The 137,178-nt window shown below is 51.2% G+C and overlaps 7 protein-coding genes and 1 long non-coding RNA gene across 21 annotated transcripts; 3 read left to right on the top strand and 5 right to left on the bottom strand.

Annotated features, from left to right (window-relative positions):
- Nucleotides 1-11,551: 11,551 nt before the first annotated feature.
- On the bottom strand, nt 11,552-12,440 carry LOC146757805 (uncharacterized). Its single transcript, XM_085520612.1, is given in 3 exon segments — nt 11,552-12,049; nt 12,051-12,083; nt 12,085-12,440. Coding segments are annotated over 3 exon segments (744 nt in total). The 5' UTR covers nt 12,298-12,440.
- An 8,015-nt stretch (nt 12,441-20,455) lies between these two features.
- Nucleotides 20,456-60,189, top strand: CBFA2T2 (CBFA2/RUNX1 partner transcriptional co-repressor 2). 8 transcript variants are annotated; one of them, XM_085519516.1, is made up of 12 exons: nt 20,456-20,518; nt 29,273-29,385; nt 50,058-50,201; nt 52,756-52,997; nt 54,275-54,364; nt 54,826-55,004; nt 55,603-55,856; nt 56,082-56,167; nt 56,864-57,056; nt 57,786-57,854; nt 58,088-58,278; nt 59,109-60,189. In XM_085519516.1, exons 3-12 carry the CDS (start codon nt 50,084-50,086, stop codon nt 59,385-59,387), a joined length of 1,701 nt encoding a protein of 566 aa, XP_085375642.1. In that variant the 5' UTR covers nt 20,456-20,518; nt 29,273-29,385; nt 50,058-50,083; the 3' UTR covers nt 59,388-60,189. The 8 variants fall into 8 exon arrangements, with proteins under 8 accessions (XP_085375642.1, XP_015736863.2, XP_015736861.2 ...); XM_015881377.3 differs by lacking the exon at nt 29,273-29,385; XM_015881375.3 differs by lacking the exon at nt 29,273-29,385 and having other exon boundaries at nt 20,456-20,561.
- A 485-nt stretch (nt 60,190-60,674) lies between these two features.
- On the bottom strand, nt 60,675-84,333 carry NECAB3 (N-terminal EF-hand calcium binding protein 3). Of its 3 annotated transcripts, none has more exons than XM_015881381.3 (13): nt 84,125-84,333; nt 81,199-81,223; nt 80,092-80,200; nt 69,899-69,924; nt 69,466-69,563; nt 63,857-63,993; nt 63,587-63,708; nt 63,220-63,299; nt 62,850-62,903; nt 62,326-62,438; nt 61,531-61,608; nt 61,153-61,244; nt 60,675-61,040 (listed from the first exon to the last, which is right to left on the bottom strand). In XM_015881381.3, exons 1-13 carry the CDS (start codon nt 84,215-84,217, stop codon nt 61,012-61,014), a joined length of 1,056 nt encoding a protein of 351 aa, XP_015736867.2. In that variant the 5' UTR covers nt 84,218-84,333; the 3' UTR covers nt 60,675-61,011. The 3 variants fall into 3 exon arrangements, with proteins under 3 accessions (XP_015736867.2, XP_015736868.2, XP_085375647.1); XM_015881382.3 differs by lacking the exon at nt 84,125-84,333 and adding an exon at nt 83,008-83,189; XM_085519521.1 differs by lacking the exons at nt 69,466-69,563; nt 69,899-69,924; nt 80,092-80,200; nt 81,199-81,223; nt 84,125-84,333 and adding an exon at nt 64,120-64,298.
- A 1,634-nt stretch (nt 84,334-85,967) lies between these two features.
- On the bottom strand, nt 85,968-89,728 carry E2F1 (E2F transcription factor 1). 2 transcript variants are annotated; one of them, XM_085519519.1, is made up of 7 exons: nt 89,401-89,728; nt 89,039-89,129; nt 88,558-88,777; nt 88,264-88,416; nt 88,002-88,116; nt 87,714-87,915; nt 85,968-87,126 (listed from the first exon to the last, which is right to left on the bottom strand). In XM_085519519.1, the coding sequence occupies exons 1-7, from the start codon at nt 89,590-89,592 to the stop codon at nt 86,879-86,881; spliced, it is 1,221 nt and encodes a 406-aa protein (XP_085375645.1). In that variant the 5' UTR covers nt 89,593-89,728; the 3' UTR covers nt 85,968-86,878. The 2 variants fall into 2 exon arrangements, with proteins under 2 accessions (XP_085375645.1, XP_015736879.2); XM_015881393.2 differs by having other exon boundaries at nt 87,723-87,915.
- Nucleotides 89,729-91,475: 1,747 nt separating this feature from the next.
- On the bottom strand, nt 91,476-92,482 carry LOC146757804 (uncharacterized). The gene is made up of 2 exons (XR_014935746.1): nt 92,269-92,482; nt 91,476-92,063 (listed from the first exon to the last, which is right to left on the bottom strand). It is a non-coding gene; the product is annotated as an uncharacterized LOC146757804 (long non-coding RNA).
- A 2,713-nt stretch (nt 92,483-95,195) lies between these two features.
- Nucleotides 95,196-98,669, bottom strand: PXMP4 (peroxisomal membrane protein 4). 2 transcript variants are annotated; one of them, XM_015881387.3, is made up of 4 exons: nt 98,522-98,669; nt 98,328-98,390; nt 97,428-97,626; nt 95,196-96,543 (listed from the first exon to the last, which is right to left on the bottom strand). In XM_015881387.3, exons 1-4 carry the CDS (start codon nt 98,635-98,637, stop codon nt 96,280-96,282), a joined length of 642 nt encoding a protein of 213 aa, XP_015736873.1. In that variant the 5' UTR covers nt 98,638-98,669; the 3' UTR covers nt 95,196-96,279. The 2 variants fall into 2 exon arrangements, with proteins under 2 accessions (XP_015736873.1, XP_085375648.1); XM_085519522.1 differs by lacking the exon at nt 98,522-98,669 and having other exon boundaries at nt 97,950-98,390.
- A 96-nt stretch (nt 98,670-98,765) lies between these two features.
- On the top strand, nt 98,766-113,820 carry ZNF341 (zinc finger protein 341). 3 transcript variants are annotated; one of them, XM_015881386.3, is made up of 15 exons: nt 98,766-98,908; nt 100,790-100,900; nt 101,670-101,857; nt 101,985-102,137; nt 102,760-102,996; nt 103,909-104,104; nt 104,376-104,460; nt 105,139-105,329; nt 106,233-106,426; nt 107,572-107,780; nt 109,101-109,197; nt 110,679-110,811; nt 111,219-111,330; nt 112,074-112,144; nt 112,757-113,820. In XM_015881386.3, exons 1-15 carry the CDS (start codon nt 98,878-98,880, stop codon nt 113,266-113,268), a joined length of 2,520 nt encoding a protein of 839 aa, XP_015736872.2. In that variant the 5' UTR covers nt 98,766-98,877; the 3' UTR covers nt 113,269-113,820. The 3 variants fall into 3 exon arrangements, 2 of the variants coding, with proteins under 2 accessions (XP_015736872.2, XP_085375640.1); XM_085519514.1 differs by lacking the exon at nt 112,757-113,820 and having other exon boundaries at nt 111,219-111,404; nt 112,074-112,143; XR_014935745.1 differs by lacking the exons at nt 111,219-111,330; nt 112,074-112,144; nt 112,757-113,820 and adding an exon at nt 109,624-109,728 and having other exon boundaries at nt 110,679-110,815.
- A 2,731-nt stretch (nt 113,821-116,551) lies between these two features.
- CHMP4B (charged multivesicular body protein 4B) lies at nt 116,552-133,374 on the top strand. The gene is made up of 5 exons (XM_015881389.3): nt 116,552-116,955; nt 128,786-128,963; nt 129,609-129,723; nt 130,105-130,231; nt 132,545-133,374. The coding sequence occupies exons 1-5, from the start codon at nt 116,760-116,762 to the stop codon at nt 132,610-132,612; spliced, it is 684 nt and encodes a 227-aa protein (XP_015736875.1). The 5' UTR covers nt 116,552-116,759; the 3' UTR covers nt 132,613-133,374.
- Nucleotides 133,375-137,178: the final 3,804 nt, after the last annotated feature.

Genomic DNA, 137,178 nt, shown 5'->3' with positions numbered 1-137,178 from the left:
CTCCAGATCTAATGGGTTTTTAATATTCTCGTGGCATGCATGGCAGTGTGTATGGTGAGAGGCGTGTGTAGCTCCTACACAAGCACCAGCACTCAAGGGGCTGCTTGCTGAGCCCAGGCTCTTCCTATCCCCACCAGCTGCCGGGTAGATTTCAAGGTTTCAATTATTCCATCAAGCCTCATGTACCAAATTAAGGTCAAAGAAGTGTCCCTGTCTTGTATAAATATATATATGTCCATATATCCCTTAAAGGAAAAGAAACAAATTCAGAAATTAATAAGGCTGATTGACAATGCTGCTTTGGAAACCCCGGTACCATATGGCATCCTTGAATGGCTGCAGTGCTGTTCGGCTGGGGCTGACCAGCTGGAGAGTTACTGTGCTTGTTTGTAATTGTAATAATGGATATCAGATGGCTGGTGTGGAGCAGTTTATAAATGAGAACAGACAATGAGCCGCACTGTTTGTCAGGAAATCATCTCTGATACGGTCTGTGTGCTACCACTGCTCCCCGCTGGAGCTGGTTGCCCCACAGGATGCGGCCCTGGTGTTGAGGCACTGCTGGGGCGGAGCTGCCCATAAGCACTAGGGATGCTGGAGGAGTGACAGCTTTGTGCAGAGCCCTGAGTGCTGCAATAGGGCCTGGAGGAGTCAAAGCAAAGGGATCGGATGCAGAGGTGCCCCCCACAGCAGAAGGCAGTTGGTGCTGTGCATCCCTGCAGCACCAAGGGCAGCCGCAGCCAGCCTGGCTGGGGGACACAGCCCACACCCAGAGGGGTTTTTCTTCCCAAAACTCATCCAAAAAAGTCACTCACACACACGTCTGCAAACCCATAGCTGGGTGGGCTGGCAGGTCCTATGTTCAGCTTGGCAGCCCCAGCACAATGATGGAAGGAGTCCCAGAGATGGATTTTCTCCCACTTTAGCAGGTCCCATGACATGGTGCTCCCAGCTCTCCAGCTGTGGGCATGGAGTAATCGTCCCCAGTGTCCCCAGTGTAGCCAGATCTATACACTGGGTGCCCAGGGAGCACTGAGGAGGAGAGAGCAGCACGTGGGCATTGCAAGGAGCAAGTATAGGAGCACTTGTCCTTTGTCTGTGTTGGCTCAGGAGGAAGGACTGAGCTCTCATCCTCCCATTTCCAGCCTGGATTTGCCATGAGAGAAGAAAACTCCCCCATTTGCTCAGGTGGTTTCCTTATCTGACTTCTTTCAGGGCTTCAGTATCGTGTTTTAAATCCACCATAATCACCATAACGTTGGGCCTTGACATACACTGTCAGCACTTTAAAAGCAAAGAGGTTTATTTTTAAGGAGAAAGAGGTATTCAGCCTAGTGACTCGCTTAAATGAACTTGTTTTATTCCCAGCACAGCACTCTGGAAATGCTCAGCACCCCAGTCTGGTGCAATGCTTCCTCAGGTACCCAGCATCCTGTACATCCTGAGGTTGTTACCAATGGAAATAACTCCCTGTTGTGCTGGTGTATCTCTTTTTGCTGGGGTGGGTGCTTGATGCCACAAGGCAGGACACAAGGGAAAAGCAAATCTTCCCTAGGCATTGCTGTGCATGCTCATGGTGCTTCAGCAATGCTTTTGTTATGCTGCTGAATAATTTTCCTGCCCCCCCACATCAATATTTCCTCATTTCTCAGCACAATGAGACCCAAAATTCCCCTATCTGTGCAACTATGCCTGCATCCCTTTCCAAGCTGTTCTAGGAACGCTGTAATTGGTTTGTTTTACTTTTTACAGGGGCAGTCGAGACTCTCCACATCCTGCCAGCCCCATCCTGCCCCACATCCCACCCACACACCTCCTGTGTTAATGGGTTTACTTTGTGGGTACCGGCCTCCAAAAGCAGCTTTCAGTTTGTCCTCCCAGGTGGCAGCTGTGCAGCGGGATAAGAACAGGTGACAGCCCTACAGCCCCTCAGTGTGATGCTCATGGGACTGGTGCATTACTGGAGGGCTGGATATGGGACATGCAGGACCAGCCCCATCCTACTCACCAAGCCCCACAGCTCTGAGCCCTGTGCATCTCTATTCCCACTGAGATGGGGACATTTTGAGTGTGACCCCATGCAGATAAACCAGCCCAATTCTTTTGGGCAGATGTTGGGTGGCATGGATGTCCCCATTTGTTGTGTGGTGGAAGAGGATGAAAGTATAGTGCAAGGGACTGAGCAGAGGAGTGAAATAAAGGCAATCCCTGGGTGAGGACAGTAGCAATGAGATGAAGGATGCTCCTAAAACCTTCCAGCTCCAGATACTGGACAGCTGTCCCATGAGCTGGGAAATGCCACAAACAACTCAGTGGAATCCCAAAAAGGTCAGGTCTATAGGTGTACATGGGGACAGCCCTTGGAGCTCTTCCCACAGGAGCCAAAGAAGGCTGGGTGGCTCTGAGGGCTGTGTGCTGAGCTGAAATGGGCTGAAAATGTGATTTACAAAATGACCATCCTTTAAGAAATGACAAATTGTGAGATATGCCCCATGGCTGCAGGTACTGCTGGTCATGGAGCATGATACAGCCCTTCTGCCTCCCCCGGAACCCTTCCAGACAAGAGTTTGCTTCGGGCATCTCCAAAGTTTTCATCCATCTGCTGCGTGAATTCCCGCTCCCCGGGTCCTGCTCCTCATTAAAGGTTGAGCCCCTGAGCAAAGATTAATCTGGTGTTTGTGAGAATTTATCTGCTTGAAAAGAGAGAGACCGGCTCTGACCTCACAGTCTGGAGGCTGCCAGGGAGTTTACCATCCCCTGAGCTGTCAAACCAATTCCCTGCAGCACCAAGCTGTTGTTTTTAGCATCTGCTAGGCAGAAAGACGACGAAATACCCCAAATATCTGTTTGCTTTAAAAGGTAAATATTAATTTCAGGATGCTGTTTACATAAGCATACTCTTCAAGCTTGAAGTCACTGCCTTTTGCTAGTTGTCACATGGTATTAGTGTGTATTTAACATTTATTTAACTCTACTCGGTCCCACTCATGCCAGATGGCAGGCAGCCTGCATGGCGAGGCACAGGCTCACCATGAGAGCAGGGGGTGTTTGGAGACTGCTACTAGAAGTTTGAGCAGTGCTACAGCTCTCCAGATGCTGCAGGCAGGCACCATGCATGCTGCAGTGCTAAGCCTCAGCACCCAACCATGGTCATCCCCTTGCAAACATTGACACAAGGAAGGAGCTGTGGTCCCCAGTGGTCTTGGAGGTGATGACCCCCCTCCTGCAGTCTCTCCTGGCAGCCCCATTTGCTGGCAGGGTCTTGGCATCATGGCACTTGTGCATGGAGGAGGTAGAGAGCAGAGCTTGCAGCTGACGGAAGCCAAGCCATGGGGCTCAGCATCGTGACCAAAGAGATGCAATGACCAGAGGAATGTGATCCTATAAGAAATCCAAGCCATATATGGGCTTGGCTGTCCTCAGATATTGCTGCTTATAGCTGACTTTGCATCACCTGCTACTGCTTTGCATTTGCTTGGCCAGATCCTGCCTGGCGCTGAGCTTGCTCATGCCACATCACTGAGCAGGGCAGCAGAGCTGGGCAGAAAGCTGCCCCTATGGGTGGGGAGACCAGAAGGTACAGAAGGTACCAAGGTACAGAAATGAGTGCCTGGCCAATGGGAACCCAGAGGAGCGGGTGACATGGAGCAGGACCTGCCTGTTGTCTCCTGAGATCCTCAACGGCTGCACTGATCTTCTTTATCTCAGAGAAGAGACAGAAGGTCTCATAAGGAGATGTACATCTGACATTCAGCACTGACAACAGCGATGCCCACACATCATTTTTCCACCCCTCCAGTTGTTCATCCTACCACCCAGAGCACTTTGGGGTGATGCAGCACTGCCGAAGTCACTGCTTTCTCAGACTGTAAAAACATGATGCTTTTGGAAAACAAATGTGATCCTTATTTCTGGATCAGGTACCCACCAGCTTGAATATACAAATGAAGAAGATCAGAGATGCCTTCAGGGACAATATTATAGTTTCTAAGCCAGGCTGAGCACACTCAGGTTCACATGCTCACATTTGATCCGTGCTTTAACTGATGGCCTCAGATTTCCCTAACTGGAAGTATTTTAGCACAGAATTATTGCCTTTCAGACTCAATAGCTGCAGTGCGCTCTCACTCCTGCCTGATCTCATCCCTTCCCCTATCTCCTCCAGCAGTTCTCTCTCTGCAAGGGCCCATCTGCAGTCAGGCACACCGACCACTCTGGGCAATGCTGTATTTCTTTAGCAAGGAATTTGGGAATGTCTTTAAGTGAGAAACTAGGAGATGAGAAAGAGTGGGCACGTCTTTGCCAAGATGTGCTTGTTTCAGTGCAAAGCCATAGACACCAGGACCCTCAATGAGAAATTTCCCATCCCTTGGTGCTGCACTGCAGTGAGAGAACAGGGCAACTCTGCCACCCTCTGTCCCTCCTCGACCTCCTGTGCCCAGCGCCGAGCACAGGCCATGCCCACAGCCTGCCCTGCGTTGCCATGCACCCAGGCTCCTCAGCAGTGCTGGGCCCTCACTCCATGGGGCAGAGCCGTTCACACTGGGGAGAGCAGAAAGGGACATGGCAGTCCCCGGACAGACCCTCAAGTACCCACATGGAGAGGCACGGACTGGTTTTGCTTTTTTAAGAATTGCTTAAGGTTTTATTATTATTTTGTGTTGTCCTTTTAAATCGGTTGTGGCCCAGTGTTGGAACAGAAGTCCCAGTGGAGCAACTGCAGTGCACCTTGGTGTTGCCCTTGAGCCCTTCTTCCCGTCCAAAGCCAAGTCCTCTGCTTCTCCAAAGGAACAGCCGCCTCTGTAGCTTCTGTGCCAGCGCCTGGAGGCCGCAGGGAGCTCGGGGCCGTCCGCTGGACTCCTCGTGCTGTGGTGGTGCAGCAGCTGAGAGGACACCAGTCCCAGTCCTGCCCTCTTGTCAGGGCTCAGCTGGAGGCTGCAGGAAGCTGAAAGCCATCTGTTGGACTCCTTGTCTTGTCCCGGCGCAGCAGCTTGTAGGACAGCAGTGCCAGTCCTTCCCGTCTCCTCAGAGTTAGGGGAAGAAGAGGTGAGAGGTCTTGGGGAAGGCTGAGGATGGAGGGCGGGGAAGAAAGGGCGGCAGGGAGCAGCAGCTGGCGCAGGGGCTCTCTGGCGGATGGTGCCATTTCAACGCCAAGATGGAAATGGAGAGCCCCTGGTGCGCCGCCGATGGATGTAGCAGCGTCGCCAGGCAGACACGATGTTGTGGTGCCTGCCCTGCCTCGATGGAGGTGGGTCCACCTCCATGGGTTCCTCTTCCAGTGGGATGTCCACCTCCATGGGCTCGACGCTGCTGTCTGGTGGATCGACATCCATCGGCTCCGTTTTGCTGCTGCTCCCCTGAAGCCGCCGCTTCTTTGGTGGAGGAGGATCCATCCTCCTCCACGAGGGACAACACAAAAGGTAGTAAGGAACTTTGTGAATTGCTCCTTGGGCCAGAAGTCTGTCACCAAGTCGCTAGTCTACTAGAGACTGATGTTCTGTTGTCAGGGTCCCCGTATTTATAGCGGTTGTCAGGGAGGTGGTTTGTGACATCAGAAAGCCATGGCAGTGTGACCGTTAGAATGTCCCATGGTGACCAAAACATGGCTGTGTTGGGCGTGGGGAGGCAATGGCGCTGGTTTTGAAGGAGGATGAAGGATGCAAATGATTTGCAGTGTGAAAAGAAATAAAACCTGGCTCACTGATGATAAACTGTGGGAGAAGACTCCAGAGTTTTGTGGATTGTGTGTTACTGAGATCCTTCCGACATTTCCATGAGTTGTAGGGTACAGTGAAGCACATTTGAAATGTTTATACACCAATTCACACAGTAGGTGGAAGTAGGTAGAGCAGCTGGAAGTCTTGGCACTGTCCCATAGCTGCAGTGTCATTGGCATTAGCAAAATGTGATGGGAAGAGCCCTGTGCCTGTTGTGTTGTGATGGACGGTTACTGGCCCTTCATCAGTGACAGGCAGAGCAGTTGTGGGAGAGGAAGTGAAGTGTCGTCTACCATAGGCCACCCTCCTGGGATGATGACACTGATGATGTATTCTTTAAGGACCTGAGAGATACCTTTGGATCAGGTGCTCTTGTCCTTAAGGTGACTTCAACTTGCCAGACATGAAGTGTGAATACCACACAGCTGGTATAAAACAGGTCCAGGAGAGTCCTAAAAATGGCTTGATGGTAATTTCTTGGTACAGGTTCTAGGGGAACCAATGAGGAATGGTGCTTGTAGATTTGTTGCTTTTAAACATCGAGGTTTAAGTTTTACGTATTTGGTGATAGGAAAACTGTCACAAAAAATCATCCCGGGTAGCAGGGTCCTCTGGGAAACTGCTTTTGAAGGCTTTGGGGTTAATCAGTGCTGATCACTTTGAAGTGTCAGCTCTATAGAGCACAGGAGCAGGCAGTGCCAAGATGCTAAAAGTCACGCAAGTGAGGAAGAAGGTCAGCTTGCCTGAGCAGGGATCTTGTTGTATAGCTTAGGTGAAAAGTGCATGGTCAGTGGAAATGAGATGGGCTCCATCAGAAGAGGAGTGGCCAGCTGAGAGAGGGAGGTGATTGTCCTTCTCTGCTCTGCTCTTGCAAGGTTCCATCTGCTGTAGTGCATCCAGGTCTGAGTCCTCAATACAAGAAAGACAGGGAGCTGTTGGAGTGAGTCCAGAGGAGGAGCACTAAGATGATATGAAGACAGGCTGAGGGAGCTGGGCTTGTTCAGCCTGGAGAGGAGAATGCTGCAGTGTGACCTCATTGCTGCCTTCCAGTACCTGAAGGGAGCCTACAAACAGGAGGGGAGTCAACTCTCTACATGGGTAGATAATGGCAGGACAAGGGGAAATGGCTGAAGGAGGGAAGATTTAGGTTGGATGTCAGGGGGAAGCTCTTTACTATGAGAGTGGTGAGGTGCTGGAACAGCTGCCCAGAGAGGCTGTGGATGCCCCGTCCATCCCTGGAGATGTTCAAGGCCAGGTTGGATGGGGCCCTGGGCAGCCTGGGCTGGTATTCAATGTGGAGGTTGGTGGCCCTGCCTGTGGTGGGAGAGTTGGAGCTTCACGATCCTTGAGGTCCCTTCCAACCTGGTCCATTCTGTGATTCTGTGAGTGTGGGAGGATTACAGAGATGTTGTTTGCCATTGTAGGGAGAACATTTAGGTGATCAGACCTCAGAACTGAAGCTGGTCAGTGGTGTGGGGAACTAGAAAAAGGGCTTTTTAAAATATACTGATGGGAAAAGGACCATTGGTGACATTAGTCTTCTACTTGGTGAGGATGAACACTTCCCTAGTGCATAGTGTGTTGCTGCTTAATTCACCAGCAAGTCTATGTAGGTGTGTAAGTTACAGTGTAAAATTATTCTATGATTTACTGCTTTCTGCTACTTTCTTTTCACATAACTTCTGAGTAGAATAATTCCCTTTGGCTGATTGATTCTGAGTTTTGACTGTTGCATTGGAGGCATGGCATTTGAAAACGCATACTGATGGACTGTAAATGTGTTGCTGCAAGTTTTCAAGTAATTTTTTTAATGTGGAGGTGGAGCACTAATATCTCTTTGGGTAAAACCTATTGCTCCTAGAAACAATATTTTAAAGTCCAGTGGTATTCATGACTACATTCTCCTTGTAATTGCTCTCTGGTGTTACTGTCTGTGGGTTTTGGGGTCATCTAAAGGTGTTGGACACATGGCCCAGAAGAGCATGGGATTCAGCAGCAGCTCACAAACCAGCATTTACTGAGTTGCTACATGCAATGCAGCATATGTGGCTATTGCAGCATATTTCAGTGGCTACACTGCTAAGGATGCTCAACCCATGAACTTTAAAGCTCAGCTAAATATATATATAAGGGAAGCAGGTAAGCGTGCTTAATAGTTGACAGACATGTTGCTTTGTCCTCTGTCTTGAGAGAAGAGAGCTCCTGGGAGGATGCAGGATGTTCTGTGCTTGTGCAGGGGGGTCTCAGGCCTATAGCAGAAATTGATAGTTTAGATTCTGGCTTAGGAAGTCAAACCCATCCGCTGTTCGTGGGTTGCTGTAATGAACAGGTCGTGTTAAGGAAAGAAACTACGGCACGGAGCACGTTTCTTTTAATTACTGTCCACTTTGAAACGTGTCAGCACGTGTTCAGCGCCTCAGCTGGGAGGAGCTGCGTCTGCCTCGAGGGCGGGGACACGGGTTGGGTGCAGCTCCCGCAGCGGTTCGTGCTGCTGCCGTCGGGCGCTGACAGAGCCGGGCAGCCCTGCAGCCCGAGGCCCGGCCGCACGTTGGATGCGGAGCCGCGTCCGGGCGGCTGCGGCGGTTATTGAGGCTGCGGAGGCCGCGGCTCCGTGCCCGGTGGGGGCCGTGCCGGGAGATCATCACCGCCCTTGTCCCCCCTGGGCCTTCTGGGCCCAGCACCGAGCACAGGCCGTGCCTGGGCAGACCCTCAAGTACCCACATGGAGAGGCATGGACAGGTTTTGCTTTTATCATAAATTGCTTGCTTTTATTGCTATTACTTTGTGTTGTCCTTTTAAATCGGTTGTGGCCCAGTGTTGGAACAAAAGTCCCAGTGGAGCAACTGCGGTGGACCTTCATGCTGCACTCGAGCCCTTCTTCCCGTCCAAAGCCAAGTCCTCTGCTTCTCCAAAGGAACAGCCGCCTCTGTAGCTTCTGTGCCAGCGCCTGGAGGCCGCAGGGAGCTCGGGGCCGTCCGCTGGACTCCTCGTGCTGTGGTGGTGCAGCAGCTGAGAGGACACCAGTCCCAGTCCTGCCCTCTTGTCAGGGCTCAGCTGGAGGCTGCAGGAAGCTGAAAGCCATCTGTTGGACTCCTTGTCTTGTCCCGGCGCAGCAGCTTGTAGGACAGCAGTGCCAGTCCTTCCCGTCTCCTCAGAGTTAGGGGAAGAAGAGGTGAGAGGTCTTGGGGAAGGCTGAGGATGGAGGGCGGGGAAGAAAGGGCGGCAGGGAGCAGCAGCTGGCGCAGGGGCTCTCTGGCGGATGGTGCCATTTCAACGCCAAGATGGAAATGGAGAGCCCCTGGTGCGCCGCCGATGGAGGTAGCAGCGTCGCCAGGCAGGCACGATGTTGTGGTGCCTGCCCTGCCTCGATGGAGGTGGATCCACCTCCATGGGTTCATCCTGCTGTGGGATGTCCACCTCCATGGGCTCGACGCTGCTGTCTGGTGGATCGACATCCATCGGCTCCGTTTTGCTGCTGCTCCCCTGAAGCCGCCGCTTCTTTGGTGGAGGAGGATCCATCCTCCTCCACCAGGGAAAACACGAAAGGTGGGAAGGGACTTTGTGAATTGCTCCTTGGGCCAGAAGTCTGTCACCAAGTCGCGAGTCGACTGAGGACTGATGTTCTGTTGTCAGGGTCCCTGTATTTATAGCGGTTGTCAGGGAGGTGGTTTGTGACATCAGAAAGCCGTGGCAGTGTGACCCTTAGAATGTCCCATGGTGACCAAAACATGGCTGTGTTGGGCGTGGGGAGGCAATGGCCTGAGAGCAGCCATAGTTTTCAATGGGGACGGAGGGTGCATATAATTTGAAAGATGAATAGAAATAAAACCAGCTCACAGTAATAAACAGACAGGCCAACAAACTTTGAGGCAGTGCGTGCTATTGAGATCCTACAGTCATTTCCATGAGTTCTGGGTACAGTGAAGCACATTTGAAACATTTATACACCAATTCACACAGTAGGTGGAAGTAGGTAGAGCAGCTGGAAGTCTTGGCACTGTCCCATAGCTGCAGTGTCATTGGCATTAGCAAAATGTGTTGGGAAGAGCCCTGTGCCTGTTGTGTCATGATGGACGGTTACTGGAACTTCATCAGCGACAGGCAGGGCAGCTGTGGGAGAGGAAGTGAAGTGTCGTCTACCATAGGCCACCCTTCTGCGATGATGACACTGATGATGTATTCTTTAAGGACCTGAGAGGTACCTGTGCATCAGGTGCTCTTGTCTTTATGATTACTTCAACTTGCCAGATGTTAAGGGTGAATATGACACTGCTGGTATAAAACAAGTCCAGGAGAGTCCTAAAAATGGTTTGATGGTAATTTCTTGGTACAGGTTCTATGGGAACCAATTAGGAATGGTGCTTGTAGGTTTGTTGCTTTTAAACATTGAAGTTGAAGTTTCAAATCCTTGGTGGCTGGTGGGAATTTGTCACAAAACTTCAACCCAGGATATCAATACCACCAATATCTGCCTCTGATGTCCTGGGCCACATAATAAAATAGGAGGCCTTACTTTTGGAGCTGTTCTCATAGCTTGCATTGAATAGGATGAGCTTGGATTGTGACCTTTGCTTCTGAAATCCTCTGCATCCTCTGGTAGCATGTCAGAACTCAAGAGTAAGCTGGTGATTAGATTTTTAACAGATAGGAGTTTAAGTCCTTATTGAGCTGTGTGGAAGATGTAACATGGCTGTAAGCAGTGATATGACATGTAACCAGAATCAAGAGCATGGGGATCATTTTGTAACCTCTAATTCCTGAGGGAATCCCTAACGCATCCTTCCAACAAGCACAAGTCATGGCTGCTGCAAGTACTAGGGCCTGCTGTGAACAAAGATTCAAGTAGTGCATAAAAGCATTCTGCAAATATATGTATTTTGTTACATTAATCAGCATGCAAGGTCATTGTGTGTGTGTGTGCATGTTCCATGTGTTAACAAGGTGAGGCAGAAACCCCAAAGAAAATAGAAAATCAAGTCTATAAATTATCATTTTGAAATTAGACAGTGTCAGCCTTGAAAGTCCTTCTTGTAAATGTAAATAATGGGACTTGGTTATTGTTATCCCTAATGATTTATTCATCAAGTAGAAAAATACCTGTATTGACAGTGCAAGATAAATCCATGCTTCTTCACAAACAGGTGACCTAACAGGAAAAAGAATCTAGTTAATGCCAGGATAGCCTTTGACATTGCTTCCTCAAAACCCCACTTGCATGTGTGCAGAAAGAGCAGTGCAAAGCATTTCCAATCGTATTACAAGGGTTTGCAGAGCAGAATGGTGTGGAAAGGTGATCCAGAACGGGGAGCTGGTAAAAAGGGCTGGGTTTATACTGCAATGCTTCAGTGTTATTTTTCTGTAGGCTTGCTCCCCTCTTTGAAAGACATTTCATACTAGTAAAATGTCAGTGATTTTATTCATTCTACCAAGCATATGATCACCCTTGCTGAGATCAATGTTCATGTGGATAACAGTTTCATCTTTGCTTTGTTTTTGTGTCACTGCTATAAGCAGAACATCTGGCCTTATGGGACAAGGAAGGCATGTGGCTTCTGAGAAGAGGCAGCAGAACAACTCAGATTCTGCTGCTCTGAAAGTAATGCCTCCTGTTTAGTTCCATGGCATCTGCAACAGTTCCTTGCTGCCGTCCATCCCCCCTTCTTGGCTTTCTGTGCCCAGCACTGAGCACAGGCCGTGCCCGCAGCCTGCCCTGGGCTGCTGTGTGCCCAGGCTCCTACCCAGCACTGAGACCTGGACTGGGCCCTCACCCTGCGGGGCAGAGCTGTTCCCACTGGGGAGAGCAAGAGGGGACACGGGAGTCCCCAGGCAGACCCTCAAGTACCCACATGGAGAGGCACAGACTGTTTTTGCTTTTTTAAGAATTGCTTAGGTTTTATTGTTATTATTTTGTGTTGTCCTTTTAAATCCGTTGTGGCCCAGTGTTGAAACAAAAGTCCCAATGGAGCAACTGCAGTAGACCTTGGTGCTGCACTCGAGCCCTTCTTCCCGTCCAAAGCCAAGTCCTCTGCTTCTCCAAAGGAACAGCCGCCTCTGTAGCTTCTGTGCCAGCGCCTGGAGGCCGCAGGGAGCTCGGGGCCGTCCGCTGGACTCCTCGTGCTGTGGTGGTGCAGCAGCTGAGAGGACACCAGTCCCAGTCCTGCCCTCTTGTCAGGGCTCAGCTGGAGGCTGCAGGAAGCTGAAAGCCATCTGTTGGACTCCTTGTCTTGTCCCGGCGCAGCAGCTTGTAGGACAGCAGTGCCAGTCCTTCCCGTCTCCTCAGAGTTAGGGGAAGAAGAGGTGAGAGGTCTTGGGGAAGGCTGAGGATGGAGGGCGGGGAAGAAAGGGCGGCAGGGAGCAGCAGCTGGCGCAGGGGCTCTCTGGCGGATGGTGCCATTTCAACGCCAAGATGGAAATGGAGAGCCCCTGGTGCGCCGCCGATGGAGGTAGCAGCGTCGCCAGGCAGACACGATGTTGTGGTGCCTGCCCTGCCTCGATGGAGGTGGATCCACCTCCATGGGTTCATCCTGCTGTGGGATGTCCACCTCCATGGGCTCGACGCTGCTCTCTGGTGGATCGACATCCATCGGCTCAGGTTTGCTGCTGCTCCCCTGAAGCCGCCGCTTCTTTGCTGGAGGAGGATCCATCCTCCTCCACGAGGGAAAACACGAAAGGTGGGAAAGGACTTTGTGAATTGCTCCTTGGGCCAGAAGTCTGTCACCAAGTCGCGAGTCGACTAAGGACTGATGTTCTGTTGTCAGGGTCCCTGTATTTATAGCGGTTGTCAGGGAGGTGGTTTGTGACATCAGAAAGCCATGGCAGTGTGACCGTTAGAATGTCCCATGGTGACCAAAACATGGCTGTGTTGGGCGTGGGGAGGCAATGGCGCTGGTTTTGAAGGAGGATGAAGGATGCAAATGATTTGAAGCGTGAAAAGAAATAAAACCAGGCTCACTGGTGATAAACTGTGGAAGACTCCAGAGTTTTGGGAATTTTGTGTTACTGAGATCCTTCCGACATTGCCATGAGTTGTAGGGTACAATGAAGCACATTTGAAACACTTATACAACAATTCACACAGTAGGTGGAAGTAGGTAGAGCAGCTGGAAGTCTTGGCACTGTCCCATAGCTGCAGTGTCATTGGCATTAGCAAAATGTGTTGGGAAGAGCCCTGTGCCTGTTGTGTCCTGATGGACGGTTACTGGCCCTTCATCAGTGACAGGCAGAGCAGTTGTGGGAGAGGAAGTGAAGTGTCGTCTACCATAGGCCACCCTCCTGGGATGATGACACTGATGATGTATTCTTTAAGGACCTGAGAGGTACCTGTGCATCAGGTGCTCTTGTCCTTACGGTGACTTCAACTTGCCAGACATTAAGTGTGAATACCACACACCTGGTATAAAACAGGTCCAGGAGAGTCCTAAAAATGTCTTGATGGTAATTTCTTGGTACAGGTTCTAGGGGAACCAATGAGGAACGGTGCTTGTAGGTTTGTTGCTTTTAAACATCGAGGTTTAAGTTTTACGTATTTGGTGATAGGAAAACAGTCACAAAAGTTCATCCCAGGTAGCAGGGTCCTCTGGGAAACTGCTTTTGAAGGCTGTGGGGTCAATCAGTGCTGATCACTTTGAAGTGTCAGCTCTATAGAGCACAGGAGCAGGCAATGCCAAGAAGTCACGCAAGTGAGGAAGAAGGTCAGCTTGCCTGAGCAGGGATCTTGTTGTATAGCTTAGGTGAAAAGTGCATGGTCAGTGGAAATGAGATGGGCTCCATCAGAAGAGGAGTGGCCAGCTGAGAGAGGGAGGTGATTGTCCTTCTCTGCTCTGCTCTTGCAAGGCTCCATCTGCTGTAGTGCATCCAGGTCTGGGTCCCCAATACAAGAAAGACAGGGAGCTGTTGGAGTGAGTCCAGAGGAGGAGCACTAAGATGATATGAAGACAGGCTGAGGGAGCTGGGCTTGTTCAGCCTGGAGAGGAGAATGCTGCAGTGTGACCTCATTGCTGCCTTCCAGTACCTGAAGGGAGCCTACAAACAGGAGGGGAGTCAACTCTCTACATGGGTAGATAATGGCAGGACAAGGGGAAATGGCTGAAGGAGGGAAGATTTAGGTTGGATGTCAGGGGGAACCTCTTTACTATGAGAGTGGTGAGATGCTGGAACAGCTGCCCAGAGAGGCTGTGGATGCCCCGTCCATCCCTGGAGATGTTCAAGGCCAGGTTGGATGGGGCCCTGGGCAGCCTGGGCTTTTATTCAATGTGGAGGTTGGTGGCCCTGCCTGTGGTGGGAGAGTTGGAGCTTCATGATCCCTGAGGTCCCTTCCAACCTGGTCCATTCTGTGATTCTGTGAGTGTGGGAGGATTACAGAGATGTTGTTTGCCATTGTAGGGAGAACATTTAGGTGATCAGACCTCAGAACTGAAGCTGGTCAGTGGTGTGGGGAACTAGAAAAAGGGCTTTTTAAAATATATTGATGGGAAAAGGACCATTGGTGACATTAGTCTTCTACTTGGTGAGGATGAACACTTCCCTAGTGCATAGTGTGTTGCTGCTTAATTCACCAGCAAGTCTATGTAGGTGTGTAAGTTACAGTGTAAAGTTATTCTATGCTTTACTGCTTTCTGCTACTTTCTTTTCACATAACTTCTGAGTAGAATAATTCCCTTTGGCTGATTGATGCTGAGTTTTGAGTGTTGCATTGGAGGCATGGCATTTGAAAACGCATACTGATGGACTATAAATGTGTTGCTGCAAGTTTTCAAGTGATTCTTTTAATATGGAGGTGGAGCACTAATATCTCTTTGGGTAAAATCTATCGCTCCTAGAAACAATATTTTAAAGTCCAGTGGTATTCATGACTACATTCTCCTTGTAATTGCTCTCTGGTGTTACTGTCTGTGGGTTTTGGGGTCATCTAAAGGTGTTGGACACATGGCCCAAAAGAGCATGGGATTCAGCAGCAGCTCACAAACCAGCATTTACTGAGTTGCTACATGCACTGTAGCATATGTGGCTATTGTAGCATATTTCAGTGGCTACACTGCTAAGGATGCTCAACCCATGAACTTTAAAGCTCAGCTAAATATATATATAAGGGAAGTAGGTAAGCGTGCTTAATAGCTGACAGACATGTTGCTTTGTCCTCTGTCTTGAGAGAAGAGAGCTCTTGGGAGGATGCAGGATGTTCTGTGCTTGTGAGGGGGGTCTCAGGACTATAGCAGAAACTGATAGTTTAGAATCTGGCTTAGGAAGTCAAGCCCATCCGCTGTTCGTGGGTTGCTGTAATGAACAGGTCGTGTTAAGGAAAGAAACTACGGCACGGAGCACGTTTCTTTTAATTACTGTCCACTTTGAAACGTGTCAGCACGTGTTCAGCGCCTCAGCTGGGAGGAGCTGCGTCTGCCTCGAGGGCGGGGACACGGGTTGGGTGCAGCTCCCGCAGCGGTTCGTGCTGCTGCCGTCGGGCGCTGACAGAGCCGGGCAGCCCTGCAGCCCGAGGCCCGGCCGCACGTTGGATGCGGAGCCGCGTCCGGGCGGCTGCGGAGGTTATTGAGGCTGCGGCGGTTATTGAGGCTGCGGAGGCCGCGGCTCCGTGCCCGGTGGGGGCCGTGCCGGGAGATCATCACCGCCCTTGTCCCCCCTGGGCCTTCTGGGCCCAGCACCGAGCACAGGCCGTGCCTGGACAGACCCTCAAGTACCCACATGGAGAGGCACGGACTGGTTTTGCTTTTTTAAGAATTGCTCAGGTTTTTATTGCTATTACTTTGTGTTGTCCTTTTAAATCCGTTGTGGCCCAGTGTTGGAACAAAAGTCCCAATGGAGCAACTGCGGTGGACATTCATGCTGCCCTTGAGCCCTTCTTCCCGTCCAAAGCCAAGTCCTCTGCTTCTCCAAAGGAACAGCCGCCTCTGTAGCTTCTGTGCCAGCGCCTGGAGGCCGCAGGGAGCTCGGGGCCGTCCGCTGGACTCCTCGTGCTGTGGTGGTGCAGCAGCTGAGAGGACACCAGTCCCAGTCCTGCCCTCTTGTCAGGGCTCAGCTGGAGGCTGCAGGAAGCTGAAAGCCATCTGTTGGACTCCTTGTCTTGTCCCGGCGCAGCAGCTTGTAGGACAGCAGTGCCAGTCCTTCCCGTCTCCTCAGAGTTAGGGGAAGAAGAGGTGAGAGGTCTTGGGGAAGGCTGAGGATGGAGGGCGGGGAAGAAAGGGCGGCAGGGAGCAGCAGCTGGCGCAGGGGCTCTCTGGCGGATGGTGCCATTTCAACGCCAAGATGGAAATGGAGAGCCCCTGGTGCGCCGCCGATGGAGGTAGCAGCGTCGCCAGGCAGACACGATGTTGTGGTGCCTGCCCTGCCTCGATGGAGGTGGATCCACCTCCATGGGTTCATCCTGCTGTGGGATGTCCACCTCCATGGGCTCGACGCTGCTCTCTGGTGGATCGACATCCATCGGCTCAGGTTTGCTGCTGCTCCCCTGAAGCCGCCGCTTCTTTGCTGGAGGAGGATCCATCCTCCTCCACGCGGGACAACACAAAAGGTAGGAAGGGACTATATAAGTTGCTCCTTGGGCCACAGGCGTGCAACCAAGTCGCTAGTCTACTAGAGACTGATGTTCTGTTGTCAGGGTCCCGGTATTTATAGCGGTTGTCAGGGAGGTGGTTTGTGACATCAGAAAGCCATGGCAGTGTGACCGTTAGAATGTCCCATGGTGACCAAAACATGGCTGTGCTGGGCATGGGGAGGCAATGGCGCTGGTTTTGAAGGAGGATGAAGGATGCATGTAATTTGAAGCGTGAAAAGAAATAAAACCAGGCTCACTGATGATAAACTGTGGGAGAAGACTGCAGAATTTTGGGGATTGTGTGTTACTGAGATCCTTCCAACATTTCCATGAGTTGTAGGGTACAGTGAAGCACATTTGAAATGTTTATACACCAATTCACACATTATGTGGAAGTAGGTAGAGCAGCTGGAAGTCTTGGCACTGTCCCATAGCTGCAGTGTCATTGGCATTAGCAAAATGGGTTGGGAAGAGCCCTGTGCCTGTTGTGTCCTGATGGACTGTTACTGGCCCTTCATCAGCGACAAGGAGAGCACTTGTGGGAGAGGAAGTGAAGTGTCGTCTACCATAGGCCACCATTCTGCGATGATGACACTGATGATGTATTCTTTAAGGACCTGAGAGGTACCTGTGCATCAGGTGCTCTTGTCCTTACGGTGACTTCAACTTGCCAGACATTAAGTGTGAATACCACACAGCTGGTATAAAACATGTCCAGGAGAGTCCTAAAAATGGCTTGATGGTAATTTCTTGGTACAGGTTCTAGGGGAACCAATGAGAAACGGTGCTTGTAGATTTGTTGCTTTTATACATTGAGGTTTAAGTTTTACGTATTTGATGATAGGAAAACTGTCACAAAAGCTCATCCCGGGTAGCAGGGTCCTCTAGGAAAATGCTTTTGAAGGCTGTGGGGTCAATCAGTGCTGATCACTTTGAAGTGTCAGCTCTGTAGAGCACAGGAGCAGGCAGTGCCAAGATGCTGGAAGTCACACAAGTGAGGAAGAAGGTCAGCTTGCCTGAGCAGGGATCTTGTTGTATAGCTTAGGTGAAAAGTGCATGGTCAGTGGAAATGAGATGGGCTCCATCAGAAGAGGAGTGGCCAGCTGAGAGAGGGAGGTGATTGTCCTTCTCTGCTCTGCTCTTGCAAGGTTCCATCTGCTGTAGTGCATCCAGGTCTGGGTCCCCAATACAAGAAAGACAGGGAGCTGTTGGAGTGAGTCCAGAGGAGGAGCACTAAGATGATATGAAGACAGGCTGAGGGAGCTGGGCTTGTTCAGCCTGGAGAGGAGAAGGCTGCAGTGTGACCTCATTGCTGCCTTCCAGTACCTGAAGGGAGCCTACAAACAGGAGGGGAGTCAACTCTCTACATGGGTAGATAATGGCAGGACAAGGGGAAATGGTTTTCAGTTGAAGGAGGGAAGATTTAGGTTGGTTGTCAGGGGGAAGCTCTTTATTATGAGAGTGGTGAGGTGCTGGAACAGCTGCCCAGAGTGGCTGTGGATGCTGTGTCCATCCCTGGAGATGTTCAAGGCCAGGTTGGATGGGGCTCCCATAGCTCTGTCCGCAGCCGGAGCGCCGCTCCCCATGTGCGCAGCTCCCGCAGCGGTTACTGCTGCTGTCGTCAGGCGCTGACAGAGCCGGGCAGGCCTGCAGGCCGAGGCCCGGCTGGCAGCAGGTTGACTGCGGAGCTGTGTCTGGCCAACCTCAGAGGTTCCTACGGCTGCGGAGGCCGCGGCTCCGTGCCCGGTGGGGGCCGTGCCGGTAGATCGTCGCCGCCCTCGTTCCCCCTCGGCTTTCTGTGCCCAGTGCCAGAATATAATAATAACCAAATATAATGTACCAGACTCTCTAGTACACACATGGAGAGGCACAGACTGGTTTTGCTTTTTTAAGAATTGCTCAGGTTTTTATTGTTATTACTTTGTGTTGTCCTTTTAAATCAGTTGTGGCCCAGTGTTGATCAAAAGTCCCAATGGAGCAACTGCAGTAGACCTTGGTGCTGCACTCGAGCCCTTCTTCCCGTCCAAAGCCAAGTCCTCTGCTTCTCCAAAGGAACAGCCGCCTCTGTAGCTTCTGTGCCAGCGCCTGGAGGCCGCAGGGAGCTCGGGGCCGTCCGCTGGACTCCTCGTGCTGTGGTGGTGCAGCAGCTGAGAGGACACCAGTCCCAGTCCTGCCCTCTTGTCAGGGCTCAGCTGGAGGCTGCAGGAAGCTGAAAGCCATCTGTTGGACTCCTTGTCTTGTCCCGGCGCAGCAGCTTCTAGGACAGCAGTGCCAGTCCTTCCCGTCTCCTCAGAGTTAGGGGAAGAAGAGGTGAGAGGTCTTGGGGAAGGCTGAGGATGGAGGGCGGGGAAGAAAGGGCGGCAGGGAGCAGCAGCTGGCGCAGGGGCTCTCTGGCGGATGGTGCCATTTCAACGCCAAGATGGAAATGGAGAGCCCCTGGTGCGCCGCCGATGGATGTAGCAGCGTCTCCAGGCAGACACGATGTTGGGGTGCCTGCCCTGCCTCGATGGAGGTGGATCCACCTCCATGGGTTCGTCCTCTAGAGGGATGTCCACCTCCATGGGCTCGACGCTGCTCTCTGGTGGATCGACATCCATCGGCTCAGGTTTGCTGCTGCTCCCCTGAAGCCGCCGTTTCTTTGGTGGAGGAGGATCCATCCTCCTCCACGCGGGACAACACAAAAGGTAGGAAGGGACTATATAAGTTGCTCCTTGGGCCACAGGCGTGCAACCAAGTCGCTAGTCTACTAGAGACTGATGTTCTGTTGTCAGGGTCCCTGTATTTATAGCGGTTGTCAGGGAGGTGGTTTGTGACATCAGAAAGCCATGGCAGTGTGACCCTTAGAATGACCCATGTTGACCAAAACATGGCTGTGTTTGGCAAGATGGAGGCCTATGGCCTGAGATTTGAGAGGAGGAGTGTCTATGATTTGAAGGGAGAGATAAAATCAGTTCATTATTGATACTGTGGCAGAACACTCCAATCTTTGAGGCTCTCTGTTATTCATATCCTTCAGTCTGCTCTACTGTATATAATATATATATAATGTCCATAACTGAAAGGTACAACACATTTGAAATGTCTTTTGTGGGACTTCTAAATGCAAGAGATGCCTGCTCCTGGCCAGCAAACTCAAACAAAGCTGCATTCAGTCATTGCACAGCAGCTCACACACAGCTGTGCTTCCAGCAGGTTCATGACCAGCAGTAACCCATGCAGAACTGGGGGGATTCACTGCCAGTTTACTGGGAGCGTGATCCTATGTAACAACAGCAATATTCCTGCCCTTTCTTCCCAAGTGCTGTGCAGGGTTCACAGCTCTTGTTGCCTTGCTTATAAAGACAGAGGGTTGATGGTACATAGGGCAGCTAGTCTGAGAGCTCTGCTCTGTCCCAAGAGGTGTGATGAACCTTGCAAAGACTACTGGGCTACAGGAAGCAAAGAGACACAGGCACACTGGTACCAGTGTGATCTGCCCACTGGTGGCAAGTATTTCTGCTCAGGATAGATGTGGTCCTGGCCCAACTCTCAGGACCACCGAAGTATTTCAGTGCTGAGAACAGAAACCTCAGCTATAACTCAGTTTGCAGATACACAGCTACTTTAGGGCTATTGGGAAGTTCCTGGCCCAACCAGCCCACCCGCAGCGTCCCTAGGGAGCACCTATGACAGCAAATTACTCAGCACAGAGCATCTCTTGCTCTGTTTTCAGCTGATGCTGCATGTGTAACTGCGACAAAGCCCAGGTAGAACATCTATACTGCTGGTGAAGCTCTTCTGATCAGGAATCCCAGCACTTTGGGGCTCAGTGGTACCCACCAGAGGGAAACCCAAGCTTTGGACTCTGCCACAGTTAAAACAGCCACACTGGAGGTCTGTTGCGGCCCCTTGACTTAACATCAGGTTTTTCCACATATGGTAATAATGACATCTAAATGAAGTAGCTCTGCAGCCAGGCTCTGAGGGGGTATTTTTACAGAGGCAAAGTGCTGGGGGACCAGGCCCAAGGGAGAGCTGCTGGCACACCGAACTCCCTCATAGAGCCACACCAAACCAGACAGGCTTGTGTTGGTGGACATTGAAGAGCCGGTCAGTCGGCTCGAAGCCATCCTCACTGTGGAGCCCCATTCGACCCACCCCCTCCCTTCACGCGGCCCTCCCTGAGGCCGGGGCAGGCCGCGCCCCTCGCGTCACGCCGAGAGGCGGGCAGGGCCGGGCCGGGCCGCCTGGGCCGCGCCGGGAGCGGGAGGCGACGGTACGGAGCTGTGAGATGGTGGGGATCGCGGGAGGCTGCCGGTGTAAGAGCCGCGGAGCGGGGCCGGGCGGCCTGGAGGGGCGGCGGGGAGCTCCGGGCGGGCGGTGGGAGCTGGGCCGGGCGGTGCTGGGCGGAGCGCTGTGCGCTGCTCCGGTGCGGCATGTTCGGTGTGAGTGTGACCGTGTTAGTGCTGCTGGCCCCGGGCAGCGACCCTCATGGTGGTTCTTAAGCCCTCACGGTGGGCCGGGTCGGGTTTGCAGCCCTGGGTTGTGGTTCAACACGGGGCTGGAGCGCAGGGAATGGTGACTGACCCCATCACTGCATCTGCGTGTCTCTGTATTGAACAGTGCGGGTGGGCAGCGAGCTCAGAGCCGCCCCAGGCAGAGGTAGATGGAGTATAGTGCACGATGCTGCTCTCATGGGCTGCACTGTGCCCTCGGGATTGTTTGTACGTTGTGGTTCAGAAAAGCACAGAGCGTGTCCCAGCGCTCAAAGGAAATAAGGGATTCCCTGCATAGTTGCTTGCAGGGAAGCAGCACGCCGTGTTAAGAAGCACAGTTACTGAGCATTCCGAAATGGAGCAGCTGCTGCAGCTGGTAGGCTTTCCACCAAAGTACTCTATTTTGTTCTGAACACCTGAGCAGAGGAGTTCAAAATCACCTGTGGAGGTGATGGTTCCCATTCTTAGAGAAGTGCTAATGAATTCCCTGGTGCTAACGAGTTCTTTAGCTGTCTTTACCCTGATTTAAGCTTTACTCTGTTGTCAGCATGCCGTGCATCTACCTGGTTGCACAGTCGGCCTTCTTGGGGTTGTGTTAAATGTGTGCAAGCCATGATGCTGAACAGCTAAATGCATTGGTTCCTAGTGATCTGCACTAAAGACCACCTTATATCAGTCTTTTTTTGCTCTTTTTTTCCTTGATGCATCTGGAAGCACCTTTGATTGCACTGAGGTGAAAGCCTTTGTCAAACAATTTCCTTTATTCGGCCATTCAGTCTCCCTATATTCAGACTCGTGTTTTTCCAGGTCTCTGTGCAATACACACCTTCCCATCCGTTTTTATCTTGGTGTAGCACTGCGTACATTGCAACTGATGTGAAGTATGAGCACTCAGAGCGTTCAAGAAACACTTAGGTGTTGTACTAAGGGATGTGGTTTAGTGGGGAAATATCACTGGTAGGAGAATGGTTGGACTGGATGATCTTGGAGGCCTTTCCCATAGTGATTCTATGATTGTGGTTCTGTACTCTGCTGGGTTTGGAGCTGTGGGTTTATGAGCTGCAGCTGTAATTCTAAGGTCAAGAAGCTTGCAAGTTTTGCTTGAACGAATGATGGAGCCCATCAACACTGAGTGGCTGAGTTCAGAGCTAAGGACATTCACATTGCAGCGGCTCCAGAATCCTTTTATCTTCAAAGCAGGAATTCACGGAAGCCCATTGAAGTCAGGTGTGCTGAATGGAGGCGCTTCAGCCAGCTTCTGTTAGGTATTGAGGGAAACAGGGCTTTTAAAGTTCACACTTTATTTGCCTCTGAATGATGGAGCTGAACTGCTTTGCATTCAAAGCCGGCAGAACTGAACTCCAGGGAGAAGCTGGGTGTTGGTTATGTTAACATTCGCCTTATCCAAATGAAAAGATTAAAGAGCATTTTTCGGCGTTAGGGAAAGAATGCTCACTCTGCAGTCAGCTCCCACTCAGCTTCGAGATTATTAGAGGTAAGAAAATATCCGAAGTTGCAGTTTTGCATTTAGATTTTGCAGTCCCACTTCATCCCTCCTGCTCAACTGAAGACCTTCTGAGCCAATGATTTCCCAGCATCCACGGTAGCTGTCAGGTGAGGAAATGCAGTTCCCAGATGATCACCAACAAACCCCAAAACCTGTTGTGATGCTTTTCAGCTTTGATCTGATGTGTTAATCTTCTGCCGTGATAAATACCACCACTTGTTGCCCTCCTTTACTGGTGCTGGGACACTTTGCTCACTTCACATCCTTCCTGTTACTTCTGCCCTGCTGTGACTTTGAGAGATGCCTTCAGATGTAGGGGCAGAAACCTGCTGAGCAACAGTTAAGTAGTGTGATTGCAGCAAGCCCTGCCTCTATTGTAATCATTAGCCTATGGATTTGAGGGCAGGAAAAAACCCATCAACATAATATGAAGTTTCTTGACTTTTTACAGATTAGGCTTTTTTTCAGTGAGGTTTCCCTCCCGAGCATCTCTCGCTTCTCATTCTCAGCAGGAAACTTTCCATCAGTGCACGTTTGTGTGTGAGGAGGATGCAAATTGCTGCAGGACTTAGGTTCTCTCTCTTTGGATCCTATAAATCAGTCTTTGCATGTGCTCTACTGTCCTATTTATGAGCCTGCAGCTCATACTGAATTACATGGCAGACTACAACTTACAAACTGCTTGTTCCCTCAGCAGGATACAGACACAAATTAAAATGGAGAAGGGTTGGATTGCTTTATATTCCATTATATTACAGCAAGTGCTTCCTTTGTTTCTGCTGCGTTTAAGTTTTTGACTGACCCCTGTCTTGTTCCCTTACTCGGCATTATGGTATTATTCAGTCTTTTGTCCCAGACTGCTCACTAAATGTGAGCAGTATTTTCCATGGTTTTGAGGCTGAAATTCTCAATATAAGCACTTTTGTGTTTGCTATTGCAAAGACTGGGGTCTGTAGCATGAGAGTTGCCCTAGTCACTCTTACATACCATCTCTCTTGTGCCCAGGAGCAAGCAGTGCCATAATGTTGGAAGGGTGGGCAGGATAGAAGGTCAGGTTGGCTGAGCAGAGTTCTTGTCTAGTTTAGGTGGAAGAAGGAAGTGTATTACCAGTGGAAGTGAGTTTGTGTGACATGAGAGGACTACAGAGATGTTGTTTGCCATTGTAGGAAGAACATATGTGTATGATAAGAGCTCAGTTAGAGTTGAAGCTGACCGGTACATTGGGGAAAAGCAAAAACTGTCTAGTGTACAGCAAGACAAAACCAGAATACATTGGCTGATGGGTTGGGATCAAAGGGTTCTAGTTAATGAGACTGCATCAGGCTGGCAGCCAGTCACTAGTGGGGTTCTGCAGGGCTCTGTTTTCAAAGCAGATTTCTTCAGTTATGTTCATAAAGTTCTTGAGGGCACTTTAAGTTTGTGGGTGATGTTAAACTGGGAAGAGTTTTGACTCTCTTGGAGATTGGGAGGCCTTGCATAGATATCTTGACAAGTCAGAGGGCAGTCCCCAACTGAAGTTTAAGAGCAAGCGCTGGATTCTGCACCAGGGTTGGTGTAACTATGTGCAGAGTTGGGCACAAAGGGCTGGAGAGCAGCTCCATGGAAAGGCAGCTAGAAATAGTGGTCTGTCAAAGCAAGCAGGCTGGAAACAGCCAGCAGTGAAGATGGCTGCTGTGGGAGGAAGGAGTTGCAGTGAGCAAGCTGTATTGGCATCAGCACGGGTTTGCAGAAACCTCATACCTGATTCATCCACTTGCTGTAAGGGAGGGCTCTTTGTCTTAGAAAAAAGACCCCACAGAACTTGAGCGAGATTCTTTAAACCTGGATCCGTTTGCCAGACCCAGGTCAGGAAGTGATTGCACAGAGCCAAACACCAGCAGGTATGACCAGGCTGTAACCTCTGACAAAGAGAAGGTGACCAACACCTCGTGTGCCATGGAGAGGGGAGGCTTCAGAAGACTCAGCTGCAGCCAAAGCATTGTGGCTCAGCTTCCATTGGTGTAGAGCTAAGGCTAACACCAATGAGCCATACTGCTGTTTTATAAGGATAAACACAAAAACGTGCCGTGTCATTAGCAGCTTTACAGATAGGGAACAGGTAACGATGTCTGCTTGGTGCCAGGAATTGAGCAGGCTGATTGCTAGCGCAGGACGTCACTGGTTATTGTCACTGGGCTTTAGCGTCTGCCTGAGAAACGCTGCTGGATTTTATCACTGGTCTCTAGGAAGTGAATAATTAAGATAGAGCTGTAATTTGTTTAAGCACAAATTGTGTTCGTTGCCTTTGTTATCAGCCCAGTGATTTCTACTGTATTATGAGTACAGTCGCTGGGTCTGTTGGGGAGATTCTTAATGTCTTTGAGTATCTATTACAGAGAAATACTTTGTACTTGTTCTGAAACTAATGAACCAGGAAGAAGGGAGAACTGTGGGTCTGCTTTGGCCCTTTGGGATGTTCCATATTAGCTTAAGGCACGTACTGTTTTTCTGTGAGGATCTTGGTCTCAGTTCCTATATGCTGTAAGGCTTAAGGTGTTCTTCCTTGCAGTACTGTTAGGGGGAGGGAAAGGAACTCAAGCTGTCAAAGCAAAGAGTTATTTCTGACTTGCAAGTGAGGATAAAAAGGAGCACGTACTTCAGGTGGAACTCATGTTTTTGACTCTGACAAAAGGACTGGAGTGGGGTATGGGAGCTGAGTACAGTTTCCATCAGCGTGAGCTGCTAAAGCTTCACAGCTGCCTCGAGATGTTACCAGCAGATATCCTCTGATGTAAGAGGTCCCAGAGACAGTGCAGATGGTTTGGAATGGAAAAGGTAGCAGTAACTATTCTTCTTTTTCCTATGGATGTCATAAAATAATAACCTGGCTACTTAACATTGTTGCTATAAGCATTCGCTGGCCTTTCTCAAAGCAGAATAACAGACGTACTGGTTTGCCAGCATCAATAGCAGCTTCTCCCTGAGCTAAACATCCCCTTTTCTGAATCCCTGTGGTCTCCTGGGAGTTGGTCAGCCACTTCTTAACAGTCCACTTAGTCACTGTAGCAGCAAGTTCCTCTAACTGTTACCACTGGGACCAATCCCACCTGGCTTCTGTGTGTGTTTTGTCTAGCCATTTCTGGCATACAGGAGGGTGTAGATCATAAATTACCCCCAGATCCAGAAGTAGCAGTGTGTAAGGGGTTGGCTGTGCCATGACAGAGCAGGTATTGCTGCTGCTCAGCAGATCCGTGACCCTGCAGCCTCGTGCCTTCTGCATCTCTGCCCTGCTCCTCAGGAAGCATGGAAGGGAGAATCTGGTTATCTTGCAGTCAGCATTACTGCCTTGACAGTAGCGATGGGAGTTGTTTTTTCACGCCTTGAGATGTGTGTGGTGCTTATCAGGGTGCTTGGGAGTAACTGTCTCCCTCTGCAGCCCCTGCTGTAAGCATCCCACCTCAAAGTTTTGGCTTTGCTGAGGATCTGTCGCCCGGCTCTGATATGGCACAGCTGTGTAACCTTGACTCAGACTGCTGAGAGAGAGCCACGAGAAACTCTGCAGAGATAAGAAAGATTGAAATTACAGCCTGAGGTCCCTTATGTCGCTTGAGACTCAAGATGGAAAAGAAGAAAAGCTTCCAAAGGGAAGCGAAGGGGGAGGCTGTATGTGCTGATGTACATAGGGCAGAGGGGCTGGGGTTGGTTGGAGCAGTGGTGGCACTGGTGGGACTGGGCTGATGGCAGACAGCAGCTGGGCCCAGGACCTTCTCTGTCGCCTGCTTGCCTGCCAGCAGTGACTCTTTGGGTGCCTTATCAGGAGTGGTGAGCACACAAATGCTTCTCCTAATAACTCATTACATCCCAGCTATCTTCTGTGTGCGTTAGCCAACAAATATTTGCTTTATACTTCTAAGTTCTCGCGTATCCTGCCTCTCTCTGCATCTGGCTGGAGTTGCATGAGTCAGTTGGGCTGGAAGCTCAGGGTGCATCTGCAGGGCCAGATCCTGCAGCATCTTACAGGCAGCAACGTGGGGGAAATGCTCAACCTTCCTTTGCCTTCACACGAAGCAAGGAGGACAACAGCTGCTCCTTTGCACCCCCCTTCAGGGCCAGCTTGGGTCTCTGCAGCCTGTCCCCTCCTCGAGGCTTTTTCTTTGCAGTCTTGTGAGTATTACAGGCAACAAAGTTTCTCGGCTGTGTTCGGGAAGCAAATCTTTCAATGGCTTTTACTTCAGCAGAAAATTATTCCAGCTCTTTTTATTTCAAGGATGTAAACACACACTGCGCGGTGCTTCCAGGTGCAAATGAGGATGGTTTGCCTGGTTTAGGTGATGGCAGGTAATTGCATGCAGGGGGAGGGGGGCAATGTAGTCAGGATGTTAAAACACAAAGTCATCAAATGGCTCCCATCTTCCTCCCCCTCCGGGTAAAGCTCCTTTGCGTCAAAACAGCCGGTCTAGCAGATCTGCAGCCAGAGCCCTCCCTCCTCCCTCAATGGGTTTCGTGGGGGCCAAGAAGCCTCTGATTAATTGTGACTGTAAAGCACTGAACTTGGAGGGGAGATGAAAAACTCTTCAAAATGTTTGCCTCCCTGGCAGCCTCCATGTGGGTTGGTAATTGGGTTTATCTTGTGACATCATTAGGATCTCTGACATTTCCAGCTTAGAAACAATAACTCTCCTTATCCGTCGTCATGTTTTTCTAATTAAAGACAAAGCTTAGTAAATATTTTTTAAATGATTGAATTTCCCGAGTATGGAAAACACATGTTGGGAGTCGGGCACGCAGAGTGCGATGTGCCTTTTCCCATAGCATCCCTTTGAGCATAGGAGCTCAGATAGAGCTTTAGAGCTGTGGGTGACAGGTTTATCTGGGATGATTGACAAGGATTTATAAAGCGGGGGGGATTTACTTAGCTCTCATTGCCCTCCCCCCACCCCACCCCCCCCTCCCGCCGACCCCAGTCTCGGAAATAGGAAATTGGGATCACATTAAACCCTAATTGGTTTGGCTCCAGTAATAGTTCGGGGGCTGCCAAATAGTTAATTTATTGTGTGAGAGTTTGGCCATGTGTTGAGAGGCAAATTTGCTTTAAGCAAGGGATCTTTGTAAACTGTGCCTCCATTCATGTGCCAGGTCCTGTTTACAAGGCGGGGAGGCAGGGAGCGGTGCAGACGGCAGGAGGCTGCTTTCCATGACAATCAGGGCATGGCAAAGGGGGGGGGGGGAACCGAGCAACTGTGCTCTGACATCTCCAGCCCCCCCAGCTTCTTGTTCTTCCTTCCTTTCTCCTCTCCGACAAGCACTCAGAAATAGCTGCATAAAAGAGCTTAAAGTGGTTTTAGCTGGCCTGGACGATAGGCATTTGGAAACTGGCAGCTAGATAAAATGCAGGAGGCTCTCGGGAGAATAAATGCATCTGTGTTGAAGATAACAGCAGGCCTGGGCTGTCACCTCTGAGCGGGGCCAGGTGGGGAGTCCCCGGGGTGGTAAGATTGCTTTTCCTGTACAGCACCAGGAGGGGCTGGGGAAGCCCAGCATTGCTGGCCCTCTTTGTTCCAGCCCTGCTGGGCTGGTGGCTGCGTCACCGCCTGGCTCTGCTGCTGCAAGCTGCTTCTGTTGGACCCGCAGCGTCTCCTGTCCTTGGCTCCCATGTGGCCTTCTGGAAGCTGGGCTCCATCGGGAGAGCTTGAAGTACTGGCAGTCCTTCTTTAGGCTGACCCTTCTTGCCTGAATGGGAGTAAATCAGATCAAAGAGGATGCTGCAGCCTGAGCTGTGGACTCTTGCTCCTAGCGTGGCTCTGGCTTTGTAGTGTGATTTGCAAGCAGCTGTGTGAGGAATAAATTCATGGCTGTAACGTTTTCTTTCGTTTCTTGCTGAGTTAAATAAGAAACTTGATGGCAGAGAGCTTCCAGCTCTGAGGCAACAAACTCGTTACTGCGGTGCTCAGCAGTGCCCTTTCAGTGTAAGCTGCTGTTTCCTTTGTGCGCTTGATACCTGAGGCTCAATATTGTGACCCTTTAATTTTCAGCTGCTAAAATGTGCCGTGCAAGTTGGCTAAAAGGGAAGAGCTCAAAGGGGAATTTGCAATAGTTATGCTGTGGAAGCAGTGTGGTTCTTTGGATATTTCTTAAGTGCTGAGTGTTTAGGAGAAATTGATAGGTAGCAGCAGTGCACTCTTAGCAGTACTTCTCTGTCTGTAACTCTTGCTTCCTGGGATGTAATAAAATCCATTAAGTTCTATTTATGTTCCAAGGCCCAATATAGTAATAGTTTTATTTGGATAATTGTGGCTGTTCTGCTGATAATCAGAAGACTGCAAACTTCCAGCCTTGCTACAAAAGCCAGGCTGCCTATTTCAAGGGGTGCAGTGCTGGCACAGCTGAATGTCCGCCAGTTTCTCCAAGCGAGATGCCAGCTCACCAAAAGGAAACGGGATCAAACAGGGCCTCTATGGGATCCCCGCTGCCCACTCTACCACCTGCTCCTCGGACACCAGCTGTTGTGTCGGGGCTGTGCTGCCCAGGTCTGGCACTGAGGTGCTAGCAGGGTAAGGGCTTCTCTAAGTGCTTTATGGAGACAAATTGGACAGGTATTAAGCAAACAGCAGTTATTTGTTCTGGAGAATATCTTTTCATCCCGAGGTCTGAAAGCAGGTTAAACATTTATCAGGGAGCCACTCCCCACTTTCTCATCTTCTGCTTAGTTTGAAATGCAGCCATTTCTCGGCTCAACTGCTGTAATTACTTTGTAGTACATCGTACTTCCTCCACTTTTGGCAGGAAGTAACGAGGAATGCTGTACTCCACTGCAAGACAAAACAGAGATCAACAACTGGGATTTTCTCAAAGGGCAGGTCTGTCTTCCCTGCCATTAAACCCAAGTTGGATGGGAGCCTTATGCCCATTTCACTTTTGTGATGCAAGTGTGGCTGTTCCAGCACACAGCCCATGTTTATGTGATGATTTAAAGCAGCAAATTCTAGCCAGAAATTCTTTCCAGTTCTTTGCTTTCCTTCTGCTACTTGCTTCCATGTTCACACTACAGATGCCAGTGGATCACCTGCCCGTGGTGAGTAATGACATGAGCCGTGCTTGGCATTGGGCTGAGAAACTGGCACCTTCAGGAAGGTTCTTCCAGAGATGTGATCCTGCTCTCAGGTAAGGAAGTGCTGAAAAACCCCAAAGCCTAATTTGGGATTACTTGTGTCAGCTTAAATACCCACTTCCTCTATGAGCACGGGCACCTGCTGGAGGATATTTTGGTGCTTCTGCCATGGCTGGCTGTTCATACAGACTAATTCTTAGAGAAAGGTAGCATTCCTGACAGTGGTTTCCAGGAGAAAAAAGAACATGGCAGATTGGCAGCAACCATGAAGGAGATTTGTTTAGCAGATACCGGGGGACATTCCCAGGACCACTGCAAAGAGGCAGCAGTTCCGTGCTGTGGAGTAGAGGAGAGATCTCTCACTTTATGCCAAATGTGGTGGCTGTTTAAAGGCCCTGTCACCTCCAGCTACATTCAGAGGAGGGAAATACCCTTGTTCACGCTTGCCTTCCTTTCCTCTGTTCTTTGTTGCCAGGCTAGTCCTCAGCTCTACATGTGTACTGGGAAAGGAGGGTTTAGAGACACTGGCATGCAGCAGGGCATGGTCTGTGGTTCTCATCACTTGACAGGACCAATTTTCCAAGTCTGCCTCTGTCCACTTTCAGATCTTATTTGAGGATGAACACAAGACTGCAAAAAGTTTCCCAGCTTCATGCTTGAAATGCTGTTTGTGTTTTGGTTCTCTTTGGGAACTCTCGGTACATTTGTGTTTCCAGCAGCTTAGTCTGGCTGAAAGTGAGACAGGGTCCAATGTCATCCTGTCAGTTTAATCTCCTGGCTTTCCATGCCAGCTTTCTTGCTAACCCAGGGCTCATTCAAACATTTTAAATATTTATTTGACAAAGGTTTGTGATCACAGCGTTGAGCTCTGCTCTTTGGTTTGCGCTTGTGGATTCTGCATTGCCAATATGAGAAGCAGATGCACTAAAGGAGTGGATAATAGTTGTGATACAGCCCAGCTCTGGAGCTGAAAAGATACAGAGGATGCTTATGAGGTGCAGTACCCTCTCCTTCACAGGTTCTGCTGGTATTGAAGGACCAGCCTGGATGCTGTCCCAGGAGGGCAGCTCATGTGGGAGAGACAACACCTACATACAGGACAAGGCTGGGAGTCCTGTGTGAGCAGGAGAGGAGTGAGATGGGGAGGACCCAATGTCTCAGCTCAGCTTCTGCCCATATAGGAGCAGCAGCTACAACACCCTGTGCTGCTTTCCCTGCCTCTGCGTAGAGCAGCACCTGCATTGCCTTGTGCTGGTTGTGTGCTGGGGTGCTCTTTGAATCAAAGACATTCACAGGCATATCTCCTTCCTTTTTCACCTTGCGTGCATTTAGCTTATTGAACTAACTTTCCTTTGTAGTACTGCTTTTTGAAAGGGGAAAAAGAACTACTTTATTCTAACGCATCTTTTTGTGTGTGAGCGGGTACACGAATATCACAACATGGGTAGTTTGTACAAGTTTGCCTGCTCTCAGTTCTATTTAGATGTTAAATCTTCAGCCACTGCAGCTGCCGTTTCATCAGATTTTATTTTCCATTCAGTAATTACAGCAGTTTCCCTTGAGCCCCATACCTCTAATTAAGAGAGTTAAGTTAGCTATAAAGTTATGGGAATAAAATTAGTTCTGTTTTTATGGCAAAACATGCTTGCAAAAACAAGGCTTGTGGGCTTCATCGCTGCTCCTGCATGCTGTCCATCTCACATCCCTGCCTCTCCTCCATCCTTGCCCAGTGCTGTTGACATCACACAGGCACCAGCTGCACTGGGCTGAGGGCTGTAGCCCTGGGAGCCAAGGCTGCAGAGCTGGGTGCAGGCAGCATGGGCGGGGGGGGGCTACAGCACATTGCAAGGAGCTGAAGGCCAGGACAAGTTCTGGCTCTGCAGAGAGCCCTAAAGGTGTGTGATGGCCAACTCTGTGCTGACTGCTCCTCCAGCGTGGGATGGAGCTGGAGATCAGGGTGAGGGCACTGTAAAGCACAGCTCTGCCATGGAGAGTTGCTGCTCTGTGAATGGAGATGCACCTATCTGCACCTGTTTTATAACACCGAGGCAAAATATTCCAGGCATCCGAATAGTTTATATCCCAGCAAACATATCCTGGCAGCGGGAGCAGGAGTTTCCATCTCATTGAGCTGCTGGCAAAGTCCTGGTAATTCCAGTCACTGATACGGCGTGAGGATGATCCCCACATGGTGGTTGTGTCAGGTCACAGCGTTGCTGCTTTTCCTCAGCGCTGTGTGTGTGTTTACACTTGGAAGGGTGAAACAAAGTGCTGCAATGTCCCTTCTGTGCTGCAGGACCAAGGTACCACGAGGTCAGAGAACAAGTAAGTGACTGAGGGCTATTGTACGGTGAGCAGAAAGTGGCTTTTTGCACCTAGGTTGTAATGAATTGTTTTCAAACATTGTTGTATTTTTCTTAATGCAAATCCTGGCACTGGGTTCTCAGTTTCACAGGGGCTGACTAATAGCAGAAGTGAGGATCACGCTGTGCTGCCTCGGCACCAAAGCAGCTGCAGGTTTCACTCTGTCTCCAGGCCTGTTAGTGGCACACGGAGGGGCTGTGCCCTGCAAGGTGGAGCTGGATGGGATGGCCATGTGCTGGGGCTCCTTCAAGCTGCACATTGTGGCAGAGGCAGCTCACAGATATCCATAGGCATGGGAAACTCGCCTTCAGCATTGTTACAGATTTTATGGTGTCTTGCATACAAGAAAGGGAAGCCTGCTCTGCCTGCCTTGTATTGCGTTACAGGGCTTATGCAGGCACATGCAATTTTCATTTTAGAGGTCCATCATCCATTTCCAGAGAGAAAGGAATGTTTTTAGTGGGGCTCTTATAAAATTTGTATGCTTCATCAAAGGTCCCATTGTTCCCTCCTTAAAACAGGATTATCCCTCTGGGGTTAGACATTCTGCATGGGTCAAGCAAGCGGCAGCACTTTGTTTTCACAGCCAGCTTCTGGCCATGGGGCTGTGCTGGGACACGGGCAAGGAGGAACAGCAACACAGAGCAGAGCTCACCGTGGGACTGGCAGAAGGGTGGCAGTGAAGTGCAGGCTGGGCAGTGCTGCCATGGGGTATGGCACGAGCCAAGACCCATAGCAGCAAGCTGCAGCAGGGCCATTCTGCTGCTCGGCTCTGTGTCCTACTGGCTGTGCTGGGCAAGCAGTCTGCATCCTAATAACCTTGCTAGGTGCAAAAATCAGCACACAGGTGGTCTGGGCTGTGTAGGGGCAGCATATTGTGCCGAGCACTGACATGGCTACAAGCCGGGTAGGAACTGCTGTAACCCTGAGCTGCAGCAGGACCAGGTGTTTGCCTTTAGCTGCAGCTGCTCCATCTGCGGGAACAGGTGGAGTTGTTGGGGATAGTGAGCAAAACACAGCTGGGAAAAGTTAAGAAAAGAGGAATGATGTGCTGCCTCACCTGGGCAGAGCAGCCTGGAGGCAAAGTGCCTGCAGTACACACAGCATGGTGACAGTGTGGGCTCCAGGTGGATTAATGAAATGAAGAGGAAGTAAAGTGTGTATTCCTGAACTGTTGTTTCTTTTTCTGGGCAGCAACGCAGCCAAATCAAATCAACCATTGCAATAATGTGTGCCTTTGCATCTAACCTTGCTTCATAGAAACCTTGCTGGTGAGCGTCTCTTTTTCATCTCTTACTCCCAGTTTTTATTGCTGTTGTTTTAAGTTAGGAGGTGTCTTTTCCCTGAGACTTGTTGTTTATTTTTAATTTGTGCTGTACAATATGAAGATTTTGACTGTTCCAGTTTCACACTGAGCATGGCCCAATTCTGGACTGGAGATAACTCTCCGTGTCTTCCCTGTGTGAGTTAACAGACTGTAACCCTGGGCCATGTACCTCTGCCTCCTTTGCTTTCAAAGCAGCTCTCAACTTCTGTGAGGCTGTTGAGAACTCCTCTCTTTGAACTGGTTGAAGTGTTTCTTATTCCTAGCTTGGTGGGGCAGGCATCATGCAGGCAGCAGAGCTCTGGGGATGGGAGAACAGTCATTGCTAACTGTGTGCCAGTCTCCTCTCCATCACTCTCATCCAGCTGGGAATCTTGTTACTGATGTGGAGCAGGAGCGTGGCTGTCTGCATGAGGTGGGGTGGACACGGTGTTTCTGATGATGCAACATAAACTGTGATAAGCTGTGCAACAGGGCCTACATAAACATGCAGTGATGTGAATGTGGCTTTTTGGCATCCTGGTGGTACATGGGCTGCTTGGGATCTCCCTGCTTTGTGCCTTGCTTCTCTAAGAGGGCTGTGGTCCTTTAGTATCAATAAGGAAGGGGAGAGCGTAACAAGGGGCAGGAGGAGAAAGCTTCCTGCTAATACATAAATATAGGCTTTCACCCTATTTTCTTCAAAGCATGGACTTAAGATGCTAAAAAGCTTTCTGGTTACAGTGTCTCACTGTGTATTTTCTACTGAATTACTGTTTTCCTTCTGGTCTTGGCTTTCCCATTGCTGTATCTTTGGGGCTGGGTGTTTTGGACAAGCAGAGCTCTATGCAGCGCTAGGTTGGGGGCTCCCACATGAGCAGAGCTTTCACCACAGGGTTACAGAGGACAGGAATGCTGGATGTTTTTTTCCTGTAAACTCGTAAACATGAACTTCCTGCTGCCGTGAACTGTGAGTCTGCATGTAGGCTTCGCTTGTGACAAAAACCAAGGGAACGTAACTTCCAAGTCCTCATTCTCACTCACTTCCTGGACCTCCTGGGGCTGTGCACCAACCTCCCGCAGGCAGCAGAGGCAAATCAAGGATCCCGTGGGTGGCTCTGTGCCTCTGCAGATCAGCCTTGTTTTATTTTTCCTTCCTGCAGGCACCCAAATATGGATGCAATCCTAATAGAAGCCACTTGGAGAGTCTTGAAACCTTAATGACTCTAGAATGGTGTTTCCTCACTTGTTTTCTTGTTTCATTTCTCCTACCACAGAGCTGATCTTTGGTGGCAGGGAATTAACCCTCCCACATCCAAAGGGGATGTTTCTGGGTGTTGCACTAGCAGCTGTTTGGCTTTGCATGTTGCCACAGGTGTTGCTTAGCCCTGCTTTTGCTCCTGCCTGCACGGGAAATCCAATGAGGGAGCATAAAGCTGACGGTTTTCACCTTCTGCACTTAATATCTTGCTCTTCTGCATTTTGTGCACCTCTTGGTTCCAAGGCCAGTAGCAGTGCATTGTACAGCTCCCCGTGCATCTTGGTTTTTGCTTGGTGCATCACTGGGCTGCTGCAGTTGGATGCAGGCACTGTGCAGCACTGCTGGGGCATGTGTGTGCCAGGGAGATGGTGAAGGCAGGCTGTGGAGCAGAAATAAGGTGAAAAGGGAGACTGAAAGCATGGAGTGAGAAGGGGATCTGGAAAGGAAGGAGGAATGGCTACAGGACATGAAAATGTGAATAGAAAAAATGGGAGCAAGGCGCATGCAACGGGCTGGAAGGTAAGGAGGAGGATCTGGATGCAGGCTGAGCTCTGTTAATGAGCCTCCTGTTCATTAATATTTCTTCACACTGCAGCACCAGGCTGTGGTTGTGATCCAGCCGCTCTCCTCCTGCTTCCTCTGGCTGCAGCCCCCTGCCTGAGGCCCCTGCACAGCCCTCCCATGGGCAGCACTCAGCAGTGGGCAGGAGGGCAGCGCTGCACTATCCTGCTCAGATCGCTCCCAGCTGTGCCCACATCAGCCTGCGTGGAGCCAGCAGAGGAAACTCAGATACCAGCCAGGCGTGGATTGCTGCACTGGGGCTGGCTTTTGTGTTCCCCCCCCCCCAGTCCACCCTTGTGGGCCAGCTGACAGCTGAAGAGGAGCTGACAAGTACAGGCGTTGGGAAGGAACATGCTGAAGGAAGAAAAAAAATCTACAAACCAGAAGGGAAGTTGCCGTTTAAACTGTGTGGTTTGGGTTGTTTGGTGGGGCTGGAAGGGAGGGAGCCCCACTCAGCACTAACCCTGCAGACCAGCAGAGCTCTGGCAGCAGCTGGAGAGCACGGCCTGAAGCCCTCAGCCAGGGGCTTTGATGGGATAAAGGGGTAAAACAGAGTGGAGGACTTGTTTGTAAGCCTTGTGGGCATGGAGAGGTGCTACCACAGGTCCCATCAAGGCAGCACAAGGAGCATGTGTGCCATGTGCACCTACTGTGCAGGGCAGTGCCTGCAGCTGCACTGACCGTGGGGTGCAGGGAAGGGAAATACATGGTGGAGGGGGAAAGGTTGTGTGAAAGTGGTGTGAAACCAAGAAAGAAAAGCAGCTCCTGAGTGAGAACATTGTCCTGGAGGGGGAAAGCTGATGGGAGGAGGGCAGGAAGAGCCAGTGCTTAATGGCCCTACCATGGGGGGGCTTGGGGTCTGCTGCCCTTGTGTTATCAGTCATAGTTTTGATTGTAAATGCTGCCCTTCCTGGGATGAGAGCAAAAAACACACACTGAGGGCTTGCAGACCCTCCTGCTGGTCCCAGGACAGGCTGGCTGCTGGTTCCTGCGTGGCTGCCCAGCAGCAACTGTCCCCAAAGCTGCCCTTGGAGGGGTTGTGTATGTGCCTTGTGACAGCCCTCAGCTACCCAACAGGGCTGTTATTGATTTCATACCTTCTGACCTTGCTCTTTGGAAAACATTGTCAAGCTGCAAAGCTGTTGAACTAGACTTAATCTACGGGATTTTTTTACTCTATTCAGCTGGGCTTACTCAGTTTTTCCATATTTCCACGTTTGGTTTTAATACCCGTGACAACTATGGACGGTCTCCCCCATTATTTTGGATGGACGTGGATGTGCTCAGAGGAGCAAAGCTGCTTTTGCCTGAGTCCTTATCCCTTCCTCCTCCTGCCGTCAGTCAGCAGCCATAGGTGATGCTGCAGGAACTCTTACACATTGGTGAGGTGATATGATTAGCTTTACTCGACTAATTAAGCTTGTTAACGTGATCTGCCACCTGCTAACTTGATGAAGGTATTGAAAAGAAGATATTTGTTAAATGTGATAAATTTGGGAGGGGAGCAGCCTCTGAGGAAGGCACAAAGGTTGCTGATGAGACATCAGACTTGCTGCCAAACCCAGGCCTGGGGGCGGAGGAGGAGATTCCCGATTGGTTTCCATTGGATTCCAGTTAACATGAATTTACAGTTTCCATTCAACTTGATGGATGGCTTTGGCCACCTCTGTGTGCTTGGATTTATTTTCTGTGCAGTGGAAAGTGGTCAGCCCAGAAATGGCACAGGTTTCCTGGGCTGCCATGAGCGCATGCTGAGCTTCTTCCCAAGGTAAGAGCACGGTGGGCAGAAAGCAGAGCATCAGTGGTCCCAAAATACAGTGGCATGGAAGGGAAGTCACAGGGAGTTCACATCCCTTGTGCTCTGCAGGAACAGGCTGTGATAGACATGCAAATTCCACTGCAAACTGGAAAAATTCTTCAGATTTCCCCACTTTCCTCAGAAACCACATTGAGCAGCAGGTATCAATAGCTCCCACTGTTCAAACTTTGTTTGCATCGTTCTTTCCATGGAACATTGCCGTGAGAAGAAAGCAGCAGCACATTGACGTGGTGAGTCGGGGAAAGCAATTTCCCTGCTGCTCCTGCTGGCTGGACTCGCTCTTTCCATTGTGCTGTCCATGGGTAGAAGGGTCTGGGTTATGGAAGCTGGTGTGATGTGCATTCCAGGGGCTGGCTGCCTGCTGTGGGTTACACAGATAAGCTGCTCGAGGGCAGTAGGTGCTGTGGCTCAGGGCCTCAAAACAGTGCTCATCTTGCCTTGCTCCCATTGGGAGTAGTGCTGGATGGAAGCTTGGTACAGTGCGTGCTTGCCATGGCACCAAGTTCACCCATCTCTAATTAATGTGACTTGAAGACCAGTGCAACTGGGCACAGCTGTCTGCATTGTCTGTACCCTGGCAGAGCAGACAGGAGCAATGTGGTCCCAGTGCTTGGCAGCTGTGGGGATGTTGGATTTGTGTACCAGCCAGGCTCTGGCAAGGCAAAGAGTGCATGGATTGTCATGTTTATAAACAAATCCTTGTAGCCATGCTTGGAGTACTGGAAGTGACCTGAGATTTTGAAACTTCAGGCTACTTTAGGTTGTAAAAATAGGGATTCATTTGGACGTGTGGTAGCAAGCAGTAATTCTGACCCAGATATCATCACACTTTTGTTAAGTCCAGTGTCTACATTGAGGTGCTTGCATTAAAATAAGGTTAAAGAAAGGGGGTTGGGGTGCCTGTTAACCTGCCCCATTTAGCCCCTCTGGCCCAGCTGAGCTGGAGGGCTTTGGTGACACCATGGGTCTGTGGGCCACTGAGCTGCAGGGGAACAGGAGGATGGCAGCAGTGTGAGGGTGCAAGGGGCAGGACATGGAGAGGCCCTAACAAGAGATGTTCATGTGGGAGCAAGTAAATACCTACCACCTGTGCACTAACAGAGTGCAGGGTTCAGCTCGTGTCATTTCTGGATTTGGAAAATGAGAATCCCTTGGATTTGGACAGTGGCAGCTCTTGGTTCAGTGCTGTCCTGGTGAGGTACGTAGGAGTCTGGCTGGTGAAGGAAGAGCTAGAACTGCCTGCAAACGCTTCACCAGGATGATATTGCAACCTGAACCTGCTGCACTGAGTTCCTCCTGAGCGCTTCACATCCACCTGTGTGCTCCAATGCCCAGACTGCAGAGTGGGATATTATCTACAAGCAAAATTCCAACACCAGTTCTGCTCCTCGGGTGGGATGTGGGCAGCTGTGCTGCTGTCAGTGGGGAGGGGGCTGTGTGTGTGTGTGGCAGAGCCACCAGCACTGCGTTAGGGCACAGCATAGTCCTGCAAAGGGATGTCCAGCAGCTTTCCCATACACGCCTGCAGCCCTTGTGTGTTTCAGTCCACCTATAAACCATTCAGGATTTACATTTTGCTTTAACACTTCCTCTTCGATCCCGGCTAATACGTTACACATTTAATTGCTCTTCCTTTGAATTTTCCAGCCCTCATTTGGGTAACCCTTGCAACATCGGTCTCTCGTTATCTCACTGCTGCCCCTAATTGCTCCCACATGCCGCCTCGCAGACTCCACGGCGGGGGCTCACGGGGGAGCGCAACGAGCCATCAGGAGCCAATTGATTGGTGACTTTATCCACCGGCTCTAAAAGAGGCGCAGGCTCCTCCCGGGCCGTGATTTACAAGCAGGGGCTCAGCGTTGCATACGGAGGAGCGGGTGTCCCTCGGACCCGAGCCACGTCCCGTGCGGGGCGGTGCTGGCAGCTGGCGAGGCGCCCGGCGGAGCGGAGCGGTGCGGGCAGGAGCGGGCGCTGCGAGGTGGGAGCCGGGCGGCTCGGCGGGACCTCCCCATCTGGGAACCATCTGTGTTTCCCTGGAACCGGACAGGCGGCTCCAGGCAGTGAGAAATCGCAGATGTGAGGGACCTGACACATGTCCAGCTAATGAAAGGAGAAGGAAGGCTGGGCTCAGCCTGCGCTCCCAGATTAAGAGCGGTGGAGGAAGAGCCGTTTTTTATTTATGTTGCAGCAAAACGAGGTGTATTCAACAGCAGCTGGATCGCACTAAGCTCACCGCATAGGGTAAGCCGGCTGCTTCGGAAGGAACTAGGGGGGCTCGTGCTGCTGGGGAGGCTGCGGGGCACCCCCAGCCCGTGTACAGGCAGCAGGAAGGGGGAGAAACTTCCATGGGCGCGGGAATCCTGCAGCTGAAATAACATGGAGCCAGGGCAGAGCTGCAGGGGGGCTCGCTCTGTGCTGCCGTGGAGTGGTTTCAGCTTGATTTGGTTTGATTTTTATTGCCTTTTTCCTCTTTCCTTGTATTTCTCCTCAGCACAGGGCTGTGGGGTTGGTGTTTTCAGGAGGAGATGCAGAGCTGGGGAGGTTTTTTGTGTGCTTTAGCAAAATGCGTTTTTTTTTCCTTGCTGTGCCTCGTCTCGCTCTGGTTTGTGCATGCAAATATTGAAGCTGGGGGGAAACCTGCAGAGGCAGATTTGTTCCGTCAGCCCCCAGCCCTCCTCACTCCCCTGCGCTTTCTCCTTCCTCTGCATTGTGGCAGAACGCTCCTTTTTGTCTCCTCGCGCAGCAGCCGATGCTCCCGGCATGTAAATCTGCGGATCGATGTGGCACAGGAGCGCACCTCCCTGCCCTGACGCTTCCACTGCCGGGGCTGCAGCTGCTGCATCTCGGCTCCTGCTTCACTCCGTTGCAATGTGACATCTTCCAAACCTGCCTTTTCCCCTTGGTTTTGGGAAGGCTGGGCAGTTGTAGACTCTCCTGTGCAGCAGCCAGCTGGGAGCACCCCCTCCAAGGCACTCTGTGTTCCCTCACTAAGCGTTGCTTTCTCTTGGAGTTTGCAGAGGGCTGGGATGTACTTTTGTTGTTGGTGGTTTTTAATACAATTCTCAGTCTGCTCAGTGTCCCCAGGAGAGCAGTGGCTGCATGAGCTGAATGCTTCACAGCAGCACAAAGGAGGAAATAGGAGCAGAAAAGCTCCGACATGGCTGTGCAGTGCCCAGGGGCAGCACCCTGTGCTCCTGACCAGCAGCCTTGGGGCTTTGCCCAGCATGTGAGCACTGCTGGCTGCAGGAGCAGCTGCTCCGGGGACTCGGGAGCAGGCAGAAGTTTTGTTAACATCGGGGCAGTGCAATTGGGCCATTGAGCAACCTAAAGCTTTGGGCTCTTGCACAAGTCCTGGGGAAAACTTTCCCACTGTGGGTTCTGGAGAAGGAAAAACGAAGGGAAGGATTTGGGGTGTGTGAGGAGCTGAGCGTGGTGATTGGGATGGGGGTGGCTTGGAGCTTGGTGGCTGGTTGTAGTACTTGTGTAGGGGTGAGGTGGCAGCTCTGAGTGCAGAGCACAGCTCTGAAAACTCTGGTTTTCAGTTAGAAATGGAAATAGTGTTCTGATTTTTGAGGGCTATTGAGGCTTCATCACAACAGTTGTAAGTCCCCCACCAGGTGCCTGGAGCTGTCCCAGTTCTACCAGCCAGCAAACACTGCTGCCCAGGGACCCTGGGTGGGAAGCTGGGTGATGAGGACAAAGCAGAATTAGATTGGGTGAAGAATGACTGCAGGAGAGCACAGTGAGCAGAGGGTCTGAGGGGTCTGCAGAGATGGGGGAGTTGCTAAAAGCAAGGAGAATAAATTGTTAATCTGAGAAGTGTGTTATGCAGAGACTGCCCAAGGGAAAAGAGCAGGAACTCAGTTCAGTACGAGGGCCACAGTGGTGCTGTTGTGTGGGGTCCAGCATCCCGTGATCTCTGCAGGCTGCCCTGTTTGGGTAGATGGGGGTTTGTGAAGCTAACAGATCCAAAAAGCCCCTTTGGGATGGGGCAACTAGGGGCCCTCTGCTTTGTTCGGCTCTGTTTCTTCAGGGTTTGGAGGAGAAAGAACCAAGATCTCTGTGTGTGTGTGATGTTTATAGGATGTCTGGGTAGCTGGATGGAGTCATTTGAGGTCTCGTGTGTAAGAGGTTTAAAGCAGCATTGACTGGTGTCTAACATCCGAACTTGAGCTGGTCATAATCTGTTGCTGCTTGGGTTTGTTCCACACAACAAAAGAGCTGACTTACCACGATGTTGCAAGCTTCCCTTTATGGCACAGCAAGTCCTTCTGTGCAGGGCTGTGGTGGCTTGGACACAGCTTGGTCCATGGAGCAGCAGCAGTGCAGCTTTCCAGGAGCCTTTAAACTTCTCTGCAGTGGAGCCTTAATTCAGGTGGCATCTTGGGAGCAGTTGTTGACTTGATGAGCAGCACAAACCTTGGTCCGGGAGCAGGAGGTGCTGCTCTCATTGCTGCGGTGCAGGATGGAGGTTTGGGCTCAGCCTGAGCCCGATGTGACTTTCTGTCAGCAGACCCTCGGGCCTTTCCAGAGCTTTGTGTGTCGAGGATAATGGCAATTTCAGAGGTCTCCAAGCATTTTAAAGTCGAACTGCCATGGCTTTGGTTGGCTTTGTTCAGTGGCATTTCTATAATGGAGCTGGAGGTTTGTGGCTGATCTCACTGCTGGCGAGGAGCGAACCTCCCCTTGCATCCATCCCTTCCAAGGGACCTGGCAAACCAACGCAACGCCGCCGTTATCGCTTTGCACTGTGCTCTCCCCAGAGGGGCAGGACAAGGTGTGCGGTGCTGGCTGCAGCCTGGCAGCCCCGACCTGTTGCTGCTCCAAGCTGTGTGCCCTGGGCGCGGGGTGGAACAGATGTGCGGCGCGGTGCCGCGTGCCGGCCGTGCTGCAGCACCAGGTGCAGCCATTGTTCCCATCGGGGCCATTCAATGCTCTGGGCGGCTGCGCCCCGCGCGCTCCCGCATTGTTTCCCATGGAAATTAGCATTAAAAACCCATCCGAACCCCCCCCTTCCATGTCCCTCAACTGCAGGTGACTGTTATTGGCCCCAGCTGCCACCCTCGTGCTTGATTACTTCCATATGGGGTTGTGGCAAGAAGTAGGATCCGCTCATTGATTTTTATTTTATTATTTATTCCCCCCCTCCCCACCCCGCGCACACGCTTCAGCACTCCCAAAGAACAATGCCTTGAAATCTATTAAGCCCCCCAAAGGGCTCTGCATCCCAGCCACCGTTACCGCTGCGATGACCATTTTACAAGCAGAGCTAATTACACCCTCTCCTGCCTCCTTCCTTTCTTCACCCCCCACCCCATAAATGTAAAATAGCCAGAGGGCACTTGGCAGTAAATTAAATCTTTGCGGTGTCCTGAGAGGAGGTTCTTTGCTCTCAGGATGGAGTCTGCTGCTCTTTGGATGTTTGTTGGGGTTTTTATTGTTAACCGGGATATAGGAAAGTCATCTCCCTGGCACTATGTTGTTAAGCAGACCAGGATAGGTTGGGATGGGGGGGAAAGAAGACTAAAAAAGGAACAGGTTGGTTGTTAATTCGTGGTGTGGAGAGGAGGTGGGGGGAAAACTGTGCAAATAGAGATTGCAGAGCGCTGGGAACTGAGCGGCCTTCTAACAGCATGGTTCATAAGAGGGCAGCAGGCTGCAGCCAGACCCCAAACCTCTGATGGGTTTGTCACCAACACGGAGCACTGTGGGGATGTGTCTGTCAATGCCATCTTGTGATTCAGGGATAGATCTGCTCCTGTGGAGCAGCTGCTGCAAGGGGCAGGGTGGGAGCTCATCCTGAGAAGCAGTGCATGAGCTGCCATGGGACAGGCAGGTAAGCACAGCTGGTTCTGTGGTGTTGGAGCCATCAGGTACAGCATCCCACATGCCCTAATGATACAGATGACCAAGTTCAGTGACTCTGGAGGCTGGGCTGTGCACCTCTGTGGAGTGTTGATGGGTTAGATCCTATATCCTATGGGAAATAGGATTCCTTCTGGCCTCCCAGGAGGAGTTTGCAGAGCTGCAGTGGATGGGGTTTGTGCTGGGATGTGCTCCCATTGATTTATGTCCAGCATAGCACTGGGTGACATTCCCCAAAGCACCCAGAGATGAGTTGCCACCCAGAGCTGCAGGATGGCTGGAGAAGAAAGCCCTGTAAGCCTTTTTCTTTCCTCCAGATGAGATCAGTCCTTAGAACACCACCCCAGCAGTGGCAGAACGCTGTTGGGATGCTGGGGATGCTCGTGTCTCTAGACTTGCTTTCTGTCCCAAGCCCAGCACTGTGGGTTAGGCTGTAGGTTGGGCCACTTCTACATCTCCTGCCTTCAGGTGAGTGCCAGGAGAGGGTCTGGCAGGACAGCAGCCTCATGCGATACACTGAGCAATTCTCCTCAGACTTGTTTTAAACCCTTCAAAGTCAAATCTCAAACTTCGGGGGTTTCTTCTCCCTAATTAAATTAGCAGGCCATATGGTGTTTACTGTGAGCGCCTGCAATATGGAAGGAGCTGCCTCCTGGATCACTTTCTTTTTCAGAAGCTGCTGCTTTACCTGATGTCACTGTTCTGAAATGTTCTTTTCAGCAGCAGGCAGGAGGGGTCACATCAGCCCCTTGGGCTGTCAGTGTCACCCTTGGAGCAGGGGTTGAGCTGAGCCAGGACCTTCCCTTCTCATACAGACCCCTTTGTGTTCTCCCCATGTCCATGCTGCTCATGGCAGTGTACAGAACGTAGCTGGGTTTGGTGTGTTGTCCCATACAGGTGATGATTCCTTTAATGATCTTGGAGCTGAAGAGCATCTCAAGGTTAGGGGGAGGCTGCTTATTGCTTTCGCAAAGATTACAGCTCCTTACTGAGCCATTGCTGTGTCAGAAATAGGTGAAGCTGAAAGTTTTGGGGCTCTGCTCTTTGTTAATGGAGTGTTTAACAGCGGTTACTTTGCTTGTGGTGCTTTTATCCATACGTGGAAGCTGGAGGAGGAAGTAAAGACTCAGAGGGAGTCAGTTGTTGGTCTGTTATTGGACCTTTGTGTTTAGGTGAGGAGCAACGCGGGGTAGGAGTCTCCAAACCTCCAAGAGGAGTGAAGGAATGAAATCTGAGTTTGCTGCCTGCGTTCAGCTGCTCCAGCTCCATTAGTAGGATTTTGGTAAGCATCATTCCTGCGTGCAAGTGGACTTTGCCATGAGCACATCCTGCAGTGCTGGATGTTAACCTTGCCCTGCAGCCTTACTGATGGATCTCTCCTGCAGGGCTCGTTAGCTTCAACCATGCTCTGTTCATCCCAGGGTACCTGAGCCCCCCTGTCAGACCCATGTGTTGCCTGCTGAGAGCTGCCATGTTAGTCTATCTCTGCAACGCGTGCTCCAAGGGTGCTTCATTGCAGAAGAGCCTCTCTAAAGATAGCATCTCCAAGTTGTGTGTTGTCAACCAGGGACACTTGATCTAAAAAACAACATTTGATACACAGACAAGGTTTGCAAGTGCCATCTGGATGCTGGGAGCTGAGCTAAGGGTGTCTCTGTTCTGTATAAACTCACTGGAAGGGGGGGAAAAAGAAATGTCAGTGCAGGCAGGATGGATCCTTCAGATCACCTGAGCAGGGCAGCTTGTTCCCTGGGCCCTCAGTGATGGGCATTGTTTTGGGTCAGTGATACACTCTGGTCTATTTTGGACAGGTGAAAATAATCTGTTCTTCCACTGCAAGGCAGAACCTGGCAGTGATGAGGGCCCTGAAGAAGTGGCTGTATTTTTCAGGTGTGATCATGCAGGGCACACAGATATCCTTGGCGTGAGCACAGCCCGATATACCTTGTGTTCTGAAGCCCAGGTCCAGCTCACACGGGTTATAAAGCATGTCTTATTTCAGGGCCTGCTTCTTGACTTTCCAGATACCCTCTCAGATGCGAATCTCATTTGCCTAATGGGCTGGTGAGTGTAATTGGAAGGCAGGTGCACTTACACGTGGTGAGAAGTCTCACCTGTGCCCAGGCACAGATGGGGCTCTGCCTGCTGCATCGTTAGAGGACATTTATAGGCACAGTGTCACAGCCTTCCCTGTGACCGAGGAAGGGAGGAAAACAGCAGTTTATTTTAAACTTGGGGATTTGCTTGAGGGTTTTTGCTTGTTGGTTTCTGACGTGGAGCTGCTCGTTCCTGGCATGCAGTGCTGGTGGCCGTGCTCCTCATTTAACCAGCTGCACTGTGGTGCAGGGAGCACAGGTTTGCTCTGTGCTGTTGTCTGGGTTGGTTTGTGATGATGGGAACCTGGTCACTGAGCAACAGGGCTGGGGAGAGAGGGGGAAAGAGAAGAGGAGGGATGCTATTGTAAACCATGGTTTTGGAGCTCCTCACTTAACCTGTACATCGTTAATAATAAGGCTGACAATCCTTAAAGCTTTGCTTACTGGAGGCCTTTAAGTTTGTGATGGGTTTGAATCTATTTTCTTATTTGAAATGAGGATTTGCCCTCCTCTAACCCCTTTCAGGCTGCTCCCCTTTACCTTCTGTTGGATCCACTTCCCAGGTGCTCCGAGCTGACCCTGCCATATGTGGGGTGTACGTTTCTGTAGGTGTCTGTACGTGCCTCTTTGTTCAGGCGGAGGAGAACAGGGCTGAGAACCCCCCGGCTTACAGGAGAGGCACATATGGAATGTATGGTGATGGAGAATTGTGCTGTTACAAAGGTGCCATCTGATCTCAGGGATGCTCGGGTAAAACATGAGTGTGGGGAGGGGTGTCCCCTCCTGATCAGGACTCATTTGCCTCCTGCCCTTCCCTCACTGTTTCTGGGCTCTCAGAGACTCTGCAGCCCCTGCAGTGTGGGGCTGGAGCTGGAGGGGTCCTGGGCCCCCCTCCTTGTTCATTCTGCACTTGGAAGGGCAGCTGTGAACCTGCAGCTTTGATCTCTGAAGCCCTGCAGGCTGTGAGCTGGGTCCCTGTGACATGCTGGAGGTCAGAGGGGCTTTCCCTGGCAGCTTACAACCAGGAGCAGCAGGTTGGACACAGGGATTTCCTACATGGGCACAGCACCCCGAGCAGCTTGTGCTGTGCTGACACGTAGGCCAGCTGCTGCGTTGCTCCATCCCTTGCAATGGGGACACGTGTTGTGGTGCTTCGACCCCGATCTGGTTCACGTGAAGCAGCACGTCTGCAGGTGTTGGAGGTTCAAACACACCGAGAAGTGCAGCAGGTTCTGCTTGAGGCTTTCCTCCAAGGGAACTCCCCATGTGGCTGCTCCTCAGCTGGTGAGGAGCCTGGAAGGCAGCGGGCTGCACTGACCTAGAAACAGAGGCTTTGTCAACATCTGCTGCGTGTTCTGTGCAGAACTGGCTGGAAATTCACCTCCTCTTCCACAGCTTGATGCTTTTTCCTACCAAACCAAGAGCTGGGGACGGAACAGCAGGTAGGGGAGAGGAAGGGTTGGCAGTCTGGGAGCTCAGAGCAGACCAGTTGGTGTTTATTTCTGCTGCCAGCAACTAACAGAGCACTGTGCAGAGACTGCGGGGCTGGATGGGAAGCTGCCTATGGGACACACAGGCTGCGGGTGCTCAATGTCAGCATATCATCATTCTCTGCTCTGAAGCCCCTTTAAATCAGTGGGTGCGTTTCTGTTGACTTTTAGGAGCTGCAGAGAGCTCCTCACAGCTAATTAGCAATAAGAGGATGCCAATTAAATGCAGCTCCTTGGGCTGTGCTGGCGTTATCCCATGGCAGAGGGGGGCACCGCGATGGGGCTGGGCTGATGTTTTCTATCTGGAGGGCAGGAGCTGTGTGTAAAGAGGAGCCTTAAAGCCTCTATGAAAGCAGAAAACACTTCCAGAAGTTAGAGCTCACTGCAGGTAGTTCTCTGCCTTTTGGATCAGCTTTTCCAGGTATGGAAGTCACACCTTTATCTGCTTTGCAGCAGGAAGGAAAAAAACGATTCCCACTCCCAACATTGCAGCTGAGTTGTTCTATGTAACATATGGGGTTTTTCGTAACAGGGTTTTGGGGTTGTTTTTTGCTTTAAACCTTAACAGATCGTTGCAGAACTTTGTTTTAAAGCCCTGCTTTGAATGCAGTCTGGTCCATTTGGGGAGCTCTTCTTCCCAGCTGGGCTCCTGGCAGTGCTCTGCAGGGTATATGCACACAGTGCTGTTGTCACCCTGTCCTGCTGCCTTTCCAAAGGGGACTTGTGCTGAAAGCAGCAGCTACGCAATAGGTTCTGAGAGCAGAACTCTGCACAGAGGCATTTTGGGTTGTTTCAGATGGTGAGGTGAGGGGGGCCCTAGAATGGGCTGCAGGGTGGGAGCACTGATAGGGTGTTATGGAGAGCACCGAAGGGCAGAGCAGATAGAGATCTGCCGTCAGGAATCAATTATTAATCTGATTTCCCTTATTAACTGCTTTCTGGACTGGTTGTGAACGATAACATACTTTGCTCTTTCAAGTTCCTCTATCTGAGCGCTGCGCCGAATTGCGATGTAAAGCGAAGCAGCTGTGTGTGGGAAGAGGAGGAGATGGCAGAGGAGATGCACGCGTTTATTTTTGATGTACGAAGCGCCGGTCCCAGGCTCAGCAGCTCTCAGTGCTGCGGGGCTGTGCACGAGGTGCTGTCCTTCCCTCCCACCGCAGCCTGCAGGTCACAGCGTGGCTGTGCCATACACCCAGCTACACAGGGGGGACAAGCTGACTTCAGAGCTCTCTATCAACCCTAAGGAGGACTGGGTGCTTGGTGCTTCCTTGGGTTGCTGCCATCTGCCTCCATCCCAGAGCCTTCCTGCCTTCTTCCTGATGCAACAGTGCTGCAGCAAGGTATGGTGTCGGGTCCTTCCTCGCTTTAGTTCTGAGCATTGGGAGCTGCTTGGAAGCAGTGCTGGAGCAGCAATGAGCTTCATGCAGGCAGCCCTTGGAGCTGCAGAGGTGCTCTGCAGATGGCACAGAGCCGTCGAGGGGAGGGAATGGCGACCTCGGAGAAGGAGGAAAGATGTTAATAAAATTTAAATGTAATTCTTCCCATTTCTCGGTGCCTAAATGTGAAAAATATTAGCTTGGTGGAGACTGGAAACAGATGGTGAGCAGTTGGAGCAGATAAGCATGTTATTCAAAATAAACATTCAGCAAAGCTGGGAGGTGGCGGAGCCATATTTCACTTCACCCTATTTACACGAGCAGGTCAGGTTACACGGGTGCTGCTTCTCTTTGCATGCAGATCGCCTGGCAGGAGCTGCAGAGCCAGCTGCAGCACCGTGTGAGCACCGTGTGAGCACAGTGTGAGCACAGTGTGAGCATGGAGCTCAGGGTGGGACGCAGCTCTGGGGCCTTTTCCTTCCAGGGTAATATAGGGGTTGTGTTGAAGCAGCTCTCCTAGGCTATGGACTGTGTCCTGCTGGCCCTTGGCACTGGAGGGCTTTGCTTTGCTCTTTCAGATGGTCTTTTTCGGCACCTGGACAGGCTTTGCTTCATCCTAAAGCTGTGGTTTGGTTCCCATTTCAGCAGCTGCTGCTCTGTGGTTGTTATACGTGAGGTTTAAGGTCAGAGGAAGGAACGGTGTCCATAGAGTGTGGTTTGTCTCCTGGCACTGCTGGGCACCCTGAGGTGGGACGTGTTGTGCTCTGTGCCCATCCATCCAGCTCAATGCTTGGGGCTCTGAGCCTTGAGTGGCTGCTTCAATGGAGGCACATCCTGCCTGTTCTGTGATACATTTGTGTGTACTTTCACCTGTACTACATGGAAGTTGAAGGCACTTGCTCCAATTAAACCCCTTTTCCCTGTCTGAAAGCATCACCTGCTTTCATTCTTCTGACTCTGAGCTGTTGTTCGAGGGAGACAATGGTTAACTCACAGACCTCACCTCTAACCTCGAGTGCCCAAAGCCTTGGTGATACAGGTGATACAGTCTCCTTGTGATGCTGCTCTCTCTGCCCTGCCACCTGCCAAAGCAAAAAGCAGATCCTGCTGTGTGCATTACATCCAGCTGTGCAGCACTGCGCCGTGCTCGTGTGCCTTTCCCTTGCTCCTTGCAATGTGTCCCCCCTGTTCTGACTTCCCAGGAGGAAGGTGTGAGTGCCTGAGCCCAGCGAATGGGGCTGTGAGGAAGCAGCAGGGCTCTGTGCAGCTGTTGTCAGCCCCGGTGCAGCAGTTCCTTCCTTCATCCTGAACATCCCACACCTGCATCAACAGCACCTGGGGCTGCCCCCATCCCTGCTGCGTGTCCTCAGCCGCAGGCTCAGATCTGCTTCCCATCAAGGAGCAGGAAAGGCTTTGCTGGCTGCAGCTGACAGCAGGGCTTAACAGCCTACAGATCCTGCCTGTGTTTGCGCGTAGGGCTTGTGGTATGGTGTTAAGTTGTGCACATATAAATATTATCACAGCAATGTGTACGAAGCATCCCCGTGCTGTGTGCTCTATCAGTGCTGTTGCTCTCTCCCTGTGCTCTTTGCTCCCTGCAGGCTCATGGCTCAGCATCGCAGCCAGGTCAGGGCTTTGGCTTTGTGTGGATCTGCTCATTTTAGTATTAATGTCAGTTCCAGGGGGGTTGAGGTGCTCCCTGATTTGTGGCTCTTTTCACTCGTTCCTTTTCTCGACCCCAACAAGCAGGGAGAGATCACTAAAGGGACGGATTACTACAGCATTTTCTTTATACAGTTTATAGCACAAGCAAATGTTAGCCATTCTTCCGAGGTTACCTATCATAGCAACACTCTCATTGCACTGAACACAGTAGTCAGAAGGCTTCTGTAAGGGAAATCACTGAGTGTGGCCCTTTGGGGCAGGTGCCCACCCCACATGGGCTGGAACAAGCTTTGCTGATGGCAAACCCATCAGCATCCCAGGGCAGGTGGGTGTCCTGTGTGATGCTTGGGGCATTCAGCCATCAGCAAGGACGACCCCCTTGGTGCAGTGTGACCCATGGAGCTGTGCTGCTGTTCAGCTCTCAGCCATGATTCCAGCTGCGCTGGGACCTGCAGCATCTCCTGTGCCTCTGGAGGCAGCGCTGCTGTGTTGCCATTGGTGAGCTGGTAAATATTTCTACATAGTGAAATGTGCGAGGAGGAGGTGGGGAGGGCAGTGTCTCCATGGGACAAAAGCTGTCTGGTTTTTAGTCCCAGTCAGCCCAGGGCCTGGCTCACGTCCCTGCTCACAGCCTGTTTTGCCGGCATGGTTCTCATGAAATGGATGTGGTTAGGCTGAAACTGAGTTTTAGAAGGATGGGTTTGATCCTGGGTTTTAGAGGCAGGAAGCTTTATGCTGCTTATCAGCCCTGCCTGGTCCTTGCTGTGTCTTGGAGCACACCTGAAGGTGAGGTGCTGCCTCCTCCAGACTTGGCTTTCATAGGACTGTAGAATGGTAAAACCATTATAGTTCTGCTTCATGTGCTCAGCAGGGAAATCCCTGTGAGGGCTGTTGGTAACGTGTCCACGTTCTCTTTGTACAGTTGCTGGTGAGAAGAGGCTGCCAGTGATGCCCGGCTCCCCTGTGGAAGTGAAGATACAGACCAGGTCCTCTCCTCCCAACATGCCACCGCTGCCCCCCGTCAACCCCGGTGGCCCCCGGCCCGTCTCCTTCACCCCAACTGCACGTAAGTCCCCAGTGAATCACTTTGCTACAGGAATGGCCCAGCGAGGAGGAGCTCAGCTTGTGCCAGCAGCTGGCAGGGCTCCCTGTTTGCCAGGCTGCCGGCCAGCACAGTGAGCAATGGATGAGCTGCACAGCTGGGATGAGGGCTGGGGCTTTCCCCTGCTTATGTAGTGGATGCACTATGGGGTCTGTAGTACCTCTCTGCCCATCCCTGCTTGTCCCAGTGCTGCTGCAATCTCTTCAAGCCCCTCTCCATGCAGGTGTGATTTCTGCAATAACCTCCTTAAGCAATGGAAGGCTTTTATCAGGTTGGCTTCAAAGCAGCCAGGAGCTGAGCATTGCGCTGTATCTGGCAGAGTTAATTCCCTCTCTGCTGTATCTCACTTTGCAGACAGTGCTTCTGCAGCTGAGATTAGAAAGTTTTCCTCTTTTAATTTCACAGCCTTGGCAATCCCTCGCTGTCTGTCCAAGTTCTCCATCTTTGCTCCATAACCTCTCCTGTTAAGCTGCAGGGCACTGCTCAGAGGCAGTTCCCCAGGTGGGATGGGTGTTCAGCCCCACCTCATGCTTTTTCCTTTTAGAAAGAACTGAAGCCATCATCTTAAAATCTCATCCTCTACAAGCATTATTCCAGATCATGGAATGACCTTACCCCACTCGGCCATTTCATTCTCTCCTCACCTTTATTGCCATGCTGAGGTCCCCTGCTTGTGTAAGTATTGCTCTGCTATCTACAGCAGTGTCTGGGGCATCTCCGTTTCATCTTGGCAGGGGATTTCACAGTGTTACCATTCAGCCTCTTTCAGGACACCAGCTAATGCACTGAGATGCTGGCAGCAGTGCTAATCACTGGGTTATCCTGTCCCCGGCTTTATCCACGAAGGCTTTTCTAATGGCTTTCCTTTTGCTAAGGCAGAAAAAGGCCATTAGCAAAGTGATAGAAATTAATTGTTCCAATGAGGCTGCTTGGCACGCTGTTGAGGTCCAAGTCACCTGAATCTGCTGGGTCCTGATGACTTCGCTGCCTCTGGCTGGGAATACAAGGAGAGTCAGTTTGGTACCTAATGATGAGTTTAGTGGCGTAGCCCTCAAGGATGATTTTCCTGCTCACCCTGTGCTCCCTTGCAGCCCCTGTTCCTTCCTGCCCTCGTGCAGCAACCTGCACCCCCTTCTTTCCTTGCTAAGAGCAAGAAGAAAGAAACTGAATGGGGCAAAGCTCCTTGGCTGCAGCCTCTGTAGGACACAAAGCTGTGTGTTACTGCTCTGCTTAAGGTGGCTTTACCCCTCTTTATTACATGTTAACTACAGAACCAATGCTCATACTTGCCATTGCCTTTCAATTGAGCTCAATATTTGCTGGCACTGCTGATCCCTGCAGGGCATCTCGTCCTTTTCCTGGCCTGGAGGAGTGTGGCCGGGAGGTTCTTTGGTTGCACTGACCCAGAACAGAAGGCAGCAGCCTGTTTTGCCTTCACAGCTCCGTCTTTACTTTCATTTCATCATCGCTCTCTACACAAAGGAATGTGTCTTTGTTATGCCCCAGAAAAGCCTTTTGCCCTGGTTGGTCTTTTCACCCTTATCTTTCCTTTGGATCTCAACTGTCTGTGCTTCCTCTTTCAGCGCTCACCCCACAGCTCCAGGTGTGTGGAGCCTTTACACCTTGCTGTACCCCGGGGTGGTTTAACTGCTCCACTGCCTCCCTATTTTTCTCTGAAAAACCCTCCCCGTGTGGTTCTTTGGGTGACCAGAGGAGTCCTGGGGAAGCTGCAGTGGGGATGTTTGGCAGCCACCCCTTCCCGTGCCTCTGGCAGCTCTGCTGTAATGCACTTTGGGGGCTTCTCCCCACCACTTTACCTCCAGTTCAGGCTGCCCAGGGCCCACCCTTGGCCTTGGGTACCTGCAGGGATGGGTGCCCAGAGCTCTGGGCAGCAGTGCCAGCATTGCACCCCTCTGGGTAAAGAGGGACCTAAATCTCCCTTTGTTTAGTTTAAAGCCATTCCCCTTTGTCCTGTCACTATTTGCCCATGGAGAAAGTTGTTCCCCTCCTGTTTATGATTCAGGTACATGAAGGCTGTAGTGAGGTGTCCCCAGGGCCGTGTCTTTTCCAGGCCAGCAGCCCCAGCTCGCTCAGCCTGTCTCCATAGGAGAGTTGCACCGTTCAGCTCTGGGCTTTTAAGGCCAGCCCCGTGCATCAGCTGCAGCTGTATTTACCATGGTGTATTTTTCACCTCCAACGTTTTGAGTTGATCTGAAGTTCGGGCCCCCCCATGCGCAGCTGCTCTCACCATTTCCCAGACACGACTTCAGATTGCACAACAGTGCTGAGGGGATGTCAACAATTTATTCTAATCCCTCGCGGCCTTCCCAAGCTGCACTCGGTTTCATCACGCTTTAAAATGAGGCACAGTCACAGATGGGACCGGGGTTGGACAAACACCCACATCTGCCAAACCCCTTTTAGCTCCATGGGGACTGTGGTCACACGCTGCAGGCAGGACGCAGCCCTCTGGGCTGTGCCAACCTCATGCCATAATGCTTTTGTCTCCTCTCTGCAGTGCCCAATGGGATGAACCATTCCCCCCCGACTCTCAATGGGGCTCCATCCCCACCCCAGCGCTTTGGCAACGGCCCGGCTTCCTCTTCCTCTTCCTCATTGACCAACCAGCAGCTCCCAGCCACGTGCGGTGCACGGCAGCTCAGCAAGCTGAAGCGTTTCCTCACCACCCTGCAGCAGTTTGGCAATGACATCTCTCCTGAGATCGGGGAGAAGGTGCGGACCCTGGTGCTGGCGCTGGTGGTAAGCTGCTCCCTGGAAGCACAGGGGACATTCCTGTTTGCAAGAGCTTTGTGGTGATGGGATCCCAGCAGGCAGCACGTGCCTCCATTGCACAATGTCAGAGCTGTTGGCTGAGCACAGCTCGTATTGTTTGTGCTTTCTGGTAAACTTACTGGCTTTATTTTTTCTTCAGTGTATTTCTAAAGCAATCTGTCCCATTGCACTGACGTGAGCCCAAATGCAGCTGAGCTTATGGAAACCCAGAGGGCTTGGGACTATACTTTGCTGTAGGAGCTGTGTGCCTGGTGCTCTTTGCTTTCCACACTAGTGCTGTGCTTCCTGGTCTGCAGCTCCCAGCAGCTCCCAGGAGCCTGTGCTTTTCTGCCAGGGAAGCTCTCTCTTCTTTGCTCTCCTAAGCCTGGAGCTGAAGGGACGTGTGATTTCTGGTGAGGTGATGGTGCTTCTGTGCCCAAACACCTCTGCAAATACAGACCGGTGGCTTTAGGTGCTGTTTTGTCAAGGGCATCTTGCAGGGTGGACTTTGCGTGCTGGGTCACCATCCTGTTTGCTGCAGCTCTGCAGGTGTTACATGCACAACTTGCTGGGGGGGAGAGAGGGTGATGCTGAGCTGTGGGGCTTGTGAGGATGCTGCGTGGTGCTGTGTGGTTCTGTTCCGTCTGCTGCTATTGCTGCTATCCATCTCCAAGCTTTCAGCAGGTAGAGGACGTCTCAATGCTTCCAGCACCTCATTTATGGTGTGCAGTGCTGAGCACAAGGTGCATTTGATGGGCTTTTCCCCTCCTGCATACTGGGTTTGCAAGAGCTGGGGTTGTTGCTGGTGGTGCACACAATGCACACACAGCCTCCTGCCCCCCTGCATCTAAGGAGAGCTGAAAAGATCCTTCAGAATAGAAATGAGCAACCCTTGCAGTGGTACAAGTTGCCTGGTGTAGGGATGCAGCCCAGGAGCTGGAAGGGAGGGATGAAGCAGCTGGTGCTGCTGCCTGCCCCCATCCTGCTCTGGGCAGCCTGGCTGGGCTGCAGGAGGTGCCAGCTGGTTCCGCTGCCCCCCGCTCTGGTGCTGGCAGTGCCCATAACCCCCTGTGTCTGCTGCACTCGTTCTGCTCTATTGGCCTGAGTCTGTTTGGCCGTGTGAGGCAGGATGTGCTGTGAGCGCTGTCAGTGCTGCTGTGGCAGATGCAGTCTCCCTTCTAGATTCTGTTTGATTTTCAGCTGTTTTTTCCAAGTCTCTAAAAATAAGACCCAACGGTCATTTCATTTCTTGATTCTTTTCTCAGAACTCGACGGTGACGATTGAGGAATTTCACTGCAAGCTGCAAGAGGCAACAAACTTCCCCCTGCGGCCGTTTGTGATCCCCTTCCTGAAGGTGACAGGAGCTGGTGGGGTTGGCTGGCAGTGCTGTGCAGGGCTGTGCTGCTTGGCAGCGTGTTCCTGCTGGGGAAGCTCTCATTACAAGCACCAGAACTGTTCTATCCAAGACAGACTGCACAGACTGTGGCCATTTGCCACGTGCTACTGGCTCGCAGAAAGCTGCCTTTGTAATGAGAGCCACATATGTCTGCTTGTGTGTTAGGGGGAAATGAGACAAACCAATCTCCGTTCTGCAGTTGGGGTATGTTGGGATCTGGAGTGTTTGAGGTGTTGGCTTATCGAGTGTGTCTGGGGCAGCGAGATGCTGCAAGCACAGAGCGCTTCTCACAGTGCTTTTGTGTGTGCAGCCCCTGGGAAAACACAGGTAGGTCTGCCCAGTGCGGACGTGATGAGCTGGGAAATGCTGAGCGTGGCCCCAGGCTCGAGCTGACCTGCAGAGCTGTGTATGTTTTCCAGGCCAACCTCCCTCTGCTCCAGAGAGAGCTGCTGCACTGCGCCCGCGCTGCCAAGCAGACACCATCCCAGTACCTGGCACAGCACGAGCACATCCTCCTCAACACCACGTCCTCCCCAACTGACTCCTCAGAGCTGCTCATCGAGGTCAACGGGAACGGCAAGAGGCACAGCCCTGACAGGTGAAGGAGCCTTTGGCACTCTGTTCCCAAAGCTGTATTTTAGGACAGCAGTGAAGGTGAATTGAAACTTGAAACAGTGTTCTGGGCCAAACATGGGATCTTAGCACTCCTTACAGCTATTGGTGGGATGCTGCTGTCTGTCCATGGCTGTAGCTGCTGCTCATAGCACTGCTGACTTGGCTGCAGACCCTCTCCAGGGGCTCTCGGGTAGACCCTGCTCACAGGGACTTGTTTGGTAGCAGGTCACCCCAAGTTCCTGAGCCAGGAAGGGGCAGTTAGAGGCAGTCAGCGCAGGGAAGGACACAGTTTTGTTTTTGCTGCCTTTTATTCCAAGGCAAAGTCGTTATGTAATTATGTGGAGCACACTTCAAATGGATAGAAGCCGTGAAATCTTGGTTTGGTTGTGCTCAGGAAGATGAATCACAACACTTGGGCATTGTGATCTCCTTTGAGCAAGGCCATCCCACGAAGCTGCTCACAAGCTGATGGTGTTTGTTTCAGCTCCCTCCTCCTCCTACCCCTCCAATTTCTCCATCTTTCCCTTCCTCCTGTGCCGTGCAGCACTAACAGATCCCTGTGTCTCTTGGTGTGGTTACAGAAGGGATGACAGCAGCTTTGAGAGAGAACCACTGCCAACAGAGCCTCCAGCCAAACGTGTGTGCACCATCAGCCCCGCGCCCCGGCACAGCCCAGCACTCAGCATCCCAATGCTGAACCCTGGTGGGCAGTTCCACCCCACCCCACCGCCCCTCCAGCACTACACCCTGGAAGACATCGCCACCTCCCATCTGTACAGAGACCCCGGCAAGATGCTGGAGCACAGGGAGATCCGGGATAGGCACAGCGGGCTCGGTGAGTAGCTCTGCAGGGCTTTGTGACACAATCTAGGGTCACCCCTATTTATAATTGCACCCCTATGCAATTAGGCCTGTAAAGCACGTCTTGGAGATGTGTTTTAACATTACAGCTATACCTGGTTAGAAATCCTGCTCTGTTGTTGCTGTGGGGCTCAGTTCTCTCTGCAGCACTGAAAGCATTTGCTCCACCTGTTCACTCTTCCACTGTGGTTTGTTGCAGGTTTGAATGGAGGTTACCAGGACGAGTTGGTGGACCATCGCCTGACAGAGAGGGAGTGGGCTGATGAGTGGAAGCACCTCGATCATGTAAGGAGGTGGGAGGTGTGGGGATGCTCTGTGGGACACAGCAACCCCCTGCTCACCTGCTCCAGTTAGTGATTTCCTTCTCATTGATATGATACCTTGTCCAGGCTTTCCAAGCAGTTGGACAGGCTTCTACAAGTAGCTCAGCAGGGGTAGGGCTGATAGGAGCAACTTCCTGGTTTTTTTCTTATGCCCGTACCCAGTGGAAGCCAAAAGCAGTTTGGACCAAGTGTCTGGTGCTGGAGAGCTGCTCCTGCTGGCTGTCAGAGTAACCTGCACAGGTCTGAGTAACCTGCACAGGTCTTCCAGCAGCTGCCCAGGCCAGCACTGTGCCAACAAGCATGCAGATGTGTTGTGTGCAGTCACTATGGAGCTTATGGATTAAAAAGCCCCAACAATGCTGATGGTGGTTGAAGGCTTTTTCTCCTGTGTTTGCAGCCCATGTGGGGCATGGTTGGGTATCACAGACTTGGAGCCCGTTTTTCTGTGCTGAGCAATGCTGCTGATCCAAGCACTTCTCTGGAATGTTTCCCCTAAGGAGATGGGATTGAAATTCAGCTTTGATCAGAACCACAGAGGGGCTCAGTGCTTATTTATGCCCTAAAGCTGATGCTTCATGTGGGTGGGTATCTCCAGTGGGGAAAACTGGGAAGCCATCCTGGTGAGCAGAGGCAGCACTGACAACCTCCGTCCTTCCAGGCACTCAACTGCATCATGGAGATGGTGGAGAAGACCCGGCGCTCCATGGCCGTGCTGCGGCGCTGCCAGGAGGCCGACCGTGAGGAGCTTAACTACTGGAAGAGGAGGTGCAGCGAGGCTGAGCCACGCAAGGCAGGAGGGGAGCTGGGCACAGCCCGGCACAGCCCCGGCAGCTCTGACTCCATCGGCAGCGGTGAGTGGTGCTGAGTGTAATGAGTAAAAGGGGTTTAATCTAAAAATGGGTCTACCAATAATAGGTGTCTGGGTGTCCCCTCTATCCCAGCACTGGGCACCTCCGGGGTTGGGGCTCTCCAGGCAGCAGTGGCAGTGCCTCACCATCCTCATCGTGAGCAACGTCTTCCTTGTATCCAATTGAAATCTGCTCTCGTTTGGTGTCCAGCCGTTGCCTCTTAGTCTTGATATCCCAGGTCCTGATGAAGAGTCTTTCTGCATCGCTCTCCTAAGCTATGAGTCAAGCTCCCTCCATTCTAGATACCCCACCTCCATGCCCTGTACTGGTGTTTCTTTCCTACCTATGGTGGGCAATGATTTCTTCTTGCAGCACAGTGTCTGACTGCTGGCTCTGAAACTCTTCAGACTGATAACGAGACATTAAATAGAACATACTGGAAAGATGAGCTTGACTTCACTTAATGAAATGATGGGGTGAAAGCTGTTAGTTGCTTTGGATGATGATACACCTGTCATCATGGCAGCTCTGAGTGTTACCATACAGGTGCAAAGCTCCTCACCCCCCAGTTCAGCTGCTGGAGCTCAGTGTTGGGGTACACTCAGCATTTGGTGGCGTGTCTGTATCTCCAGTTGTACCAGGAGATGGGAATGGGTGATAGGAATGGCCAGAGGAAGCTCTGCTGTGACCTGTGCCCTGTTAACCCTCCCTGCCTCGCTCTTCTTCCAACAGATTCACTGCGGGAGTTCAGCAGCAGGTCGGGGCCAGGCTACGTCACCGAGGAGATATGGAAGAAAGCAGGTGAGCGCTGCTGGGAGCCCTGGCTGTGGCATTGCCTGGGGTGAGCCCTGCTGATGCAGTTCAGCATGGCCTTGACATGGGCTCTGCTCCCCCTGCACGGTGCCAGTGGTGCACCCAAGGCTGGGCTGCACTCTGGAGCTGTGAGAGCCAACCGTGTCCCCCAGCCCTGTGTTGAGTGGGGACACGCAGCAGCAGAGCCTGGGCAGGCTGGTGAGGCTGAACTTCCCTTCCAGAAGAAGCCGTGAACGAGGTGAAGCGCCAGGCCATGTCGGAGGTGCAGAAGGCCGTGGCAGAGGCAGAGCAGAAGGCGTTTGAGATGATCGCCTCCGAGAGGGCGCGCATGGAGCAGACCATCGCCGACGCCAAGCGCCAGGCCACCGAGGATGCTTTCCTGGTGATCAACGAGCAGGAGGAGTCCACAGAGGTACAGAGCCAGGCGGGCCCATGAGTCCCAAGCTCAGGGTCCTACCCTGAAGTGTCTGCATATCCCTTGCCTTGCTTTCTTTCCTTTTAAAAGCCCTCTGTGGTATGGGGCAGCTGCAGGGATTTCTTCAGAGAGATAAGGGTGTTGGTGGGACAGCTTTACATCCCACTCAGAAACGTGCTGCTGTGAGGTACCAATGTGTGCAGATAAGGAAGCACAGATTCAGTGAGAGGTTGGAATTGCCATTGCTTGGTGGCTGCGTTGTGCCTCTTGCTCCTCCAACCCCATAGAGTCCAGGGTAAATGTCCGTGGGACAACTGTCCCCATACTGCAGAGTGTGGGGACACCCAGTGGGGTATGGCAGCTCAGAAAGGAGCAGGTGCTTCCAGGTTTGTCACAGCAGAATGTGGGGAGTGTCAGAGCTGCTCTGAGCCCTCAGCCATTAGGTACCTCACTGCCCTTTGGTTGGGAATAAGTTCTGTTTGGTTGGGCAGCCAGTAGAGTTAGTTGTGTCCTCCCTTGGGATGCTGTGGGAAGCTCTGATCCCTGCACGTGGCAGCAGCCATGTGGACATGGGGGTGTTGTTACAGATGTGTGTGTGCTCTGGTACTTTCCCATGAGGTCATTAAGGATGAACCAATGCAGCATCCAGTAAACGGGCAGTGGGAGCGGGTGGAGTTGCTCGGGGTGAGCAGTGAGTTTTCTGTTGGTGGAGTATCCCCTGCTGTGCCTCCATCCCTTGTGCAGAGCAGCAGGAGCAGAGCGGGGCCTTGGGAGCTCATAGCATCCCTGATTGATCCTCCCTTTCAAAGCACTTTGTTTCCTTTCAGAGCTGCTGGAACTGCGGCCGCAAGGCCAGCGAGACGTGCAGCGGATGCAACATTGCACGCTATTGCGGCTCCTTCTGCCAGCACAAGGACTGGGAGCGGCACCACCGCATCTGCGGGCAGAGCCTGCACGGCCACAGCAAAGGGCTGGCACTGCCTGCGGGGCGCTCGGCCAAGGGCATGGACGGCGTGCCCAGCCCCAGCATGGAGAAGAGCTCGGCAGCCACCTCCCGCTCCTCCACACCCGCATCTGTGACAGCGATAGACACGAACGGGCTCTAAAGGGGAAATCTGGCTTCATTCGTTGTCCTGCTGGTTTTTGTTTCTTGAAGTTGGAAAGGAAAACCCACAGGAACTCGTATTGGTTGACACGTTGGACAAAGCCAGGCCAGCTCTGTTGGACTTTGCTGCCCCTCCTGCCTTGCTCGGCGCACGCACAGAGCTGCAGCCCACGCACCTGCACCACCTCAGCACCCACTGCTGCAAAGGAGCCGGGGCTGCAGTGGAGGCACAGCTCCACCCCAAGGGTGCGTTGAGTCCCTCTGTGCCGGGACAGGCAGCAGCGTTGGGTCTGACATTGGACCTTTGAATGCCTGCAGACCAAATCTAATGCCTCACAGCTGATCATTGCTGCTCTGCAGCCCAGCCCTGCGTCTCCAAGGTTTAATCTTGCTAAAACAAAGCCCCAAAGTCTCCTGGTTCTCACTGAGCAGTCAGGGTCAGCCCAGCAGGGCCTGCAGCGTGAGGGCTGCCTGTGTGTGTACATAGATCGTCTTCCATCATCCTCATGCAACTTTGGTGGCTGTGTATTGAAGTTACCCGCAGTGTAAATGAGTTCAATGCTAATAACAGGAGTAGAATTGGTATCTTTTTTAACCCCCCTACTGGTAAATGTGAACTTTGGGCAGAGTCGTGGGGTTGAGTTTTCTATTCTTCTTTTTCGCCATTTAATTCTGTAATAGGAATTTGTTACTTCATTCCTGTGCATAACTTATTTCATGTACTGTATAAAGGAACCCCCAACTGTTACAGATGTATTTAGTTTGTTCTACTCCAAAGTAGTCAATAAAATGACTCTTCATCACCTCCATTTGCCCTCCCCTCTCTGCCCCAGGCTGGTGGGGGCTGTGGCCATGCAGGGCTGGAGGGCAGGCAGCCCCTGCCCCTCTGTGCCCCACATGGGATGTGCCCTGTTCTGCTGATGGCATTTGAATAACTATAGATTGTGAATGGAGTTAAACCATTTGAATTAACAGCTCTGGGATAAGCCAGCAGGTAAAAGAGGTAGGGGAGAGGCCACGTGTGGTGCTGAGCAGTGCAGGACAGGTAAGGAGCTGTGACATCCTCCACTACCCTGCAGTGCCATGGCACAGCACCCAGCCCATGTGCCCACACTGTCTCTCACTTCACACTGCTCACACCAGCTCGGTTTCTGCTGGCTCTGCTGCATTGAATGCAGCATGAGGACACAGCCAGCGCTGTGCTGTGACAGCCAACGTGCTGTCCTGGCTCTTAGCACACAGTGCCATGCCCGACTCGCAGCATGCAGTCACACATAGACACACACAGTCTGTGCCAGCACTCCAACAGTGCCAGGTCTGTTTTATGTTCACTCAGCAGCAGCACAGAGCCATCATGAGCTGCACTCGGGTGGTGGCACCGTGGCAATGGGACCACAGTGGCATGCGGGGACCCAGTGCCACACTCACCCGCTCCGATAGGAGGAAATAAATTAATCACACTAAAAGAGCAAAAGGGTAAAACAAGGCTGGGGCCTCCAGGCAGGCAATCCTGGGGCTGCAGGAGGTGAGCAGGGAGCACAGGTGACAAAGATGAGCACAGGTAATGGCAGGGCAGGGGCTCTGCCTCCTTCTGCGTGTCACGGCATCCAGAGCAGCTGCTCAGGTCAGTTGTTGTTCATGATCCACCACGATGCTGGGGAGGGAAAAAGGATTCAGGGGATGGGGGACTGCTCAGCAATCCAGGCTGCACAGCATGATGTAGGGAGCTGCTAACTGCAGCACAGCCTCACTGAGCACCCACTCACCTGGGAAGAGCATGGTGGTCAGCAGCTCTGGGGACTCCAGCAAGCTGATGGTGGCCCTCTGGAACGTCTTGCTGTGGCTGGACTGCAGGTGGCTGTAGAGCAGTGAGGAAGGTCAGCCCATCCTGCTCCAGCTCAGGGTGGGGTCTGCTCGTGTCCCTGGGCTGCAGGGACAGGGCTGCACTGAGCAGTGCTGCTCCCACCCCACTCCAACACCTTGAGCTGAGGGCTCAGCCTCCCGCTTACTGCCATCAGTCCTGGGACATGAGGGAGCAGGACAGGTTGGTGACAGCCCCGTCACCCAAGAGAATCCCTTTCCATCCCCACCCAGTGTGCCCAGGAGTGCCTGGCCCCACACCATAAACAAGGAAAATCGCTGACCTTCTCCACGAAGCTGCATCCTGCCAGAACTCATAGAGGATGAAACAGGCCTCGTCCGTCAGCTTGCAGGCAGACACACTGCGGGGACAGGAGCAACATGAGCTCGGATCACTTGGGAACAAGGCGCACAGCTCTGCACACATGTCCCCACCTGGCTGTCAGAGCAGCAGCAGCGCTAGGGAGCAGTCACAACCCAGGGCTGCCAAGCCCACAGTGCTGCCCCTGTGTCACACTACCAGTTCTTATGAGAGAAAAGCCCATCAAGCCTAAAAAAAATACACATCATTCTCACTGGCACACATGTCAAAACAAGTTTCTTCCTTTTGTTTGCACTGAAGCCGAGTTTAGTGCTGTTGAAACTGAAGAGCTGAAAAAAAAAATGGCACTTTAAATGGGAACAGCACAAACGTTTTCCTCTGGAAGCAGCCCAATGCCTCCCCTGGGAACAGGGAGACTCTCCAGCAGCAGCCACAGTCTGCAGGGACACATTGACTGAGCTGTGCCTCCACCCAGCACAGGGCTCCATCCTCAGCTCTAAGCTCTGGTGCAGTGCTGGGGCACAGCCTTGGTCTTACACCACAGGGCAGCTTTAGAAGGTCAGGATGATTCTCACCAGCACTGCACATACTTTATATGTGAAGTAATGCTGTGACACGAGCACCATCCTGACTTCTTTCCCTTCCTCTCAATGCTGTGCTCTCTTACAGGTGTATAACAGGTTGGCATAACCCCCCCTCACCACGCTGACTGACACAGGGCTGAGGGCTGCCCTGCTCCTTCCCCCACCACACTTACTGCAGGCAGCTGCTCTGTGCCGTGGTGACCTCCATGTAGGACCTGAGTGCCTGGCGAAACTCCTCGATGCTGCCCTTGGCCACCGAGATCTGCCTCTTGGCCACCAGGATGCTCTGCAGGGGGACAGGCGGTCAGAAGCAGTGCAAACAGAGCCAAGCCATGCCCTTGCTTGCCCTCCCTCCCTCTCTGCAGCAAGGATGGGGCAATGACAGCAAGTACAGGGCAGCAGAGGAGCCAGACTGGCACCACAACGGCTGCTTCTCCCTGTGTGCTTGCTCCAGGTGAAAGGGACACCCCGGCCATGTGGCTTGGAACAAAGCTGAGAGGTTTGGGTGCTCACAAGCAGAGCACTGCCCTCCTCGGGCTGATCACAGGCACACACACACCCAGAAGCTGCACATGACTTGGGCTGCATGTGCCTTGGGTAACAAACAGCTCCAGACCAAAGCCAGTGACTGTCTCAGTGCACAGAGGTGCACACATCAGCGTTACCTCAAGAGACAAGCAACGGGACCAGCACTTACTTCATCTCTTCCTTTGCACGTTGCTTCCTCCTTCAGAGGCTCCAGGCGTGGGCTCTGCATTTCACAAAACCATTGTTAGCTGAGAATTTTGTAATAAAGCAAAATGAGCAGCCACCCACAGCACAGCCCAGTGTGAGATGAGCACCACCCCGGGGGCGTTCAGGTACCTGGAGATGTGGGGATGTGACACACACACACACACACACTTATGGGGCTCTGTGGGTCCAGACTGACTCACAAGTCAGGGTCTGATGAATTGGTGCAGCTCTGTAATTAAGCCAGGGCTGAATACACCACAGCTACTGGCACAGGGAGAGGTCCCATTGCTGCTCTGGCACTGAGGTGTGGGGCAGCCCCCAACCCCCCTCACCTTACACTCCAGTTTCTCAATGAGCTGCTGGAGCCTGGAGATCTGTGCCATCCACTGGCTGTCGGCTTCCACACAAATACCTGCAGAGGTGAAGGCAGCGAGATGTCACCACAAAAGCTTGTTGATGACTCAGAAAAACCACAGAAGCTTCTAAACCTCTGATATAAACCAAGAAACTGATTTTTGTCCTGAAATCCTCCCCACTGCTCAAGAGATACAAAATCTCACAGTGGTCTGGGTTATAATTTCAGGATGCAGCAGTCCAGATCCTGCTGCAGACTGCACTCACACCCAGTCCAGGCAGTAGCAGAGTGGGACAGACACCCTGATCCACAAACACAGCCCTGTGATGGCTGGGCTGCAGTACCTGTGGTCAGCATCCCAGAGTACGGGTCTGTTGGAGACACACAGATGTTCTTCTGTCCTCTGCGCCCACATCGCCGCCCTGACTTCAAGCCAACCAAAGCCTCTGATTTCTGTATGTCCTTTCTGAAAGAAAATGCAAAGCTGGAGTCAGTCCTTCCCAGGGCCAACTGCACACTGCAGTCACAAAGGGCAGCTCCAACAGATCCCTCCCAGAAGCAGCCTGAGTCCCAGCACCCCATGGTGATGCCAGGGCACAGTGAGCACCCAGTACCTCTCCCGTCCCGCCTGCTCCTCCATGGTGTCCACAGCACATTCGAGTGAGCCCTGCAGGGACTGCAGCTGGTGCATGGTCTCCCGCAGTAGGAAGCGGGTCAGGAACTGCTCCATCTTGGAGGAGGTCTCGTAGCTCTGCAGGGAAAGGGAGAGGGACCATCAGATGCCCACAGCTCTGCATGAGGAAGCACAGACATACCTGGAAGGGGACGGCCTTTAAATAAGCTTGAGCTGCTCTACCAAATCTCCCCTGAGCTCCACCTGAACTGCTTTCCCTTGGTGCTCCAAGCTGTTCCTGGGCCCATCCAACATCACTGCAATACGCCCACACTGTGAATTCAGGGGAGCTCAGATCTCCTGGCCCAGCTGCTCCTCTGGAAATAGGTTTTGCACACCCACAGCACCACAACAAAGCCAGCCTTCACAGATTCCCTGCCAGCACAGCAGGGCCCCACAGCTCTGCACCGGGGCCAGGCCACATCCATGGGAGGAATGAGCTAAGAAGGACTACACAGGGCTTGTACTGCAGCAGTGTTACCACAAGAGGTGATCTCTGACCATGACAATGGAGCAGCCCAGCACTAAGTATGAAGTACAGGAGGGGAAAACCAGAAAGCTGAGCTCACTCTTCCTGACTTTGGTATAAAGGTAATTTGGTGCTTCATGGAGCTGAACTCCCTCCTCTCCAGAACAGATTCCAGCGATGTGGTTGCATTACTGAGGTCAAATACTTCCAATTCCTGCTCTGTTTCTCTCCAACACAGAATAACTGAGGATTCCAAGTTCCAAAAGCTCTACATAAAAGCACTTGGATGTAACCCTTCCAGTGCTGCAGTCAGAAATGGTGCAAGGCACAGATCCCAGCACAGATCCCATCCCAGGGCCACGTCAGGCCTCTCCCCAGGGGCAGAGGGAGGCACAGAGCCAGCAGTCCCACATAGCAGAAACAAAGTCGTTAATGTAATTACCCAAACAGACACACTCATCCTGATGCTGGAAACAGCTCTGCTTGCAGCTGTCACCTCACAGCGCTGCAGTTCTATGCAGTGCCAGCTCCTGGCCTTGAAAGTGGAGAGGATGCTCATCTGCAGAGCAGGCACAGACAGCCACAGCTGCTCTCTGTCCAAGCAGACAGCTCTCACCACAGCAGCTGCACCGTGCATGGATTTTTATCCACCTCTCAAAATGAATCTCTCTTTTCTGTCAGAGTGAGAGGGTGGCAAAGAAGCAGCTGATGGTGGTGTGGCCTCAGGAAGCAGAGCCCCAGCTCTGTCCCCATGTGCTGCCTGCAGTGAGCAGCTCACATACCCTCAGCTATGCCCACTCAGAGGGGGCTGCACAAAACAGAATCCCTGGCCTCACTGTAAGGTCTGTTTTAAGGGAAGTGATTTCCCCCTGCCCAGAGCAGCAATGGGAGCTGGGTGCAAAGTGCTGAGACAGGCTTGGGTTTCCCTTCCCAGCTCGCCCCCAGCTACACAAAGCTCATAGTAGAGCTCAGGCTCCTGCCAAATGTTTCTGGAGGCTCCAATCTGCTCTACACACAGCAGCTGAGATGAGCCCACCTGGCTCTAATGTCCACCTCTCACTGTGCACCACCAACCACTCCAAGTGGAGGAAGCAGGGTCCCATACAACTGCAAGCAATTCAGATGTGCCCTTTGCAAGACAGGTTAGCTCCCTCCTATGTCTTGCTCAAACACTGCAATCCCCTGGGAGCAGACAGAGAGAAGGGTGCAAATAACCATCCCTCAGGAGCCCTGTGGAGCTCCAGCAGAAAGCAGAGTAGTCTCCAAACCTCAGGGCACACTGCAGGCACAGTGAGGAACCACCAGGCAGCACTGCATCACTAAAGCCCCTTAGGAGTTCCATGATGAAAAACGTTCCCCCTCACCCACATCAAGTGATGGGCATCTCATGTCTGGGGTCAAAGGAAGCACTTCAGCAGGCATCAAATGCTAAGTCACCCCTCTGCATCACCTTGGAAGATTTCATAGCAGGGAACTGATTGAAAACACACCTCTTTGATTCAGACGCATGGCTCACTTTAGGGAATAAAGAGAAAGGGAGAGCCCTCTTGTTGGGTATTGCAATAAGCACTTCAAACCGCACTGTCAATAGAACCTCAATAAAATACATCTCACTGAGCACACAGCAGCTTTGGCTCACAGCAAAGGCTCCTGGAAAGCAGGAAATAACTCAGTGAGCACAAGAGCTGTGGTTGCAGAGAGGTATTCAGCTCCACTGACCCAAACACAAATCCCAAAGCTGCCAAGAACTGCTGCAATTGTGCTCTGAGGGGTTTTATTTGTTTCTTATGATGGTGGTTAAACTTGGGACACAGAGTGCAATAGGTGAACATGCAGTTCCTGCCAATGGAGACATCAGAGCATCTGATTTGGATGGGTATTTGTAGTTTGGTTTGCAGCGTTTACAGGTTAGAGAAGGAGAAGATTCTAACACACAGGATCCCTGATAGAGATATCAGACTGTTTGCATCTTACTCCGACACTATTACACTGCAAATGCAAAGCTCAGCCATAGAATAAAGTGTATTTAATGCATTATAGCACAGCTTCCAGTTGTTGTACTTTAAAAATACATAATTATTATATTAAGAAACAAACAAACAAACCAAAAATCCAGTTCTTTTCTTGAACAGGTGTCATTCCTTACCATGTTCCTACCAAAGAGGAAGGATGGGAATGCATGAACCCCGGCATTTCTTTTCCTGCCAACTGAGGATGAAGCAAAACGAGCTCGTGCAGGTTTGCTGCCCACACAAACTCTATTTCCTACAGTCACTGCTGTCACAGCGACAGCGAGGACCAACCTGGCTTCCATTTCCCACGCTCCTGCAGCATTTCGCAGCAGCCCACAAGGTGACTGCTGGCACTGAGGGCACAGCCAGGAGACACAATGCATGTCTGTGCCAGGCGCCCTGCATGCAGAGGTGGGAGCCAATGCACCAAGAACACATTCAGTGGCACTGCTTCAAACCACAGCTTCCAGCACTGCTGCACCACATTCCCTCTGAGCTTTGATTTCTGTTTTTTCCTCCCTTCCTTCCCTGCAGCTCACTGCCCAGCAATGTCCGAGCAAGCCCAGCCAGTCTCCCGTGAGGCATGTTTTTGTTGTGTTTACAAAGGAAGCATCCCATGCTCTGTTTTCCATCTTGAAAAGTGGGCTGTTATTTACCTGAGGCCTCCTGCAGCTGAAGGATATAGGGATAGCAATCCTCAGGCAGCAGAAGGAAGGAGCTACAGGAGACAGATAACACTCACAACCGAGGGACACTGTGATTTCACTAGTGAAACCCAGGCCAAATTAGAGATGCTCTTCTTCCTTTAGCTGGCCCAGGCGTAACAACCAGAAAGGTCAACGCGATGCAGTTGTCATACAAGGGGTGTGATGACAGAAGGACTAATGTAATAGAAAGGTGTTATAAGGGAAGGAAAATGGACTGCTCACCTATCTAAGAGGATCTCAGCTCACAGGAATAACTCCAGAAAGAGATCCTTCCCCAGTGCTGTCAGCCCCTCAATGAGGTCTAAGAGAGGTGCAGCCAGGCTCCAGCTCTTCCAGTCTCACAGCTGAATTGCCTTCACCTGTGCTCCCAGGGCTGACCGGGTCCTTTCCCTGGTGCTCAATCAATGGTTCAGGCCAGAACTCAACAGTTATCATACATCCAGGTATCACTGCCTTCCATGAGCATCACATGAAGCTCTCTTACACAAAGCCTGGAGAAAACCAGGCAGGCATTGAAAATCCTTCACCGAGGTGACCCCACAGCCCTGCTCCGGAGGCAGGGTTTCATAATGAGGACCACTTCAACAGAATGGGACCTCTCAGTCTGCTCAGCACCCAACACTGCTGTATCTCCAGCAGAACCTACAGGAGGAAGTTTCACTCAGCTCAGGGATGTTCCTCTGACAAACTGGAACTCTCAGTTCTCAGCCACCGGGGCACTAGGGATGATTGAGACAACAGAAACCAACAGGCAGACATCATATGGGAAACATCCACCTTCTGCCCACTGCCCTGGCTCAGACAGGTGTGAGTTCTGGCTAAAATCTTCCCACTCAACCCTAACAAACCCATTACTCCGGGAATAGCTCATCTGGAAATACAAACATAGGAAGGCATTCAGGTCACAGCAGGTTAAGAAAGCAGTGTTTATCACCTCTACTAGCCTCTAGCAGTGGTACATTTCCCACAGCTCCAACATGAACCCTGGTTCACCCAGGGCAAGGTACAGAGCAGCACATGCACACAGGCACAGCCACACACCTTGACCAGGTGCTGCACAACCAGCACGCCCTGCCCTCCTCCCAGCTCTGATCAGAGCCATCACAGGTGCAAAAACAAACCCACACAAACCTGTTTTAACAGCAGAAACCTGCTTCCCTTTTCCAGGGAAAAGCTGTGACACCAGAAACCCCCACTAAGCTCCATTCCAACCTGCACGAGACTATTATCTATTATCTATTTCTTAGAGGCTGCATCCAAGGTCTTAGAATTTAAACAACAAAGCCAGCACAGGTTGCTTTCTATTTCTTCAAGCTCAGTGAAAAAGGGCAAGAGATAAGGAAAATGAGAAGTTAATTTAAGAAAATGAGTCGTTCAAGGTGTGTGCTGAAGAGGGCTGCAGAGCAATGTGTAATTATAATGGAGCTCGCTGGGATATTTACACCAGAAACTATTAAATGAATGAATACCTCTTGCCGATGCTGTGAAGCAGACAGTAATTGTGCTGTACTTGGAAGAAATATGTGAATATACAATGAATTCCTTATTAAAATAAATAAGAAGTCAAACAAAGCACAGCTCTCTCCAGATGAATCATTCTCTCCCTCTGGATTTGCATTTAATAAGATTGTATGGGGAGGCACTACTGAGGCTGGATCTGGCCAGAGGAAAGCACAGAGGTCAAGATCATGAGTGAGTTTATAGAGACACAAACACCCCAGAGAGCTGCTCAGGGGAACTAGCAGCAGGACTCCTTGCTTCTCTGACCAGTAGGGAACTGACTCTTTTTCCCTACTCAGCTTCCTGGCAATGGCCCCAGGTACAAAGCTAAACCATTTCTTACTCCTCAGATGCAGACAAGATGCTGATACCCAGAGGGGTCCCTTCCAGCATTTGCTACTACTCTCTTGCAGCTGTGTGCTGCAGACCCCTGCCCTACAACATGCAGGCAGGAAGGCAGACAAAGCAGGACACTGCTTGGCCTCATTAACAGACTCAGATCTGCTTCCCCTTAGTATAAGCTGCAGGAAGAGGGAAGGCATTCACAGCAGGGGTAAACTCAGCTGGGAGTCGATGGATTTCACCATTCTTTTCCTTCTGAACATTCAGTAATGCAGCCCTTTCCCTACAGCAACTCCTGTCCCCTCTCCATGAGCAGAAACTCATATCTACTGAAACTCAAGCTTGAGCTGCCTGGCACAGGGTCCACCCTTAAGTAACCCATCCACATCAAAACTCTTTGCAGCAGGTGACCTGTAAAACCTGGAAGTATTGTACCTGCAGCCTCTGAAACCCAAGTTTAATGCTGAACAAGGAGATGAGAACAGCGCTTCTGTTACCCACCCTCCTGCCTCATCCTTACCAGCTTGGTTTTGTCCATGGCTGCCAGGACAGCGGAGTTGAGCGTTTCCAGTGCAGAAAGCACATTCCTGTACTCTCCAAGATACGCTGAGAAGTAATCTGAAGTGGGACAGAAGACACAGTGAGTTCTCAAAACATTTCCTTCCTTACCTCCCCTAAGCCATCTGCTTCCAGCGCTGCATGGGGCATCCCCATACCCACCCAGCAGTCACACCTCCTGTCTGGCACCACATGGACAGCCCATTTCTGCCCCAGGGACAACTGTCCCATCCCTGGAGGAAAGCTCAGATACCCTCTATCACCCTCCCTTGGCCAGCTGGGACCCATACACAGGGACTCATCAGTGCCACCCAGCCTGCCCAGCCCAGACGCACAAACCCCCTGCAGATCTCAAGAGATGAAGCCCCTCTGGAACAGAAGATCAGCCTACTTACCACACAGCTTCTCTGTGTCCACGTTGCTGCAAGAAAAACAGTTTTGTTAGATGGCGAGGCTGGTTTGGGAGAAACAGTTGCGGTGAGTGGAGTCTTGAAGGCTTGTCTGGAGCCCCCAGAGAATTTTCTGTTCCTCCAATGCATTTTAAAGGCTATATTAGAAAGACAAAAAGCCACACAAGCTCAGGAGCTGTGCTCAGCACCTGCACCAGCAGGAAGGTATGAAGAGCATCACCTCTTCTTAGGTCCTTCCCATGTGACACCAGTCCCCCTCCTGTCCTCTCTGCCCCACACATGCCCTTGGAACAGCTCCTGTAAGGCTGACAGACACAAGTTACCTGCAGACAGCAAACAGATGATAAAGGAAAAGAAAAACAAAAGAGAGACCAAAAAGCTTGTTAGTTCCCTGTACCTTCCTGACACCAGATGCCAGACAAGGCAGGAGTCCTGTGGGAAAGCCATCACATGCCCAGGTAGGCAGGGACATGGTCCTACTACTGCAAACAGGATTGTGGCAAAACAGCCCCAAGCCTTAAACCCAGAGCTGTCACCCTACAAATGCAGCTCTGCACACCCAGCCCCTGCCCTCTGGTCACGGCACTCTCAAGCACTGCAAAAACAAAGGGCCAACTTCCCTCCTCCTGCTTATAGAGGCACTGCTGGGGTAGAGAGGAAGGAGGACACATCCAAAAATACCCAGCAGTTTTGGGGACAGAATGTTGGACACCGCCTAGAACTGGCAGATACACTGAGGCAGCCAAAGCTGCAGAGCAGCCCTGCTTGTGATGCCTCACATCACCTGCACAGCTCCCAGGGAAAAAGGCCCCAGGATGTCATCTATTCAAACCAGCCTCCTTGTGCAATTCTGCTGTCTCAAAATTCCCCGAGTGTCTGCAACCTTTTCACACCTGATTGGAAAAGTGGAAGACGGTATTAAAAAAAAAAAAAAGATTTTTAAATGCTTAAGTGCTGTCACGTGTGATGGAACTGATGATACCTGGAGCTTGCTGGGCTCCCAGCACAGAAGTGTCTGCAGCATTGCTGCTGGTTTCTGCATCTCTCTTTCTGCCAAGATTCTATGATCTAGTGCTTCCAATTATGAAAATACACAAACCCCAGTGGGAATGGCAGTATCCAAACCCCTCATTTTTGAGCTGACAGATGTCAATTTGATGTTTCCCCAATTCACGTGGGAAACATGGCACCTTGTCAGCTCTCCTGCTGTAAGCAGATCAATCCACCCGGACCAGCAATGCCTGCAAAGCTCAGCAGACTGCAGCACGTCACTGTTTCACAGCCAAGAACACAAGGACAGCCCCATGCAGAGAGCAGGCTGCAGGCTCTGGTGTGGGGCAGCTGGTTGGCAGAGTCCCATGACCCTGACTGCCCATGACCTGAGAACCTGCACAGCCCCAGAAGACAGAGACAGGCAGGGGAACACTGGGATGGGTGGCAGGTGAGTGTGCCAGGAAGGATGGATTCAGGAGGATGCTCCTGCACTTGGGGTTTGCTGGAGAACCCAATTCCAGGGCGCAGAAACACTGGGAGGGCAAGTACTGGGGTAATGAAATGGAAATTGCATAACCAAACCAAACTCAAACCTCTCTGGGAGTAAGAAGCCCCTGACAGTGGGACTGCAGCTCCTGCACTTAGTTACCTGCATCAGCTATCACTTAGGCAGTGGAGGCAGTACTGGGATGTGATTTGGTTCATCCACATTACACCACTGCAGGAGCTGATTAAGGCAGAGCTCCGGACCACAGTCCAGGCACTGCAGATAGTTTTTAAAGTTGATAAAAATAGTGCTTCCCCTGAGATACAACACAGATAATCAACAGAACCAACGGCCCTTCACCTGCCAACTCCTCTATGTCAAGCTTTACTGATCCCACCTCTGAGAAGCTCCGTGCATCCCTCCACAGCTCTGCCAAGCTGACTGGGGTTTGAAACACAAATTTAAACTGCAAAAATATCTTGCTCCTTCCTATTTTTTCTACAAGTTTCTGAAAGCTGCCTGGAACCTGCAGAGCTGCAGGAAGCTCCTTGCTGCTGCACTGACACAGAGCTTGGGCACTGCAGCATCCACGGCACAGCTTGTGTAACCTGTGCCCCAGAGGAATAACTGCAGCCGCTGGTTCCCATCCAAGAGATGGGTAACACAAAAGAGATGTGGACCTGAGTTAGAAAAACCAAGTGGACAAACTCTGTATGGCCATCGCTCCCCAGGTCCTGCACCTGCACTGTCCCTGCCTTGTAGAAGTGTAAAATCACACTTGGTTCTTCCCATGTCAGCACTGAAACACCAGCTGCCAGGACACAGCACTGCATGGTGAGAATAGACAGAGTGCAATAAGAGAAGGGTTAAAAAAGAGATAGAGTGCAGTACCAATTGCTCTTCCCTTTGCTCCTCCCTCTGACACCCCCTCTTATCATTGCAGGACAGGCATTCTCTGTCTAAGAAGCACTTATTCTGAGGCTCTCCATATTTTCACATAGCTGTATTTTGACTACGTCCAAACCTCTGATTAACGGTAATTAAGCTCGAACTGATGATGGAGGATCTTATCATCATCATGTTTTCAGGGTTTTGTCAGGATGAGCCTGGAACTGATGCAAGAAAACATCAATCAGCTTCAGCAAAGCAGATGGGAATTTTGTTGGTTTTTTCTTTCTCTTTTTTTTTCACCATTTAATGTTCACATTGGAAACCTCTGCTGTGATAACAGATCTGGCTCCAAACCCTTACGCTGCGCTCTTTGGAGCTGCAGTTACTCTCCAGAGTTGAAAGACTGGCTGATGCTGTGACACTGAGCATCAGAGCAAAGACAGGAGGCAATGTGACACAACCGGTTCTCTCAGCACCAGAGGCATGAAGGAATTTCCCCAGAGATCTTAAGAAATATAAGGTCAGCAGACCTTCAGAGATCCCAAACCCTTCACTCGTGGCTCAAGATCAGAACTCCCAACAGACTGCATCCAAGCTCCCGTCAGCCTGATTTGACAGCTACCTCCCACACAAAGGAGAATGTGCCAGATCTCTTTTTTCCCCTGTTAGATTTTCCCAACTGATGCAGAACAGAAAGGTACCTGAGGTCTTCCTGACGCTTTCTGGGGCACACTGCATCAGTCCATACACAGAGCAGTGAGTTCACAGCACACACACACACACATCCAGGATGGGATCCCTCCATCCAACTCAGCAAACACACACTGGGTTACCCCTCAACCATTATTCCACTGTAAGGAAAAGAGTTAATCACAGCCTGAACTTCTGATTAACCACCTGAGGCAAGTGACAGATCAGCTGCAATAGCACAGGTGAAGGTAATTCAGCTGTGCTCCCAGAAGGGGTGGAGCTTGGCTCCACCTCTCCTAGATCCCATTTAAGGGCTGACCACCACTAAGGCAGCATCTCTTTCTGGGGACTGTTCTTGTGTGGAGTTTCTATAGTGAGTATGAACATTGGTGAGCATCTCAACTGTGAGCCTCAGTGTTGGTGAGTCTTTCCTATATAACCTCCGGCTATCTGTCTACTTTACCTTTGTATAATTACAACTGTATGTTTGGTGAGCCAGCCAGGAGATGTGACCATAATATCCTTCTTATGGATTTTGTACAAATGGGTCAAGGGGGAGAACATTATCCCCTCTGAAAAAATAATCCCAGGATTTATGGGTTCCCTCTAATATTAAATCACTGCTATAATTGAATGATGGGGTCCATTGTGTTGTGGGAGATTTTTCCCCATTCCACTTGGTGAAATATTTTGAAGGTTTAAATAATGGCTTCTTGATTACAAAGGAAAGACATTAGCTGCTTCTACAACGTCATGGCCACTATTAATTGTTTTAAGTCAGGCAGAAATTAGATCAAATGCATTAGAAAGTGAAAATCAATTATTAAAAGACTGTATTGGAAAACCGGAACAAGAGTTCAGTATATTAATGGGGAAAAAGGCCTTCATTACGTTCCCCTATCCCTCAGATCTGTAATGTTTTGATAGATGATAACCAGATACCTGAAACAACAGATCTGGTTAAACAAGAAGATGAAAGCATTAAGGTAGACTTAGAAGATCCTCTTAGGATGGATCTGTTACATCTCCGTCCTATTATAACACAAAAAAAGTTTAAGATAGACCAGCGGGGTGCCCCTGATCAATGGCCCCCTGCTGAAACACACTTTCATGTCATGGCCTGACCATACATGGCTGCAGTGTTAATGGATTTGGTATAGTTCAACAAAGACCCAAGGAAAGTGTACCAACCTGGCTGCTATGCCTGTGGGACTCACTACTACAGTCACTGGACCTGAAGTTTCTAAACTGGCCACTGTGACCATTCATCCTGTCCGTAGGCAGAGATTATATGGGGGGGACCCAATTTCCAGAAGACAACAACTCTAAAATTGGGGGTTGCAAGTCTCCCACCTCAGGAATATAAGGTATCTATTGCCCCAGTCCAGGAATATATGCAGAAGATGCAAGGTCCGGGCTTATTTGTGAGATTCCTGGGGGTAGTTTGGTCTGGGAAAACCAAAGTACTACCCAGTGCTGTAATAGATAAGGTCCAGGCATCTCCAGCCCCTATGACACCAAAGCAGCTGCAAGAACCCGGTCTCAGATTTGGCACAGAGCAGAGGAAAGATAATAGTATGATCAAAAAACAGTTATTGGCTGCCTATTTGGAACTGCAAGCAGTAGAACCAATAACTCAAATGGTAGAGGTCTTAGTTAAAACCATTCTGCTGATCCAGAGGTGGGTAAGAAATCTGACCCACCTTCCTAAGGCAGAGGTGGCCCAAGCACAAACATTGGCATGATGGGTCACCTATCTCAGACAGAGAAGTAGTCTGTCTTCATCACCCTTAAAAGAAGAGTTACAGAAAATCCTAGGCCCAGTGATGTATCATAGTGATGCACCAAGAGAAATGTTGGTCGCTCTACCAGAGAAGAGTCCTGTTCAGGAAGGAAAATATCCTGTTACTGAAGAGGTGTGGTGCACAAATGGATCCAGCAAAGGCAAACCAAGCAAGCGGAGAGCAATAACATATCATCCCTCTACTGAGATGATCTGGTTTGATGAAGGGGATGGACAGAGCAAAAACTATGACATGCTGGACAAAAGATAATGTGGGCAGCTGCTAAAGCATGGAGGCTGCCTATACAACTATCTGACATCACCCAGGCATGTCAAGATTGCGATGCTTGCTCAAAGATGAGACTGAAATTGTTACCCAAAACAACAGCCCATGTTGCTAAAGGATACAGTCCTCTCCAGTGATGGCAGGTTGATTACACTGGGCCTCTCCCTCAGTCTGAGGGGGCGAGATGTGCTCTGATCTGTGTTGGTACTGTGAGTGGGCTACTGCAGGCCTATCCAGTACCAAAGGCAAATCAGGCATATACAATTAAGGCACTCACTGAACTGATGTCTGCCTATAGGGCACCTCAAGCGATCAAGAGTGACCAAGGGACTCCTTTTACTGGCGCAACAATACAGCGCTGGGCAGAAGAGAACAACATTAAATGGCAGTTCTACCTGCCATATAATCCAGCTGGGGTGTAGGCCTCGGTGAATGTTATAATGGTATTCTCAAGGCTGCCCTGAAGACAGGCTCCCAGTTCCTGCAGGGGTGGACAAAGAGACTATATGAAACCCTGTGGGACCTGAATGAAAAACCTTGAGGTGGCAGGCCCAGTGCCCTAAAAATGCTACAAACAATATGGATAATCCCCACTTAGGATCCAAATTATGGGCACTGATAATCAGGTAAGACCCCAGATTGGTAATGAAAATAACCTTCTGCTCCCTGCCCCTGAGAATTTAGAACCAGGATTCCATATGATAAAGTGGTCCTAGAAGGTGCAGGTAGGACCCAAGTGGTGTAACCTCCTGGCACCTTCAGGGAGATTGTTGGAGGTGGGAGGCTCAGTAGCCCCCTTGGTCATAGGTACATGGACAGTGACATTGTGGTCAACACTCCAATCTTTATTGCCAAAGAGATGTCCATCATGTCCCTATGGCAGATCAAGATGCCTCCTTTGGTACCAGATATACTTATGCAGCCACAGATATCTGGCCAAAGGCGACTGGGGCATGCTCTGGTACAAGCTGAAGTGTTGACCCGGGATAGAAATAGAGCCTGTATCCTACCCTGGAGGGCAGACCTTCCCCTCCTGGTACCTTTGAAACATCTGTATTGCTCCCACTGAGTCTCAGAGCTTCCAGAATCACCAGAAGGAATGGGATACTTGATAATGACTCACATGGGACTGACAGAACACAAGTAGACATGCACCTCATGATTGTTTGCCTCCAGCAACGTCAATCAAGCACTGGCCCATGGAAGACCGTGAACTTCCATCAACCATCGCTTGAATTATGTCAAAGTATATTGCAACGGGAAATTGTATAAGCGTCACATTGGATCTCTGTAATAAGGAAAAGCTCGCCTAATCATTGGTTCTTGCAGTGAAGGGGTGGAGTGTATGGGAAACTTAATCACAGCCTGAACATCTGAGGCAAGTGATGGATCAGCTGCAGAAGCACAGGTGAAGGTAATTCAGCTTTGCTCCCAGAAGGGGTGGAACTTGATTCCAACTGTCCTAGATCCCATTTAAGGGCTGACTACCACTAAGGCAGCATCTCTTTCTGGAGATTGCTCCTGTGTGGAGCTCCTACAGTGAGCCTGAACACTGGTGAGCATCTCAACCGTAAACCTCAACACTGGTGAGTCTTTCTATGTAACCTCTGACTATCCATCTACTTTACCTTTGTATAAGTACAATTGCACATCCACCCACTCAGAACTGAGCTGAACCTTACAGAGGCAGCTATATCAAACATCAGCAGCATCCTGCCTGAGCACCAGGTGACACCGGAGGTGGAGCACAAGCAGACAGGAAGGATGGAGAGGAGGGGAGGAAAGGAGAGTGTGATGCTGTGGGCTTTCTGGAAGGAGAACAAATAATGCATGAGACCTCTAAAATATTAATCTTCCCAGATGTCAGCTTTGTGAGCCAGGGGAGCAGATGCAGGCTGGCAATGATGAAAGAGAGTCAGTATGTGTCTGGGCAGCACTCCATTACCCAGACACAGATAATGTCTGGGTATAAAAAAATCTCCATTGCTGTGTTTCCGTGGGTCAGGCTGTCACTGACAATGAAACAATCTTTTCAACACAGACCTGATGAACACAGCACCCTCGTGACCAAATCCACCCACTGGATTAAGAGTGAAACTTTCCCACTGTCAGAAAAGCTACACAACATGACAGGAGAAAGCCAGGTGTGCCTGCAGAGCTGACTGTGCTTATGCTGAACTCATGTGCAAGAAGCACATCAGCAGTAGGTTGACCTCTGTAGGCCCCCACTCACCTTTGATTTCAGACACAAGCTGATGGTGCTGAGCATATCTCCAAACATGCTCTGCTCAGTATAAAAGCTTATATTTCCACCATTAAGCTCAAAGCAATCACAGTATCTGCAGGAAGAAAGCTTTGCTGACAGCCTCACAATACCTCTCATGATAACCTGTGGAATATCACACAAAGTTGGCAGATATCAAGACTCAAAAAAGCTGGAGAAAGAAGCATTATGCTACACAGCTCAACTGTGGAACTGGCTTTCAGCCTGCGCGGCTGAAGCTGAAAGTAAGTCTAAGTGGCTTCAAAACAAAGTTAACCTTGTGGAGGACTATAGGAGCTGGTGATGTTGTCAAGAAGGTCCTAAACTAGTGATTGCTAGAAGGGTAAAGGTGCTTCCTATATAGTCTCATTAAGCTACTTCTGTCAACACCAGTGGCAGAAAGATACTGACAGAGACAGAGCCCTGGTCTGGTCTAGTCTGGCTCTTCTCCAGCAGGCAGCAGGGCTACAAGCACAGCCCTTATGAGGCACCAGAAGTTCCATGAAGAGGGAATCTCTCTGAACGCTCCAAGAACAACTGGCAGAAAGCCTGACTCCAGATGCAGAGCCATGGGAAGCTTTCCTTGGTCCAGCACACTAAATATTAACTGGTTTCTCCATCACCTGCACTGTGCAGCAGCTAAGTAGGTCTGTGTAGAGCCCAGTGCATATTTATCAGTTCCATTTTATGCAAACAGAGAGCAAACCCTGTTACAGCTCTGAACTGAAGTCTCTGGCAAGGTCAATGAAGTGATAAACTATCTAATGCATCCTGCCCTGGACAGGGTTTCTGTGTCACTTGTGTGACAGCAAACACCACGGTTCACTGCCAGGCCAAATCCAGCCTGGTACGACACCAAGTGAAAGCTGACACTGACTCATGGAAGGCTGTACACAAAGCCAACAACAGTGGAGCTGGCCCCAGGGAGAGGCCTCATCCCAGAGGAGGTGGCAGTCTCTGGTAATTTCTCCCTAGGGACGAGGCTGCCTGGAAAGCCCTCAGCGCAGCAGGCACAGATCTCCAGGCCAGGATCAGAGCACTCTGACAAATACATTGTTTGGGATAGGTTGCCTCCTATCAGGCAGTTAGATGAGCACCAGGCTCCTGCTCCTGGAGATGCCACCTGCTCCTTCACCAGCTAATGATCAGGTTGGAGAGATTAAGCACAGCTCCCTAACTGCCACAGTCTCAAACCCATCCCTCTCCCACCTGCTCATTGTCCCAGAACTAACCCTGCGCATGTACGCATGGCTCACATCCCAAGCAGGGACAGAAAGACTGTTCCTGAAACATCCTCAGGGCTGGGCCTTCCCATCTTCCCATGGAGAACTGAGGGCACCCTTGAAGGACGAGGGGCCTCCTTGTGCTTCCCTGAAGGCAGCAAATGTAAAAATTTGGAAACTAACATTGTCTGCAAGGCCCCTTCTGGTCTTCATGGCAGAAAGAGATCAAACACACAACGGTCATGCCCTGCTAATAGATGTCACCAGCTCAGTGCTGCAAACACCATGTTGTCATAGCTACCACGCCGTCTTTACAGGTGACAATTTCCAGAGAGCACCACAGCAGCCAGGGCCACATATGACCCTCAGAGCAGGCATGCTGCCCTGGGGCATGGGGCCAGCAGAACCAGAGGGGCAACAGGCAGTTTGGAGGGGTCCAGCACAGCATCCTGCCTCTTCCATAGGCAAAAGGGCTGAGGCTTGGTGGAGCTGCTGCCCAGGGACAACTGGAAACCCATCTTGAAAGCAATGATAAAACAGGAGATCATTGCTGGTCAGATAAAGCCCTCTGTTTTGCTGCAATCTGTTTTACAGTGGTGCTGCATTGGTGATGACTCCAACAGCACCCCAAACTGAGGCTCAGTGGAAGGAGCACAGAAAGGCAACCGCTCCTTGCTACATCCCTGGGTTCCCAAAGAGAATAAGGAGGCACCTGCAGGTCACCACCTGCTGTCCTCACCCAGGGAGACAGCCTGACTGTACACACAGCAGCAAGCAGTCACTGGAGGAAGATATACCCTCCAGCCCTCACACAAATGGTACAACACCTCCTCAGCGGCTGTCCAGACTGACATGTATCACAGAAAGAGGCACAGGGGGCTGCAGAGGCACCAGCCCACTTCTTTGCCCCATCACTACATCAAGAGCATCACTTAACCCACCGACCCAATGCAAACACTCCACTCACCCAACTCAGGGCGGATGGCTCAGGGACTTGCAAGCAGGGGCTGCTCATTATTTGCAGTCAGCGGCACAACAAACCCAGCAAAGCCCAGCTGATTTCCCAAGGTAGCCCCAACCTACAGGAACCCAGAGTTAAGTGCTGACCTAAATTCACAGTTACTCTGACACTCATAAGGCCCATTTCTGGTGGAAAGTTCTTACATAAGTGAAAACCAACTCCCTGTGTCAGCAGTCACAGAGATGACTGTTCATCGTCCTCACATCACCACATGCTCCTCCTGCAGATACACAACCTGCTCCGCAGAGCTGTGTATTTCTGGAAGACATTTTTCAAACCAACATAATGTGATTTTAAATGGATGCTTGCTCGTATGGCACTAAAGTAAATCTGATAGTGCCTGTTCTCAGAAAATCTGGTTTCTCTCATCACCAGGACTCATCGTCGGTGTTTAATGGATTTTAACATCTGCGTGTCACAAGAGTTAGGTTTATCTCACCCTGACTATTTATTGCACCCGCCTCCAAATGTCCTCCATCTACAGCCAAGCAGTTTCATATCCTCCTTCATCTCCTCTCCTCTGCACCACCGTGGTACTTACTCTGAATGACGCCTGTCAATGCCACTGAACAACTCCCACAGCTCCTCCGAGCTGAGGATTCCATCAGCAAAATAGTTCTTGAACTCGTCAAATGACAGTTTCCCATCATCTGCATTTAAACAAAAGGGAAGAATAATTATATAGCTGCAGGAAGGAGCATACAAGCCCCAGCAATCCTCTCAGCAGCCTCTTTACAGAAGCGTGGGATAGATGGGCGTGTTGTGCATGATAATTAGAGTGGAGATCTCATTGAAAGCACATCCCACCAGCCAGAGCAACCCCATCAGATACCTAGAAGGGTTGGAAAGCAGGACAAGTGCTCCTAGGTGGGAATTTCAGCTACCCTGATCCTTCCAAAAGACCTTTTGTAATGTTTTCAGAAATGTATTGAAACGACACTTAAATAAGTTTCCAGGCCGGCTTTCCATTCAGTTCTCCCCAGTGCAGAGCCTATTATAAGTGTCACAATGAGGATGATATCAGCTTTTTATGGAAATAAAATCTTTTCTTCGACTCATGAGCTCTCTCTTTCCCATCTGAAGAGAACTGGGGCTCCTGAGCTGCATTTTGATCTGCAACAAAGGTAGCTTCTGGAACCTGCAATCTCAAAAGAGAAGAGCCAAGGTGGGAGGAAGGCTTGGAGAAACAACTCATGGTATTGAACTTCTTGGTTTAAGGGTGCCAAATATAACTCCAGCCTAACACCGAGACATGGGGTTGAACAGTAGAGTCACCCAAACAGAGGGCAGAGTCAGTGCTGCAAGGGATAGCGAAAAAGTCTGATGGATCCTGGCCAGCCCTGCTCTGTCTCTCATTGCACTGCCAATGAGCAGTAGTGATGCAGGTGGTGACATATCAGCTGAGTGAGAGCCCAGCACCCACAGCCTCTGTGCTGGGTGACACACAGGCCATGCTGAGTGTGGGAAAACTGCTTTCCCAACCCCTGACCACTGCCTTTGCCTCCAGGCAAAGCAGAAAATCTCTCTTCCAGGTAGTGAGCTGCCTATACTTGTGTCCTTCAGTCTTCCAGCAAACCTCTCAGTGATGAAGGGCTACAGCTTTACCCAGGGCTGAGAGGGGGAGGAGGCAGCAGAACAAAGCACTCACCGTTCTTGTCCGCTCGCCGGAAAATCTGAAAGGGAAAACAAGACAAGGTTGAGAGCGGTGGCAGGGAAAGCAGCGAGCACAGCAGCTGCCAGCCCTCCCCAGCCACCACAGTGGAACCTCCGGCCCTGCAGGAGCTGTGGGGCAGCCCACGCTACCGGGGCTCGGAAGGACAACGTGCACAGACTGCTTGGTGGGAAATCTCCCTTTGCAAATGCTTAAAACCATTTCTCTCCACTGCACAAAGCTCTCAGCACAACCGCTGATGCCCGAGCAAGCACTAGAACAGAGCATCTTTTAGAGAACGCAGAGGGAGACAAGGTAGAAAAGGCATTACTGCTGCTTTGCTACAGCCTTGTGATGGAAAGTGTTGAATTTTTCAAAGCCCTTAAATGAAAGAACATTAAGCAAAAAAACACTCCATAATGTGAGCGCTTTGCACGTCATCACCAACATTTCAACCATCTGCAGCTCTCACCCTGCACGTTGTAACAGCCCTTCACAATTCTTCTGTATAGGACACCCGGACACGTGAACCCCCGCAATGTAACTAATAATTAATTCATTCAGCTGTAACTAATTGCATCCCAGAGCACAGTTTGAGCACTGCTCTGGTTAAACATCTTGACTCGAACCACAGGGACCAGGAGAAAGCCAGGTTTTCTCATTGCTTCCCCTCTCCCTTTGCACCAACAACTGCCTGAAGGTCTCGGGCTGATTCTGTGGGGGAACAGCACAGTTTCACAATTGCTGAAGGCTGAGAACATCCTGCCAGACAGAACGGTACAGGCTTTTGGCCAGCACATCCTGGCAGAGCTGACAACAGCAAGCTGCGGCTGACAGAACTTTCCTCTTTTTAACCACCTCTATCAGGTCTGAAGAAAGATCAGGGATGAAAAAGGGCAGGGCAAAGGGAAAGCAGACTTTGTTATGCTCTTTTTCAAGCACCTGTATAATAGAAGCCGCTGATAAACCAGCCCTGGAGCAGCTCTGCTCCTCACTGCTGAAAGATACATCTCTGAAAGCTGCCCTTGCAACCCCAGCTGTCTCTGCTGTGTTCTGCTACACAGCCCATAGACAGCCCTGCATGCACAGCCACAGAGATGTTCCTGAAATGTGCTTAGACAAAAAGACAGATGAAAGAGCTTCCTGAAGAAATCTCACTCTTGAAGCCAGTCCCTACAGGGAGCAGCATGGTCCATCCCCATGGCCCAGACCAGCAGCAGGGACACCTCACAGGAGGATGCACTTCTGAGCAAAACCAGCTCTGCTTGCAGCACTGCCCTGAGCTGCCCAGCATTAGGTAACGCTGCCCACAAGATGCCATTCCTGGTTGCTTTCCTCACATGAATATAGGGCAGTGCACTCTGAATGCCCATTACGACTCTCAGGATGGACTTCAAAGCTTTCTTGCTACCAACTAAGTACAGAAAGTAGCAGTTTGCAAACTCTGGGGATTTCTCTGGGTTTTAAAGCAAAACTTTCTTCAAGAAAAAGGGTCTGCTTGTGCATCTGCTTTCACTTGGGCTTTCAGGGCTACACCTTCTTCCATCACTGAGGCCAGCTTGCTCATCCCACCTGCACCCCAAAACATTGCCAGAGTCACCCAAGCATTACTGAAATCAGAATCAAGGGAGGCCAAACATTTCCCTCTCTGAGGCTGGCCTGGCTCACTGTGGTCTGCCTGCAGGCTAGGAGGGAGGGCAGAGCTCTGGGGGGATGCCACAGGGCTGGGAAGGCTGCGGGTCCTTAACCTGGGGTGTTTGTCCTGGATTCATTGCAAATCATAGCAAGGAGATGCTTTTCACTCACATACAGAAGCCTCCACTCCATCATCACGTTAGAAAAGCCCTGCCTGTATATGCAGCACAACTGTCTGAAGATCATCTTAGCGAGGAAATGGAGCTGCAAGAGCCCTGCAAAGGAAAGGCAACATCCTCTGAGGTCGTGTGATGCTGGGGATAGTGAGGTTCCTCATCCCACCTGTCCTCAGCCTGGGAATGGAAACAGGTCTGGGTTGGCAACTGGAGAGCCCTACCTCCATCCTCACATGCATTCAGGTTGCTGGGCAGTTCCAGAAACACAGAGACACAGCCTCAAGCCTGAGAGAGACATGTCCCTTCACCCAGGCTTCAGCCCAAGGGGCCACAGCCCTGATCAGTGCCTGCAGCGACAGAACAATGAAGAAAGACTTGAGCCTACTTTTACTTTGGGATTAAGCCCCATGAGCCCTGGAAAAGGACATTACAGAGCTCCTCCTGTTCACAGGGCTAGAAGCAACCTCTGCTCCCAGCCACTCAGCAGGGGACTCTCTGCTTTCTGGTGCCCAGCATCTCTGCAGCCTTGGGGAATAAAGCAGGCTCACATCCTTCCAGCACTTACAGGTACCCACAGCAGAGGAGACGGCAATACCGGGGGCAATGCTCAGGCTTTGTGCTGTGCTCACATATTCCCATTGCTGCAGGTCTCACTGCAGTGAGACTGGGAGCCTGCCTGGCTGTGGGAGGAGGGAAGCACACAGCTGGGCTCCATGAACCCAGCCGGGAGCTGGCACAGGAGGCATTCAAACCATTCGGAGCACAGCAAGCCGGAGGGAAGCCGAGAGAGCCGGGGAAGCGGCTGTTGTGCCACGAGAGCTGCCGGTAGCGCTGTTAACACTCCACATTTTAATCGTCTTAATGACACTCCGAGGGATAGAGCTGGGACAAAGCGACTGCCCAGAGGAGCTGAGCTGTCACCGCCACAGCCCGCGTTCCCTCAGCCCAGTCATTAGCGCGGTTAGTGATGCCGGATGGAGCCCACTGAGCTCACCCAGGGCCGCAGCTCACCCGGCTCCGGCCCCACAGGCCCAAGGTCCCCGGCTCCCCCCTCACCCCCCACCCCTCACACCCCCCGCCGCCCCCAGCTCCAGGCCCCGCGCATCACTCACGTCGTGGAAGATGGGCAGCGGTTCTCGGCGGGGCTCGGGGCCGGGTTTGGCCGGCAGCAGGCACACGGCCAGCAGCTCGGCACACGCCATCATGGCCGGCTGCCTGCCCGGTGCGGGGCCCTCCCGGTACCACAGCACAAACCCCCTCCCTCCTTCCTTCCCTCCCGCCCGCACCGAGCTGCCCCGCAGCCGCCCGGCAACTTTGCCTCAGCGCAAGGCCCGCCCACGCTGAGCTCCGGTTGGTCGCGCTTGTTGATTGACAGCTCTGAATCTTGCCTGTGATTGGCGGAGAGGTACGAGGCGGGGCGGTGCTGTGTGGAGCGCGGGGGCAGCGGGCTCCTCAGTGTGAGCGGCCGGGGGTGGCCGCCGTGTCGCCGTGTGGGGGCGGTCGGGCCCGGCCGGTTCGTTATGGCCGCAGTGCGGTTCTAATTGACCCACGAGGCATCAAACGGCTCCGTGTGTCCCTCGGTATGTCCACAGTGTCGCAGTGAGGGCTCGGGGCAGCCTCAGTCATCCCAGTGTGGAGTCAGTTGGCTCAGTATAACCACAGTGTGGGCCCAGCAAGGCCCCGGTGTAGGCCCCAGTAAGGCCCACAGTGCGGCCCCATTTACCACACAGCAGCTGTGGGGCCGCAGCCATGGACTGGGCACAGCTGGGGCATCTCCAGAGGATAAAGGAGCTGAGAAAGGCTGCAGGGCTCAGCAGGGACCCCCAGGAGGCTTCCTCTGGGTGTGGGGTCCCATGTGGGCCCTGCCCTGGTTACGGGTCCCCTCATGCACTGCTGGGCATGAGCTGCCTCCCACCCTGCGGGGCTGCAGATCAACATTCGCCGCATCCCTTGTGCTCGTCAGAAAGAAGAACTCCTACACGAGCTCTCAGCTCCTTCCCCAGCAATCCAGAATAGAATCGGGGAAGCCCTTCAGCTGCACTGTGACTCATCCCCGGGACACGGCAGTTATTTTTGCAGCACGGAGCGGTCGATGCACATGGGGACACGATCCGTGCCTGCTCTGCAGGGAGCAGGTACCCCAGGGCTCAGCTCCAGCTCTGGGTAGGAGCTGTACTGCTGCTGTGGGTCAGCTGTTGCAGGACAAAGCAGTGCTGCCACCACACGCTGCAGCCAGCAAGAAGGCAGGCAGGATCCCTGCAGGCAGCCAACACAAGGAGGGGATAAATATTCGCTCTACATGTCCTATGTCCATCCAGGCTGGGGTTGGTTTGTCAGCAAACATCTCTGAACTTTCACAAGGGATTCATGTCTGTGCAACCTGCAGCCTTTCAGAGCTCAGCCAGCCCCCCCAGTGGCTGTTTGCTCTGTAAGCAGGAGAGGAGGATGCTCCATGGCCACCAGCTTCTCCAGAACCACCTCCACAGGGCAGAGGAGGGACCAGGACAGCCCCAGAGGTAAAGCAGCCCTCAAAACACACTCAGCTCATGGCTCAGCACCAGGAGCCACGAGGACACTGTGCCTACCTCAGCAGGGCCACAAGGGGCACAGCCCCAAACTGAACTCCAAACAGCTCTGAAGCCTGAGCAGGAACAGAGGGGTTATTATGCAATGCAGGCCAGAGTAAAATATTTATCAGAGTTTAAATAAGTAACACGCAGGAAGCCAGGCAGAAAGAAAGAGGAGTGACGGACAAAGAGGGGAAGGAAGTGGCTCATCCCTTATCACCACCAGGATGGGGCACAGCTGCCCTCAGCCCCACTCCAGGACTGTCCCCACTGTTCCTACCATGTGCCACTGTCCCACAAGGGCACTCCCTCATCTCCCAGCACCCACACTGGGATACCTGCCTGGTGCTGAGGCTGCTCACAGCCCAGTTACAAAGTGAAGGCCACAATCAGTAGAAACCTTTATTAAACACGAAGCTCAGCGGAACACAAGCTTGTTAAAGGCAGTAAGTGAAAGTGCGGCTCCAGCCTGGCCCCGGGGTCCCTCCATCCTCCCTTGGAGCCAGGGAGGAGGAAACAAACCCAAAACGCACTCAGCCTGAAGGGCTGCGCAGGAAATGAAAGAGAAAGCCTGGAGACAACATTTGGTCCTCACTGGGCCATGGGGGTCCACATATTCCCCATCCTCATAACATCCTGGGGACACCCCCAGCCCACCCCAACATTCTTCCCGCAGCCATCTGATGCCTGCAGCTCTGGGGCCAGCAATACCCTGCCGGGACCCTCTTCCTGTACCATCTCCCCCCCAGCACCCACTCCTGCTGTCCCGGGAGAGCCCCTCATGGCATAAATAATAAATAAATACCCCGCAGAGCTGGCCCCTCCCAGCACAAGGAAACCTCCTGGCACCCCCAGACCACCACATCCCCCACCCCCCCTTGACCCCTCCTGGGAAACTAAACGCTGTCCCCAAGGAACAATAATAAATTAATCCAATCTATACACAGGACTGCTTAAAGCTCTGCCACGGGCACCCTATGGCTGCCCGCAGTGGGTGGGGGGGCACCCAATGGGGACCCCTTGCTCCCCAGCATCCTCCTCTTGGGACAGGAGTAGCCCCCAATGTGGGCTCAAGCACCAAGCTGGGCTCTGTCCCATCATGGCACAGAGATGCCGGATAGGAGGGAAGAAAATATTGCAGAGGGGACGGATGGAGGGGGCCCAGGGCTGCTGCAGCACAGGGACCCCAGGAAGGCACCAGAGCCACGCCAAGGCACAGGGCACCACGTAGCTGTCCTCAGCCCTGCCTGCGTCCCCCCCCTTGGCAGTGGGATAGCTTCTGAAATCAGGACAAGAGCCTCAGAAGTCCAAGTGCGTGAAGTCCCCAAAGTCACAGTCAAAGAGTTCACTGATGCCCTCACCCTCCTCCAGGCCGAAGTGGTAATCCTGTGCCTGTGGTGGTGACAGGGCAATGAACTCATCCGCCAGGAAGCCCGAGAAATCGTCCTTGGCCTGCTCCAGAAGGGTGTCCATGGAGGCCAGCGGTGACAGGCTCACATCCTCTGTGGAACACTTGGAGGGCAGTGCTGTGCCTGGTAGCAGTGCTTCTGTGGGGACAGAGCGAGGCTGTCAGCCCCACAGCACACACCAGAACTGCTGTGTTCTAAGCTACTGAGGCCATGCAGATGGCACACAAAGCATCAGGAGAGATCAGAAACATCCAGGCCAACTGGGCAGCACCAGAACTGCAGGACTCTGAGCCACTGAGGCCATGCAGATTGCACACAAAGCATCAGGAGTGATCAGAAACATCCAGGCCAACTGGGCAGCGTGACTCAGACCACTTGCTGAGTGGTGGGACAAAGAGGGACAGTGTCCTTTCCTAAGCAGAAAGATCCAGGGCTGTCTCTGCCAAGCTTGGGTAGGAGCAGAGCCCACAGCTGGGTGGATCACAGAATACCCCAATTTAAAAAGGACTCGCTCATAAGGATCATTGAGTCCAACTACTTGGCACTGCATGAGCATGGAGGTCAGGCTCCTCCTAACACACAGCCAAGACCTCAGCCCTGGTAACCTCATGCTCCTGGAACTGGAACAACAGTGATAACACTGTCCCCACACCACAGAGCCCAGGCAGTGCCCCCATCCCATTCCCATCCCATCCCATCCCGTCCCATCCCATCCCCATCCCCACCTTGCTCACCAGGCAGCAGCATGTTGACATCCTGAGCAGGATGCAGGAGCGGGGAGGCTCTCTGCTGCGATGAGCCAGGGGACAGCTCCTCAGCAGGTGCCTTGAAGGGGCTCTTGACGGGGCTGCAGACCCCTGAGCTGTCCTCGGGGCAGAGGAACACGTCGATGGGGCCCTGAGTGCTTTTCACTGAGACCTGGAAAGCCTGGGGACAGGAGGGACATGGAGTGCCAAGGTGGAGTTGTACCGAGGGCTGTGAAGATCCATGGGGAGGAGAAACCCCTCACTCACCTCTGCCGGGTCTGAGACTTGCAGCTGGGTCTCTGGGGGTGCCTTGATAACCATCACCATTTGCTCAGAGGGGTCCACAATGCTCCGAAGGTCCTGGCAGGTGACGTAGGCTGCGGTGCGGCGGGTCAAGGAGCAGACACGGGGCCACATTCACACCCAAAACCCCACACAGTGACCATAAGTGTCAGAGCAGGGGGGGGCTCCATTCCCCAACAGCTCTCCAGCCCATCCAGCCCCATCCCGGCCCCGCACCGAAGGATATTGCTGGTTGGAGGGATCCTCGGTGAGCAGCCGCAGCTGCACCGTGCACGTCTGGATGAGCTCGTCCAGCTGCCGTTCTGCCGCCTGCAGATCCCGCAGCTCCTTCTCCAGCAGCTGCTGTCGGCTTGAAGCCCCCGCGGCCACCTGGCTGCCCCTGGGGTACACAGGGCTGTCACCCCCAGCACTAACACCCCACTGCTGCCATCACCTCCCGATCTCAGGGTGGAACCCAACCTCCCTCCCTCCACCCAACCCTGGCAGCTTCGGTGTTATCCCCCCACCCTGATGGACATACAGCCACTGGATGTTGTTCTTGGACTTCTTGGTGATGAGCTGGATGCCCTCCAGGACATTGGTGATGTCGTAGATGCGCCTCTTCTGCACCTTCAGCACCTCGGCCGCCCAGTTGAGATCCACCACACCATCGGGGGATTGGCTGAGCAGCTCCAGGAAGCGCTTGGTGGTGAGGTTCAGTGAGGTTTCATAGCGGGATTTCTCCCCAGGAGACTTTGCCCCTGTTGGGGACAGGTGCAAGATTCAGCCGTGGGGCGCGGGGCAGCCCCAGCACCGCCACACCCGGCAGGTGAGCAGCACCCGGCAGCTGCTGGCAATGGGAAGCTCGGGGGATGGTGCTGCAGGGCCCCGAGACTGAGCCCTGACAGCGAGCAGCCGGGCAGGGCCCAGCGCTCTACGGGGACGGCAGGTGGCAGAGGGGAAGAGGGAGGTGACGAGGCCCATCCCGAAGGGCTCAGGCCGGCAGCACAGCGGGGCCGTACCTCTGCCGGGGATGCGGGCCCTGCCGCGGGCGGCGGGCAGGCTGTCGGCGATGTACTGGTGATCCGTCTCCAAGTTCAGCTTCCGCTTCACCTGCGGGACAGGGCGTCCTCAGCGCGGGGACGCGGGACGCACCGCGGCGGCAGGGCCGGGCCCCGGCCTGTGGGGGCAGCCCCGCGCAACGGCGCTGCCGGGCGGAAGGCGGCCTCGGCGGCGGCTTCCGGAGCGGCGGTGCCCCGCGCGGCCGGGCCCTGACGGGAGGGGGGGGGGGTCCCGCGTGGGCACCGCGACGTCCCGGCCCCGCCCGGCGGCCCGCTCAGCCCCGCTCCGCTCAGCCCCGCTCCCTCCCCCGTCCCGCGGTTACCGGCGGGCGGCCCAGCGTGGGGCGGCGCGGCGCGGGGCCGGGGCGGGAGGGCTGCGGCGTGGCGAAGAGCAGGAGGTCGGCGTCGGGGCGGCAGCCGCCCGCGGGCTCCTCGGAGGCCGAGACGATGAGGAGGTGCGGGGAGGAGCCGCCCAGCAGCGCCGCCAGCCCCGCCGCGCCGCCCGCCGTAGCCATGGCTCAGGTGACGGGCGGCGCGGGGCGCGGGGCCGCGGCCGGGGCGGGGGCGCGGCCCATTGCCGGGAGCGGGGCCGATCCGCGGGGCCGTTCCCCAGGTCGTTCCGGGCCGTTCCGGGCTGTACCGGGCCGTGCCGGGCCGTGCCGGGCTGTGCCGGGCTGTGCCGGGCTGTCCCGCGCTCCGGCCCCGCGCGCCTTTGCGCGCCAAATCCTTTTTGCCGCGAAAGCGGCGCCAACCTCCCCGCGCCCGCCCATTGGCTGCGCCCAACGCCGAGCGCTGAGGCGGGGGTGCGGGGAAACCGTCTGATTGGTCGAGGTCGCCGGAGGGAGGGGCGGTGCCGGCCGCCCATTGGTTAAGGGCGGCGGCGGCGGACGCGCTGACAGGCGGCCAATCAGAACCGCCGAGCTGAGGCAGGAGCCAATCGGGAGGCGTCTCAGGGACGCGGCCGTGGCGCCGCGTGGGTGAGGAGCGCGGCCGGGCCTTAAAGGGGCCGAGAGCGGCGCGGAGCTGGTCCCGCGTGGGGTCACTCACAGACGGGTCTGAGCGCCGGGCGCTCCCTGCACTGCTGGACCTGTGCGGCAGCGGGGCTGAGCTGCGTGTCCGTGGCGGTGCGGGCGGTGCAGGGCAGGGCAGCCCATAGTCAAAGCCGCGGGACGTGGCGTGGGCGGCTCCCGCCGTCTGTATCCCGTGTGCGGGGCGCTGATAACCTCAATGTGCCTCCAACGGAGCCCAACCCACAGGGACATAAACACCCCCCCATCTCGGTACTGCGGGGCCGGAGTTGGAGCTGCGGCCGCAGCGGGGCTCAGCGGGACGGCCGGGTTAGCGCTGTGTGCGGGCGGTGCCTCACAGCGGGGATGTAGTGAACGCTGAGCGGTGTTTTGCTGCTCGTTCTTCCTGCGGCTGCGGAGCCCACGGCCCAGCCCTGCAGCACAGCACCGAACGGCAGCACCGCTCCGCTTGGCGGCGGTGAGCGCTGTTAATTAACGCTCGGCCCTTGCGATAACCCGCACCCCGGTCACGGCGATATCCCCGTTAGCGAGTGGTACGAGCAGCAGTTACACGCCAGATGCGGCCCGTTGGTGCCGCCCCGCCCGGACGCACGGTCCCACCCGCCCCGGCTGCGGGGCCGTTCCGGGGCCGCGGGCTGTGAGCGGCAGCTGCGGCACCAGCTGCTCCCACCGCGCTCACAAAGGCCGGGGCAGCTGGGGGCAGCACGGGTTTGTTTTATTCCCCCCTCCCTCATTCATACGGCAGTTTATGCAGGGGGAGCGGACTCCCCCCCCCAACCTCCCCCGTGCCAATTCGCCGAGGCTTTCAGCTCTTGTGGCGCTGGAAAAGGGCAGATGCAAAGACAAATGAAAGGCAAAACCGTCACTGCGACAAATGCTGAAGGGGGAAAGGGGGCTTTTCCCCACCCGCGGATGAATCCCACCTGGCACAGCTGCGGGTGGTGATAAGCTGCCAATGGGTGCTGAGCCCTGATAGCTGCCAATGCTGCACTGCAGCTCCTGCTGGGCTGGGGGGATCAGAGGGCTCTGCAAGCTGCAGGCTTGGCCAAAGCTATCCCTTTGTGGGCATGATTATGGACAGCCTGTGGATCTCTAAGGCCACGCACGGTCATCTGCTGGTGGTGGGAGCACACAGGGGAGCTGGGAGGATGCAAATCTGGACTCAAACCATCCCTGCTCTGACATCAGGGAGGGTTTGATCACAGCACTGCCCCTGGGTTGCTGCTGGGACATATACAGCATCCCAGACTGCTGCTTTGGATTCCTACAGAGGGACCCGACCCCACATCCTTGTCCTGCCTTCTTTCAGGTTGGAACAGCGTTTTGGGTGTTTTTCCACATGGGAGATGGCACAACTGGATCCCGCTTCCCAAGAGTTAGGAATCCTTCCTTTCATTGTATTACTATACAGAAAGCTACAGTAGCAATTTTGCACTCAGGACACCAGCTATGGCCTTGGATGCTGAACAGAGCAAGTTCAGATCCTTTACTTCCTTCTCTTTTACAGTGGTATCCAATGTTGAAACTCAGTATCAACCTGCGGTCCCAGGGTGAGGGCAGCAGGGCCATGGAAGCTGCTCACCCCCCGAACCGAGACAGCCTTGTGCAGCCCCTGTGAGCCAGAGAAGTCACTGCCTGCCTCCCAAATGAGCTGCTGAATGCTGCTCCATCCCACCAGGCTCTCAGGCTGCCTTCAGCCCAGTGTGCTGGCTTACAAGGGGAGAATAGGGCAGGATGTCTTCTGCAGAGAGCCAGAGCCATCCAGGAGCATGGCTGGGGAAGAACATCTTCTGTGCTTTAAGCTTCGTACAGCACTGGGCTTGGACTCACTGTGACTTGGACTCTGTGACTTCACCCAGCCTGAGCTCACTTCCCAGCAGGTGCACAGCGCAGCCATTGGCACCGCAAAGCCAGAGGGTGGGTGAGGCACCAGCTCAGAGCTTCACCTGGAACTATGGCTTGGTACGATATGAAAGGAAAAACAAACATTGGAAGATAAGGCTGCAATCAGCCCACAGGTGTCAGTCTGGCTTCTCCCAGCCCTGGGCAGCCAGCTCTATGCTGGGGCTGCTCAGTGCTCCCATCCCCAAGGGGCTCCCACAGCTCCCCATGCCATGGGGATCTTCTTGCTCAGGGCTTTATCTCCATTACCACAGCTCTTACCTCTACCGCGTATCTCCTCTGTGTAACTCAGCTCTGAAGCAGCACTCAGATCATTTGCATGTGTACTTCTGTTCCTTAGCTAATGGGAGAGATGCACGTGGAGCTCGTGTCCTCTTGGAACAGTCGCACACTCTCTGAGAGCACCTGCACGTGCTAATGATAGGCTGCAAGACACCAATAAGCAGTTTGCCCTCTAACCACATCAGCCCACATTGACTGCAATGCAAGAGCCAGCCGTGTTCATTCCTGTTCACACTGAGTGCATCCAGTTTGCACGCGCTGCCAGTCATCCAGCCTCAGTTTGACCAGCTGAAATGCAGCTCCTGGGTTACACAGCAATTATGGACCCAAAATAGATACAGCAAGACCGAAAGCAAAGGCAACAAACCCTGCATTACAAAGCATTTAATTTGTTTTCCCCCTCCTCATCGCCAGCCTCACAAGGAAAGGAGAGACATGAAAGTTCTAAGCGAGCTCCCCCAGCAATCTGGTGTGAACACACAGGTTGAGAATGCAAGATTAGCACCCCCAAATATCAACACAGCGGACAGACATTGAGCTGGATGGCAACACGCCTGGTTTTCTCTCTCCTTATCTGCTGGGTTGCAAAACCAGCAGCAGAAAAACCAAACATCACCCACTGAGCTTTCACCTTTGTTAAATAATAGAGCTGTCCCAGAGATGGTTTTCAGCAACCCTGAAGAAGAGCAGCAATGTTAAGAGCTGCTTTCCAAAGAGAAGTGAAGCACAGCATGTCCACCAGGGCAGCACACAGCTCTGTAAATAAGCCCCGAGCTCGCTTTGTTCACTCATCAAATAAATGATTAATAGCTCAGGATAGTCAGCCTGGTATCAGAGGCTGTGTGAAAACTTTTGATCAGTTCCATTCATTAACCTTTAAAACTGTCTGTGCATAAGAACACTGAGATGCTCTGCCCCTCTTTTAGAAGCACTCGGCATCTCAGTCAGGTACCTGGGAAGGAATAACGGGTGAAAATAAGGATGTAGACAAAAACACGTTCATCTGAATGTTCAAATCCAATGGGGCTGTGGGGAGAGGGGGGGAAATAGCAACTCCCTTTGTGATCCATGAGCGTGTGGCCGATGTGCAGGTGGCTTCCCAACCGCCTCTTTATTCCTTTTGGTTTTAATGCTAATAATAAATAAATAAAAGGACCACAAACGGGGGCTCAGCTCCTCACACAATGCATTGGATGGGGGAGGGCAGGGAGTGTCAATTCTGTATCCAAAAGTCTGACTCAGACGCATTACTTCTAGTTCACTTCTTTACTACACGCCGGCATTGTTCCAACACATCGGCAGCAGAAGGGATCCATCCTCAACTATCTGGTCACAGGAACAGCAATGAGGACCGATGCCATTAAAGAACTGTTCCAATTACTTCCCTGGGGAAAGAAGTGACTTGCAGCTTAACGTCCCTGCCTGCACACAGCGGGAACACAAACCGTCCCAAAGCGCAGCTGATGACTGCTATTACACAGCCCTGGGATCAACTGTGGTTTGTTTTGCAGGGCCAGCAGCTGGGTCCTGGGTCACAAGTACAGATGGTTGGAGTCTCAGGAGCAATTTACTTTGAAAGTGACGTTGGGAAGAGATTTGCAGGAGGAAAAGGGCGTCAGAAGCAATAGAGAGCTGCTATTGGCTTCGTTCTGCCATCTAGAGAGCACGGAGGTACTGCGTGGGGTTGGGGTGGCCAGCAGGGACAGGGAAGTGGTTGTCCCTCTGTACTCTGCCTTTGTGAGGTCCCATTTGGAGTGCTGTGTCCAGGTCTGGGGCCCCCAATACAAGAAAGACATGGAGCTGTTGGAGAGGCCACTAAGATGATCAGAGGCATGGAGTAACTCCCCTGTGCAGACAGGCTGAGGGAGCTGGGCTTATTCAGCCTGGAGAAGAGAAGGCTGTGGGGTGACCTCATTGCAGCCTTCCAGTACCTAAACGGAGCCTACAAACAGGAGGGGAGTCAACTCTCTACATGATAGATAACAGCAAAACAAGGGGAAATGGTTTTAAGTTGAAGGAGGGAAGATTTAGGTTGGATATCAGGGGGAAATTCTTTACTCTGAGAGTGATGAGGTGCTGGAACAGCTGCCCAGAAAGACTGTGGATGCTCCATCCATCCCTGGAGATGTTCAAGGCCAGGTTGGATGTGGCCCTGGGCAGCCTGGGCTGGTATTAAATGGGGAGGTTGGTGGCCCTGCCTGTGGTGGGGGAGTTGGAGCTTCATGATCCTTGAGGTCCCTTCCAAGCTGGGCCATTCTATCATTCTGTGATTGAAGGGGCAGAGCCAGTCACATAAGAACACATAGTCAAGGATTTGTTAGCCTGATGGTTCCAGGAAGAAACTCAAGCCATAGCTCTTGGGTTCTGGAATGGTCATCTCAAATCCCATCAAAGGATCCCATCTTATTTAATCCAACATAAAGATTGGGTGCAGTGCTCTGCTGCCAGGACACATTGCTTCAGACCTCCACCAATGGAACCAGGGCATGATATTTATCAAGAAATCAGAACTGAGCTACAGCTCCATCAATTCTGTACTTCAATCTTTAAGTTCATCTACACTGAAGAACATCAACATTTCACCCTCCCCCTCATTGACACAGGCTAAGGCAGCACTGAGAAACACACAGCATCAGGAAAAGAGCTTTAGATGTGAAGGAAAAACATCTTAAGATGGAAGGTACCACAACAAACGAACCACTCCAGTCACACTATTGGATACAACAAACTGCTGGAGCTTGGAGGGAGATGAAGAAGAGCACCAGTGGGACTTAAAAGTGGGTATGTACATGGAGAGCTAAAAAGGAAGTAGGAGAGCAGGAAAGAAAGCAGTGCTGTCCAAGACAAAAGGGGGAAATTAGTGTAAGTTGCTTAATGACTCTCATGATATCACCACATCAAACCGGTACGTCAGGAATTATTTTAATGCAAATCATTATGTGAATGGTAGAGTATAGAGCATCTCCATGCTCCACGGCTGCAGTAACAACACAGACATCCAAGTCTGCTCACAGTTAATGCACCCCACAGCTGCACTGGGGGAATCCTGAACCTAAGAGTAACCCAGGCAATCCTCCACCAAACTGGTGGTGCTTGTTAACAAGTGTCACTCACTGCTACACACAAAGCACCCGGAGTCACATCAGAGGGCAGGCAATGTGCCTCAGCCTGTTCGCAAAGGAGCCTGAAGTAGCACAGGTGGTTTTGGTATTCAGTTCAATCAGCTTTTAACAGCTGGATCATGAGGTTTTAAGGAATTGCAGGGTATTAATTAGTGTGCTCCGTAGAGGGACAGATTTATCCCAAGTGTATGAGAGGAACTGAGCAAAAATATTCCTTCCAAAGGCTGATTCATGGGGCTTGTATCAGAGAGACTTCATTGTTTTATTCAGCCTCTTTGAGAGAAAACTGCAGAGGAGCTCTCCTAGGGAGAACACAGCTCTCCCTGCCATGCTTTGTATTGGATTTCCTGTCTTCCATAGAAATCAAGAGAAAACATCCCTGCTTTCAGAACCAAGCAGGTCCCCAACTCCCATCTCACCACTACAATGCAGCGCAGAAAAACCCCTCCACCTTGCAAGCATTCAGATAGCACCCAGAACATGGCAATGATCAGATCTATTCCCCACTTACTGCCAAGCTGCCATATTAAAAGTGCTTTTGTTTTTTTTTTTCCTTTTAAAGAAATGCCATAAACCAACAAAACCGAAGAAAAATAAGGTCTCTTCAAAAGAAGCCTGATTTTACTGAAGGTTCCCAAGGCATTTTAGTCTCCCTGAGGCACTGTGCTAAGTTTCCACGGGGTATTTAATAGCTCTAAACAGAGCTAACAGAAGACTAATGAGAATATTCCGGTGAGGAGACAAGAGGCAACTCTCCTTGATAGGCGTTAATTTAAACACATTCATCAGTCAAGAGCAAGAGAACCACCTTTTCCCTTAGCTGCTTGGAAGGCACCATCTGCTCCATCGGTGTTCTACAACCAGCCGACTATTTGCTCTCAGGCTTTTTGTTATAAATGAGGAAGTCAGAAATGTCGTGCCACACATTGCTGTCATCGTACAGGTAGGTCATGGAGGCCTGCAGAGAAGGCTGCAGAGTCTGCCGGTGGTATTCAAAGAGCCAGAGAACCGTTCCCCAAACCAGAGCAGCAACAAGTGGGAAGGGATCCTGCTTGGGCTGGGGGATGTAGCCCTTCTCCACAGCCAGCCGAGACAAGCCAAACAGGATTCGAGACAGCAGGTACATAATGATCTGCATGAAGAGAAAACCCAGAGAACATCAGGAAAAGAGCCCGGCTGGTAAATCTGATCAGAGCGAGCAATTCAGCTGTGGTTAAGCTGGGCAAGAGAAGCAGAAACAGTTCATCCCATGTAACAGCAAACAGCCTGTAGGTTCACAGATCAAACCATCTCACACTGGAGATGGAGAACATAGGGAAGGCACAAACAAGTCCTGCTGCCGTGTGAGTTTAGTGAGCAAGAAATGACACCTGATGCAATAAATCTTTGCAGTTGCAGGTCAGTTGCACAACTTTCATCAACTCTACCTCAGATGCTGCTGCTGATATCCACAGAGCAGCCTTGTTAGCCTGCCAAGATACAAACCCAGAGCTCTGGGCACCTCCTAGAACCCAAGGGATGGTCTTGCAGGGGATTATGCAAGCAGAACATTTGTGATTCACTTGTGCCTACATGTTTTATTGACCTAAATCAAAGTTGGTAACAAGCAGCTTCTGTCAGTTTACCCAATTTAGTCAAGTGCAGCTCTGCAACCAACCATTCTCCACACACAACAAAGCTCAAGCTTGTGGGTTTAGCTCTGCAAGCAGGAAGATAGCACAGCTACCCCAGGGCAGAGGATGGGTGGGGTAACCCCATGGCTTTGGGTTGCCAATGTGTCTTCATAGATCTAAATGCAGCTCTGGAGCCTCACCAGGGTGTTTAGCTCTCAAACTACACACACCACCATGGGGGCACAGAACAGTCAAAAAGAGAACTCCATACAAAGAGCTATACTGTATAAATAATGCTGCACGGGGAGAAATGAACCAGCCTATACCAACCACTTCCTGACAACCACCCATCATCTTAAGTTAAGTCTTTCTGTCAACCAAACAGTTCAGCAAAGGCATTTACCTGGCTGTTGATGGGATTGTTCTCACCGAACACTAACCAACCCCCAATGCAGGCTGCAAAGAAAGAATGAAATGGGATTTTTTTCCCCTGTAGTCGGGACTGTAACGCCATCAGCCCCTTGTAGGTGAACACAAAATACGCCAAGTTCCGGGAATGAGTGTACGTGGCCTGAGCAATCGACTTCAATTTCTCTCTTAAACTGAACAAAAGAAACAGAAAATTATCAGAACAAAAAGGCAGCATTGCCCAGTGACCAGCACGGATCTTACAACCCACCCACACCCATGGGTCTGATACCCCAACAACATCTCCTGCTTTGTGAGGGAGGAGGGATCACTGCCCCTGGGTCACTCACCAGCTCTGCATTGGTCCAGCTCTACTAACAGCCAACCAGCTTCTTTTATTATCCCTGCTCTACATTCAAACTTCTGGCTGACTGGGAAAAACCACAACAAGCACTGGGTGCAGCTCAGCCCCCATGTATACAAGCACAAAGGGGAGCAGACTGCTGCTGTTTCTCACCTGTCTATTGCTCCTCAACAACCACTGCAAGAGTGATTAAGTTCTTTAACAAGAGGGTGGTGAGGTGCTGGACCAGCTGTGGATGCCCTGAGCTTGGAGGTGGTCAAACCTGGGTTAAATGGGGCCCTGGGCAGGTATTGAATGTGGAGTTGGTGGCCCTGCTTGTGGTGGGGGTTGGAGCTTCATGATCCTTGAGGTCCCTTCAACCTGGGCTATGCAATACATCCCCGGCAATACATGCACATGAGTGGACATGCAGGTTACTCTGCTTATCACAACAGCAGGCACTGAACGTGTCTGACTTCTCAAAGCTGGGCTCTATGGCAGGAATAGGAGCATCCCAGGTGTCAGCACAGAACCGAAGCAGTGCCGCTGTACCTTCCACTCCTGAACAGGAAAGTCATCACCAGTGCGTGCGGAGCTCGGATTTTTGCTCCATACCTGTAAAAAGCCAAGAGACGATTCAGAGCTTTATCGCTACCAAACAACCACAGCTCCGTCCTACCGGCACCACAGCAGCGCCCAGGCCCGTCCCCATCCCCCACACATCGGACCCGCCGCCCCGCACTCACACGGCCCCGTTGCGGCAGCCCTTGATAACGGCCAGTGCATCGTGATAGCGGCGCTGTGCGAGCAGCGCGTTGATGGCGCGGAGCAGCGCGGCGGGCGGAGCAGCGCGGCCCGCCATGACACCGCCCGGCACTCACTGCGCCCGCTTCCGGGGGGCGGGGAAGTATCCCTGCGCGCATAGGCTGCCTCGGCTGTCCGTCAACTCTCTCGGCCAATAGGCTGCGACATCCTACTCGCCCCGGCCCGAACTCCCGCGGTGTGCGCAGTGCGCCCCCTGCCGGCCAAGGGTGGAGCCGCCCCTCCCTCCTCCCGTCCATGCCCGCTCCTGCTGTTGGGTCGCGGTCTCCCGGGCTCCAAGATGGCGCAGACGATCTTCGAGGCGCTGGAAGGTAACGGCGGCTCCGCTCCCGCCCGGCCTGGTCCCGGGGTCCCGCGGCTCGAGGCCGCCTCCCTCCCTCCCTCCATCCCACCCCCCCATCCCCACAGACGGGCGGTGCGAGCGGCCCCGTGCGGTGGCGGTGCGGGCACAGCGGGGCCCTCCGTCACCTCAGCGCCTCCGCTGTCCGCCCGCCTTCGGGGCAGCCCGTCGTTCCTTCCCCGTGCCCTTTGGGAGCCCTCCCTTTGCCCCCCGTCCCTTTGCCCCCCTCCCTTTGCTCCCATACATTATGAGGTTCCCCTGCCAGCTCCTGTCCCTACACGCCGCTTCTCCCATCCCGTATCCCCGCCTATCGGGGCCTCCCATTCACCTCGCTGTCCTTTGGGACACCGATGCACATTAGGCCCCGAGGCACGATATCAGCCGTGTGCACGCTGGGACACCATCAGCACTTGGTGTGTCACCAGGTGCCTCGTTTCCTCGCTGCGATCAGCTCCACGTTGTGTTGCAGGACTCAGGAGGCCAAATGCATCTTTGCAAACCCCTCCCAATACATGACAGCTCCTGATAGCCGGACCTATTCGCTTTGTTTTGCTGACTGCATTGATTGCAAGCCGGTGGTGACTCAGTGTCTGCACGGTGCTCAAGGCATCCTGGTCCTCAGTGAATGCCATGGGGCAGGGATGCACTGCACTGCACTGCAGCCCTTGGAGCTGTGTTGGCAGCAGCAAAGCAAAGGGTTTAATGCGTGAAACTCAGGGCTTGAGACGACAGGAGAACATTGGGTAAAGTGGGTAGTTTTGTTTTGCTTTCTAAACTGAGAGAGATTTGAAAGGAGAGGGGAAATCAAAGCCCGGATCAGCAATCTTGGCTTTGGATCCCGGCTTCCCCCAATCTCTGTGTTCCTCTCAGGTTGGAAGGCTGCTGGGAAGGCACCGATGGCTGTTGTACAGGCTGTTATCAGTGCAGAACTGCTCCGTGGCTGCCTCATGGAGCTGCAGTGGTATAACCAAGCATATAACCAACCTGACTTTGTTGGTTCCTAGACCTTACATGTTTCCCTCTGTGTTAAGTCTGCCGTTGTGAAATGCAGGGACACCCTGTGCATCAGTGCTAATAACTGACATGAATGAAGGGCAGTTATTTCTGTTGTCCTGGGCTGCTTTGCTCTGTGTGTGCTGCTGATCCTGCAAGCAGGATTGAGGCCACCGTGCACCTTTTTCACTCTGAAGATCTTCCCTCTGCAAAAAGGCTGCTCTGTTCCCCTCTCAGCTCTGGATGTGTCAAGCTGTGCCTGCAATGTGCCTTTGCAGTTGCCCAGGAGATGCTGTGCAGAGCAGGAGGTGTGTTTGAAAGCCAGCATGAGAGGATCCAGCAACGTGGTGCCTGCAGGATGGGATGCAGAGCGAAAGCTTGCAAAACTGGCCCTGCAGCTCTGCTGTGATTTATGTGACAGGGCTCCCATTGGTGCAGCAGGGCGTGAGGCAGCGAGATCTGCTGCTTTCCAGTAGCTGCTACTGCCCTCCGCCCCCTGGCAGCTGCAGAACAGGGCACATGCAGCATTGCAACCTCTCCTTGGTGCAGGGTGATTGATGGAAGTGGTGCTCATAGAGTCTCACTGTTGTTGGCCTTGCACTGGAGGTGTGGGTGAAACGGGTGTTTAAAATACCTTCTTCCTTTTCCTCTGCTTGTATCAAAGTTGTACACAGAGATGGGTAGGAGCGTTGCTTTAGTGTGAATCCTAATGCTGTGGAGCATGGTGAGAATGTGAGGGTGGCTGTGCAGCATAGAACTTCCTTCCATGATTTGCTTTGAGTGAGCTCCTGGCCTCCAGCTGCTCCATCCATGTTCATGCCATGCTTGATTTACCATCAGCTCTTGTATCTTCTTCCAGGAATGGATAATCAGACGGTCCTGGCTGTGCAGTCCTTGCTGGATGGTCAAGGAGGTGTAACAGATCCATCTGCTCAAAATGTCAATGCAGCTGCCCCCATCCAGCCCATGGGTGAGTTCTGGGGAGCAGCGAGTGACGTGAGGGGGCTGTGGGCTGCAGGTCTGTCCTGCAGTGTGCTCTGATGGCTGTCACAACAGTCAGCCTGTCCATGTGGGGTGCTGCTGTGAGCATTGGGACCCCTCAGCATGGCTGGGCAGAGCAGGAGGAAGGGGCAGAGTGAGTGCCAGAGTGAGCAGGGATGCTTTGTGGGCCAGCAAATGAGATCAAATTATACACTGAATTACCGCGTTGCCTTGTTAGACAGGGGGAGAGAGGGAGAGAGAGAGAGGTCAGCGCTAAGTGGGTTGTTGTCTTCTGCCTCTAACATCAAGCAGAGGCACCAAAAGCCAGCAGTGCTGCTGGGGATAGGATTCAGGCAGAAGTTGCAGTTGACTCTGTGCTCTGATGCACCTTATTCTCATCCTTTGTGCAATCTGAGTAATAACGTCTGTCTCATCTGAGATAAAACTTTAGAAGAAGTTATTTAGACTAAAACCAAAGGAGTGAGGCTGGATTGGTTGTTCGTGTCATTGGGATGAGAGGACTGTTGATGGAGTTCAGCTCATCTCAAGGAGAAAGCACGTTTTGTGTTTGGAAGCACAACTGAGACAGGTCTTGTTCACATTAGTTGGATTAAGGGAGAATTTCATATTAGGGAAGGACAGTTGTACCTGATATCTCTTGATATATCCTTTTCTTGCCTTTACTGGCTGTAGCTCAAGTGTAGCACTGGGGAATACTGAGCAAAGCCTGCAGCAGTGACCTGTTTCTCTAATTGCAGATGATGAAGATGTGTTCCTGTGTGGGAAGTGCAAGAAGCAGTTCAACTCCTTGCCTGCCTTTATGACCCACAAGAGAGAGCAGTGCCAGGGAAACACCCCTTCCCTCTCCACGGTCTCACTGGCCACCAACAGTGTGTACACCCCCTCCATCACATCAGTGCAGCAGGCCCCGAGCACGAGCCGACAGGTACCATGCTGGTCAGCAGATAGTAGAGACTCAGAGGCTCAGCACTAAGCCTTGCTGTTGTATCTCTGAGTTTATTGTTTTGTCTTGTTGCTGGTCAACAGTGCCTTGTCTGTTTATTTTCTCGTAGCAAATTTCTACATACATCACTGTTCCTCCATCGCCTTTGATTCAGACCCTGGTGCAGGGGAACATCTTGGTTAGTGATGAGGTGCTGATGTCAGCCATGTCTGCTTTTACATCCTTGGACCAACCCATGCCAGCGGTGCAGCCCCCAGTACAGGTAAGGGGTTGAAGGGCCTTCACTTCCTGGGACTGTGGTTGTATGGCAGGGGAATGCAGGTGGTCTATCAGAGTCCCCTTCCCCAAGGGACAGCCATGCTTGGGAACAGAGAAATGACAGGGTAATTCAGGGCCTGCTTTCTGCTGGTGTCCCTGTTGCTGGATGCTCAGATCTTTGTAATGAGGTATACCCAGCTTTCTGCTGCACTCCTGTATAGTGGTTGGTTTCCAGAGCCCTTATCAGTTTGCCTCATGCATCCCTCTCTTCCTGGCATGATTGTTCTGGGCTTTCCCTAAGGCTGTCCATGCTGAATATCCTCCCCTTGCCCTGAAAATATCCTCTGTAACCATAGGGTTTAAAAACAAAGCAAAAAAGCAGTGGGGTTTGAATACTTGGATTCTGGAGGAGACGGTGTCTACTGGCAGTCCAAATCAACCCTCTGATCCAACCTGATGTTTGGACAGTGCTGCTTTGCATCAAGACACCATCACTACTATTGCAGGTGTCCTTTTGATCTGGGACTTGGGAACATGTATCAAGGAGCAAATCCCTCCAGCTTTTTGCTGTTAGAGCAGTGCTGTGTTCTCAACATCTTGTCTGTCTTCCCCTCTTCTGATTTTAGAGCGGCTTGAGTATGCATGCTGGGGCTGGTTACCTCTCACAGCCCCCTCCGCCTCCACCTCCCCCTCCACCACCTCCACCACAGCCCCCACCACCTCCTCCACCAAGCCTGGGGCCTCCGGGGCAGCCCAGCACCGGAGCAGGCGTGGTTGAAGTGTACAGTGCTCCTGCACCCATGGCAGCAAACAGCTCAGTGGAGATCCAGGCGCTGGGGATGCAGCCATACCCAGCCATGGAGGTAAGGCTGTTCCCAGGCTTTCTGTGCTCCTGAACCTCTTCTAGCAAGCCAGACAGCAGTGCTGCTTGGTCTAGAAATGCTGGATTAGAGACTGGGAGGTTTTAGGTTATCTGAGGGATTATTTCCTCTGGGGAAAAAGTACTGGTCAGAAAGATGTCAGCAAGATGAAGGGGATTCTGAGAAATCAAGAGGGTGGTGAGGGCACAAACAGTTTGTGGGTGCCTCATCCCTGGAGGGGCTCAAGGCCAGGCTTGGCGTGACCCTGGGCAGTCTGATCTAGTACCTGATTTAGTGGCTGACAAACTTACTCATGACAGAGCAGGTTGGAATTAAATGATCTTTAAGGTCCCTTCCAACCCAAGCCGTTCTGTGAGTCTATGAACAAGCAATAAAGAAAGCTGGAAGGCAGATGTGGGCCTCCTGCAGGTGAAGGAGTTGTCTCAGAGGGATGCAGAGCACTACAGTGCACGCTGCAGGCTTAAGTGGAGAGAAGAATTCAACCTGAATCTCAGTGAGCATGACTTTCTCTTAAAGAAAGGCAGGAGTGGGTTTGCTGGTGGGTCACAACTGTGCACAGTCTCCATGTTTGCACTGGCGTTCATAGTGGGAACTGCTGGGTGTGATAGAGGTTTGCCAGCCTTACCTTTGCAGCTGGCTGCTGATCTGCAAAGTGATGGTGTTTGGAAAGGGATGGGCGTGTTGGATACTTGATATCACAGTGTGCTTAGTGTTAGTTTTAGAGAAACATTGTTGAATTGGTAATCCAGAAGTGTGTCAGGAAATAGAAAACTCAGCTAGACTAATAACCTATTGTAGCAAGTGTTGCTGGACATGGAGGATAGGAGGTGCTGTGCTTAGCACAGTATGTGCTGTGTAGCAAACCTCTTTCCACTGGTAATGGAACTCTTGCAGGTACCAAGCCAGTGTGTGGAAAGTCCTGTGTACCCCTCTCCCCCTGTGTACAGCCCTGGGAAGCAGGGGTTCAAGCCCAAGAGTGCCAGTGTTCCCACACCTCTGACCAGCGCAGGAGGAGGCAACGTGGTTGGTTTTGATTCCACCTCAGCTGTCAAAAGTAGACGTTCCAAAAGTGAGAGTGGGCTGCAGGAAGGTAAGTGTCCTTATGGCAGATACCCTGTGCTGACCTGCAGGCCACCATGCTTAGCATCTGCCACTGGCTCTCCGGGTCCTGTGGGATGGCACTGACTGTGCTGCAGCTCCCTGTATGTGTTTTAGTGCCTGTGAATGACACAGGAGAGGCAGGACAGCAGCACACCCAGTCATAGGACAGAGGAGTGCTACATCCTCTGCTGGCTGAGCCATTCTTGCTGCTGGTGTGGTGGGTGTGTTGTCAACACGTGTGCACGCTCTTACTCTTTCAGGGAAACCCAAGTCCCCAAAGCTGAAATGCACTTACTGTGACAAGGCCTTTACCAAAAACTTTGACCTGCAACAGCACATCAGGAGGTAAGGGTGATGGTAGCCTGAGCACAGTGGGGTGGCTGGAATGGGTCTGGGCACAGCCCTGCTGATGAGTCTGCATAGCCTAGTAAACCTCATGTTTGTCATGTCTCCCAGAATCCATGCTTCAATGGAAGGTCATCCTTCATCCCTCACCCTGTAGGGCTCCTCTAGAGGACTGTAGTTTAGTGGCTGCTCTGAAGATGTAATCTTTCTGCTAGTGGACTGAGATTGGAGACCTTTCCTAACTGATGAGACTCTGAAAGCCACTTCTTTTCTGGAGCAGTGGTGTCTCCACTGCTTCCTTCGACCCTTTTTCTGTCTCCTTAGTAAGCTGCAGCTTGCATGTTTGCACAGGGGCTGAAGTCAGTAAACCATAAGTGAAGCTCGTTGCCTACATAGGGAGCTTTTATGAAAGCCAGAGCTCTAGCAGGAGGCAGTTGAGATCTTCAGCATTTGCTCCAGTGTGGTATGCTGAGCTCAGGACAAATGAGGAGCAAGTGGTGCTTTGCCTGCCTTCCCATTTCCCCAGGCCTTTTACCATTCTTATACTGTTAGGGTCTGAAAGCACTTGTTTGGCTGGTCTGGGGGCTGATCTGCCAAGCAGAGAGGGCCTGGTGCAGCCCAGGCCTGGGTCTGCCCCCTCTTTCCACTGGCTGCAGGTACAATGTCTTCTGCATTCAGTCACACAGGTGAGAAGCCCTTCCAGTGCATCGTGTGTGGCCGAGCCTTCGCCCAGAAGTCCAATGTGAAGAAACACATGCAAACCCATAAAGTGTGGCCTCCAGGACTAGGATGCACCATCTCCCGCAACTCTATCACAGTGCAGGTCATGGCCTTGAACCCCAACCAGGTGGAGGATGAGGAGAACACAGGTTTGCTGCCTGGGGATGGTGTATTCTAGGAGCAGAGCAGTGATGGGAGGGCTCTGCACATTTCTGCATCTCTATGTGTATCACTTGCAGTCCTGCTGTGGGTTTTAATAGCATGCACTGGGGAAATGCAGTGGATGCTCATGTTTTGTTTGCTCCACTCTTGCTGGCAGCTTCATCTGTATTCCCAGCCACTGATTCAGGTGCTGGTGAAGACAGTGGCTCTGTGTCAGAATGTGCATAGGAACAGAGATATAGAGATATCTTTCCCTTTCTTGCTCCCTGACGGCTGCACCTTGGATAATATGTGAACCACACTTGGTAGCTCTGGTCTAGGCTGGTGATTTAGCACAGCCTGGTGCTCTGTCCTGCTGGCCATGTGCAAAATTGCCTGGACAGGGTCTGGTCCCTGAACCCAACTGAAAATACTTGATGCAAAGGAGAGCTCCTCTCTGGCAGCTGGTGTCTGCCCTTTCTGCTGATGACCTTGGTCATGGGTAGAAGCAGAAGAAACAGTGCTGTGACAATGTCATACCTAGGACAAGGTTCAGCTGGAGCTGGTCTCTGCAGACAGCAGGGCTGCTACTGGCTGGATCTGACCACCTGTCTCCTGCTGGAGATTGGAATAAATTTGGCACTATTCCCTGTTGGCCGCCTGCCATACTGACAGAGCACAGTGGTAAAGGAAATGGGGTCAAGGAGGGGAAGATGGAGTAGTCAGAGCTTTAGGTCATCTGTAGACAAACTTCTGTTAGAAAGTGAGGTTCTGATCTAAAGATCTGCCTTTGAAAGGAAGAGCTTGCATTCAGACCAAGCCTGGGTATCTCTCAGCAGCACAAAGCTTGCAGAGCAGCTTGCAGAGCTGCCTTATGGCAGGCTGTGACTTTCTCCCTCCCTCTTCTCCAGGTTTGACTCAACCCTCTAGGAACCCTGCACAACCTCCCCAAGACATGAGCCCCATGGAGGAGAGCGATGGTGGCAAACTGGAAGCCAAACAGGTTGTCTTGATCGACAGCTCTTACCAGTGCCAGTTCTGTCCCAGCAAATTCAACACCTATTTCCAGCTGAAATCACACATGACACAGCACAAGAATGAACAGGTAGGGACAGAGGGTGCCCTGTGTCTGTGGTGAGATTGAGACAGGCTCGTGGGGTCTGTCTCAAGCATACGACCTTGCCATTCAGCTTATCTCTTTGCATGTCTGAGTTGTAGATACGTGGTCTGGGTGGCTTTGAAAAGCTCTGCTGCCCCTGTCCTGCTGAGCTACTGGTGAGAAATCAGTCAAGCAGGTTTGAATGGCTAGAGAAAAAGAAAAAAGGCAAAATCCAATGTTTTCAGAGTAGATGGCAGCTCTTGCATTGTAGCACTGTCACTGCTGGGGCGCTGTGGTCTCACTCCCTCAGGTGGTTTCATGTGCTCACAGAAACATCTCCTTCTCCCATCTTGCTTGTTTTCTTAGGGGAGTGCCCTGGGCAGAGCAACCATCACATGGAAGTTGAATAGGTTTAGCCCAGCCCTCAAGAAGTGAGAGAGCTGAGGGCTAGAAGGGTTCACCTTTTGTAGCTGGTCTTACCCCAGGATGGAGATGGAAAGAGCAAGACCTGCTGTGGACTGTGCTGAACTTGCATGTCCTCTGCAGCTGTTGACCAGCAGCTGAAGTGGCTCTGAGGGTTAGGGAAGGAGTCTGGTTAAGTGGGGCCAGCTGTGTATGATGGGGTCCTTCCTTGAGCTGGGTAATCTCTGCATATCAGTTCAATGGCTGTTGTGCTGCAGGAGTGTGATTCTGGTTCCTGCTTAGTTCCCAGCACATTCTGCCATTGTCTTCACCTACAGTTGTCAGCTACATTTTGATGCTGAGCTGCCCTACACTGTTATTCCCAGTAGGGAAGTGTTTGGTTTGGTTTGGTTTGGTTTGGTTTGGTTTGGTTTGGTTTGGTTTGGTTTGGTTTGGTTTATCACTGTGTTGTGCTCCTGCTGCAGGGCAGGGTTTCCTTGCTGTGCCCTGACTGAGCGCTCATGGCCTCATGGGCAGTGTGTGGGCATGGTCTGTGCTCTGGGAACCCTGGTGCAACCCAGTGCAGGGAACCTTAGTTCCACTTAAGGCAGTAGTAGTGTTCTATGAAGCACCCAGCTGCTGTGGTTTCCAAAAAGGGAGGTCTCTCTGTGTCTCTGCCTGTTACCGGAGGACTTGCCCTGCAGGTTTCCATGACGTGCCTTTCCAATCCCTCTCATTTCTTCACCCAGGTGTACAAGTGTGTGGTGAAAAGCTGCGCTCAGACCTTCCAGAAGCTGGAATCTTTCCTTGACCACATCAAAAGCCACCAGGAGGAGCTGAGTTATCGCTGCCACCTCTGCAGCAAGGACTTCCCCTCCCTGTATGAGCTGGGCGTCCACCAGTACTCACACAGCCTGCTGCCCCAGCACAGCCCCAAGAAGGACGTGGCTGTATACAAGTACAGTAGCAATCAGTGCTCACAAGGCTTTTAGGAGTGGGTGTGTGCAGAGCGTGTCTGGTTGAGAGCAGGGGGAACACAAGAAAGGTGAGGAGGCTGCCTGCTCAGCAGCAAGAGTTCCCTTGGACACATGAATGATAGATGAGGGCCTCTCCACCAGGCTACCAGAGCCAAGCAGTTTGAATGCAAGGGCCCTGTCAGAATGACTGCTGTTAGTTATTTGGGAAGACCCCATCACTGCAAGAGCTCTTATCACCAGTCAGGGGTGAGGTGAGCGTACCTGAGTCTGCTCCAGTCTGAGCAAGAGACCCAGGGAAGCCCCTTTCAGCTTGATTCTTTAAATACCTGCAGCAAAGGGAGTATGGGCTGCCTGGGTAAAGTGAGTTATTACTTCTATTGTTCTGCTGTCAAAGGGCCTCCTACCTGGAGAAGCCTTTCTGTAAGTATAGAGGGAAGGGGTGAGGGAGTTCACACAGCTCTCTGGGGATGCTGAAATGCCTGTAGGGATATACAGGAAAGGTAGGAAGCCCAGAGGATACTGAAAGTCTTCTAGGAGCCTAGTGGAATAAATAGCTGCTGCTACATACACTCTAATTTCTAGTCATCCTTGTGCCTGGAGCTTCATCCTAAAGTTTATCAGCAGAGATCTTTGAGGTCAGAGCTCTGCTTGTGTTTGTGGAGGTTTTAGTCTGCTAAAGTGAGCAAAAGTCTGACTGCAGATGCATGGTGTGAGTGTGTTTGTTTCTCACTGATGATGTATGTCCCCATTGAACGTTACCATTCAGCTTTGGCACAGGTCTCAGAAGTACTGCCAGGGTTGGTGAGAATTGGTGGGTCAGGTGGAGTGAGCCCAGGTGTTGCAGGAGAGGAGTCGACGTGAGCTGAAGCTTTGTTAGATGCTGGGGACTCCACAGTGCAGCGCATCACCTTGTGGCTGCCCCAGCCATAGGAAATAATGCTGTGCTGTGACTCCATGCTCAGCTCCTTCACTTGCATGAAGGTGGGAGGAGATGTTTTATATTGGGTGAGATCTGGTGCTCTGGTCCTTGGGTGCTCCCATGGGACTTTGTGTGGAAGAGCAGTAGTAATGGAAAGGTTTCACCAGCATCTTCTGGTGAAGGTTGTTAAGTTCACGTGTGAGTTCTGGCCATGTGGGTTGCTGAGGTTTCAGAGCACCTAGGTGATAGTGTTAAGGTCTGTACCAAACTGACTCTGCCAGAAATCAATGTGGAAGGTGGCTGGTGAAGGGCTGGGCTGCTCTGTGTGGGGTCTGCATGTGGTGGTAGCCCCGTTCACAAGCTCTCTCCTTTCTACATTCAGATGTGTGAAGTGTGTAAATAAATACTCCACTCCTGAAGCCCTGGAGCACCATCTGCAGACAGCAACGCACAACTTCCCCTGCCCTCACTGCCAGAAGGTGAGTGGGTGACTGCTGTGTGAGCCAGTCCTGGCTCTGATGGGACAAAAGCCTTTGGCTCCCTTCCCTCTCCCTTCTACCTCAGTACGGATTGGCAGGCTCACGAGGTGCTTTTCAGAGAGGCAGAGGTGGTTACATCCCTGGCTTTTCTCACTGGTCCTCATTTGCTGACCTAATGAACAGAATTTGTAAGGGGAGTCCCTTTATTCCTATGACAACGCAGAGCTGCACGCTCTAGGCTGCCATCTTTGTTTCTTAAAAGCAAGTTGTGTCAGTGGTGAGGTTTTGGGAAGTCTCAGTGTAGTGGTGGTGCCTTTGAGCTACCGTGCTTGGCTACCCATGGCTAGAAGAGCTGTGAATAGAAACCTGGGGGTTCTGGGGGAGCTCTGACACCTACGTTGCTGTCCTCATCTCTTGTTGCAACAGAACTCTCTGGGTTCCCCCTTGGTCCCATCTTTTGGATGAGTGCTCTGTGTCCTGGCAAAGAGAAACCTTTCAGAATGATGTGACTGGGACCGGCATGATGCACGGGTAGGTTTTGGCTGGAAGTACTCATTTCAGCATGGCCCCGAAAGGGGCTCGAGGGGCAGATTTTTGTGGTGTTTGAACTTTAATCAATTCTTTTTTGAATGAAACGCTCCTCTGTTTAAAGCAGAGGAAATGAAAATCCTGCAGTGGGGGCAGGGACAACCTCAAAGGAGTGACCACTCTGTACTGAGGTAGTTCAGGAAGGGAATACACGCTCCTGGCATGGTTAGTAACGCATCTTTCTTTACCTGCCTTGTCTCCACTCTCACCCCAAGTGACAGATGCCCTTCTGAGCCTTGATGGGACTTCAGCATGCAGCATGTTGAAAGCCCATTATCTGCAGTGTTATATTTAACTTCTGTTTGTATTTTTGCTAATACTGCTGTTTTCTGGAGCACTGTGTACTGACTACTGGAGAACAAAAATCTAGGCTCTCCTTTGCTCCCCCTGGATGTGTGATTGCAGAATCCTCATAAGGAAATCAGCTTGAATGTTTCCAGTGTTCTTATTACATGAAGAGAAACATTCATACTGATTTTATAAAGGCTACAAATGGGAGCTCTTGGTAATAGATAATCAGGGAGCACAAACTAAAATCAGCAGTGTGGGAAGGTAGGAGCTGCTGGGTAGAGGAAAGTGTTCTGGTCCTGCTGCTGGCTCTGGCAGGAAGCTGAGCATCTGTTTAGAGTGCTGGCCTTCAGCAGTATGGGGTCAGAAAGTGATGTTTCAGCTCATATGTTTCTTAAGGATAAGGGTTTGTTTCGTTGTGTGCTTTATCAGCTCTGTATGTATTTTCCCTATAGAAAACTAAAGGTTCTCTCAGCGCTTCCTTTCCAAGAGTGCAGTCACTGTGAGCTTGTGCTTTTTATACAGGCTCAACAAGTCCTTTGCTCATTGAGCTCAGCGATGGCCCCTAGTGCTGCTGACTCAGCCTGGTTTCTGTGTGCTAACAGGTGTTCCCCTGTGAGAGGTACCTGCGCCGCCACATCCCCACCCACGGCGGAGGCAGCAAGTTCAAGTGTCAGATCTGCAAGAAGTTCTTTCGCCGGGAGCACTACCTCAAGCTGCACGCCCACATCCATTCAGGTACGGAGCTCTGTTGGCACTGCAGTGTTCAGTGAGTCTGCACTGTGGTCTTTGCTGAGCCCTGTGATCCTAGATAACCAGAGGAACAGAGCATTTGTGGTAACGTGGCTTATAGGAAGTGCGTGGTTTTCATTCAGTCTTATGCCCAGTGCTGCATCAGTTAGAACACAGAATTAGCTTCCCCATGGCTGCAGAAGCTAAGGGAGCAGCACATAGTGGGGATAGCATCCATCCACTTACCCACAGGGCAGGGTAAAGAATCCTGGAGTGTTTCTAAAGTAGTAGAGCAGCACTGTATGTGAATCCTGTACATGACTCGAGCAGCCCTGTGTGACTGCGCTTTCCCTGTCTCTTCATTTATTTTTTTTTTAATTTTTATTTATTTATTTATTTTTTATTTAATCCAGGTGAAAAGCCCTTTAAATGCTCGGTGTGTGATGCAGCTTTCAATCGGAAAGACAAACTCAAGAGGCACATGCTGATCCACGAACCTTTCAAGAAGTATAAATGTCCTTTCTCGTACGTAGCATCTGCAGCACTGCAGCTTGTTTTGATGGCTTGTGGCGTGGTTTGGAAAGGAAAGAATGTCCCCTGTATGTATCCCAGGGATCATGTGGCATCTGACAGTTCTCTGCTGCTTGAGGAAGCGAGAATGCTGAGAACCCAGAGCTGGTTGTGGTTGGTTTTCTGTGGGGCGACATAATTTCATCTCAGTTCACTGAGTGCTCTAAAATAACGCCTGCCTACATGGGAGGCTCTGGAGATTGCACTCACAGAGCACTGGGGAAGAGAAAGAGTATTATTTGAGCACAAAGCACAGGATTGCTCGAGTGTTGTGGTCTCCCCAACTGCATTTAGAAGCAGAGTAACTAATGTGCGAGCCAAAGAAATCTAGATATAGGAAGTGCATCCCCAAATCTTTGTCATTTCTGAGGTAGTCAAAGCTGACTTTTCCCAGCTCCAACCACCCTGTGGCTCCTTCCAAAATATTCCTGGCTCCCATTGGAACCTTGAACCTGCTGTTAGCAGCATTTATGGTGCTGCTAAGGCAATGTGTGGCCCAGCAAAAGCCACATGTCCTGATAGCAGCCTGTTTATTTCTTGCCCCTTCCAGAAAGGCTGAAATAGTGGGGCTCTGACTGTGACTATACGCAGGGACCCATCCAGTTCCTGATAAGGAGAAGAGCTATGGATCTCTCTCCAGTTTATGTGTCAATCCTCAGCTGCTTCACGCTGTTCACCAGCATTTGTTGTTCTTACAGAAGCCACACAGGCTGCAATAAAGAGTTCAACAGGCCTGACAAGCTGAAAGCTCACATACTGTCCCATTCAGGTAAGTGCAAAAATGATACTCCTGCTCTTAATAAAGACAATCCATTTATTACTGTGCCCCAGGGAACCTTTTTCCTTGTTCTTGTTTTAGGGTTTTCTTGCTTTGCGTTCTGTCAAGGTAAAACTGAAAGTGTTTTTCTTGTACCTTCCACGTGCAGAGCCCTGCAGATTGTGATCAGATGAGACTGTGCTGACAGTGCAGTAGATGGTGTTTTTAGATTACATTTAGGAGAAAACCAAGTCTGAGTTTAAGGCTGTTCTGCATTTTCAACACAGTCGCCTGACACATTTATTTTCCTAGTGATGTTTTAAGCCTCTTACTTGAGGCAAGAACTGTTATTGTAAACATTCCTGACCAGTGATGTTTGAGCTGTAGCAGTTCATCCTTCTCTGATTGCAAATTTGCCTGGCGTGATTTCTCCTTAGACCGTGGGTAATTTGGGTTGTTTTTTAATAAGCAAGATGAAAAGAATGGGGTTTGTTGAGCAAGAAGGTGGCTGGTTCAAACTTTGATCAGAGAACACTTGCGTGGAGGAGGAGGTGGTAAAGCTATCATGGCTCTGCAGGTTTTCCTGCTCTCTAACTGAGCTCTCTCCTCCCATGCTGTGTGCAGGGATGAAGATCCACAAGTGCCAGTACTGTAACAAATCCTTCAGCCGACGAGCCCACATGATAGAACATCAGCGCTCGCACACCGGCAACTACAAATACCGCTGCCCCACCTGCAGCAAAGGCTTCACTCGCCACAAGTACATGAAGGACCACAAGTGCCGTCTGGGCTCACCCAAGGACAAAGATCTGCAGCTCAGGAAGCCCCAGAAGAAACGGGTGGTGCGGGGACGCAAAGCGGGCCTTTCCCTTCCCAACCAGCTGGATCTGGGAGAGCTGAAGGACAGTGCTGCTGGAGAAAGCCCCCAGGAAGATGTCCCTAACAAAGAGCCATTCCAGGAGTCAGATGCTGTCCTGTCCATTGTGGTTGGTGGGTCAGGAGCTGCTGACTCAGACCTTGTTCCTGGGCAGCCCAACAGTATCGCACCCAATTTGTCCTTGGCAGAACTGCAGGCTGCCTCGGATGGCCCCTGCACCATGCTGGCTGTCCCTGTTTACATCCAGACGACTGAGTGATGGTGTGTAGAGCCACTGTGTGGCTTGGGGCTGCTGCTGGGATTGTCAGACTTGGTGCTGAAATTTATCCTGGTGAAAAAGACCAAAGCTCTTGTGGGGAGTTGATGGATATGGGAGAGAATCTTTCATTTCCATTTGATCTTCCTATCTGTGGGCAAAGGTCTTCTTGGAAGCCACTGATGGCTACAAGGCACTGAAGAGAATGGCTCCATTTTTTTCTTGTCCCTCTGCATCACCGGTCAGTTAAGGGCAAGAAAGACTAAGATCCCTGAATCAGGGTGAGAAGGAGGAGCGTATAAACTTGCAACAAACAGAGCTGCTGAAATCAGGTGGCTTTGCAAATCACAGCCTGTCCCATCTGTGGTTTTTCTGGCCTAAAAGCTGTATTGCCCAGTATTTGGGTGCCCTTTCCGAGAGCAAACAGATGATCCTTCCTAGTGGAAGCAAGTTCATTGTGAGATCCTTTGGGAACACTGTTCAGAAATACTCTGATAGACTTTTCTGGTATCTTTCTCTGCTCTTATCAGTAAAAAGAACACCTTGTCTATACTACATGTGTTGTAAACTGTGTGGAGTCAGTGGGTGGGAGCAGCTTTGTGTGGTGCTGGGTCTTAGCACACGTGTATTAGCTCCTTTCTGCTTGATGTTCCTTCCATGGTGTTCTTCTCACATCTTTCTCCATATCTAAGAATCTCCAAGTGCCTCAGGTATCAATGAGTCAGTCCTTTTAACAGTTAAATGTGACACCTCCTATGTGGAGTGAGAGAAACTTAGGCCTGGGTGAGGTCTCCTGCCCAGGGTCACGCAGGAAACCTGTGATATATTTATGGCTCAGTTTTCTAGCATCTGCTCTGCACCATGTGCTGCAGGATACTTCTGTGCACTTCTGTTGCTTCCCAGTCTATAGGTGCCCTTAGCTCAGTTTTATGGGTCTGACAGGTGGGAAGCCAGTGTGATCAGGGAGCAAGGAAATCCTGCAGCTAGAGCATTTTCTGTCATCCACTTGGGTTCTCCTGTCTGATTTACCAAGTCTGATTTTCAAAGCTGATACGGGAGCACCAAACCAGGTCACCTAATGAGAGGGAACTGAAAATTACCATTGTGTAATGTTGGGAGGGGAGCTATGTGGATAGATGTGGAGCCCAAAGTAGGTAGGAGGGAAGTCAAGTGTGCTGCTGCCTTCTGCTCTGGCCTGCTGGGTTCCCTTTTCCTTCCCAAACCACTTTGCCTTCAGTTTTGCACTGCCATCTGATGGTCCTGCTTATTGGAGAAGGGAACGGGAGTATCCTGCTGCCTCCAGGTCCACCTGGGACACGCTCCAGCTGGGGCAGAGCATGAATTCACTGGATGCTGACAGCCTGGCTGTGAAGTCCCTGCCTCACCTCTTGCTTCCACACCAGAGCAGTCAACCCAGTGTCACTGGTCTGACTGGTCTCACCATGGTGCCTGGTTGTTGCCTGCCTGAGCTCCAGGCATCCTGTCTCCTTGCAGAGACTTTGAAAATAGGGGTTTGCAGGAGGTTGTAGAGGAGATGGAGCTGCACTCTTCAGGGGTGCACAACAGCAGGGCAGGAAGCTACCGAAGAAGCTACATATGCTGGAAATTCTAACTCAGTGTAGAGGGATTTCATCCAAGAAGGTGGTCAGACACTGGAACAAGGTTGTGGAGAGGCAGTGAGCTGTCAGCACCAGGTCATACTTAAAGCTTAGCGAGGCCTTGAGCATCCTGCTCTGAGTGGGCATGCTTGGGAGTTAGGGCAAGTACTTTGCATCTGGGGTATCTCTCTGTTGAATAGGGTAGAGGTTTTTGCTCACAGTGTTTTGAAGACAGCTCTTTCAGGACAGGAAACAGATTGCTAAATATACTGTTCCTATTTTGCTGCTCTCTTTACCCACAGTGAATGGTGTCATTATGTGGCTGCAGTGTTGCACTTCCATCTATTTTGATCCAACATGTGGTACAGCTCTCCTCCATTGTGGAGGGCAGGCTGGAGGAATGGCTGTTCCTTTTGAGGTCCTGCTTTCCTCCAGCTCTGCCATCAGGTCAGTCTGTTGAAATGAGGTGCTTGAGCTGATCTCCACTCACAGAATCTCAGAATTATCAGGGTTGGAAAAGACCTAGAAGATCATCCAGTCCAACCATTCCCAATACTTCCTGGCTAAATCATATTCCTCAACACAACATCCAATTGTTTCTTGAACACTCCCATGGTCGATGACTCCACCACCTCCCTGGGTAGTGCATTCCAGTGCCTGACTACCCTTTCCAAGAAGTAATACTTCCTGATGTCCAGCCTGAATCTCCCCTGGAGCAGCTTAAAATCATTCCCTCTAGTTCTATCACTGATTACATGAGAGAAGAGGCCGAGCCCCAGCTCACTACAACCTCCCTTCAGGAAGTTATAGAGAGCAATGAGGTCTGCCCTGAGCCTCCTCTTCTCCAGGCTGAAGTAGGCACTCACTGCACTGAATGGAATCAAAGCTCAGCAGCAGAGCCATGATACAGCTCCACGTGTGACCATGGGATACAAGGGCTGAAATACACAGCCTTGTTTGCATGTGTAGGTGGTGGTACACAGAGTCAGCGTTTCACATGAGCATCAAGTTTTATCTTTACCATAACAACTGTCCTGTTAGAGTAAATCTGAGAGTGATTACATGTAAGATAATGTAACAGAGGTTACATTACAGAGAAGCTGTGCTGGGTGGTTGTACAGATCTGGCCTTCAGCAGCTCCGTGGCTGCACCAACATTCACTGTGCCAGACAGGGGGGTTGGAACTACATGATCCTTGAGGTCCCTTCCAACCCGGCTCATTCTGTGATTCTGTGTGAACGATGTGTGGTGCTGTTCTGTATTTAGGCTGCACAGGAGGCAGTGCTGTGCTCACTGCATGGCAGTCAGCCTGTGTCCATGCCTGGACTGGGCTCTGTGCTTTGAACAATCCTGCACTGCCGTCCATCAGGCCTTAAGCCGCGCTCAGCCCGGCTCCATCTCTCCCAGCACAGGGAAATACCCGCGGCCTACAACTCCTCCTCTTCCTCGTCCCAGGCCCCGCGCCGTCGCCATGGCGACCGCTCATCCGCTGACGTCACCGCGCACTAACGTCACTCACCACACGACGCCACTTCCGGGTTCCTCCCGGCCGCCCGCCGCTCCCCGCCCCTTCCCGCCGTTCTCCGCGCGCCGCACTACATTTCCCAGCATGCCTCTCGTGAGACCGTGCTTGGTCGGAGCGGCGCTGCGCCGCGGTGCATGCTGGGGGTTGTATGCGGCGTAGGGTTGGCCGCGGTGGGGCGGGGTGTGGGCCCGAGCCTGAGCGAGCGGCCGGTGTCGGCGGAGCGGGTCGGTGCGGGCGTTGTGGGGCTGTGCGGGCGGACAGGAGGCCGGGCTGCACCACGGGAGATCCGAGAGGGGCACGAAGTGACGGGAGAGAAGTGAAGGGAGGGAGCGCCGCCATCGCCTGGTAGCGCGGCCCGGCACAGCGCAGCCATGTCGGGGCTACTGGGGAAGCTGTTCGGGGCCGGGGCCGGAGGGAAGGGGGCCGGGAAGGGCCCGTCACCTCAGGAGGCCATTCAGAGACTGAGGGACACGGAGGAGATGCTGAGCAAGAAGCAGGAGTTCTTGGAGAAGAAGATCGAGCAGGAGCTGGCGGCCGCCCGCAAACACGGCACCAAGAACAAGCGCGGTGAGGAACCGGGGCTGCGAGGGGTGGTGGGGCCTCAGCTCTCAGCCTGCATCGCATTAGGAAACTTAGCAGGGAGAGCTGTAACACAGTGACACAGCTGCCCATGGAGAACCGTGGGGATGTGGAGCTGAGGGTCGGTGTGTTCCGAGGGGTTGCTGATCATAGAGGTCTTTTCCAGCCTTCATAGTTCTGTTGTGTGTGTCTGTGTGCCCACGGGCTCCTGGGCTGTTGCACCGCGTTCCGGGTGGCTGGTTGGGGTTTCCGTGTTGACGTTGCCCTTCTGGGCGGTGTCAGAGCAGGAGGATGGAAGGCAGCAGTGATGTGATGTGATGTGATGCCGGCTCAGTGCAGAGCTGGACTTCCAGCCTGGCCACCCAACAGGTTCTTCCTGCAGCTCCTTCCTGTTGTTCAGTCAGCAGTCGGGTCTCCTTTGTAGCTCCAGGGCTTCTCGGTGGTGGCACAGTGGAGCAGGGCTGGCTCTGGCCTTTCTATTCCCAGGGTTGGTCCTTCTGAGGAGTTCTGTGAACTTCACCATCAGTTTCTCCATCCAATTTATTGCAATAGATGTAATATGACAGAGTTTCTTGTGGTATTTTTGGTAGTGAGCTGGAAAGAACTAAAACGTGCATCCTCTTTCAGTGATCCCATGTAACTTGTGTTGTTCTCTATGTCCCATTGCTTGCTGAGCTCCTTACCCTGCCACACTGCAGCTCACCTGCTCCTCAGCTCTGTCCGTGCTGCAGATGCTGAATGCCCAGGGAAGGCCAAGCTGCCCATTGACTGCAGGATTCTGGGTCAAGCACATCGAGGTCTTGAGCGTAACAGGATCCTGATTAAGGAGCTGTGAAATTGAGAAAGGCTGGGGGCGGAGTTGTGGTGGCAAACAAAACCCATTTTGATTATTTTTTGATACAGTTGAAATATAGGAAGTGAAACCAATTGACAGCACACTTATTAATGAATTCACTTCTTAAGTTCACTTACTTGTGATTCTTGGGCACGTACCAAGTGTGTGGTGGGTTTTAACAGCTTATGAACTTCTGTGAGTACTTCCTGTCGTCTGCAGGTTGGATATGTAGGCTGTGCAGCCAGACAACTGCTTGGGGAAGTTAAAATGAGTGAGTAGGTGGTGTAAGCACCCTCCAGTCTGCCCTGTCGCATGACGTGGTGGGCTTTCACACTATGCTGAAATGTTTTGATCTGGCTGCGTAGCTGTAGCAGTTCAGCACTCACTGAGCAGGCCTTAAGGGCTTCAGTATTGGTGTTTTAACAAGCAGCAGTTTTTGCTTTCACTTTGCCAGCTGTCATTAGGCTGCAGTACCCAGCAGCTCCTGGGAGGTGGAGAAGGAAGCACTGGGCAGCTCAGCCATCCTGCAGCAAGATGGGGAGAGCAGAGCTTACAGCTCCAATGTGCTCATTGGATGGTACCAAAGAGATGGGATGGTACTAGTGAGCACTGTGCTGGGAGGACGTTGGGCTGTGCTTGTGTTTTATCTCCTTTAAACAGTCAGTCTGTTTACACCTTGTCTGTTGCTTATGAGTGAGGGACCTAATTCACACAGCGAATCAAATTAGCAGTAGCACGGTGTGGTTTGGATACCTTACGAGATAGAAATCTGTGCTGAAAGTCAGTCCTGCATGAATCACAGAATGACCCGGGTTGGAAGGGACCTCAAGGATCATGTAGTTCCAGCCCCCCTGCCTGGCAGGGCCACCAAACATACACCTTTACTAGATCAGGTTGCCCAGGGCCCCGTCCAACCTGGCCTTGAACACCTCCAAGGACGGGGCATCCACAACCTCCCTGGGCAGCCTGTTCCAGGGCCTAACCACTCTCCTAGTAAAGAACTTCCCCCCTAACATCCAACCTAAATCTTCCCTCTTTCAACTTAAATCCACTTCCCCTTGAACACAAGAAGTGCAGCTGTGAGCGCAGTAGTTGGGTCAGACACCCCAGCATCCCAGAACAAAGCAAACTGCTGACTCTGTCCAAGGGATGTGAAGTTCTGGCACTCAGTGTTTGGTTTCGGGATGGCTCAGGGTGATTTTAATCACTGCTTTTCCAGTTCAACTCCTTTTCTTGTGGTCTGCATTTACAGGGAAGCAGCATCTGTAAATGAAAGCAGTGAGTTCTGGATCCCTGATCTCTTTGGTGTAACACTTCAGAATCTGTTTGTTGTCTCTTCTAGTTACATTTCAACGTGAACATTCCAGCAGGATGGGAAACCTGTGCTCAACCCACTTGGGTGCAGAATAACTCAGTGCCGTTATGTTCCTGCCTATGAGAAACAGTGGAACGAGCAGTAAGCAAATATGAGTCTAACGTGCAGGAGATGGCTGTTCTATGGATTTCCTATCTGCTCTGATTTCTATTAGGCAGTGTTTTCTTTCTCTCTAAGGTGGAAGTTTTTTTCCATCACAGTAAAAGAACAAATGACTGTTTTGTTGGGGTTTTTTTTTGGCACTGGTGACTGAGTGCAAAATGGATTGAAGAGCGCAGCTAAATTCCTGCTGTGTAATTCAGGCTTTTCCTGGAAAGAGGACACTCCTATTTTCCACCCCACACCAGAAATAGGAAAGTAAACACACAAGCTGGGTGTAAGCTGGAGCCAGAAGTCCAGGTTTTCTGCCCACCTCTGTCTATTGGCAGGTCTTGGTGCTGCCAGGTAGAGCAGGAACACAAACCGTGCCACCCTCCTCTATGTGCTGTCCCCAAAGGTTGCCCCAAGGGTCCGGGGCTCCTTTGTGCTGATGTTGGCATTAGTTGGGTGCTGTGTGGGTTGGGTTGGGTGGTGTTTCAGCCAAAAGCCAACCCTTAAAAGAGATATAAAAGCAATTTTCTCTTGCCCACAGGAGTGCTGGAGCTGGCAGGAGGAGGGCAGTGGGGCCTGCTGGTGGTTGGTGGGCATTGTGCTGCAGTCTGTGGGGCCTCCCAGAAAGGGGGAGCAGCTGATTGTGAATTACAAAATGGAAGCATGGCTGCATGATGGCATGGGTTCCTTTATGTAGATATTCAATTGGTTTGAAATATTGTGGTTGTCTGGAATTCAAGTAAAAGAAAGCTGCACCCTGAGACCTGGGTATGGGCAGAGGCTGGAGAGCCCCATGATCCTGTCTGACTTAAACACTGTGTGCAGATACATTTTTTTTTTAAGGCTCTGCTTGAGGTTTGTGGCAGTTTGTTGTTGAGGTTTGAGATTAGTGACGTCTGCATCTAGAACCACTTAATGCAAACCTGGTTTTGTTTTCAGAAATCATCAGATGCTGATATAGAGATAGCAACAGCCCTGTAGCAAACCCTACCCAGCCCTTGTCACATCGCAGCCTGCTGTGCCCCTGCTTTCAGTCTCAGGCTGTGTTAAAATGCATCCTCCCCTTCCAGGTGCTTACCTGCAGCCCCAGCGCCAGGGTGAGCACTGATGGAAGCCAAGTGCAGGCAGAATCCTTTGTCTTGCTTTGAGATTAATGAGTTGAATGCCAAAACACCTGGCTCTGAAAAGTGGTGCTAATTACTCTTTTTAAATAGGTGCTTAGAAGCAAGAGGAAGCTTTTAGTTCACAGTTCTACATTGAACAGAGGCTTTTTGAGTCAGGTTGCTGTTGTGTACAACAGTTGGGGTGTACTCACTAATAGCTTTTAAATAACTTCAACAAGCTCCACAAATGGAAGCCAAAAGCCTGTAGTTCTGCCAGGTGTGTTTTGGTAACTGCATTTGGCTGCAATACATCCGTCCCGTGTTCCTTTTCTGCTTCATGCTCTGTCAGAGAGCACACCTGGTATGTCTGCAGCCACCCGGCTTGTTTTAATTGCTTTTTCTATCCCCTTGCATTAGATGTTGGACTCCAGTACCCAATGAAGCCTCAACCCTAGTTGCTAAAGCCTGTGTAAGGGCTCTGTGCTGTTCACGACTGCAATTTGCAGGTCATGCAAAGTGCTGATTTGGTTTAAACCTCCTTTAGATCCTTGGACTGTTCAGCAAACTGCCTGCTTGTTTCTAGCTGGCAGAATGCATTTGGAGCTGTGTTCCTGGGCTTCGTGCTTGCTTCCTTCAGGTCTCCTTGCCAAGCCCTGCTGGCCCTTCAGCCACCCGTGTGCCCCTCTCCAACTGGTTCCCCTCCAGCAGCACTTGCTGGTCAGGGGAATCTCCCTGCTGCTGGAATGCCAGCTATGTTTTTGCATTGGGCTGCAGGATGTGGAACTTGCTCTGATGTAACTACAGCAGCCCTCTACAGGAAGACACGTGGTGTGTCTGTGATGCTTCCCAGCTTAAAGGGCACTGTGATGTTCTTGACTTCAGCAGGACCTTGGAAGCAAGAGGGATCGCTGTTTCTTCTAGAGAAACTGCAGTGCTTTCAGGCATAAAGTAATAGTGAAGGACACGGCTGTGCTTCATTGGTGAGCAGGACATCTGTAGCCCTGATGCTGGTTGGGACAAGGGTTTTTGCTTGCCTAGGTAGTTCTCTTTGCCATTCATGAGTCCCACATGATGAACCTGGGGTGCTGTGACCTTCCTAGTGGGAAGTGAAGCACCCACATTAACCTATGTGTCAGGCAGGAGGAGGTTCCCACAGGTGAAGTTCTGTGCCTGGCTGGGACAGAGGCAATGGTGGTTCTGCCCATTACACCCTTATACATGGAAATCCAGTTGGGAGGAGTCTGCTGCAGCTTCCTGCATGTTCATCATTTAAATGAAACCTTTCCAGTGCTCTGTTTATAGATGCTCATATAAGTATGGCCTAATTATACCGACAGTTGTTGCCTTTTAACTCTCAGCTGGCTGGCAGTCGGCTGTAGCATTTTGGGTTGGTGTTGTCCAAATAAACAGGGTTGCTCATGCTGGGACTTGTATATTTATTCCTGTGTGCAGCAGACAAGGGCTGAAATCAGAACCCAATTTCATGGCTGCTGCTGCCTTCCTGCTGGGTTTTTGCATCAGTCTGTGTTCCTGCAGTGACCCATTGCCATAGTTTGGAAGAGAAGCTCTGGGGAGACCTTAAAGTGGCCTTCAAGTACCTAGAGGGGCCATGTAGGAAAGATGGAGAGGATCCTTTATCAGAGGATGTAGGGATTGGACAAGGAGTAGTGGCTTTGAACTAAGGGAGGGGAGGTTTAGATTAGCTGTAAGGAGAAAATACTTCATTATACAAATGGAAAACCTTTCTGCCTGGAGAAACTTTAGGAAAGCCAACTTCCACCTCTTGAGTGATCTAGTCATTAAAATCCCCTTGGAACCTGTCCTCATGGATGCGACAGCAGACCAGAGCTGGCAGATCTTTAGGGAAGCACAAGAGTTCTCCATCCCCAGGTGTAAGAAGTCAGAAAAGGAAGGCAGGAGGCTGGCATGGCTGAACTGGGACCTGCTGGTTGAACTGGAGAGCGAGAGGAAAATCAACAGGCAGTGGAAGTAGGAACAGATAACCTGGAGAAGTATGGGGATATTGCTAGTCTGTGTAGAGATGGGGTCAAAAAGGCCAGGGTCTAGATGGAACTGGACTTGGTGACTGGAAAAAAAAGGTGATGTTGTGCTTGTTTTTAAGAAGGGGAGAAATAATGACCCAAGGAACAAGTGACCTGTCAGCCTCAACTCTGTGCTGGGGAGGATCGTGGAGCAGACCCTCCTGGAAGCTGTGTTAATGTACATGGGAGTGAAGGAGCATGGCTGCAGCAAGAGCAGGTCCTGCCTGACCAGTGTTATCGCTTTTTGTGATAACTGTCAGTGGTTGAGGGAAGAGCCTCTGATGTCATCTGTTTGGTCTTCAGTAAGGTGAAGACACGGTCCCAAACAACATCCTTCTCTCCAAGGTGGAAAAACCTGGATTTGATGGGTCCATTGTTGGATGGATAAAATATCTCACTGGGATGTGAAAAAGGTGCAGATGATTAACAGCAGCATTTTTGTAGCAGGCTGAAAGGGTGGGGGAGAATAACTTAATCCAGTGGCCTTAAGGGGAAAGAAGACAAAACTGTCCAGGAGCTTATCTTAGTGGGTTTGTTGACCAGAGGAGTGTTGTCTTGGCGTTAAGGGGCAAGGGAATCACGTTCTGCAGAGAGGAGGAGGTGACTCGCTGCCAGGTCTGAGCATGGTGTGTTTCAGTCTGTAATGCCAAACCTGAGCACGTTAGGCACCGTCTCAGGAGCATATGACACTGCAATCATGGGTTCTGACCTTTGGAAATGCACTTTCGGTGCTGGTGACTCACAGGCAATAAGGAAGCGTGGTGGAGGTGGGGCTGCCTGCTGCTGGGACATGGGGACAGCAGTGCCATGCAGCCAGGTGTGTGCTGATGGCACAGAGCAGTGCTGCTGGGTGATGTGCTGCAGGCCATGCTGTGTGGGAGTCATACGGCTCAGAACATGCATTGCTGTCACACAGAGATGCTTTGTCCTTTATTATTCTTTCCCCCTTGCTCAGTTGTAGGTTTGTAAACCAGGAGTCCTTATTGTTTAGTTTAATCTCCAGCAGAATGGACTAAATGTTCTTGCAGTACTTTCTTCAGAAGGAAGTTGTAATCTTGTTTTAAATACAGAGAGGACAGAAACCTTCTATTCTCTGCCTGGATTTAGATGCTTTGTTCAAGTAGTTTTAAACAGGCACTTAATCTGTAAGCTGGAAAAAGCTGAAAAAAGCTGCCTGCCTTTTGAGGAGAGGGTTTGGGAGCTCTGCTAATGCTTAGCAGACAGGCACAGGAGGATGAATGGGGAGAAAAGGCTGAGCTCCAGGCACTAATTGTGTCAAATGCTCCTGCAAAAAAGAGGGACTGAGGCTGCTGGCAGCTTTGTGAACTGTGGGAGATGTTCACTCCATTACCAGGGACTAACATGTGATAATGGCTGCAGACCTCCAGCATAAAGTAATTTATAGGCCTGGGTGTATCTGCCAGACATCACAGGTCTTAGGGGGTGGCCTTCATAGGAAAAGCAGTCATGCTGCTTTGCCCTCTGTTAGCCATGGAGGCAGTGTGAATTTATATTTATCCATGTTTCATTGCCTCCTTCTCCCATCCACTATCACACCACAAAGCTTAAAATCCTGGCTGTCTTCTTGGACCTCTGATACTTGGTGCTGTGCAGTCACCTCAGCTGAAGGCAGCTCAGAAATGAATGGGCAGCCAGTTAGCAATAGCCTTGTGTACTGGCTCACTGAGCGTGCTTATTTCTTCCTCTGCAATCCCTTGTGCAAGGTCTGCTTGGCAGCATTGCCCAAAACCTTCATGTCCCTCCTCTTTCATTGCTGGCATGCTGGGCAAGCCCTGTGAAGGGCAGGAAGCACCACGACAATCTCCAGGCAGAAGCGTGCAAGGTGAGGGTGCATTGCAGCTGTAACATCTGGTTCTGGAAGTACCCCAAAAGGTTTTGGAAATGGAGAGATCTGACCTCTGGGCTCTCCCCAGGTACATGCAGCAGGTTTGCAGATTCAGGGTGCACTTGATGCCTTGCTGCTGGGTTAAGTTTGAACCAAGGAGGGCATTCAGCTGGGCAGTAGCTTTCTGGGCTAACAAACTTCAGCACAGATGTATTTATTCAAGCTTAAACTCAGAGGTAGGGAAGAATTTTGTAAGACTGTGGCAGGATCTGTCTCTATTGGATTTACACCTGCCTTTTTGTCTGTAGCACTGGGGGTTTTGCTTGAACTTCTTGAGTTCTCTGGGAATACTGCAGGCAGTTTGTTCATTCTCAACAGCTGCAAAGCAAGGAGCAAATTGCTTCTTATGCTGAGTAGTGCCTCTAGTTTATCTCATTTCAAGGACAGCAGGGGTGTCGGTGGTGATTACGTTTTCTGCTGAGGCAGGTGCCAGGAAAATGGAATCACATTTTCAGAAGCAGCAAAAATAATGATGTATCTCCTGTTCCCAGTCAGGTGTGCAATGCAACGTGTGGGATGGTGACCCAATGTCAGGCTGTGGTCTCTATTTCTTCCAGTGGCAGTGAGCAGGCATTTCATGTGCATCTGTGAGAGGAGTTCCTGGGCTCACAGCTACCCCTGTGAAAGCACGGCTTAATTTCAGCACAGCTCCCAAATGCTTTCCCTCTGCTGAAGGAACCGGTCTGCCTGCCTTCCCCATGCACGGATGTGTTTTTGCTAGCACAGCCTGTGGTTGCACGTAGGTGGAAAAGTGTCTCGAGTTCTTTGTTTTCTCTGCACATCAATCTATACTTTCCTACTCTTGCTATTTAAAAGTATTAGTTCAGTAGGATTGCTGAACTGCTTGTCCAGCAGCAGTAATTTGCTATAGGGCTGGTGGTGTTTAATGAAAGTTAACACACCCAAAGCCCTGCTGCTTTTAGGTAAAGAAATACCCAGTGCTAACCCTTGCTCAGTGCAAAGGTATGTATTCTCCAAAGAAATACACAGCACACAAAGTGAAGGGAATGACTCTCAGTCCTTATTTCTTTCTGAATATATTGAGCACTTCATAGAAGCTGCTGTAAGATGCTGCTCCAGTGATCCTGTAACCTTACCCAGCTTTTTATTTATACTTTATTTATTCTAAGGTAAGGAAATTGTCAGCTCCTGACAGCAAAATGTGCTACCATAGTGTCTGGCAGCAGGCTGCAGCTGGGGAGTGCAGTGAGCCTGACTGGGGGCAATGCTCAGAGCAGTATCAGTGCTGGTGGGTCCTGCAGGAGCAGTTTCATGGCCATTAAAGGTGTGAAATTACAGCACCTGCTGATGTCACTGCTACCTTGGAAGAACTAAAGGTGTAATTAGAGGTGCCAGCCCAGAGCCCTCCTATACCATGACTGCTAGAGGCAATAGCTGTCCTTAGGAGGAACAGAGATGGGCTGTGGTATGCTTGGACTTCAGGGACACGTGCGTTCCTTGCACACGCGTGAAATACTGCAATGTTGGAAGATGCATCCATGGCCAACTGCCTCTCCTTCAGATTTATTTCAAGGTCTGGAAACTGATTTTGTGGATAGAAAAGATTTAATGCAGTTCCTTTTGGAATAAGCTTTCATTGCTCTGACTTCATTGAAAACGTGATAAAAATGTGTATCTCAGGCAGTACGGAGGATTTCAGGGGGTGTTTATGCAGGTGGTAAAGGCTGCTTTGCAAGGTAAAGGCAGGAGAACCACTCATCTGTCTTCAGAAATCAAAGCTTGAGTAGGAGAGCAAAGGGGCAACAGTGCCAGCTCAGAGCTGTGCCCTGATATCTGCACTCCCATCAGGTACCACCACCCTGTGAAGCGTGACAGCAACGTGTACGTTTGCAGCCCACTGTTTGCAATGGCAAAAGCTGTTCCTGGTGTGTTTCCAGTGGGGTTTGGAGGCTCTCCCGATGTGTGGGCTGCTCTGTAAGGCTGTGCAGCTCTCCTGCCAGCCCCAGGGCTGCCCTTACTCTTGAATTTCCTTCAGAACTCCGTGCTGGGGGTGTTGGGAGTGCTGTGTTCTTCCTGAAACCTGAGAAGGGAGAAATCAGCCCTAGGAGGGAGATGGGAACCAACTGAACTGTGACAAGCTTGGACACAAATGTGACCTAAGTTAACAAGGGGACAAGGATGGGAATAGATTGCAAGAGATTGTGATTGTCTCAGTCGAGACACAAAGTACTTTGTTGTCTGTTCCTTAGTGCTTTTTAGTTGCAGACCAGTCTGTTCTGAAAGGTTTTCTTCATTGCAGAAGCCCACATATTAATTTGATGCTCATTGCTCTGTGCTGGATATCCATCCTAACGTGCCCAGGCACAGAAGCGCTGTGCATGCCCTGCATCTCTTGTTGCTCTGTGCTCCTTTCAGGCAGCTGAAACGTGGGCATTTCCACCCCCTGCTCATCAGCTGGGTGCAGATGGGCACTCAGATCCTGGGAAGCTTTGTCCTTGCATTGCCCTGACTGCAGAGAGGGAAGCAGAAGTGTCTGCTGACACTTTTTGGCTGCTCCTGATCACACATGCCCTTACACAGCGATGCTTGCAGTGTTGCATGAGCTGCTTGCTATGAAAGTGCACAAGAAGGAAATGTAGGTGTTTCCCTGTCTTTAGGGAAAGCTACAGTGGGGAGCTGTACATAAATTGTTGTACTTGGGTTTGTGTAATGGTTATAAGGTCTCTCATTGTGCTATTATTCTCCTTGATGCACAAAACACTCAATAAAGGATGTTTCATTGCTAGGATGGTCAGTTAGTGGTTGGACTCGATGATCTTTAAAGTCTTTTCCAACCTGAGCGTGAATTCTACTTGATGCTTCCCAGCATCTGCCAGTGTTTCAATGGTACTGACAGCTTTTTCTTTGTATGATAACTTAATTAAACAATGAGTGCAAAGTTAACCAGACTGAATGTACCAGAAGTGCTTTGCTTTTCACTCTGTGCTTCGTATCAAGCTGGAATGTTCAACCCAATATCTGTTTTGTGTCCCATTCTGGAGAGCACGTGCAGGCCTTTGTGTGACATGAGAACTCAGTCCTGTTCCTGCTTGTGCCAAATGAAAGCAGCTGTGAGATTGGGCCCAGAATAGTGGGGGATTTACCCATCATTGGGGTGGGGTGCATTGAAGTGCCTTGGGTTTGGCACTGGGCTTGTGTTGGAGCAGTTGGGGTGACCTTTGTTTGTCAATCTGGTCGCATCTGCTCCATCAGCCCTTGGTCCTTGCAGGGTGTTTGGCAACTTCAGCCATAGCTGCACAAAGTGGTTCTCTGTTCAGTGTTGCTATTCCAGTACATTGCAGGAATTGGAAATTAATCAGAGCATATTTATGGCCACTTAAAGGACTGAAGGGATGAGTTCCTCTTGAAGATGCTGGGGTGTTATACTGAAGGCTTCTCAAGATGGCACCTGACAATACACGAGATGTCTGCCAGCTTTGCCTGCAGGCTTAATCCTCATTCTGGAGCTGAGATCACAGAATCATCAAGGTTGAAAAAGACCGACAAGATCATCCAGTCCAACCATCCACCCATCACCAGTAGCTCTCACTAACCCATATCCCTCAACACAACGTCCAAACGTTCCTTGAACACCTCCAGGGTCGGTGACTCCACCACCTCCCTGGGCAGCCCATTCCAGTGCCTGACCACTCTTTCAGAGCCGGTCTGTGTGGAGACCCAGGGAACATTTAAACAAGATGGACATATTATGTGTCCAAGCCTGTCACACGGTGAACAAGAAGACTGTGTCAGAAGCAGAAGTGCCATGGAGGAAGTTGTAGTTGTATGCTTCACTTGATGTTGCACTTGGTTGTTGCTCATCAGACAGTGGTGCTCTGTGCTTGGTAACACTTTGCCCATGGTGCTGCTCCTACTGAACCTTTACCTACTTACAGGCAGGATTACTGGTAAATCCAGCTTGTGTGCACTGTATTTCAGAAGGGAGCATGCACCAGGCTGCAATGTGGGCTGTAACTCCTTGTAGCAGGAGTGACATGAAACGCACACAACGTTTGTTTATAGATATGTACATCACAGCATCCAGCAGCAAAGCAAAGAGAGCTTTGTCTTGCTTCCTATTTGACTGAGTTTCTACTACCAGCAGCTGCACAGCAGCACTGTAACCTCAACTGACGGTCACTGCACCAGCAACCATGCTGGGATGTACTGGGGGGAACAAAGATGTTTCTGAGTGCATCAGATTGTGTATTGAAGCGTGCTGTTTGCTGCAGCCAGGTCTCTGTGCTGTGGCTTGTTACAGCTGGCTGAGCTGCCAGTCCTTCAGTCTCATCTCGACCTACATCCTTCTGGCAGCTGCAGATGGCCAGTGCTTTAAGCAAGTAGGCAACCATAAGACAAACAATACAGTGTGCTGAGTGTTGCTGTGTACCGAGTAGCATTTAGTACAAAACAGTGTCTGGCTGCAACACAGATCTCACAAATCCTTCTTTTCTTTCCTTTGCTCAGCTGCTCTTCAGGCCCTTAAGCGTAAGAAGAGATATGAGAAGCAGCTTGCACAGATAGATGGCACGTTGTCCACGATCGAATTTCAGAGGGAAGCCCTGGAGAATGCCAACACCAACACTGAAGTGCTTAAGAATATGGGTTTTGCTGCTAAAGCTATGAAAGCTGCCCATGACAACATGTAAGTTATTCCGCTCCGTCTCCTTCTGTAGGACCCTTAGTTTGGCATTTGTTTGATATGCTGAATACCACATATTTTATAACAAGTAACAGAGCCAATGCAGTAAAATCTTCTTTTAAAAAGTCTATAACTTTAATACAAGTAAAACATTAAGTATATGTGGATATTGACCAAGATATGAAGCATCAGTTTGGCATTGTTTCACACACCATGAAGCCACTCGTGGCACATACAGTATTTGCCCAGCAGAAGGTTGCCACCACTGGGGTTTAAAGCACATATGAGGGCATACCCACCTATGGATCTACCTGTACACAGCACGTTTCCAGCCTCAAGGGGGGGGTTAAGCTTCTTTTTTTGCCGTGGACTTTTTGTATGTAGCAATAATTAAAGCACTATGGGAATGTTGTACTTCTTCCAAAAGCAAATATTGTAGATGTAATGTAATAATGCTGGAACAGGAAACAGAGCAAATGATTATTAATATCAAAAATACAAGCCAGGACCTTTCCAGATGAGGCCTCTGTATGTAACTGCTGTGAGCTCAGCTTTTGGGAAGTGAAACAAGAAATCATGCATAACTTTACTGACAGTGGGGAATGAGGTGTAAGGGGATAGTGACCTCCTCTTTCCTTTGTTTTATAGGGATATTGATAAAGTAGATGAATTAATGCAGGACATTGCGGAGCAGCAAGAGCTGGCAGATGAGATTTCAACAGCCATCTCGAAGCCAGTAGGATTTGGGGAAGAATTTGATGAGGTATGCTTTGAATTTTCTTCTGTTTAAATGAAATCTTTCTCTCAAGATCTGCATATCATGTGTTTCTAGGAATAGCAGTGGGATAGAAAATCTCTCCTGGAATTTGTTACATGCTATTTCTGCCAGTGCATACAACAGCTATGAACCTGACTTTATGCTGAGGATGGTCTGGATGACCTGATCTGATAATATTTGGACTTGCATATCTTTGCTGTCTTCTCCAAGAGAGGAATATGGGAATTCACATGAAGATTCAGGCTCTTTATCTGCTGATCTCTGCATTTAAGCTATTCTGCAATAACATGGCTGGCTAAGCCTGCTTGATAGTAAATATGATCTAAAAGTTTGTTCTTATTTTTTCTTCTCCCTTTATAAAACTAGGATGAACTCATGGCAGAACTAGAGGAACTAGAACAAGAAGAATTAGACAAAAACTTGCTGGAAATAAGTGGTCCCGAAACAGTACCACTACCAAATGTGCCCTCAATATCAATACCATCAAAGCCGGGTAAGTGTGGATCAGAAACACCTTGGGTTGTTACAGTGCACCTTCATTTCACTTTCCAAAGTTTAACTTTGCTGGGAATGATGCTCAGGATAGAGTGGAGATGCAGAAGGGGGAAGCCAGCAGCAGCCTCCTGCTGACTGCTGCTGATCCAGGAAGTCATCCTGACCAACAGCCTACAGGTCTAATGGAAAGGGAGTTGAGTTCGAGCTCATTGGCTCTTAGAATTAGTTCCAGGCTGGTTTAGATACCCACATTGAACTCTACTTCCTTGTTTTATTTCACTTTGATTCCTGTTCTTCTGGCTTTCGGAAGAACCTAACTTGTTTATCCTCAGTCCCCTACTTGGGGACCAGTGTTGTCTTCTTTGTCTGTGGTTTGCACCTACTCAAGCAGACTTGTGGTCATGCCAGTTTTACAGCACACATATCTAGCAAAAACTGGTATGATAATGTAACGTGAAGAGTGGCCAAGAAGTGTTAGCATTTGCACAGACAGGTCAAAGCTGTTTTTCAAACAGCACTAATTACTTCTGTGGACTAGAAGTGATTCCTCAAGAAATGTAGTTGATTTGGAACACCTTTGGCATGCATTAACAGGATGTGAAGTTTTGCTCTCTGTTTTGCTCAATTTGCTATAAGGTATTCCAAGAAAGTTGTAGACTTTGCAGCTCTCTCGTGTGCTTTCTTAGAGGGAAAAGAGGTCCAAAAAGCTGGAGGGTGGGAATATTCCCAACTGCTTGTCAGTGTATTTGTAATTATCTTGCTGCTTCTGGGATAATTGAAGACCTGGGAAGCAACATTCAATGGCAAACAAGAAGGTTCTGCTTCAGGTGGCTTGTTGTGAAGTTTTCTTCTTGTGTGCTGTTTCTTTTAGATGTAACTGATCTTGTGTTTGTTTCTAGTTCTGTTTTGTGAGGCAGAATGGCTGACAGGTCTTGATGAGAGAGCAGGAGTTGTGTTAAAGCATCTTGAATCAGTGCCTTAATCCAAATTCAGACTCAACAGCAGGAAAATCAGTTTTTAGATAAACCTGGGCACTTTTTACTGTGTAGCTGTTTTCATGAAGTTTGTTGTCATTAAAACATACCAACCTGAAACTAAAGGTACCTCTTGCATTGCATTAGGATTAAAAGTACTTTGGGTCATTACTGACTTCCAGTGGGACTGCTTTACCTGGCAGCTCAGGTGCATGCTGTGGTGGGATTGACTCCATTACCTCCTTTTTATTCATTTAATAGAAAGTGATCATGAGTTTTCCTGCCTTTCCAGTTCTGAGGAGCTGCCTGGATTTTGAAGTAATCAGTTTACATGAGGAGGGTTTTTGTTACCTACCAGCTGTACTGATGGCTGGAGGAATTCAGGCAAAAGCTGTTTCTGTTTAGCTGAGACTGGATAAGCTTAATTTAGAAAAAGGAATTCCAAACTTGTACAAGCAGTAGATTTTGAGTTTGACTTAAAGCTGACTCCGTTCCCTTTGATGTGAATATGTCATTAAGATGACACAAGCCATTCTGAACATGAATTATTTGACTCTTTTTTTTTCCCCTTTTAGAAACAAGGCAATTTTGAAGCTTGAACACTGTCTGAAGAGGATCTTTTCCCCTTCCCCTTCTGTATTTTCCAAAGCTGCTGTAGCATTTTCTGGGTTAAAATCTTTTGCTGAGTTAATGGTTTTCATTCCAGAAATTAGATTTACTGTATTAGAACAGACAGCATTGTTTGCCCCCCTGGAGGGACCAAAACCAACTGCAGAGCAACATGTGCAGGCTGCTGCTTCACATCTGCACCCAGCCAGATCATGGCAAGAGAGGGGATGCAGCACCTGGTTTGTTAGCTCCTCAGCCCCTCAAAGAGCATAACAGACAGAAGGGCTGGACAGAAGGCCATACCAAAACCTGCTACCCTCTGTGTATCGTTGCAGTTTGAGGATCTACTGATGCAGTGAGGAATTTATTTGTGAGACTGTGATACTGGTGATAAGCTGCTGTAAGAAACTGTATCCTGCTAGGAGGTACTCAAGCTGGAGGCTCAGGGTGTCCCTGCTGTATGGTGTGGTGCTTACAGCAACCAGCAGATACCACTGGGTGTACACATACCTTCATTTGCATTTGCATTTTTCCTATTAATTTTCCTCATTTACAGTGTTAACCTTCAGAAATTGCAGCCCGTGGTGGATTTTCAGAAGGTACCATTTGGTTTAGTTGAAGAAGGTAGCATCCTCAGCCAGCTGGTGTCTCCCTTACTGGTTGGTGGCTGCAGGATTCTGCCAAGGTTCCCATTTGTAACTCATGGATCTTCTTTTAATATCTTGCAGCCAAGAAGAAAGAGGAAGAAGAGGATGATGACATGAAAGAGCTGGAAGCTTGGGCAGGAAACATGTAACCACAGCAGCAATCGGCTGGAAAAAGACTTTGATTACCTATTCTGGGTGCAAATATATCGTGTTGAGGAGAAAGCATAAGTAAAATGTCTTTATCTTTCATTTTAACCTGAAGCAGTGGGAGCTGCGTTGCTGTTTTCTGCATAGCGTGGTCTGCGCAAAGGAAAGAGTGGGGAGCAGAGGGAATTGCCTGCGGTTTCTATGGTTGAATTTCTGTTAAAAAAAAAAATAAGGTATTTGCAAAATTAAACATTCAGCTTTTGGACTGTGCTAACGCCACTGCTGGATTTTCATCTTCAAACGTTTGGGCCATATTGAATTGAAACGAGCTGAAAAGCACTCTGTGATTTTTAAGTCAGTTTAAGTGTGTTTAGAAGTCTTGTAAGGCATTTAAAAAGAAAAAGGAAAAGTCCTAAGCCACCATCCGGCTTCTTATTGTGTTTAGGTGCAGGAATACTTTAGGTTTTTAGTTCTTTGCAAGTTATATTTATATCCCTTGACTGATGTGTGGCCAGCCTTGTGTCTGTCACCGCAACAGCGTAGTCTCTATTCCCATTTTAATTGGTGATAATGATCTGCAATTGACAAATGCTATCTTGGAAGTAGGGAAGATTTCAATTTCAGTTGTACATTTTTCTACATAGCACTACAATGTTTATTGCTTTTTGTGATAATTGATAACCCATTCAGATACGTGCACACAGTTATTTTAATTAAGAAACTACTATGGATTGCACTGTATTAAATATCTTGATTAATTTTCATCCGTGACTACTGTCATCAGTTCTTTATGATGCTTAAGCAGTCTTCAAAACTAGTTGAATTTTGATGATTTGGCTTTGATTTGCTTGTATAAACCTTGAGTCTCAGCTGAGCAGAGTAGCCAAAGGACTCCTGTAGCTGTTCACTCATTCTAATAATCTTCTGGAGCACAGCATCAAAATCCACGCTAAGGAGAAGTGAAAGCTGGGTTCATAAGAGAAGCAGCGGGTTTAAGGACAGCTCAGAGCCTTGGTTTTATCGTTTTTTGTTATATAAATGACATCTACTGTGCTCTCTGCTAACAAAATATGTACCAAAGCCCTTGTATTTTATAGAAGTTATGGCTGACCATCTCAAATGCAGCACGGTGTCTGAGCAGGAAGGCTGAGGTTAGAGAAGAAATCTCACAGCGCTGCTCCTGCTGTTAAGGGTAATGAGGTAGAAGCTCAGAAGTGACAGAGGCACCACCTGGTACCACAACCTGCCCACAGTGCCTGGGGTTTCTCCCTTCTCAGGGAGGCAGTCCCTGATAGCAATGCGCTGGCAGGTAACTCACCCTCATTGGGCACCTCTATGGCTGTATCAGTGTTCTTCTATAGATCTGCTGTCAAAGGAAGCAAGCAGAAAACCAGGATCCAAATTCAGAATTTTTCAGTTAACCCTGTGGTTTTGTTTTGGTTTGTTTCCCCCCCCCCAAAAAAAAGAGTTGCTGTTTATTTATTGCTGTTTATTTTGTGTTGTTCTGGCAGGTAAGGTGCAAATGTAGTCCAGACTGATGGGCCTCATCATGGCTTTGTCCTTACGATGTCTTCAGCCTTTTGCAGGGGAGGCAATGCTCACCTATGTTATACAGGAAGAGAAGGCAGGGCATTGCATTTGTACTTTGACCCTGGGGATGTTGAGTGTTTCCACCAACAGTGGCAGGGAAGTGTTTCTCTTTATGTTGCGTGTTTGGGTTGGGGGAGTCAGGAAAGAAATTGCTGTGTGGTGGCTCCTTAAAGGCTCAGGAGTTCATCACACCAATTACCATCTTTGTGCTTTGAGAGCTGGCTGAGCAATGCAGAGAGCACTTGCAGGAGTTGCTCTTAGCAGTTCTGACCATAAAGCTCAGCATGTGTCCTCCCCCAGGGCTGGAGGTTGGTACAGCAGGGGGGTGAAGGGGTCCATCGCTCTGCCTAGTGCTGCTTTATGTGAATGGAACCAGTCCTAGACAGCATTAGATCTTTTATTTACCAGTTAAAACTCATCACGCTGCCAAAGCCTCTGAATGCAGAGCATGTATGAAATCAGCCTCCCCACGAGAATGAATTTCTTCTCAGTCCAGAGATGTAATACCGCTAATCGATATAATAGGTTAAAACCCTTTCATTATGGTTCTGCTGAAAGGATCTGAAGTTTGACATTTGTATGCTGTGCTTACCGCCCCCTTTCTCCTACGCTGGTTATTTTTATCATTATTTTGGTTCTTATGACAAAATTGCACTCTACTCATCTGGAAAGCTCTTCCTCTTCTAAATCCTGCACGTTCGGCTTGTGCTCAGCCCTGTGGCAAATACAAGAGCTCTCTTGATTTCATTTTCAAACACAAAGGTACATTAAATCAAAGTAATGCTTTCCAGATCCCATGGCTCTCAGCAGCCCATCCAAGCCTCCATCTCCCCCTCTGGGTGTTTCAGCTCTGCTTGACGTCTCCTGAGCCCAGGGCTGGTTAACCACAGCAGGACTTTCAGCCCAAGTTTTGGAGGTTTCTCCTTCTCTTGCCTGTGGGAACTCCATAATGTCCTTCCATCCATTTCATCTCAGAGTTGCAGCCACCAAGGTGCAGAGTTGGCTGCCCCATGGGTGAGAAGGATGGGGGTGATGGCTGCTTCCAACTGGTCTGGGTTATACCACCCTGCAGTTCTTGGGCTTCTTCTGTACTTTGCTCTGTGCTTGCACTTGTGCTTCTGTTCTTACTACTTGCTGTGATGTCCACCATCTTTCTCCATGACCATCTCCATGCACAAATGAGCTTTGCTCGGTCAGCATCAGGGGGGTCCCAGTAGGGCCAAGCAGAAGGACAGCACTGAGCTCTGCTCTCTGGGGGCAGCAACAGGGACAGGAATAGCTGACTCCTGGAGCTCAGGTATTGGCATGAGAAAACAGGGCTTGAGGGTTAGAACTGAGCCTTCTCTGGGGTTCTGGCAGCATCCCAGGCTGAGTGTCACAAGGAACAGCAGGACTGGGCTGAGCATCACCCAGAGATACAGCTGGTGCTGTCCGAGGTTAGCTCTGTGTATCCCATCAGAGTGCAATATCGGGTATGAACACTGGGAGGCAAAGCTGTATCTCTGGACAGACGTGGCAGCATTGCACAGATTGTGCTGCTCTCTGTGCCCAGGGCTTGCTGTGAGCTGGGTGTTGTGGCTCTCACCCTGAGGCATTGGGTCTGGGAGCACCTCAGGGAGCATTTCCCTGGGGCATAACAGGGCAGAGTGGGACCTGCAGTCCATGAGGCATCATGCAGTGGGGTTGCTGCCTTCCCAGGTGCTCTCAATGTTCTTGCACCTTCCTAAACCTGGCTGCAGGAGCAGGGTGGGAGCAACATGGGGAAGGAGCAGGGATGCTCAGGCTGTGCCTGCAGCAGGTGGCCCATGCACAGAGTTCCCTGCAAGCCCGCAGCTCTGGTTCTGCATCTTGCTGAGATTTTTGAGCTGGAGATCTGTGATGACCAGTGGAAAAATCACTGCTGCCTCCATGCCCTGCTTGGGCCTTGCAGGAGGTGGGGGCAGGACCTGTGTACCCCTGTGCAAGAGGGGAGGGATGGGGACCCGTGTGCCCGAAACAGCAGACTGGGGGACTGTCCTGAGGGACAGACTGAAGCAGAGCATTGCTTTTAGTGTAGGGAATGACCAGGTCCTGCACTGAGCTCCTGGTGCTTCATCCCTCCGCTGCAGGGGAGCACTGCTGGTCCCTGGGCAGCTCAATGGGAGGATTCTGCTCTTCCCTTCTTAGCATGGAACAAGCTGTGGATTAGCTCTCCCTGCGGAGCGTTCCAGGTTGCTGGTTTTCTGTACCAGCCGGCCCTGTGGCTGCACAATACATAACTTGTGATCAATTTACTTGAAGTTTAAATACAAAGGAAGGAAAGAAAAAGGGGGGGAAAAAAGGGCTTTCAGCTTAGCAGCTGGTACTGCCTCAATAGCTGCCACTGTGGGCGATCAACTACACTTCACAATCCAATATCTGACATTATTTCTCAGCCTCACTCGGTTCAGTTTCAGCTCCATCCTGGACAAATATTGACAAAGCTCTCATAATCCCGCTGATGCCGTTGCAGAGAACTCTATTTTGCTCGCAGCACACTTGGTGCCATCTCAATATCCCCACTGGGAGCTGAGAGAGGAGCATGAGTTTAAATTCAAAGGGGATGAGTGGTAGCTTACAGACCCCTTGCAGCCCAGGCGTCCCCCACGAGCAAATGGGCAGCTGGGTTAAATGATGGTGGAACAACAGAGATGAGCACTGGGGCACAGAGATGGATGTGCTGAGCAGGGGGTGTTCAGTAGTTCAGGTGGGTTCTCAGTTGCTCTTTGTAAGGCCAGCAGCCAGTGGGATCTTGCACTGTTGGCCGCAGGGAAGTCTTCAGCATGGCAGTGTACGGCAATCCATACTAATGAAGACAAATCTAATTACCCGGGCTGCAACTCATGCTTAACGAATTAGAACCAGAACATGGCAAACACAGAGAGGGAGGCGTGCTGCCAAGGTGGAGTGGTGCGCCCAGAAACCTGCTTGGAGGAGAAGGGTTCTGGGGTAAATGGGGC

This window comes from Coturnix japonica, chromosome 19, assembly GCF_054131305.1.
Source record: "Coturnix japonica strain WE chromosome 19, WE-NBRP24, whole genome shotgun sequence".
NCBI lineage: Eukaryota > Metazoa > Chordata > Aves > Galliformes > Phasianidae > Coturnix > Coturnix japonica.
This window is presented reverse-complemented; position numbering and strand designations above follow the sequence as displayed.

Bases quoted from the DNA above. Each gene is read 5' to 3' on its own strand.
- CHMP4B (XM_015881389.3), top strand. From the start codon at position 116,760: ATGTCGGGGCTACTGGGGAAGCTGTTCGGGGCCGGGGCCGGAGGGAAG. The intron at 128,964-129,608 runs GTAAGTTATTCC...TTTGTTTTATAG, and splicing joins AAAGCTGCCCATGACAACAT to GGATATTGATAAAGTAGATG. The intron at 130,232-132,544 runs GTAAGTGTGGAT...AATATCTTGCAG, and splicing joins ATCAATACCATCAAAGCCGG to CCAAGAAGAAAGAGGAAGAA.
- PXMP4 (XM_015881387.3), bottom strand. From the start codon at position 98,637: ATGGCGGGCCGCGCTGCTCCGCCCGCCGCGCTGCTCCGCGCCATCAAC. The intron at 98,391-98,521 runs GTGAGTGCGGGG...GGCTTTTTACAG, and splicing joins GGCTGCCGCAACGGGGCCGT to GTATGGAGCAAAAATCCGAG. The intron at 96,544-97,427 runs GTAAATGCCTTT...CTCTTCATGCAG, and splicing joins ACAATCCCATCAACAGCCAG to ATCATTATGTACCTGCTGTC.
- E2F1 (XM_085519519.1), bottom strand. From the start codon at position 89,592: ATGGCTACGGCGGGCGGCGCGGCGGGGCTGGCGGCGCTGCTGGGCGGC. The intron at 88,778-89,038 runs GTACGGCCCCGC...TGTCCCCAACAG, and splicing joins GGCCCGCATCCCCGGCAGAG to GGGCAAAGTCTCCTGGGGAG. The intron at 87,916-88,001 runs GTGAGTGAGGGG...TCCTGTCCCCAG, and splicing joins AAGTCTCAGACCCGGCAGAG to GCTTTCCAGGTCTCAGTGAA.
- CBFA2T2 (XM_085519515.1), top strand. From the start codon at position 46,001: ATGCTTTTTCCTACCAAACCAAGAGCTGGGGACGGAACAGCAG. The intron at 55,857-56,081 runs GTGAGTAGCTCT...GGTTTGTTGCAG, and splicing joins GGATAGGCACAGCGGGCTCG to GTTTGAATGGAGGTTACCAG. The intron at 57,855-58,087 runs GTGAGCGCTGCT...CTTCCCTTCCAG, and splicing joins GGAGATATGGAAGAAAGCAG to AAGAAGCCGTGAACGAGGTG.
- ZNF341 (XM_015881386.3), top strand. From the start codon at position 98,878: ATGGCGCAGACGATCTTCGAGGCGCTGGAAG. The intron at 104,105-104,375 runs GTAAGTGTCCTT...TTACTCTTTCAG, and splicing joins TGAGAGTGGGCTGCAGGAAG to GGAAACCCAAGTCCCCAAAG. The intron at 110,812-111,218 runs GTACGGAGCTCT...TATTTAATCCAG, and splicing joins GCACGCCCACATCCATTCAG to GTGAAAAGCCCTTTAAATGC.
- NECAB3 (XM_015881381.3), bottom strand. From the start codon at position 84,217: ATGATGGCGTGTGCCGAGCTGCTGGCCGTGTGCCTGCTGCCGGCCAAA. The intron at 61,609-62,325 runs GTAAGTGTGGTG...CTGTCCCCGCAG, and splicing joins GCACAGAGCAGCTGCCTGCA to TGTGTCTGCCTGCAAGCTGA. The intron at 61,041-61,152 runs GTGAGTGGGTGC...TTCCCTCCCCAG, and splicing joins GACCACCATGCTCTTCCCAG to CATCGTGGTGGATCATGAAC.